Source organism: Phyllostomus discolor, chromosome 11 (assembly GCF_004126475.2).
Source record: "Phyllostomus discolor isolate MPI-MPIP mPhyDis1 chromosome 11, mPhyDis1.pri.v3, whole genome shotgun sequence".
In the NCBI taxonomy this organism is placed as follows: Eukaryota; Metazoa; Chordata; class Mammalia; order Chiroptera; family Phyllostomidae; genus Phyllostomus; species Phyllostomus discolor.
In genome coordinates, this window is record NC_040913.2 from 71,893,877 (window position 1) to 72,009,765 (window position 115,889).

General features: G+C 36.4%; 1 protein-coding gene and 1 pseudogene across 1 annotated transcript; one reads left to right on the forward strand and one right to left on the reverse strand.

Annotated features, from left to right (window-relative positions):
• Positions 1-5,759: 5,759 nt before the first annotated feature.
• LOC114508759 (disintegrin and metalloproteinase domain-containing protein 32) lies at positions 5,760-115,160 on the reverse strand. Its single transcript, XM_036011104.1, has 25 exons — positions 115,103-115,160; positions 105,936-106,015; positions 103,057-103,062; positions 91,045-91,100; positions 88,616-88,691; positions 84,090-84,166; positions 82,736-82,913; positions 79,706-79,774; positions 79,118-79,189; positions 78,559-78,725; positions 70,683-70,764; positions 60,624-60,760; positions 52,639-52,816; positions 48,024-48,116; positions 46,598-46,793; positions 43,456-43,561; positions 42,391-42,574; positions 40,837-40,920; positions 31,593-31,786; positions 30,366-30,530; positions 20,582-20,617; positions 15,430-15,468; positions 8,787-8,825; positions 6,682-6,720; positions 5,760-5,923 (listed from the first exon to the last, which is right to left on the reverse strand). Exons 1-24 carry the CDS (start codon positions 115,158-115,160, stop codon positions 6,711-6,713), a joined length of 2,382 nt encoding a protein of 793 aa, XP_035866997.1. The 3' UTR covers positions 5,760-5,923; positions 6,682-6,710.
• Positions 107,824-111,508, forward strand: LOC114508786 (annotated as a pseudogene).
• Positions 115,161-115,889: the final 729 nt, after the last annotated feature.

Sequence of the window (115,889 nt, forward strand, 5' to 3'; positions counted from 1 at the left end):
GCATTATTTGCAAAAACTGTTGCAAACACAGTTACTTTTCTAAATTTAATTGTTGAATACTCCATTACCAGACACCTATTTTATGCAGAAAAACCCATAAAATACCCGTTCAAATATAGATACTTTAAAAAAAAAAAAACACAAAACTTCTCTAACCCTGGCTGTGTGGCTCACTGGACTGAGTGCCGGCCTGAGAACCAAAGGGTTGCTGGTTCAATTCCCATTCAGGGTATATGCCTGGGTTGTGGGCCAATTCCTCAGTGGGGAACACGTGAGAGGTAACCACACATTGAAGTTTCTCTCCTATTTCTCCCTCCTTTCTCTAAAAATAAATAAATGAAGTCTTTAAAAAAGAGAAAACTTGTCTAATACAGCATTATTATTGCTACACCGTATAATAATGTGGGCCCTAGTTTTTACTTCTTTATGTAACAAAATGGCAATAAGCTCCTTGAGTTTTGTTTTTGCCTCATATATCCCAGGCTGGGTGCTACAGAAACCAATGACGGAAACACCAAGAGCAGAAAAAAGAAAAAAATAAACATAAAAACCCTCCTCTCCCTAGCCAAAGGACCAAAAAAGGGGCAATATAGCAAGACAAAAAAACTTTAACAACTTATCTACTTGCTAAATACCACAGGAAAGAACCACAGCTCCATTCCAACTCCATCAGCAAAGGCAGAGTAGGGAGCCTAGACTCTCACCCTGCTGGCTCTGATAAGATGCCACTCTCCCCTAAGCACCAGGGTGGTCTCAGAAATGACCAAGTGGGTAGATGGAACTTTCATACCTACCCACAATGCCACCTAAGTTGCTGCTGGAGATTTTAAGGAGTCTCATGAGATAATAACCAAAATGTCAAACCAAGAACAAGAATCTCAAACTGAATGAGAAAAGATAACAAATAGCCAAAAGATAACATAGAGAGGTGTTGGGATTATCTGTGTGACGATTTTAAGGAAGCCATCATAAAAAGCTTCAGTGCAAAATTAACAACTTGAAACCAATGAAAAAAATACAAAGTCACAGCAAAGAAATAGAAAATACAGAGTAGAACCAAATGGAAGTTTTAGAACTGAAAAATGCAATTCCCCCCAAAAAAACTCACTGGGTAACTTCCCCCAGTAGAATGGAGAGTTCAGAGATAAGAACTGATGAACTTCAGATAGAGAAGCAGAAATTACCCCCTCTGAACAGTACAGAGAAAACAGACTGTAACAAACAACAAAAACAGAGCTTTAAAGACTTTGGGACTATAATAAAAGTTCTACCATGTCACTGGAGCCCCAGAAGGGAAGAAAGAGGGTGGGACTGATAAAATATTTGCAGGCCAGAGGAGATTGGCAAGGAATATTCAAAGTGATGAAAAGCAAGGACCGACACCCAAGTTTATTCTACACAGCAAAGCTATCATTTAGTATTGAAGAACATGTAAAGAGCTTCCCAGACAAGAAGCTAAAGGAGTCCATCACCACCGAATAAGTATTGCATGAAAGGTTAAAGGGTCTCCTTTAAGGATAAGAAAAAAAAATGAACAATAAAACGACAATAAATACATGTCTATCAACAATTGAATCTTAAAACAAAACAAAACAGGCCCAACAGCAACAGACTCAGATACAGAGAACATTTTGACAATGGGAGCGGGGGTTGGGTAGATTGAGGAAAAGATGAAGGAATTAAATACATATTACAAGTAGTTGTTACAAGTAGTCATGGGGATATAAAGTATAACAGGGAATATAGTCAATAATATTCTAGTAAGTATGTATGGTGTCAGATGTGTACTAGATTTATTGGGATGATCACTTATAAATTTATAATGTCTATTCACTGGGGTGTACATCTCAAACTAATATAGTATAATACATCAACTGCAATTGAAAAATTTTTAAACAATTTCAATGTAAAAATAATATAGTCCTAGTTGTTTATTTTTCCTTTTGTCTCCCTTGCCTGAGGAGATATATCAGAAAAAAATAGTCTGCAAGCAGTGTCTGAGATTTTACCACCTATGTTTTCTTCTAGGATATTTATGCTTTTGAACCTAACATTTAAGCCTTTGATCTATTTTGAATTTATTCTTGTTTGTGGCATAAGAAGGTGATCTAGTTTCATTTTTCTGCACATTTCTGTCCAATTTTCCCAACATTATTTATTGAATAAACTATCTTTAGTCCATTGTATGTGCTTGCTTCCAAATATTGACTATAAAAGTGTGAGTTTATTTCTGGGCTCCCTATTCTGTTCCATTGATCTATGTGTCTGCTTTTATGCCATTACCATGCTGGTTTGATTACTATGGCCTTATAGTATAGTTTGATGTTAGGTAGCAGGATTCCTCCAATTTTGTTTTTCTTTCTCAAGATCACTCTTGCTATGTGGGACCTTTTGTAGTTCTATATAAATTTTTGAAATATTTGGTCTGGTTCTGTGAAACATATCTGCATAGGAATTGCATTGAATCTATAGATTGCTCTGAGTAGTATGGACATTTTAATAATATTAATTCTTTCTATCCAGTATGTGCTTCCACTTATTTGTATCTTTTTTGATTTTTTTCTTCAGTATCTTATAATTTTCTGAGTACAGGTCTTTTACATCCTTGGTTAGATTTATTCCTAGGCATTTTATTCTTTTTAAGCAATTGTGAATGAGATTGTTTTCTTAAGTTCCCTTTCTGACAATTCATTATTGGTGTATAAAAATGCAACTGATTTCTGGGTATTAAGTTTGTATCCTGCTACTTTATTGAATTCATTTATCAGTTCCAGTAGTTTCTTGGTGGCCTCTTCAGGGTTCTCTATGTACAGTATCATGTCGTCTGCAAAAAAAGATAGTTTTACTTCTTTCTTCACAATTTGCATGCCTTTTATTTCTTCTTATCTGATTGCTATGGTTAGGACTTCCAGTACTGTGTTGAATAAAAGAGGTGAAAGCAGGCATCCCTGTCTTGTTTCCAATCTTAAGGGAAACACTTATAGTTTTTGCCCATTGAGTATGATACTGGCAAGGGGTCTGTCATATATAGCCTTTACTGCATGAAACTAAAAAGGAAACCATCAACAAAATAAAAAGACAATCCACTAAATAGGAGAACATATTCACTGATATATCTGAAAAGGGGTTAATGTCCAAAATTTGTAAAGAACTTTTAAAACTCAACGCCAAAGATACAAACAATCCCATTTAAAAATGGGCAAAGGACTTAAACAGACACTTCACCAAGGAGGACATACAGAGGATCCAGAGACATATGAAAGGATGCTAAGCATCATTAGCCATCAGAGAAATGCAAATTAAAATCACAATGAGATACTACCTCACACCTGTCAGAATATCTATCATCAATAAATCAACAAACAAGTGCTGGCAAGGATGGAGAGAAAGGGGAATTTTGCATTGGTGGAAATGCAGATGTATAGCCACTATGGAAAGCAGTATGGAGATACTTCAAAAAATTAAAAATAGAACTGCCTTATGACCCTGTAATCCACTTTATACAAAGTGGGAATTTATACAAAGAAACCTGAAGCACTAATTCAAAAGAATATAAACACCCCTATCTTCATTGCAGCGTTATTTACAATTGACAGGATATGGAAACAGCTCAAGCCCCCATCATTAGATGAATAGACAAAACAACTATGGGACATTTATACAGTGGAATACTGCTTGGCCATAAAAAAGAAGAAATGTTACCCTTTGCAACAGCATGGATGGACCTGGAGAACATTATGCTGAGTGAAATAACTAGAAAAAGATAGACACCATATGATTTCATTCATATATGAAATCTAATGAACAAACAAGCAAAATAGAGACAAACTCACAGAGAGAAGGCTGACAGCCCCAAGGTGAGGAGGAGGGGTTAGAGGGTAGACGGATAGAGCCAAAAGTAAAAAGGACTCATGGACATAGACAACAGTGTGGTGATTGCAGGGAGAGAGGGAGTTATAAGGGGGATAAATAGTAATGGAAAAATACAATAAAAATTAAATAGTAACAATCATAAAAGGCAGAAATCAATGAAGCCAAAAACAGAGATGCAACAGAGAAAAACAGCAAAACCAGGAGGTGGCCTGAAGGTACTAGATTAATTATATGGAAAAACTCTTTTCAAGATTGGTCACAGAGAGAATAGTATCAGCATGATCAGAAATGAAAAGGGGACCATAGCTATAGGTCCTGCAGACATTAAAAAAGATGTTATGAACAACTTTATGCCAAAAGATTCATCATGAAGTGAAATAGATAAATTCCCTTTAATATTATAATATCTTAAATTATCACAAGATAAATGGAAAATCTGAATAGTCCTCTCTCTGTTAAAGAAATTGAATCCATAAGTTAAAATTTTCCCACACATAAAACCCTAGCTACATTGGTGAATTTTGCCAAATACTTAATTGAAAAACTAAATAACTTTATACAAACTCTTTCAGAACACAGAAAATGAGAGAACTGCCCTGGCCGGTGTGGCTCAGTTGGTTGGGCATCATCCCGCAAACTGAAAGTTCTTGGGTTTCATTTCTGGTCGGGGCACATGCCTGGGTTACAGGTTTGGTCCTCAGTCAGGGCACATGCAGGAGGCAACTGACTGAGGTTTCTCTCTCACATCCATGTTTGTCTCCCTCTCTTTCCCCTCTCTTTCCCTGTCTCTGAAATCAATAAAAGAAAAAAAGAAAAGAAAATGAGAGAAACTTTTCCTAACTCAATTTATCAATACTGAGACCAAGCTCTGATAAAAGGTTAATCCTTGCCCAAGACCCAAGACCCAAGGCCAAGCTGTCTGGGAACTGTAATGACATAGGAACTTCATTTCTCTAATGTGACTTTTTAATAACTCAAGCTAGCTTTGGCCCTTCTAATAGCACCATGACTCACTCACCTCCTTTCAACCAGACCTTTCCATATTCACACAAACTGCATGTCCACTCCCTTAACCATTAAGCCCTTAGAACATCAGGTTCCAGTCAACTCAAACTATCTTAAGAATAGAGCCTCAGGTCTGCTGCTCAAGGGAACAGAGTTTTGGACAAACTAAAGATAATGTCTTAACTTCAGTTTTATTTCAGCCCCAGGCCCATGAAAGCTGAATGAGCCTCCAAACTACACCCTCATGAAACCCAACAGAAGGATGCCATGGCTGACATCAGGACCTGATATAATGATCAACTACTCCTGCCCTGGTCCCAGCCAATCAGTACAGCTCACCGCCCCAACTCCCTTGGTCACCAAGACTAATGATTTTCCCCTATATAATCTATCCTCTAGGGGCCACTGGGGAGCCAGGTCTTACACCTGTCTCTGGGCTTAGCGTTGTTTTCTTAAACCTTTGTTGCTGCAAACCTGTGTTGATGCACACAGGCAAATGAACCCCATTAGTTCGATAGGAGATTTACCCTGTTGATCACCCAGGAGAGGGGCAAGAGAAAGGTGTTGGACAAAGCAAAAGGCTTGGAGGTTGAAGTACAACCTCCAAAGCAAACACAGCATCTCCCAGAAGCCTGGCTTGGAGTTGTAGGGAAGGTGAGGTGGGTTCAGTGAAATTTGCATGTGGCCAGTGACATCTGTGAGAAAGCCCAGAGGAGGAACAGGGCCCACCACCCAGAGCCCTTCCTGAATAAGGGCAGTTGGTGCCAATCCCCCCAGCATCTGGGACCTCACGTGGTGATTGGAGAGCTGTGGAGAAGAGCTCTGGGAGCCGGGTGGGGATGGAAATGGCCTGGTTGAGATGATTACCTTTAAGCTCAGGGCCCTGAAACGACAGAACTGCAGAGAAAAACAGACACGCATGCAAATTGGCCCACATTCAGTTTATTGTTTCCTTCAGCTATGACAAGGAGAGGGAAGGCAGGAAGTTCATTTCTCAGTGAGACACTCAGTATTATCCATCGCCTTCTGAAGAAATTACCAGTTACTGTGAAAGAGAACAAAGATACACATGCTTAAGGCGCCGATGGCAAACAAAGTCCCTTCCACGGCAAAACATGCAAATGGCTGGACTGCTGCCAGGCAAAAAAATTCATATAGCAGGAAGAAATTCTGGAAAGAATGTTTACCATTTTGCTTGTGATGTTATTTGGCTATAACTTATTCTATCATTTTCTGTGATTTTTGTGGAGTCATATTTAATTAAAAGTATTGCAAATGAGAAAAACTATCATTTTTCCACATACAATGAGTGGTTCGTGAATATAACAAGTTAATTTTAATTTTTTTAGAAATTTAAATGCATGTTAACTTTTCTTTGTTCATTATCTTCTGTCAATCATTTTTGGTTTTCGTGTTATAATCAGTGTTTGTGGCACCTGGAAGCTCATAGACCTTAAGCACTGTGACTCCAGTGTCTAACGGGTGAAATGGCCCTGATCATGAACTCATTCTGTAGACTAATTTACATACCTCATCTCGTATTAGATTCAACAGTTTAATCCCACTCTGTCCTCAGGAACAAGTTCCCAACAAACTTTAGGTAACTTTTTGAAACTAAAGAAAAAGACTAAGTGATTTACAAACCCGTTAATAACAAGACCAGAAAAGATTAATAAGTTATTTTTGGTATACTACTTTACCAACTCATCTACCCAATAAATAACTTAGGAATTAATTGTAGACTATGGATTTCATTTTAATTTCAAACAACTTATTTTAAGAGACAACTCTTAATGTACTTACCTAGTGTTTTACATTTGGGTAGTTTCCTGTCATTCGGATCTAAATAAATAAGGAAATAATGCCTTTAGTTTGATAAAATACAATCTGACAAACATAATTTTCATGACAGTTTCTTCCTCTTTCCTTTCAAAATTTTGGTAAAAAAGAAATAATTGCCAATTTTAAATTTTTATATTATTAAACATCAAAATAAAATTATTGGGCCTCTTTTCTATTTTTATATCCACAGATCTCTTATGTCAGAGCCCCAAACAAAAAGAATAAGAAAAAAAAAGAATACATTGAAGGCAAATTAAGTGAGGCTAATTGATAGAGAAGATAATATAGATAGATTAGCAAGAGACTTCAGGCATGATATAGTTTACCCTTTGCATCCTTTCCCTGTCTATTTTTTATAGCTTCAAAACTTACAGATTTTTCCTACTATTCTGACCTCCAAATACCCCTAATATATTTAATATAGTTAACTTTCCACCAAAGCAATAAAGGGATTTGTATATCCAGATTTGTGAGACTTTTGTGAAACTACTGACATTACAACCCATTGGGTTTCCAGCTCCTAAAAAAAAAATTGTTCTGGTAGTATTTACTCAAGGAGTTGGTTCTAACAACCCCTCCCATGATCTTTCCAATTTAAAAAGATACTGAAAAAAAATTGAAAATAGGGGAAAAAAAGAAACAGTAAAGTACAACTCTGTCTGCTTAGCTTATTAAATTTAAGTAAAAAAATAATACAAGAATGCTTTTCTTGGGTACACCAAACACAAACTAATGAGTTAACATTCATTCCAAGTTACATTCTTCACATGCAATATACAATGTTCTATAGATGATGCTCTCTCAACTGCCCCTGTCTACTTGAATGCCACTTCTAGAAAACGATATGTGAATGACACATTCTATAATGAGATAATGTGAGAGGAAAATTGGAGTAGTTATAATATTAATTATGTGTACACGTGAAGTTCAAGACTAATCACTTATTCATTAAACAAGTCTTTATTGCACATTTACTCTGTTTGGTGCTAACTATAAATTGGTTAGCAAAATATGTGCAGCCCTTACCCTCAAGCCATTTCATAATACATAAGGAAAGTAATGCTGCTAAGTGACCAAAGGTTGGAGGAATCAAAGTGTTTGGCACCATTACCACAAATTTCTTGCTGATGGTGACAGGGAACAGAGACAATAAAGAAAATCAGTGTTTTTTCCTTCATTCTTAGTTTGGAGAAAGTAGCTAAGGTCTATAAAGAGGTGATTACATTAGGAGACATCCAAAAACAACAGAGAGAATAAAGGATATGGAATTGCTATAGCTTCCCTAATGGAGGGACCGACTTCATCAGGAAGGACAGAAACCATATAATGGTGTGGGGTAGCCTGAAGACTTAACCTGAGGATATGCAGATGAGATATTCTGAAAAACCAGTGGATTGGTTGTAACTAGAAAAAGATACTTGAAAGAAAAATGCCAGACAGTACAAGAAAACTAAAACTATAGAAGGGAGAAAGAAAGTATTTATGTGAACTAATACTTGGTCCTTATAAATATCTGATGACTTCAGAAGGGTCACAAGGCCACGACTGTGGAGCATGGGAAACTAAACTTCAGAGGACCCTTGTTAACACAATTGTGGGCTGTTGAAGGCAGTGGGAAGCGTGGAATTCTAGTGTGTTTATGGTACTCTCTCTTAGATAACCTCCTCCTAGGTGAACTAATCATTCACTCAGTTGTTCATATTGAGTTTATGGGTATAAACGTGACCTGAACAAAAAAAGTAATATTTCCCTTTGTGTATCCCATCACAAATGATACAAAAAATGCCCTGCTTCAGAGTTAGGTTCATAGAGTAATTATAAATACATTGTCTGTTATTAGATTTAACTAGTTTTTTCCTATGTATCAAAAGAGGAAACAATCAATATAAATTTAGTCAACTGAAGAGAAAAGATTGGGGTAATACTTGTTCCAAGAAAGAGAAATATGCATATTTTAATGCAGTACTTTATCAACTGTGGCTGCTAAAAAAATACTAAGCAATTATTTGTTCATTCTTATTTTTGTCATATACTTATTTATAAGAAACACTTCCTAAATTGCTTACCTGCTGGTATACATTTGGGAACTCCTTTCTGAGCTGGAGCTAAATAAAAATAGAAGTAACACTAATGTCTAAAAGTTATATTTTAAAACATATCTATTTTAATAATGAAGATTAGGGCATTTTATGCTAAAATTAACTTGTATTAATACCTGCGGCATGCAAATAAATAGCATTCTTATTTACCCAACATCAAGTACAATATGCTGGGGGAAATTTACATCGTCCAATGAGGAAAAGTATCAAGATATTAAAGATTGGTTTTTTCTTTATCACTGCTAAGCACATAATACAAGTTTGACTCTGAATGCCTAAATGTGGCCTTCAGGCTCCAAGCTCTTTTTATTCATCGCTATGTAAATTGCCACATTTTACAAGTTAAAACTCCCATTTACTTCTGGGCAATCTAGCAGACTGAACTGACAGAGAAACTTCCCGCTTCTGTTCTATAAGGAAAACTTCCCCTCTGTCTTCCATAGAAAAGCTGATGAAGATAGCACAAAAAATGTTAATACTCAATTGAGATTAAGAGCCAGAAAAGACTTTTCCTTCTGTCAGTAAAATATGATAAACTAGAAGTTCAGAGGGAAAACAGGGACTAAAGCTGAATGACCACAAGGGAATCTGAATTAATTACGTAACACCCTAAAGGAAGTGCTTTTAATAACCTTAGCTTGGAAGGAGTTAAAGGCACAGATACTTAGATATTAGAAAGCTAGAAGGAAGCCCAAGCCTGGTAGTCTTGAATGCGGATAATACAAACTATGCCACTAGGAGTTCAACAGACAAATTGTCTCAGCCATGTAAATAGGAAAGGATCACCAAGAAATGCAGAATCCCAGGCCTGTACCATGTATAGCAGCAGGACCTCCATTTGCCTATTCCCATGTCCATACATTAAAACCAGCGAACACTGAAAATATTGAAACATCCAGGCCCCAAGACAGGCAAACCTGAAATGTCCTACTCTTCCTTACGCACGCTTCCACAACTTGGGGCACGCAGGACTCCCAGGAGAACAAGTCTAAACTGCAAACGACTGCCTGGTAAACTCCTACAACCACAGCACAGCAGAAAAATTCCCACAGGATCAATAGGTAATACGAAAACCTTTAACAGAAATGTTTAGGATCTCCAAGGAGATGAAGTCAGAAATAAAGCAAGAAAAGGATAGCTGTTAAAAATATGGGTGAGAATGGGGGACTTGGAAACTCATGTGGATATCAATGTCAGAGAGAGAGGTAGAAAAGCATAATATATGGACAGCCACATTAAGAAACGTGGAGGCTAAATTTGAGACAATCCTCCCATAAATAGGCATTTAGGTTGAGAGAAGAAAAAGAATGAGGAAGAATAAATAATTGAGAAGATAATGACTAAATTTTTTCCAGAATTAATGACCTTAATGCAGATATTTCAAGACTGTATTGAATCCAGAGTTGGATAAATAAAAACAAATTATATCAGGACATATCACAATAAAATAATGAAACATTCACTACGAACAGGAAGCCTTAGAAGCACTCAAAGAAAATACATATTGAGTGGAAAGGAATAACTAAATTAATCAGACTAACAAGTGAGGTCCCAATAATAACAGTAGATGTCACATTACAACAACAAAATACACTAAGACCGTGGAAAATGACCCTCAGCTAAAAGTCTGTAACCATCTAAGCTATCTTTCAAAGAGGGGTGTGAAAAAAAGACATGTTCAGACATTTAACACAAAATGCTTACAACCACTAGCTGAAGCTAAAAAGGGTGTACTTCGGGAAAGAGAAATTAAAATAAAAATGAAAAAATAAAAATTCAAGAGTGAATAGTGATCAAAGAAACTAGTAAATATGCTGCTAAATCCTGGTAAGTATTCATATGATGCAAAATGTGATGCCAGTGGCAGCAGTGACAACATGACTGATGTAGGGGAGGCCACGGAGGGAAAACGCCCAGAAGTTGAGTCAAATGACAACTGGTGAGAGATTAATGACTGAAGTTTGCTGTTAAATGATCTCAGATCCTCTTGTTGCTTAGGAAAATATTGGAAATATTCATTGAATTTAGGTATTTAACAGTTAATTATACTACTATGGTATTAATGGAACCCACACTAGAATTAACTCCACCTCTCCACATTCTTTGACTTCAACAGTCTTCCCCACTGACTTTCCACCAGTTACAGATTATTCCAAAAATAAATGTAACTCAGATGATTTTTTGGTTTCATTTCTTTAAAAAAAATGACATTGGGATTTTTATGGGGATTGCATTAAGTCTGCATATTGCTTTGGGTAATATGGTCATTTTAATTGTTGATCCTTCCAATCCATGAACATGGAATATCTTTCCATTTCTTTGTGTTTTTCAATCTGTTTTAATAATTCTTTGTAATGTTCAGCATAGATCCTTTACATACTTTGTTATACTTATTCCTGAGTATTTTATTGTTCATGTTGTAATTAAAAGGGATTTTTTTCATTTCTTTTTCTGAAATTTCATTGTTAGAACATAAGAGTGCAATGGATATTTGTAATTTATTTTGTATACAGCCTCTGTACTGTATTTTTTTTACTGTTTCTAATAGTTTTTGGTGGAATATTTAGGGTTTTCTATGTAAAGAATCATGTCAACTGCAAAAAGTACAATCCTGAGGAAAAAAAATGAAGCCAAAGTTAGCACACTCCCTGACTTCTGATTATACTACAAAGCAATGATAATCAAAACAGCATGGTATTGGCAGAAAAACAGACACAGAGACCAATGGAACAGAACTGAGAGCCCAGAAATAAACCCATGTGTATATGGGAAATAATTTTTGACAAAGGAGCCAAAAATATACAATGGAAAAAAGAAAGTCTCTTCAGTGAATCGTGCTAGGAAAATTGGAAAGCCACACACACACAAAAAAACTAGATCACAGTTTGTTCCCATGTATAAATATTAATTCAAAATGGACCAAAACCTAAGTATAAGACCTAAAATAATATATTACATAGAAGAAAACATACATACTAAACCTATGGACTTTGGTCTAAGAGATGATTTTTATGAATTGGGCCCCAAAGGCAAGGAAAGTAAAAGCAAAAATAAATGAAGGGGACTGTATCAAACTAAAAAACTTCTGCACACAGCAAAAGAAACTAACAAAACAAAAAGGCAATGAGCCGAATGACAGGAGATATTTGCAAACAACAGCTTCCACACAGGTTAATACCTAAAATATATGGAGAACTCATACAACCCAACACCAAACAAACAATCCAATTAAAAAATGGGCAGAGGATCTGAACAGACTCTACTCCCAAGGAGACATACAAATGGCCAATGGATATATAAAAAGATGCTCAACTTCACTAGCTTTAGGGAAATGCAAATCAAAACTACCACCTCACACCTATTAGAATGGCCGCTCTCAACCAGACAAATAATAACAAGTGTTGAAGAAGTTGTGAAGAAAAAGGAACCCTCATTCGCTGCTACTGAAAATGTAAACTGGTACAGTCACTATGGAAAACAGTATGGAGGCTCTTCGAAAACTTAAGAATAGAGCTTCCATAGGATGCAGCAACTCCACTTCTGGGCACCTACCCCAAAATTTTGAAAATATTTATTTGCAAAGACACATGCACCCCTATGGCCACAGCAACATTACTCATGGTGTCCAACACATAAAAACAACGGAAGTGTCCTTTGATAAATGATGGAATAAAGAAGACATGGTACATATATATGAAATGTTGCCATTTGTGACATGGATGGATCTTGAGAATATCATGCTAAGTAAAATGTCAGACAGAAAAGGTTATGAATCATATGATTTTCCCCATAGGTAGGATATAAAACTGAAAGCAAAAAATGAACAAGCAAGAAAAACAAAGAAGTCATAGACACAGACAACAGTATGGTGGTTACTGGAGGGAAGAGGGGTGCAGGGGAGTAAAAGATAAAGAGGGTCAAATATACAGTGACAGTAGGTTTGACTTTGGTGGGCACACAATTCAATATACGGATCATGTGTCATAGAATAATACATTTGAAATCTATATAATTTTATGGTTTTATTACATATTTTGGAGTGATACTAGTTAATGAAATTACACGGGTTTCATATATTATAATTCTATAATACATCATCTGTATATTGTATTGTGTGTTCACCACCTCATTTCCTTCTACAACCATATCCCCCTCTTTACCCTCTTCTCCCTCCTACCACTCCCCATTCCCTCTGGTAATCACCATACGGTTGTCTGTGTCTATGGGGGGGGGGTGGCCAAAAAACCCCTCCAACCACCTTCCTCTCTTAGAGCTCTCAATCTGTTCTATATCTATGAGTCTGTTTCTATTGTCTGTTGGTTTATTTTGTTCATTAGATTCCACATGAGTGAAATCATATAGTACTTGTCTTTCTCTGACTGGCTTATTTCACTTAGCATAATGTTCTCTAGGTCCATCCAAGCTGTCAATAAGGTTAAGATGTCCTTCTTTTTTACAGCCAAGTAGTATTCCATTGAATAAAGCTGTGCAGCTTTTTTATCCATTCATCTACTAACAAGCATTTGGGCTGCTTCCAAATCTTGACCATTGTAAACAATGCTGCAATGAACATAGAGGCACATATATTCTTTCAAATTAGTGTTTCAGGTGTTTTGGGATGTATTCCCAGGAGTGGAATTGCTTTGCCACAGGGCAGTTCCATTTTTAATTTTTTGAGGTAACTCCACACTGCTTTCCACAGTGGCGGCACCAGTCTGCATTCCCACCAACAGTGCATGAGGGTTCCCTTTTCTCCACATCCTTCCCAACATGTGCTTTTGTTGATTTATTGATGATAGCCTATATAATTTTATTAACCAGTGTCACCCCAATGAATTTAGTAAAATAAAATAAAAACCTAGATGCTACTTCTGATTCTTTAACAAGCTTGATGACATTAGTCAAGATAGACACTATTTGAAACTTGCTTTGATCATCTAGAAAAGAGAAGGTTTTATTATTAAAAGATAAAGAATTAAAATTTGACAGCAATAAATAATGTATGGACTATAAATGGGAAAGTAGTTGGGAGATGGCTTAGGAGTTTTCATGGAGAAATTTGCAAAAAAACGTTTAAGTTGAAAGGAATTCATGCCTTGTGGTTGGCAAGGGAAGAGTGACGGACAAAAAAATGAAAAATAGCTTAGTTTGCATATTAATTGGAATTTCTTCTTTCTCTTATATATTTGTTTATAGAGTGGGCTTTTATATATTTTGTGGACTTACAGGGTTATATTTCTAATGATAACCAGGATATTTATTTCACTGTTGTGGATTAAATTATGTCCCCTTCAAAAAAGAGGTTGAAGTCCTAACACTGGGTATTTGTGAATGTGACTTCATTTGAAAATAAGGTATTTACAGATGTAATCAGTTTAAGATAAAATTACAGTAGATTAGGGTGGGCCCTAAATCTAATGATTAGGGTCATTTTACAAGGAAACAGATTTAGAGACGCGGAGATACACAGACCCTTAGGAAAGACGGCCACGTGGAAAGTACCGCATTTGCTGGGGTACTGCAGCAGCAAGCCAGGAACACCAAGGCTTGCCAGCAGCCACAAGAGGCTAGGAGGAGGCGTGGAAGGAGTTCTTTCTCAGAGCCTCCAGAAGGAGCCAATCTTGCTGATAGCTTTGTTTTGGACTTTTGGCCTCCTACACTGTGAGAAAATGAATTTCTGCTGTGTTAAAAAAAACTTCCCCCCAAATAAACAATAAATAAATGACCTGAAAACTATACTAGATGTTATGTCAGTAAAGGCAACAACAGTGTCAAGTGACATTATTAGAATTTAAATATATAATTATCCCAAAAACTGTTGCCCTGGTGCACACCAAGCCAGAAGGCTAGGCTAATGAACTAGCATTCCAAAGTGCACTCCAATGGAAATAAACACTTTCCTATGGGTAATGCTATCAACTCTCACTCAGTGTAGGGGACTAAGGACCAGAGGAGAGATGAATTATGTTCATCTAGAAGATTTAAAATGCCAGCCCCTATACAGGTAAAGAGTTTTTAAGTGAGAGAGGGAGGAGCAAAAACTCCCAAATGTTTTATATCTGCAGAAGAAGCCCAAACCCAAAACTCTTAGATGTGAGAAAGTAAACATTTGTTGTATTATACAGAGATAGCCATCTTTCGGGTAAGGGAGGGGAATTTAATTAAAACTATTTTGTAATGCTGAGAGGCTATGGAGGATACAGAAATTGTTCCCTTCTGATGTTTTCCTTCCACAAATTTTTCTTAAGTGACCATGATAAGCAGTCATTCACTCTGCTATTCACAGGCATACGTATTGAGTTTCTAGTTGAATCTCCAAACAAAAAAGTAAACTTCCCCATTTATGAATTAGCTCCATAAACATAACTGATCATCCAAAAGTAAACTCACAGTAGACACTAACAAACTGGAGGGATGAAGACATGTATTTACCCAGGTAAGTACTAGTTACTAGATTGGTAAATACTAATAGGTTTTGTTTCATTTTGTTTTGGTGTAGTACTGTACCAGTTTTTGCTGCTCAATTAGTACTCACCAATTAATTGCTGATTATTAATTTTTTCATCTTTTTAACATACATATTTTAAGAAATGACTCCAAATTTACTTACCTGACAGTATCCGTTTGGCTACTGCTTTCTGATGTGTATCTAAATGAGAATAAAAATAATGCTTCCGAGTTAATTCTTTAAAAAATGTGCCTTTGTAAATAGTGAATCCTAGATAATTTTATAACCTGAATTAACTCTTTTATAGCACTAATCATCACTAAGGAATAACCTTAAATGATTATTAAATTAGGGTATGCGGCTAAACAGCATTCTCATTTACACATATCCCGTGTCCAAAAAGAATATAAATTTCAAATCCCCAACTAGGGAGAGGAACAAGTAACACATTTGTTTTCCTCCTTATCACTACCCAGCACAGAATATATGCTTGATCTTGAATGCCTGATTCTAGCCTTCAGGTTCCAACCTAATGCTTTATTCACTGATAAACAAATTTGACTACAGGTCCTGATTCGAACCCCTCACTGGCTTCTAGACAATCAGGCAGACTGGATTGACAGTGTTTTGTCCCCCTCCTATCCCACACATAGAGATATAACACACATACACACACACACAACCAACCAAAATTTAGAAGAAAGGCACGTTTCTACTATAGTTTTTTTTAAAGCAGAGAAAATCAAAAGCACAAAAGGTAAATAGGAGCCAAAGCTGAACGACTCCAGAGCTATGTGAATCAGTTGTATACATCAGCTCATAAGGAGTTGAGACCTTCTAGAAAGCAGGAACTAATCTTCTCTACACCTGGCGGCCATGAAGGGCCTTACCATCCGTGAAACAGGGACAGCAAACGCTCCTACCACTGATCTTTAGGATAGGGCAGGGACATTTCCTTAAAAGTGTAGATGAGTAAGCACCACCTGGAGACACAAGAACCCTAAGTGCTTAAAATGTGGTAAAGATGGATAACACAGATACCACACAGAGAAGCAGGAACCCTAAGTCTTTAACAAGTACAGGTTCAGGATACAAGCTCATGCTTCCTCAGAATCCTAGCTCTCCAGGTCTAACAAGTGCATGAAAATGGGTGACTTAGGAGGATAAAACATGAAATGCTCTCCACAGGAGGATTCTACAAAGCAGGATACGTAGAATTCTCATGAGACAAGCATTGCTGCTTAAAATAGCCTTACAATCAAAGACGAAGCCAGTAAGAGCTAAGGTCCACAGCCAGAGCAAACTAAAGAATTCATACATTGAGAAGTACAGGTAACAGAAAAACTTCAAAAAAAAAATGCTTAGGATTTCCATAGGGATCAATAAAGGAACAGAGAATTGACAAAACTAGATAAAAAACTGCTGATTTTTAAATTGTTTAGGGAAATCACCGAGAACACCAGGTAAACAGAAATACAGGGTGGGGCAAATGTGGGTTTACAGTCGTTCAAATGAAAAATAATACAATAACCAATAAGTAATAATACAACAATAAACTCTGAGTTTCACAAACTCACAACTGTAAGCCTAACACACAGATGGGTAAAAGTAGGCTTACAGTTGTGAGTATTTGAAACACAGTTTATTCTTGTATTATTATTTATTAATTATTTTATTTATTTGTATTATTATTATGTTTATGTTTATTATTTTGTATCCTTACTTATAACTTACCTTTCAGGCAATGATGGCTGGTAATTCAACCTACTTTGGCCCATCTCTGAATATAAAAAAAAGACCAGCTAAAAAACTTGGAAAAATTTAATACAAGATTTAGAATAGGGAGACTCAATATTTGAAGAGAAGAATCTAGAACGTTTCCAAAGGAAAGCTTCACATTGGAAGAAAATATTGAGTTCCAGTTCATGATTTTTAAAAAATTACCAGAATACATCATAATGAAACAAGATCTTTATGGACAGAAAAAGAAACACTTTCGAGGCAGTATCAGGCCGAATTCTAAAGATGGCCCCCTGAGATTCCCATTCTTTAGATATTTAAACAGTTTTTAAGTACTGCTCTGAAGAGAATTTGCAAATGTAATTAAAGCTCCAGATCAGCTGATTATAAAATTCAGAGTTTTTGGTGGGCACGACACCATCAGGTGAAGTCTTTAAAAAGAGAGTTTTCTCCTGCTAGTGGCAGAGGGGAGCTGAGAGAGAGCCAAAGCCTGAGGAAGACCTGACATGCCCTTGTTTCTTTGAAGATGAAGGGAGGTACACGCAAAGTCATGTGAGTGGGAGGATCAGGAGGGGCCTCTAGCAGGCAGACAGCAAGGAAATAAATACCTCAGACCTACAACTGCAGGAAATTAGGTTCTGCTTACAACCCGGAATGACCTAAGAGTTCAGCCTGGCCTTCCGGCCTTCGGGTCAGCCTTGTGACAACCCAGACAAATCCACCTGGATTTCTGACCTACAGAACTTCAAGATAATAAATAAATGTTGCTTGAAGTCACTATGTATGTAAAGCAATAAATGAACTAACATACTAACAAAAGATTTATCATCAGCAGCAGCAAATGCCAGGTGTCACTGATATATTATCAAATAGCTGATGCAAAATAACTCTCAACCAAGACTTCCATACTACATAAATTCACATTCAAGAATGAAAATAAAATAAAGACAGTTCTAGACAAATAAGATAAACAGCTCACTACACACAGACTCACTAATAGAGTTTCTAAGAGATGTACCATATTTTACCATGTATAGTGCACACCCATATCTTATTATTAATCCTCATGTATAATGCACATCCTTATTGTTCCCTCAAAAATTATGGCAAAGAAGTGTGTATTATGCATGACAAAAATATGGTACTTCATCAAAAGGGATACTGAATACTAAAAGATTTGAAGTAGGTTAAAATTCAGGAGTAAATAAACCCCAAATGACAAAAATATATAAGAGTAAGTGAAGGAAAATGTATAGGATCTGTCCAGAAAAAGTCCAGCCATTCTTAATATAACAAGAATGGTTTGCATGACATCAATGTATATGGCAGCCAAGGCGAGTGGACTGGAATGCACATGTGTGAATAATGATGACTTCACTGTACTAGTCAGTGTGGGCAGTAGGTGCTGTTGAGTGAGCATGTGTACTGTGTGGCTGTAGCATTCAAAATGGCTGAGCAAGTAGAGCAATGAATCTGCATTCAATTTTGCGGTAAGCTTGAACATTCCTCCACAGAAACTATTCGGATGATCCAGAAGGATGCAGCTATGGGCAGCTGATGGTTAGTGACAACATGCCTGCTCATGCATCATGTCTCATGCATAGTTTTTGGCGAAACATCAAATCACCCAGGTGATTCACCCTTCTACAGCCAAAATTTGGAACCCTGTGACTTCTGGCTTTTTCCAAAACTAGTATCACTTTTGAAAGGGAAGAGATTTCAGACTATTAATGAGATTCAGGAAAATGCAATGGGGCAGCTGATGGCGATTCCAATAAAAAATTTTGTAGAGCATATTGAACAGTGGAAGAGACACTGAGAGAACTATGTGAGGTCCCAAGGTGCCTACTTTGACAGGGACTGAGGCATCATTGTCCTATGTACAATGTTTATCTTTTATCTTTAAATGTGTCCTATGTACACACATTTATAGAAAAATAAATGTCTCAATTTTTCATATTACATTGATGGATACTTTCTAGACAGGCCTCATAGAGTTAAATGGGTTAAGATCTATATGTTATTAGAAGAATATAACTGTGTGTATGTGTGTGTATATATATTTGCAAAATCAACTACATTTAATAAATAATATAACTAAATAATACAACTAAAAGAATAAAATTAGAATATATAATGACCAAATTAATAGATGGAAAGAAAAAACAATAACAGCACAATTGATATAATGACATGTAAGGAAATAGAAGAAATATTGAAAAGTATAATCAATAGAAAAAAATAAAATCATAGACTGTAGTCTAAATATATTGGCAAATATGTTATAAGTACATGAACATATTAAATCCAACTACTGAAAAACTCTTGAGATTACTGATTTTTAATCCCTCTGGCATGGTGTTTTGCAGAGCCCAGCTTGTGAAAAAGTTATGTCAACAAATCTAAGAAACAGAATGGATCTGTGCAAAGTAAACTGAAAACCTTCTGGAAAGGACACACCATTCTAAATGCCATGAAGAACATTAGAGATTCGTGGAAAGAGGCCAAAACAGCAACACTAACAGGAGCGAGGAGCCAGCTGACTGAGGGCTCAGCACTTCGGGGAGGGAACAACTGCAGGCTCAGAGGGCACAGTGAGAGCACGGGAGTTAGGAGTGGAGCCTGGGGGCGAGACTGAACGGTGGCAATCCAGTAACAACACTTGAGCAGTTGAGAGCTTGCTTCTTATGGATGAGCGGAGAAAATGGTTTCTCGAGACAGAATCTACTCCTGATGGAGATACGAAGATTATTGACATGACAACAGAAGATTTAGGGTATAACATAGACTTAATTGATGAAGCAGTGGTAGGGTTTGAAGGAACTGATTCCAATTTAGGAAGTTCTGCTGTGGGTAAAATACTATCAAACAGCAACACATGCTACAGAGAAAAAAAGTGTCAGCTGATGCAGTAAACTTCATTGCCCTCTCGTTTGAAGAAACTGCCACCGCCACCCCAAGCTTCAGCAACCGCCAGCCTGACCAGTCAGCAGCCGACAATGCTGAAGCAGGACCCTCCACAGCAAAAAGACCACGACTCACCGAAGGCTCAGATGATGGCTAGCAATGTTAATAAGAAAGTATTTTTAAGTTAAAGTATGTATGTTGTTTTTTAAAAGCATAGTGCTGTAGCATGCTTAATAGACTATAATATCTAGTAGTTAATAGACTATAATATATGGTATAATATAATACATGCATAATTTTATATGCACTAGGAAACCAAAAAATTCACATAACTCACATTATTTCAACATTCACTTAATCACAGCAGTTGAAACCAAACCTGTAATATTTTTTGCAGGTTGGGCTACACATCCTTTTTCTTTACTAATTATACACATTCTATTTCTTACTAGAGTCAGCTATTTTTTTCCTTGTTTCTTCAAAGCAAACTTCCAAATGAGTAAAAAACTAATTTACTTGAAAGTAAATTTTTACATATTAGTGCCCTAGTTTCAGTGCATTACTTTACCAATTGTGGGAGCTCAAACAATATCTAGAAATTAATTGTGAATCATTAATTCATTTTTAATTTTCAACATGTGTCTTCAAAACATTCTAATTTACTTACTTGGTGGTGGTATATGTGTGAATGCTGCTTTCTGATCTGGATATTTAAGAAGTAGAAAATAATGTCTCAAGTTAGTCCTGGGAAAGTTCACCTACTGCATAAATAAAACAACAGTTTATAAGCAGTGTTATCTCTTTTACAAGACTGGTTATCAATAAAGAAGATAACGTCCAGGTCACCGGAAAAAAAGATACCTTTAAATAACTTACTTACCCATATACCTTATCCACAAAGAATACAAAGGCCATATATTTTGGTGAGGAGAGTATTAAAAAGACACAGATTTGCTTTGCTTTCCACTTGTCACTTCTAAACACAAAATATAGGTTTGACTCTGAATACCTGATTCTTACCTTTATACCTCAACGTTTAACTTTTTGTTCATTGATAAAGAAATGCTACATATTTTCTATCCTCACGCAAGGGCATTATTTTTCACTGCTTTTAGAGAGCGAGGAAGAGAAAAGCACCAGTGCAGGAGTGAAGTATCAACTGGTTGCCTCCCATAAGCACCTGAACCAGGCTCATACACGCCTAGACTGGGGATCAAACCTGCAACCTACGTACATGCCCTGACCAGGAATTGAACCTGCAGCCTTTTCGTTACTGTATGGCACTCCAACCAACTGAGCCACACTGGCAAGGATGAGAAATGCTACATTTTGTAAATTAAAATCCCTACTGACTTCTAGACAATCTTCTAGAGTAGACAGACAAGATATTTCCCCCTTCCAATCCTCACACAGAGGAGTGCTGAAACAACCTAATAAAAATTTAATACATAACTGAGATTAAAAACAAAAAAAGACTTCTGGTGCTAGAGGAAATAAAGCAGTGGAGTTCAAAGGATAAACAGGAGCTGAAACTGAATGGCTACAGTGGTATCTGAGACTGTGATACTCCTTTAGGACTGGAGATTGAGCAGCCCTTCCTTAAAAGGAAATCAGGTCTGAGGCCTTTGCACGTGTGAAACTGTAAGTGAGCTCCTTCACTAAACCTGGGAGCCAGGGAGAGCCACTCCACCCATAAAACAGGGATAATAAAGACTCTGACCACAGAATGGACACTTGAAACCTATACAATCTTATTAGCCAATGCCACTCTAATAAATTTATTTTTTAAAGTGCACATAGGAGAGGAAAAAGAGAAATTTTGTCTCAATATTAAAAAAAAAATCACCTCTGACCAGTAAGTAGCCTTTGGAATACAGCAGGAAAACGATGCTATGCAGATGGGGAAAGTATATCAATGAGAGAAGTAGGACTCCCAAGCTTTAAAAAGTATACTTCCGGGATCCCAGCTCACACACTACAAGTTCCTGAACACCATGCATTGCAATTGCTTTAAGTATTTTTGCTTTAAAAGAAGCAAAAATCAAACAACCCACATGTGTGTGTTTTCAACAAGGGCATGCAGAATTCTCACAGGAAAATCACAGACACTGAGGATAAAAGAGTGTATGATTACAAACCACGAAAAGCGTGAGCGTCAACAGTCACTGCAAACCAGCAAATTCACACACCAAGAAATACAACACGAATTGTTTTTATAACTTTAACATAAGAATTACATGCTTGCATAGAAATCTTTCCAAGAATAGATTCCATAGGACTATTACAGGACAAAGATGGAAGAAGAGTTGGTGGAAGTCTGAACCGAGGAAATAAAACAGAACATGGGGTACGCAGTTATAAACCATAGACATCCTTCCAGTTCTGGCCAAGATGAAGTACAGGTTAGGTTTACCCTCCTGCCTGAAACAACTGAAAATCCTGACAAAATGTATGAAACAGTGGTTCTGAGACATGGAATATGTCAATGCAGGACAGTGATCTCTGAGAGAAGGGAATAAAAAAGAAGAGACCTATATTTGACCCTCCTTATTGTCTGATGAGAACTTCCAGGCTATAGCACAGGAAGGAGCACAGGCAAAGCCAGAAGGTTCCCTGAGTTGGGGAAATGGAATAGGGAGTCTAGGAAGGGCAAGGCAGCTAGAATTCACAGGGAAAAATAGCAGAAAGGGAAAGGGCTTCACACAGAGACCTCCTGAGATCTGTGGAGGGTCCCCATTGAATCTTAAGCAGAAGTGCAAGTGAGGAGACCACTTGAGTCAGAGGGGAAAAAAATTCTCTGAAATGAAGAAAGGGAGCAATCTGCTGTGCACACAAAGGGACAGGGATAGTTTGTGTACCCATCACCTCAAGTGAAAAACCTTGTAATTCATGGTGAGCTGGGCAGAGTTACTCACAAGGGTATTGCCTTAGCAGTGCTGACTCTTCTAATCCTGCTTAATGAAGCTTAAACAGCAATGGCATTAGAACAATTGGATATTCTTATGGAAAAGGAGAGCTGATTCTAACCATACCTCCTGAACTGTATAAAACTTAATTCAAACTGAACATGAGCCTAAGTGCAAAACCTAAAACTATAAAATTTTTAGAATAAAACATAGGAGAAAATCTACATGAACTCTGCTTAGGCAAATATTTCCTAGATACAATACCAAGATCATGATTTATAAAAGAAGAAATTGATACAGTGGATTTCATCAAAATTTGAAACTTCTGCTATTTGAAAGAATGAAAAGACAAGTCTCAGAGTAAGAGAACATATTTGCAAATCATACATATGATAAAGTACTTGTCTCCAGAATATATGAAGAACACTCAAATGTAATAGTAGGAAGACAAACAGCCCATTTTAAAAATAATTAAAAGATGTGAATGACTCACTGAAACAAAGACAACCCAATTAAAAAATGAGGCCTTTCAACTATAGCTACCATCTTCCACTAACTTGTCAAAATAAACATGGCTTTACTTATAACAGTTAAATACCAAAAACAACCCCGAAATCCAACAACAGATAAACAGATAAACAAATCACAGCATATTCATACAACCAAAAAGGAATCAGCAATAAAAAGGAAACACTTTTAATACACAAAAGAACATGAATGGATTGCAAAATATTAATGATAAATTAAATAAACCAGATAAAAATAAAAAGTACACACTGTAAAATTCCATTTATATGAACTTGTAGAAAATGCAAACTACACTATAGTGACAGAACGCTGATCAGCAGGAGTCTGGGAACGAGGGAGGTGGGAGAGGCAAAGGGTGAGGACTACACAAAGGCACAAGGAAACTCTTGGGCACAACAGACACCCTTATAATCTTGACTGTGGGAATGGTTTCATGTAAAGTATATCCAATCTATTGTATGTCAATTATACCGCATTAAAACTATATATTTAAACAGAACAAGCTATCGATACACATAACAACATGTGTGAATCTCAAATGCATTATGCTAAGGGAATGCAGGCAGGCTCAAAAGACTGCATACTGTATGATTCCATTTATACAAAGTTCTGGAATAGGTGAAGGTATAGGCAAAAAAAACAGACTTGGCAGGGCCAGAAGCCAGAAATGCAATGAGAGGGAATTTTTACAGTGATGGAATAGTTCTGCATTTTTTTTCTGTGGTCATAGTATGTGTATATATTAGTTAAATTCACAGAATTACACATACTGAAATGATTAATATTATTATACAGTGTTTAAAAGCTTTATTCTAGGGTTGAATGAAAAGGAGAAGCAAAAAGAGCAACCATCACCATTACCACCAATGTAGAGGCTAAAACGAAAGGCCTTTGTATATAGGAATTTCAGAAGCATGAAGAGATAGAATAGGAAAGTGTCAATCATTGATGAGATGATGACTTAGAATTTTCCATAATTGAAGAAAGACATAATTGCAGCTTTATTTACAATAGCCAATAAATGTAAACTACCCAGGTGCCCGTTAATAAACTAGTAAATTAAAAAGTTGTGGTAGGTATATGCAATGGAACATTATTTGGCCATAAAAAAAAGAATGAAATATCACCATTTGTGACAGTATGGATGAGAAGGTGTTATGCTAAGTGAAATAAGTCAGTCAGAGAAAGACAAATAACATGATTTCATGTATTTGTGCAATACAAAGAACAAAATAAATGAAATAACAAAATTGAAACAGAGTCATAGATACAAAGAACAGACTGATTTGCCAGAGGGGAGGGGGTTAGGGGACTGGGAGAAAAAGATGAAGGAATTAAGTGCAAAGTGGTAGTTACAAAATAGTCCCAGAGATGTAAAGTACAGCATAGGGAATATAGTCAACAAAGCATATTTGTGTTAGAAAATAAAATGAAATGAAACTTTAAAAAATTTTAAAGCAATTCTTTCTAATATATTTTATGAGACCAGCATAACCTTGATATGAAAACCTGGTGAGGATAACAAAAAGAAAAAGATAACTACAGATCAATATCTCTGATGAATACAGGTGTAAAAATACTAAACAAAATACTAGCAAATTGAATATGATAATATATTAAAAAATAAGAAATCACGATCAAATGGGGCTCATTCCAGGGGCACAAGGATGGTTCAACATATGCAAATCAATCAATGTGATACACCTTTAAAATAAAGGCTGAAATTATATAATCTTATCAATAGATGCAGAAAAACCACTTGATAAAATGCCACATCAATTTATGATTAGAACACTCAATAAAACAGGTACACAAGAAAAGTACCTCAACATAATAAAGGCCATATATGATAAACCCTCAGTTAATATCATACTCAATAGTAAAAAGCTGAAAGCTTTTCCTCCAAAATCAGGAACAAGACAACTATGTCCACTCTAACCATTCTTGGCACTGAACAAGCACTGGAAATCCTAGCCAGAGCAATAAGACAAGAGAAAGAAATAAAAGACATCCAAACTGGGAATGAAGAAGTGCCACTTTTTGCAGATGACATGATTCTTTATATAGAAAACCCTAAAGACTCCACAAAAAAAAAGCTATTAGAAAAAATAAACAAATACAGTAAAGTTACAAGGATAAAATCAATGTACAAAACCCCACTGCACACCTATGAAAAAATTGAAAATGAAAAATAAAACAATTTCTTTTATAATCACAACAAAAAGAATGAAATACTTAGAAATAAACTTAACAAAGGATGTGAAAGACCTATGTGCTGGAAAATTACAAAGCATTATTAAAAGAGATTGAAAAATATACCATAACATGGAAAGATATTCCATCTTCATGGATGGGAAGAATTAACATAGTTAAAATATTTGTATTACCCAAAGCAATATACAGATTTAATGCAATCCCATCAAAACCCCAATGACATTTAAAAAACAAAAATCATCATATTTGTATGGAACCACAAAAGATCTCAAATAACCAAAGCAATTTTGAGAAAAGTGACAAAGCCTGACACTACCTGACTTCAAATTATATTACAGAGTGAGGACAATCAAAACAGCATGGTATTGGCAGAAAAACAGACATACAGACCAATGAAACAGAACTGACAGTCCAGAAATAAACCCACATGTATATGAGAAAATAATTTCTGACAAAGGAGCCAAAAACATACAATGAAGAAAAGAAACCTTCTTCAATCAATGCTTCTGGGAAAATGGAAAGCCACGTGCAAAAGAATGATTAGAAGGAATGATTAGAAAGCTAGATTAGTTTGTTGCCATGCACAAAAATTAATTCAAAATGAGTCAAAGACCTGATTCAAAGACCTAAGCATAAGACCTGAAACAATACTTTATATGGAAATAAACATAGGTACTAAACTTGTGGACTTTGTTTTTAAAAAAGACTTTATTAATTTTACCCCAAAGGCAAAGGAAGTAAAGGCAAAAATAAAAAAATGGGACTATATCAAATTGAAAAGCTTCTGCATAGCAAAAGAAACCAATAAAATAATGGCAAACAACTGAATGGGAGAAGATATTTGCAAACAGTTTCGACATTGGTTAATATCCAAAATATATAAAGAACACATACAACTCAATGCCAGACAAACAGACAATCTAATTTTAAAAATGGGCAGAGGACCTGAAGACACACTTCTCCCAAGAAGACATACAAATGGCCAGTGGATATATGAAAAGGCATTTGACTTGACTAGCTACTAGGGAAAGGCAAATCAAAACTACAGTGAGATACCACACCTGTTAGAATGACTTTTATCAACAAAACAAGTAATAACAAGTGTTGGAGAGGTTGTGGAGAAAAAGACACCCTCATTTACTGCTGGTGGGAACGTAAACTGCTACAGCCACTATGGAAAACAGTTTGGAGGTTTGTCAAAAAAATTAACAATAGAGTTACTATATGACCCAGTAACCCCTCTTCTGGGTATCTACCTGAAAATTTTCAAAAAAAAATTATTCACAAAGATGTATGTACCCCTATGTTCACTGCAACATTATTCACAGTGGCCAAGACATAGAAACAACAACAGTGTCCCTCAGTAGATGACTGGATAAAGAAGATGTGGTCCACACATACAATGGACCACAAGTCAGCCATAAGAAAAGATGTAATACTGCCATTTGAGACAGTTTGGATGGACTTTGAGAATATCATGTTAAGTGAAAGAAGTCAGACAGAAAAGCTGACAACCATATGATTTCACTCATATGTGGGACATAAAACTAAAAGCAACAAATGAACAAATAAGCAAAACAAACAAAAACTCATAGACACAGACAACAGTATGGCGCTTACCAGAGTGAAGGGGGTGAAGGTGGCAAAGGGTTAAAGGGGTCAAATATATGATGACAAAGGAGATGACTTTGGATGGTGGGCACACAATGTAATACACAGATCAAGTATCATAAAATGTACACTAAGCCTATATATTTTGTTAACCAATGTCACCCCAATAAATTTAATTAAAAAATATTTTTAAAGATTATACTGAGTTCAGAACTTGGTAAATAAAAGCAAACTCATATCAGACCAAGTAATAATTCAGTAACATCATAGCTCAGACAAAAGAAAACTTAAGAAGCTAACTTAGAGAAAAAATATAATTTAAGTATAAAAGTAGAAGTGAGTGAATTAAACTGACAGCAGACATATCAGAAACCAGTAAATGCCAGAATTCCATGGCATAACATAAAAGGGATGCCAGAAACGATCATTCACCTAAAATTCCATACCCATATACAGTCATTTAAGAGTGAAAATGGAACAAAGTCATTTTCAGACTCATAAATCAAACAAACTATTATACATAGATTCTATAATAACTCCTGAAATGTGTACTTCCCAGGAAGAAAACTAAACCTAGAATGAAAAAGTAGGGTTCCAAAAAGAGTGGCAACGATGGCCATGTTGGTACACAAAACCATGGGATGAAATTTCATGAAACTATACACACATGCACTCAAATATGAGTGCATTGAAACACCGATGAATATGAGTAAGAGCTACAGTTTAACAATAATGTGTCATACCGAGTCCCTGGCTGTGCAATGCACTACATTAATGTAAGATGTTACCATTGGGAAAACCTAAGTGAAGAGTACAAGTGTGTGTTAATTTTTGCAACTTTTTACATTTCTTAAATGATTTCCAAACAAAACATTTAAAATAAAAATAGTAAGCAAAGATGTTGGGAAATATAGCAGGAAGTTCTAGTAAGTATCGACTAAATATAATTATGATAAGAGCAACCTAACAATAACCTACACGAGGGAAACTGAAATCTGAATGACAGGCTGAAGAAGAGAGCTCAGTGCTGAAGGGCTAAGACACCTCTGCCGTGAGGGAGAAGGCTGCGTATAATGTTAAATCTAGACATTATACAGCATTAACCGTAACTACCAAGGTTTAAAGAAAGGCATTAAAATAAAAAATGCAAAGATGTGCAACATAGTAGAAGAAAAATGAACAGCAAAAATCAATAAAATGGATTATAGGAAAAGAAAAATTAGGAAGGATGGTAAATAGAAAAAAATAACATGGCAAACCTCTGTCTAAATACACACCACCATATATTAAGCATAACAAACTCCACTATTACATTCCATATAAAGGCTGTTTACAAGACAACCAGCTAAAAACGTAGGAAGGTTAAGAATATGGGATGAAAAAAAGATGTACTAGGTTAATCTCACTTGCAAACAGCAAGTTAACGTAACAATTTAAAACAGTAAGGATAGAAATTAAGACAAAATTATTAATAATAAAACTACAGCTAAAAATATAACTACACCAAATGTTATGCATTTTGTCACTGCCTCTGAATATACAAAACGGAAGTCTCCACAGTCAGAAGGAAATCCATGGCATATGGAAAGACTTCAGTTTGCTTCTCACAGAAAACAGATCACAAAGTAGACGGGGAAAAAAACTCAGTCAGTATAAAGACGGGAAACAGCACAACAAAAAGTGTATCCTGAAAACAAAGAAACCAACAGACCATGTCACAGTCATTGAAGACTACATTTCAAGGACACATTTTCTTTTTTACAAAAATTGACTTCCTTTCTGGTTCCAACACTTAAGAATCTAAATAATAGAGACAAGTCTCTCTCAATTAGTAATAAAATTAAAAATTATTTTTAGGGCAACAAAAATAAATGACATAACTAGAAACTGGAAAACACAATTTAGTCATGACTTAAAAAAGAAATTGTACTGGAGATTTTGAATTTTTTGAATGAAATGTCAACTATATCTTAAAAACTGGAAAGTGCAGGTAAAATGATATACAAAGGAGAAAGTTTCAACTTTTGAAGCATACATTAGAAAATAAGAATAATTGAAAATTAATAATCAAAGCATTAGATTCAAGGGAGCTAGAATTAAACAGAGCAAAGGTAACTAAAGCAGAGAAGGGGAAAAGAGCATAACTTAAGGGTGATAAACACAAAGAAAATATAGAGATCTCAACAAAACCAAAACCACTCATGAAAAAAGGGGAAAAAACTATATAAACAAAGTTAGAATTAAAAGACAAAATGTATCTATAAGAAATATAAAAATCCAACACAGTATGTAATTCTAGCCATGGCACACGGGTGCGGCCACATGCAGTGCAATGACGTGGCTCACGCCCACTTCCAGGGCACAGTGCGTGCTCTGCAGGCAGGAAGGCAACACTGGAGAGGCTGCCATTGAAGAGATGCGATAGTAATTTCATAAGAGAAATAAGAAAAACCTTACTATTTACTCATTTCTAATGGTGTGCAAATGGGCATCACCTTTTTCTGTGTCTTTGTGTTTGAATTATTATTTTTTTTTAAACAGCCCTGGCTGGTGTAGCTCAGTGGATTGAGCATGGGCCTGTGAACCAAAGGGTCACTGGTTCAATTCCCAGTCGGGGCACATCCCTGGGTTGCGGGCCAGGTCCCCAGCAGGGGACACCTGAGAGGCAACCACATATTGATGTCTCTCTCCCCTGTCTTTTTCCCTCCCTTCACTTCTCTCTAAAAATAAATAAATACAATCTTTAAAAAAGAGAAAAAGAAAAAGAAAAATATCTTGTAGAATGAATTATAAATTTACCTTCTGACAACTTTATCCCAAAGATCTTTTTAAAAGTACTTCTTACATGAGGCAGTAATGCAAACTGCAATATTTCATGTGTGCTAAGACCCAGAAATCTGCATGTTAACACTTCGTTTCTCCTGTAAAGTGACATGCATGGATCACTGAGAACCACTAGGGTTATTTCCTCTCTATTACCAAAGCAATGACTTTGGATAGTTACTTAAATTTATACTCCTGAATCTTTGTATCTCTAAAATGAGACTATTCAAAATTGTCATACATAACTAAATGACATACTAATGTAATACTCAAAATTCTTATAAAGTATATTGTTGTTGCTCATGATAATGCCTTACAAGGGACTAGATTCAAACGGTACTAAAGTTTAACTTCAGAACACAAATTTACTCGGTACTTAGGGATTCCTCTTCCTTGGTGAACCACTTTTTCAGTTGATTCCGTGAAACAGCTATTACGGTTGCTATGATGAGAACAGGTAAAGCGACGTAGAAACCTAGAAGCCACCGGTTCTTTTCAGATTTCCAAAAAGCTCTTTTCATGATTAAACCTAAAAACAAAAACCATTACAGATCAGAGTAAAAAATTAAGCTGTATACTTTTACTTTGAAACTGCAACAAACTAATGACAGTGTCCGTAATTTTTGTGGTCATTCAAGTAACACAAAAACATAACAGAATCATAATACCTTGGACTATCTCCTACTACCTCTTATTCTAAAAGGATGAAAACCAAGTTCCAGAAAGTTGCAACATATTCTGTTACATGACAGCTACAGCAAAAACTCTCTTTATAACACTATAAGTGGGTGCAAGTGTAATTTATCAACACTCATAAATTTCAGTGATATATGAGTATAATGTGGCATGGTGTGATTGCAAAATTATCCAATGAATTTGCATTGTTACAGGTCGCATCATTACAGAATCTCACTATATTTGTGCATATTCTATTTTTCTTTAGTAGACTGTTGACTTTTTTACATTAGGGGTCTATTTTTATATATTGAGCCATTACAGCACTACTAAAAGGCACTGGCATAAAAATCAGGAGACTTAATTCCTAACCCTTATTCTGTGACTAGTTAGCACAGGGTATGGTGCCCTGAACATATTCTTTAACTCCACGAGAAGAGGGCCCTTATTTAGCTTACTGTGTATCTCTTGTGCCACATGACCAGCACCTAGCATATTTAGGAGTTCCATATATATTTGCCAAATCAGTGAATGAATGACATGGTGAACAGATACAATACTATACTCTCATCCCTCCAGGATCTCTTTAACAGCAACTGGTGGGTTTTTCTCATTTAATTTGTAAACTTCTTCAGAGTAAAATTTATCTTCAATTTCCTTCATTTCCTCTATTAACAAACACATGGTCACACAGAGTAATTGTGTATAGCTGAGATCACAGGATCAATTATGAAGGAGGGAATATTGAAAGATAGTCTTAAAAGAGGAAAATCAATGATATCAGTAAGTGCAAATTTTAAAAGATACTCTCAGCTTCAATCATGATATTTGAAAGTTAGGGAAAAAAAAGAGCAAGATTAAGAAGGTATATTTTGTCTCCATTTCTTGAAAGAAGCCTATTTGCCTTTCAATTACAAATACTAGTTTCTTCCTAAGTGGAGAGAATGTAACTTTGTTTTTGTCAAGATGAGCAATCTGAGAACTTCACTGACAGGACGCGCGAAGACAGAGAGACGCTTGCCTGCAGTGAGGGTGTCGGCCTCTCTGGTCTGCTGGCTGCAGGTGGAGCTGGTCCAGCCCTGATCACACAGGCAGTGCTTCTCGGAAGTGCACACCTAGGACCATTTTAAAATGTTTAAATGATCATTCAAAAACATCCTTCCTATAGAAAGTGAAATTATCAGCTGGATTATCAATCTTTTTTATTTTTTTATCTGGTATAATTTTATTTGATTTATTTAGAGAGATCAGCCTATATATCAAATGCTTGATTTCTTAGCCTAAAGTGTGTACACACAGACAAACACATACACGCAAGACAGCTAAATAGGAAGTAAGGCTCACAAGATTTGCATCAAGAAAATTTAATATCTTCAAATGTTCTCCTGAATTTTCAGTGTGCAATTTCAAAAACACATACTTAACTCGAATGAAAACGCGACGTTTCCAGTGTGTGCTGGAGGCCAGCTTCCACCGGTTCCCAGAACTGACCGTGCGCATCTCTTCCGAGCTCCGAGTTCAGTGTCACCACAGAGTAACTTGAAGTATTTGCACTTACAGATGAGGGTCTACCCTCCCTCAGGAGTAGTGGTTAAACATTTATGAGCATAACACTGCCCTTGATCATTATTAAGTTTTTTTCTGTTTGCTTTTGTTTGTTCGATTTTTAAGCAAAGAGTTTTTGTATTACCAGAGGGCATCAGATACATAGATAAAGCATAACATTAGGAACAGATGGTTTCTATTATTAATAAATTCATTATTAAATAATAACAACCACCTTGCGGTGCTTACTATGTAAGTCTCCATTCTGAGCACTTTATACAGGTTTACTCATTAAATCTTCACAGCAGCCCTTTGAGGTCAAGACAATTATTATTCCTGCTATACAGATGAAGAAACAAAGGTACAGATATTTAACCTGCCGAAAGACACATGGTTTGTAAGTGACAGAGCCAGGATTTAAACCCAAGCAACTGGGTTTCAGAAACTCTGCTCCTTGAGCACCGTGCTAGGCCACTTCTCGAAATAATGTAAAACATTGCTCAGTTTCTAAGATCTCAATTTAAGAACAAGAATCTCATTTCTCTGTTCCATGGCTTAAATGGATGGGGGAAATACTCTGTTCAGGGTATTCAATGCTCAAGCTTCTGTCATACCACCCTCATAATGCTGTGTATGTACATGTATACTTTTACTCTGAAATATTTCACAGAAGTGACGTGGTCCTTCTTAGGAGGTACTTGGCAGTTTGTCCTAATCATAGTCCATCCCTTTCAGTCCATGGAGTGCTGTCCTAAGACTGAGGCAACCAGATCATGGAGAGGATGCCCACCTCCTGGGAAATACTGAGCACTTTCCACTACAGACAAGAAACTGTCACACACAGATATCAGAAGCCCAACGAGAGCCAGTGAGAGAAAATAAAAACTTGCGCTTCTGCGCCACCTACAGGAAAATAAAAGAAAGACCTCTACCTATCAAAGTTCTTTTTATTTTTTTAATTTAATCTTTACTATATTTTTCTCCATTACCATTTACCATTTCCAAAGTTCATTTTTTAAAGGAGCTTTCAGATAAGTGTAATTTAAAAGATGCTTCTCGCATTAAAAAGGCAGCTTTCATCTCCACAAATGTCAAGGCAGAGAAATAATCCATCATGTACAAGGAATAACCAAGATATCAAGGGAATTCAGAAAGTAAAAAATTTTCAGAAAATAAACATAAATACATGTAAATATGTGGCTTAAATGACAGAATTCAAGATTGTTGTTCTGACAAACAACAATATCCAAGAAAACTCAAAAAGGCAACTCAACAAACTCAGAAATAAAATCGAACAAAAGGAATACTTCACCAAAGAGATTAAAATTGTATGTATAAAGAAACCAAACAGGCCCTGGCTGGTGTGGCTCAGGTATTGGAACATCGTCCCATAAACCAAAAAGTCACGGGTTTGATTCCCAGTCAGGGCATATGTCTAGGTTACAGGTTCAATCCCTGGTTGGGGTACATACTAGAGGCAACCCATCAATGTTTCTCTCTCACACTGATGTTTCTCTCCCTTTCTCCCTCCCTTCTCCTCTCTCTAAAATCAATAAGCAGTCCTCAAGTGAAGATTAATAAAGAGAAAAGAAAAGAAAAATTACAGAGCTGAAGAGCTCAATAAAAGAGACAATGAATTAGCAAGCTTAGGAAACAGGAAAGACAAGATGGAGGGAAGAATTAGTGACAGAGAAAATATAAGTCTAGAAATGACTGTTGTGGAAGAAGAGAATCAAGAGTAAAAAAGAAATAGAGCTCTCTATGAGAACTATCTGACTCCATTAGAAACAGCAATATTAGAATAGTGGGTATATATACTAAGAGTTGAAAAGCAGGGGAAGGGAACAGAGAGCCTACACAAACAAATAATTGACAAAAAAACTTCCCAAACCTTTGGAAAATACTGGATTCTCATATATAAGAACCTAACAGAATACCTAATTATCTCAATCCAAAAGGGACTTCTCCAAGACACATTATTATTAAAACTATAAAAAATTAACAACAACAAAAAGAATTCTCAAGGCATCCAGGGAAAAGGAGACAATAATCAATAAATGATATCTCATTATATTATCGTCAGATTTTTTAGCAGAAACCCTATGAGCAAGCAAAGAGAGAGATTAAATTTTCAAAGTATTGAAAGAGAGAAATCACCAGCCAACAACAATATATCCAGCAGAGCTGGACTTTTTCAGACACAAAAGCTGAGGGAATTTTCCACCACAACAACTGCATTACAGGCGATACTGATGGGTAGTCTTTTATCTGAAACAAACAGACAAAAAGATGCAAAGCTATGAGCAAGATTAGTAACAAGACAGGCAGAACCTGAAATTGAAACCCTCGCTCAGAATAGGCTATCAAAACCTTAAATAAATATAAAAGTTAAAGAGGGTAAAACCATTTTTTAAAAAGAAAATAGCTATTGAAACCTAGAAATAAACTCACAGCATTAAAAAAAGTGATTTGTGACAACAAAAAACATAGAAAGGAAGGGGATAAAAAACTGAATTGCACAGCTGAATGGTGATAAGATGCAACTGTTAAGAAAAAGGACTACTTCGTATATTCAAGTTGCTTTTGCATAAACCTAATGGTAAACACAACAACATCTGGAACTGAACAAAGACAGCCAAAAAAAGGAAATGAAGGTGGGTGGGGGGGGGATGCAGAAAATAACCAGATGAAAATAACAGACAGAAACACACTTGAAAAGAAACAATAGAAACACAGAGCCACCAGAAAACAAAAAATAAATTTACTATAGGAAGTCTTCTTCTATCAATAATCACCCTAAATACAAATGGAATGAACTCACTTATTAAAAGGTATGAATCAAAAAACAAAATTCTCTATACAATGCATTCAGGAAACACATCTCAGTTGCAAAGACAAAGACAGATTCAAAGCAAAAGGGTGGAAAATGACTCTCCAAGCAGATGGCATCCGCAAAAGGACAAGTGTAGCCATACTTACGTCTGACAAAACAGATGTCAGGTTTAAAAAAGTTAGCAAGAGCCGAAGATGGACATTTTATACTGACAAACAGGACACTACATCAAGAAGACATAACACTTCTCAGGATGTGTGCACCCAATAGGGGAGCACTGAAATACATAAGGCAACTACTAACAGAAATAAAGGGAGGAACTGACAAAAACACAATCAAAGTAGGGGACCTAAACATGCTATTGACAGCGATAGATAGATATCCAAACAGAAAATCAATAAAAAAATATCAGCCTTAAATGGCACATTAGCCCAAATGGACATAATTGATATTTACAGAGCCTTTCATCCCAGAACACCAGATTATACTCTTCTCTACAGCACATAAAACATTCTCAAGGGTAGGTCATATGCTGGGAGACAAAACTGGCCTCAACAAATTCAAGGAGATTAAAGTCATACCAAGCATATTCTCCAAGAACAATGCTTTAAATTATAAATCAATTGCAAAAAGGGAGCAAAAAAAGATACATATATGTGGAGATTAAGTAACATGCTATTAAAAATTATGGGGACAAAGAAGAAATAAAAGGTGAGGACAAAAGACATATAGAGATGAATGAGAATGACAGTATGACATATCAAAACTTTTGGGATGCAGCGAAAGCAGTAATAAGAGGGAAGTTTATAAGCCTAGTTCAAGAAACAAGAAAAATCCAAAGTAAACAAGCTAATATTACATCTAAAAGAAACAGAAAAAGAACGAGAGCAGCAGAAGAAAGGAAATAGTGAAATTAGAGCATAATTAAATGAAATAGAGAACAGCTCCACCCCTCTTGACTGCATTCAGGGAAAACCCAGAGAATTCTGATTTGGGCAACAGAAAACCAAGTATACAAAAGCCTTGCAGAAGTCCAACCTTTTGAAGAATAGGTTCCTGCATTCTTTTGGAGTAAGGTAACTGTTTGGAATACACGGAAGAGGGTAAAGTGACTTTGCCAGGATGACCTCTCCCCAAGCATGAGGCTGAACTAGCCAGTGGAGACCTCTCCTGTGGGGGAAGGGAAAGAAATGAACGAGTCCTCGGCTAACCAGCTGTGCATCACACAGCTGGACAAACCTGTTTTTCTCCGGCAGCACCCAAAGTATTATGGCAAGACCTCTGTGACTGGGGGAGTATGATCAGAAAAGAGTCAGATAAGAAATATGAAAGGGCATTAAAGAGACACAATTTCTGCTGAATGTTTTTATTACTCCAGCAGGAAGCCTGTTCATGAGCTGCTGCAAAAACTTAAATCATGGATGCCCTCCAACCTGACCTGTGAGTACCCCCAGTGCCCCAAGTGCTAAACCCATAAGTATCCCCACTTTGTGGCCTGCTCCTTGTACACCTGAGCTAATCAGGAAAAGCAAGCTCCAGCAGACAGATATACCCCTCAGAGAGTCAAATCAGGGTAGTTAGGCAAGGAAGAAGACACAAATTTGAGTTCTAGCCACCTTCTGGAAAACAAAAGAGAGGTTTCCAGCAGCCATCTTCTAAGAACCAAAGACATACTAGTTTAAGTATTCTGCTACTAGAGGGAGCTGGAAGTGTGAACGACCCAAACATAAACAAGACCAATAAAACATATCTCTCACGGAAAGACAACCAGTAAAGTTTTAAGGTGACTACTACTTCAAATGTGAAAACAGCAATGCAAAATTCCAAGAAACATGATGAATTAAGGAAACAAGTCATCATCAAAAGATAACGATACTTCAGCAACAAAACTCAAAGATGCAGAATTTAGTAATTTAGCTAATAAAAAAAGTTCAAAGTGGCTCTTTTTAAGAACTTGGTGAGCTACAAAAAAACAGAAATACAATTCAACCCAGTAGGTAAATCTTGTGGACAAAATTAAATGTTATCAAAGAGATAGAAATCGTAAATAAGAACCATAAAGAAACCTAGAGGTGAAAATTTTAATTAGTGACTTTTTTAAATGTCATAAAGAACATCTATAGCAGAATAAACCAAATGGAAGACAAAACTGGTGATCTAGATGATAGGAACAGGGTAGAACAAGAAAAAAGAACAAGAGCAATGAAAGCATCCATGACCCACGAGAAACCATCGAATACAGAGATATTGGAATAACTGGAGCTCCAGAAGGCAAACAGAGAAGAAAGGGCCAGGATGTCTATTTAAAGAAACCATAGCTAAGAACCTCCCAAGCCTGGGATGAGACTTAGACATCCAAACTCACAAAATTAATAGATCACCCCATTTCTCCATGCAAAATGACCTCCTCAAAGATATTATGACACTCACAGAAAATAAAGATAAAGAGAAAATCCAAAAATAGCGAGAGAAAAGTCCATTTTAATCTACAAAGCAATCCCTATAAAGGCCAGGAAAGAGTGGAATAACATATTCAAACTATTGAATGAAAAAAGTCAAAAGGGGAAGGGTTTACAAGAACAAGTATAAAGGACACATAAGTTAAAAAAAACTAGGGGCAGGTGGAAATGGGAGGGAGGAGGGGAGGGCTGGGTGGGTGGGCTGGGATGGGAGTAAAAGATAGAAAATTGTACTTCTACAACAATTAAAATAAAATTAAAAAGAAAAAAAGAAAAAAGTCAGTCAAGAATACTTTATCCAACAAACTTATCCTTCAGAAGTGAAGGAGAAAAAACAACTTTCCCAGACAAACTAAAAGAGGGAGAACATCCCCACTAGACCTGCCTTACAAGGAATTCTTCTGCTGAAAGGAGTTCTTCTGTCTGAAATGAAAAGACAATAATCAGTAGCATGAAAACCTACAAAAATATGTGACACACTGGTAAAACTGTATACACAGGTTTTTAAAACTCTAAATCTGTGATGCAATTGTGAATCAACCACTTAGCATTAGCAGACAAGCTAAGGGAAAAGATTATTAAAAACTAATTATAGCTACTATAATTTGCTAAGGAATGTACAAAAAGAGATAAATTGTGGCATAAAAGGGATAGTAAATGGTTAGAGCTTTTGTGTGAAATGAAGTTCAGTTGCAATTAGCTTAGCATGGACTATTTTATCTATAAAATGTTTTATGTAAACTCATGATAACTTCAAAACAAAAAGCTATAGTAGATTCACAAAAGCTAAACAAAGAGGAATCAAAGTCTACCACCACAGAGAATTACCAATTCACAAAGGCAGGGAGAAAAAAAGAGGGCAAAGAACAAGGGAACTAAAAAACAGCCAGAAAGCAATTAAAGATATGGCATTAATAAGTTCTTACATATCAACAACTACTGTAAATGCTAATGATATTAATGAACCAATCAAAACACAGAAGGGATGGATAAAAAAAGCAGAACCCAACTTAGTTCTTCCTGCAAGAGACTGGCTTCAGTTTTAAAAACACACAGAGGCTCAAAATTGAGATTATAAAATATTCCATGAAAGTAGAAACCAAAAGAAAGACAGGGTAGCTATCCTGATATGAGATAAAATAGCCTTTAAACCAAAAATAATAATAAGACAAAAAGAAGATTATTATATAATGATAAAGGGGTCAACTCCTCAAGAAGATACAACAATCATAATATACACACCCAATTCTGGAGCACCTGATGTATTAAGCAAATACCAACAGAACTGAAGAAATTGACAGCAACACAATCAAAGTGGGACACATCAGTTCACCACTTTCAATAATGGGTGGACAATCCAGACAGAAAATGACGAGGAAATGCTGGATATGAACCACACTTTAAGTCAATTGGACATAGTAGATCTATATAGAACATGTCATCAAACATCGGTGGAAAATACATCTCAAGTTCATATGGGACATTATCAATGATAGGTCATATCATAGGCCACAAAAGTAATGTTAGCAAACTTAAGGAGATTAAAAACATATTGAGTATCTATTTGGCCCAAATGATATGAAATGACAAATCAACTAGAGGAAAGCTAAAAATTCACAAACATGTAGATATCAAACAACACACTCTGAACTACCAATGAGTCAAAGAAGAAATTATATGGAAAATTAAAAACATCTAAAACACGTGACAAAGAAAACAGCACAGGCAAAAATACTGGGATGCTGCAGAAGCAGCTCTTAGAGGTGATTTACACCGATAAATGCACTTGTAAAGAAAACAGATAATTTCAAATAAGCCATCTAACTCTACACCTAATGGAACTAGAAAGAAAAATAAGCCCAAAGTTAGGTAAAGAAAGGCAATCACAAAGATCATAGTGAAATAAATAAGGACCAAAAAAAAACAAAAACAAAGATCAATGACTAAGAGAAAGTTTTTTGTCAAGATAAATAAATTGATAAATCTTCAGGTAGACTAAGAAAAAAATAGAAAGTAATATCACCAAGATGACAACGTAGATTGTTCCCAAAGTCACTCCCTCTGAGAAGAAAAACTAACAACTACTCACGGACAAGACGCTGCTGAGAGAATCCCAGAACATGGGGGTGAGATTAACACTGACCCCCGCACCACGAGGACGGAGACAGACCGCGTTGCCCCTCCCCCAGCCCTACCCGCACACCACCGGAGAAGTCTTCCCTGAGCCTACCATTCCTCCCACAGGAAAAGATTGTTCCGCGTGAACATCCAGACCTTCCAGCATTGCGAGTCGCTTCTTGGGAGTGTCTACTCTGACTCTGCTCACAGAGATCATGCGAGAATTGGTGAGGCTTGCCCACTGGGGCTCTGATTTGAGGGAGGGGGCAGGAGGGGGTTGCAACCACCAAGATCTTGTCCACGTTCCTACCTACAGCGCCCGGGGTAGTAGTCCCAACCAGCGGCTTTGTTCATCTGCAGAGCCAAGACCGTGGTGCAGTAGAACCAGGCCACCTGACAGGGTACAGGTCTGCCTGGTCTGGGACCTCAGACAGCGAGGCTTGCCTCCTCTGGAGCCTGGTGTTCCCTCACACGAACAGGGGAGCTGAGTAATAGCCCCGTCCACTGCTGAGTGTAGTTCCCAGCCCTACACAACAGAAATCCTGGCCGATTTAGTTCTATAAAATGGTCTACCTACCTCCGGCTACAAACTTAGTAGCCCAATAAAGCTCCTTATCGAAACCAGATGCAGCAGGGCCTAGCTGTTGGGAAAAGTCATCAAAAAGACATGACGGTTGGTCTGACCCACGGCTGTATGTACCTGGGTAATTTGAGACTCTAACTCTCCATGGAGCTAGCAACAGGTGCTCCGCTTGCTTTCCCTGGACTAGAAGCTACTCCAGGGTACAATCTTGAGACAGAGATGTGGTGAAGAGACTACCTGAACCAGGTATGTGACTAAACCCAGATCAGACCCCTGTATATGTGACTGAACCCACTTAGGGCCTCTCTATTAACTCCTAGAAATCTCGTGGACTGGTGCAGGAAACTTCTTGTCCCGCAGCTGCCCAGGACAAGCCGGTAAGCTGTTGGGTAGACCTGCTGCCTACCCGCCTGCCGTGGTCTGCTCTCTTCTTCGCATGGCCCTGCCTTCCACACCTGGAAACCAGTTCCAGGTTATACTCAGAAAGCTCCGGAAGAGGCTGCACCCCACCACTAGCATGCAGTAGAAACCAAATAAATGCTGAATAAATTAATGAGGGATCCTAAAAGCTGAAAAATGTCCCAGATAAATGTGATTTAGGGAAACACCAATCACGTGCTTACTTACTCCATGTCCACTGCACTTTGCTGAACAATTATGGAATGCACTCTTAAGTATCCTCGATTCCACACATTCACGATTGACACAAACCTAATGGGAAAAAATTCCTAGTCAGAGAAATTCAGCTACTTTAACATTACAATCTGTAGTTTTGTAACATAAAACCATAACCATTCAATGCAATAAATGTCCATTTAAGTACTGCTCTTTCTGTAGCCCACAAATTTTTAAGTTGTATTTTCTTGTAATGAAAAATATTTTTCAGTTTGTGGGGTACATGTGTTATTCAGGATGTGTTCTTGAGATTTTTCAGGTATGTCTGCTGTAAACTACAAGCCGTGGGTGCTAATGGTATATCACTGTATGCCCGTCAACTGTAACAACACTACCGAGAGTGTTTTATCACACAGGACTTACAATATTAGTAAAGATTACCTGGTAAAATTTGTTTCCATACATTATCACTGAGAAGAGCTATCCACACTATAGAAAAGACTCTATTCTAGCCCTGGCTGGCGTAGCTCAGTGGATTGAGCGCGGGCTGGGAACCAAAGTGTCCCAGGTTTGATTCCCAGCCAGGGTACATGCCTGGGTTGCAGGCCATAACCCCCAGCAACTGCACATTGATGTTTCTCTCTCTCTCTCTCTCTCCCTCCCTTCCCTCTCTAAAAATAAGTAAATAAAATCTTTAAAAAAAAAGACTCTATTCTTACTAAATTACCAATTGAATAATATCAAATCATCTGTTGACTTGTTTTACTTTTTAATTGTTTGGGCTCCATGGCCTAAATCTATCTCCGGAGCTCCCAGGCACACCCCTCCCTCACAGAGGCGTTCGTCACTCCGAGGCAGGAAGAGGAAGCCAGGCAAAGACCTGGTCAGGGATGAAATGAGACTCTGAAGTAAATTTATTTTCTCCAGATTTATGTGAGCCTCAGAAACCATGAATTGTAATAACAATGAATAATAATAGCCAACCTGTACTTAACTTTTACTACATGCTAGACATTGGGCTAACCACTGTATACTGTTATATCATTTAATCTTCTCAACAACCCCCAGAGTAAATGCTATTATTGCCCCCACTTTACCTATAGGCATGGGCTCTCAGACTGGTTAGGTAACTAGCAAACTGTAAAAACACAGCAGGTGAAAATTTGATTTTATGCAGCCTGACCTGACTTGTGTTCCTATCAACTGGGCCACAAAGAGACACGTATTAACCAGTGGGATTTCTTCTCCAGCCCCCCAAGAAGAAAAGTAAATTTTCACACTGTACACTATCTGCAGTCTGTTACTGAGCTCTCTCCCCTCCTTGCTCCAGTCCCAGAACACTTGGTAGTGCTTCCTTGCTCACAACATTGAAATTTTGAAAAGGGTCAAACAGTCGCGTCTCCCTCCAAATATCTGGAGTCTAGTTTTAGCTTATTTGTGCCCTCTTTATCGAAATATGTATGGTTATAGAGCACTGCAAATGAATTTAAATTTGACACTGAAATAAAAATTTATACTAAAGAAATGAATAAAATTAGATCTAGAAATGAATGTTCATTTACTTACCCTCTCTTTATCACACTCAGAGCCATCCTTGATCACCATTGGGTCTGCAAGCAAGCCATGCAGACTGTAGTCCAAGGTTATGCATATGACGTTGCGTACATAAGCGTAGAGCACAGCGACATTGTCTTGATAGAAAGGAGTCCGAGTAGGGTAGGTACAAATTAACCTTCCACATATGAGATTCCTGCCAACATAATAAAGCTATGATTGTCATACATTAGGCATTTATTAGAAATGCTTCAGATTTGTTTTCTTTGACAAAAAAATAAAAAATGGGTTCATCATTTATGGCAATGTATCTAGGGAAATGTAACACTGCAACATTTAAAGTAAAAAGTAAAAAAGTACAAAACCATTGATACAAGATTATCTTTCAATGCTACTAATTGTCTTTTATTCACTGTGAAGATTTATGTACTTGTTATCAAATAATCCATTCCCTCAAGCATGTTATATGATATAAAAATAAGCAAACTGTGATCTCTACCTTGAAGACCCTTATAGTTTCACACTGAATGTGATGTGTTGTTGAGTTGTACACATGAAAGCTGTATGGTTTTGTGAGCCAATGCCACCCAATAAATTCAACTTCAAAAGTGTAATTGTTTTAAAAAGTGCTACAAATGAAATAAACAAATTCTTACAGAGTTTTAAGATGAGGACACTTTCTAATTTAGCAGGCAGGGAAAACTTGAAACAGAACACGCCATCTGAGTCAAAACTTACAAATAGTAGGATTTCAACAGTCAGAATAAGTCATTTCTAAACAAAAGTAACAGCATGAGCAAATCAAGGAAGCACCAAACACATGTCATGTTTACCTGTCTACAAATTCCACAAGTACAAGGGCGCTAGATGAGTTGCTAACTAGTATCGAGCCCAGTGTCCAGCACATACTAAGTTCTTAATAAAGGTTAAAATGAATTCGTGACCAATATATCAAAGAGGTGGCCCTTCAGATGCCAGGAAAAAACAACTTCATTTTATACACTAGGTGGTCTTCAGCTTGGGCAAGCAACCAAATGGGTGCACAAGAAAAGTACCCTTAATATTTGCATAGCCTACCTCCATTGGCAGAAAACATACTGGCCTCTCTGCTTACCACAGTTCCCAAACCTATCATTTTGAGATTGTATTTCTTCATAGCAGGCAAATGGAGCATTTGTTGAACCTGTCAAAGTTTAAAATATATTTGGATTAAAACTCCCTTTCTGTTTCATCTCCTACATTTCCTTTTCCTTTTTCTCTATTATTATCTAATTCAAAAAATTTTCCTAATGAGGTTGTAGAAGAAGAGAAAGAATTAAAGTGAAAGGCAGTGATTGTGGTTATGCCTCCTTTTGCTTCATTTTCTGTTATTTCCATGACAAAAGCTATGAGGTGAGAGAAGTCACAGAAGCCTAGACCATGAGAGAGGGTTCTGTGAGAGTAGGCCATAGAAAGATAACACAAGAAAATTATACTTGTTCTCCTAGGTTCTGAGTGGGACCTCATAAAAAAGTCCAGGTCTATAACGTAATTTCATTGAAGAAACATTGTTTCATCAAGAGGCCTAAAATAAAAGGACCAAAATTGCCAACCTATATATTTAACTGTTTTCCTTCATTACTTTATTACTTTTATTACCACTTTGCAAAAAATGCTAAAATCTTGGCAACTTACAATGCCCCTGTGTAATGTCACAGTTCCTGGAAGTCATGAAAAACAAGTCAATATACAAAACTTAATTGTATTTCCACACACAAACAACAGTTGGAAAACTATGTTTCAAAAAACAATAGTTTTTGTAATAGCACCAAACCCAAAACCTTGTTGAAGATAATGCAAAAAAAAAAAAAAAAGATGTGAAAACCATGCTCACTATGAACTGCAAAACACTGCTGGAAGAGGGTGTGTTCCAGTGAGGGCAAGTGCTGCTCTCCCCCTGCGGGGAAACCCAGCTGGCACTGCGCCTGGCCCGTCTGTCAGGGCACTGTGCTCCAACACCGTGCTACGTGCATTCGGTCAGACCAGACGTGTCAAGAACCATATGATTTCACCCCTATGTGGGATGTAAAATGGAAAGGAACAAAAATTCACAAACACAGACAACAGTATGGAGGTTATCAGAGGGGAGATCGGGGGGCACAGTAAAGGGTAAAGAGGGTCAAATATGATGACAGAAAAATATTTGACTTTGGGTGGTGGGCTCACAATGCAATATACAGATGATGTACTACAGAATTGTATGCTTGAAACCTACATAATTTTATTAACCAATGTCACCCTAATAAATTTGATTTAAAAAGACAAAAGTATTTATGGTCACATAACTCTGTAAAGGGGCAATTTTTATGATATATGAATTATATCTAAAAATATTAATAAAAAAATTAGCCCTGGCCCGGTGGCTCAGTTGGTTGGAGCACTGTCCCATAAACCAAAAGACTGTAGGTGTTACCCCTGTCAGGGCACATAGCTGAGTTGTGGGTTCAAACCCTGGTTGGGGTGTATACAGGGGGCAACTTATCAATGTTTCTCTCTCACATCGATGTTTCTCTCTCTCCTCTCCTCACCTCTCAAAAGAAAAAAAAAATCAATAAACATATCCTTGGGTGAGGGATAAAGGGAATGAATGAGCCAAATTCATAGAAATGGAGAGTGATAGTTCCCGTGGGATGGGAGGTGGGAGAAAAAGGGAGATGTCAGTCAAAGAGCACACACTTCCAGTTATAAGATAAATAAGTTCTGCAAGTCTAATGTACAGCATGACACCTCCTATGTACTTGAAATTATATACCTGAAAGCATATTACATACTTAAAGGTTACTAGGAGAGTAAATTTTGAATGTTTTCACCACCCAAAAAAAGAAGTGGTAATTATGTGACATGATTCAAGTATTAGCTCATGTTATGGTGCTAATCACTTTGCAACATATTAGTATCAAATCAACGTGCTGTACACCTTAAACTTGTACATTGTATAAGCTGGGGATAGGGAAGACTTAAATGTGAGACCAGAAACTATAAAAGTCCGAGGATAAAACATAAGAAAAAAGCTTTTGGACATTGCCCCAGGCAATAATTTGTTTGCACATGACACAAACACCCAGGCAGCAAAAGCCAAAATAGACAGGTGGGGGCTGCATTCAACTAAGAAACTGCTCAGGAAAGGAAACAATCAACACAGTGAAAAGGAAACAGAACAAGAGAAAATATTTGCCAATTAATATCTGATAGGGGTTAATCTCCGAAGTATATGTTACAATTCAATAACAAATGCAAATAATGGGATTTTACAATAGCAAAGACTTAGAGACATTTCTCAAAGGAAGACATTAAAGTGATCATCAGACATATGAAAAGATGTGCTCAACATCACTAATCAGGGAAATGCAAATCAAAGCCACAGCTCCTATCTTTTAGGATAACTATTATTGAAAAGACAAAAGGTAAGTGTTAGCAGGAATGTGGAGAAAAGGGAACTTCTGTACACTGTTGACGGGAGTAAAACTGGTACAGCTGTTATGGATAACAGCAAATCGACTGCTCACAAATTAAAAATAAACTACCTTATAACCCCGCAATCATGTATATATTCATTCTATGAGGCCAGGATTACATTATAAGACCAGTATTACATTCTATGAGACCAGTATTTTATATATAATGGATATATATATGGATATATATAAAATGGATAGATATACATATATATAGTATACACTGGCATATATATGCCAATATTTTTATATATAAATATATAATGTATATTTATAAATTATAAGTAGAAAATATATTTATATAAAATGCATAATATAAATATATAAAATATGTGTTTGTATAATATATTACATCTTTGTATAACATATGTAATATTTTATATATTATATATAATATATTTATATGTGCAAGTGTTTATATATATAAGGGATATATATATAATAGATCTGTTAAGTAGTCTCATTGTGGCAACTATTTCACAATGTATATGACATCAAAACATCAAGTCATATGCCATAAATATATGCATTTTAGTTGTCAATTATACCTCAATCAAGTTTAAAAAATAAAAATATATAAGGTAAACAGAATAAAAAATTTAAATTTATATATTTATATACAACATAAATATGTGGAATACAAATCATATATAATTGATCATTGTCTTGATAATGTTAATAAAATATTGAAGACCAACAACTCAGATGCTGCAAAGCAGTAGTACCTCTTCCAAAGATGGACTGACAGCGTGCATCAAGGTCATGGCAATCTCCCGCATAACAAATGTATTTTGTCTTACATGAACGCCCATTGAGTATAGTCACATCAGGAACACACTCTCCCGAGCTTCCATTGCAAGATTCAGGAAGATCACAGTCGGGATGCACAGCCGGCCTACACACCGAACCTGCTTTAACAATCTAGTAGAAATTAAAATATAAAAAATAAAGCACTATATATAAGACTGCTGTGTTTATCAATATTTATTTCAAAATTGTGTTAATTTTATTCAGAAGTTGATAATATATCCATTAATGTCTCTTAATATCTTCTATATCAAATACAATGTTAGTCATATTGGAAAACATGAGTGTCCTTAACTGAAAGAGGAGACAAAACACCCACACGAGGAAAAGTGTAACACAAATATGGTGTGACAAGAGCCAAGGTTTTGCCTGTGTTCTGGTGCAAGGGAGGAAAATCACTTTTAGCTTGTGATAGTTACTTCTTTCGGGTGAGAATGGTGTAATTTACACAATTCCCAAATAAAATATAATTATTCAAACCACAGCCTGTAAATATGGAATATCTGTAATTACAATCTTTCTCCTGAATTACCCCATAGTTAGTTAACACTTCCACATATAGAATTCTAAAAACTTATATAAAGAATCTTAAACAAGCATCTATCTCATATTCCTTAATCGATGGTTTCCAGATGACACTAACGAGATCAGCAGTAAGGATGTAACCACATGGTAAGATTCTAGAGAAAAATAACATAAAACTGTGTTAGTGAAGGACAGTCAAGGACAGAGAACCCGTGGTAGGTAGTTCAACAGAGAGATTCTCATACAATGAATTTGTTACAAACATATTTTAAAAACTGAAAAGGAAAACAGAGGACAGGAGTCAACAGCTTTTTCATATAAGCTAAAATGTGACCTTTAAGACAAATTATCTTTGAATACTAAGTTTATAGTTTAAATTGTGTGCTATATAACATTTGGAACTGTTAGTTCTGGTTAGTTTCATCATTTATACATTTATGGGAAACTGCTCTGTCTTCCAATAAACCTGCAAACACCTATCACCACCAGTAACATTTTTATTTGTAAACTGTAAATGTTGGAAAAAGTGAATGAAAATAATCCCTTTTAATGGAGATTTTCTACATTGGAGAATTCTGTAATAGCTCTCAATCAAGGCTTGAAAACAACAGCATTGAGTCAGGGAGAATAATGGCATTAGAAGAAGGTCTCAACATCCGACTGAAGTTCACAAAATTAGAAACCTGATTCGGAATCTAGTGTCTTTTTTTTATTTGAAAGGTCACTTGTTTGACTTGCAGCTATAGGTCTAAGTGCTATGGAGAATCTCAGACATGGTCCGGTATGTACGTGGGTGGTGGTAATAAACTCAAGTCTTACTTTACAGTTGCGGCAGCAGGACCCTCTATCGCATTCTGATCCTGGTTTCAGCACACAGCTCTGGGGATCGCAACAGCTGGCGGGTCCGCATTGCTACGCATGAGTGGAATGCAAATAAAGATACGTTAGAACATAATAAAAACTTTGGTAAGAGCTATATTTACTGTGCTTTTGGGTTTGGGGAAAGAATATGAATGCTTTCAACATTTATAGATTTTTGCTTCTCTAAACAATCAAAATACTAAGGTACTTCGGGTCAAAACAGAGTAACTGGAACCCCACTAACTCTAATCAACTAGAATACTGGGCAAAACACATGCGACAACTTTTTCCAGAAACTGGATAACTGTAACAGAGAGACTGTTGGTTACCAGTGCCTGAAGGATGGGAGAAAAGGGAAGAAATTGATTTAAAAAATACAAACTTTCACTTATAAAATGAATGATTTCTGAGAAACTAATGTACAGCATGATGCCTCCAGTTAACTATAATGGATTACATACTTGAAATTTCCTAAGAGGACAGAAGAAGTATTCTCACTATACACAAAAAGAAATAACTGTGAAGTGATGAACATGTTAGATTGTAGCAATCATTTCACAATGCATGCATATAGCAAAACACCACCCTGTACATCTTAAACATATATACCATTGCTGTTTGTCCAGTATACCGCAATAAATCTGGGAGGAGGGGGTGTGTAAAGTTTAAGCCCACTGCAAAGTTAAAGAGAACAGTCCCTAAGGTTTCCCTCACTTTTACACCCATGATCAGTTCAGTGGAGTTTGATAATTTACCAGAAGAACTCACAGCTCCCACTAAAAGCTGGTATACGCAACAGTTGTGGTCTATTGCATGAAAAGGATACAAATTAAAATCAGCCAAGAGGAAAAGCACTTAGGACAAAACCCAGAGAAGAACCAAAGTTAAAGCTCCTACTACCTTCATCCCATAGAATCACAGACACACTACACTCCAAGCACTGAAGTGTAGTTTGAGGTCAGTATTATCCTAATATCAAACCTAGTCAAGACATTACAAAAGAAAAGAACATAACAATATTTCTCATAAACATGGATGCAAAAATATTCAATAAAAATTTAGAAAATCAAATCAAACAATGTATAAAAAATATTCACCGCAACCAAGTGGGATTTATCACAAGTATGCAAGACTGGTTCATCAATCAAAGATGAATTAGTATAATCCATCATATTGACAGGCTGAAGAAAAAAATCATATGATCATAACAACTGCTATATTAATAGAATAAGAATCTAACAAAATCCAAGTCTCACTAATGCAAAATGCTGGCAACATGGGAATAAAGGGAATCTTTCTCAATCTGATAACAACCAACTAAAACAAAGTCTACAGCTGACATCACACTTACAGGGAGATACACTTTCCCCTTGCGATCGGGAACAAGGCAAAGATGCCCCCTCTCACCACTGCTGTCAAAATCTTAATGCAATTATATGAGAAAATAAAACTTAAAAAAATACATGTTAGATAGAAGTAAAACTGTTTTGTCCATAGATTACATGGTTGTCTATGTAAATAAACTTACAAATAATTAGTCAAACAATTACAGCAACAAAAAAAATTTCCTGTGGCTAGTAAGTAATTATATCAAGGTTTCTAGATACCAAGTTAGTATGCAAAATTCAACTATTTTTCTATATAGCAACAATAGAAAAAGTGGGAATTCAACATAAAAAACACAATTCCACTTGCATTACTACCAAAAACAATGAAATTTTGGGGAATAATTCTAACAAAATTTTGCAAGTTCTATATGAGAAAAACTACATCACTCTCATGAAAGAAATAAAAGAAGGTATAAATAAATAGAGAGCTATTCCATGTTCCTGGATAGGAAAACTCAGTATCATTAGGTCGTCAGTTCTTCCCAACCTGATCCAGAGAATTGATGTAATTCCAATAAAAACTCCAGCCAGTTGACAAACTGACTGTCAAGTTCATCTAAAAAGGCAAAAGACCTGCAATAGTCAATATAACACACATGAAGAAAAAGGAGAAAAAGGAAGAGGAAGAGGAAAACTGAGGGAGTGACAATACCCAATTTCAAAACTTCCTATAAACTGAAATAATGAATGGATGGTATTCCAAAAGGACAGACAAAGAGATCATTATGGATGGAGGGTGACCAGACTCAGACACAGAGGACAGACTGACAGCTCTCAGAGGGACAGGGAGATGGGTGAAAAAGGCAAAAGGATTAAGAAAAACAAACAAACAAACAAAAAACACAGGCACAGAAAACAGTATGGTGATTACCAGAGGGAAAGGGGAGTGGGGGAAGGTGGCGGAGGGCAAAGGGTGGGTAAATGGGGATGGAAGGTGACTAGACTCTGGGTGCTGAAAACAATACAATATACAGATGACATATTTTAGAACTGTACATTTGAAACATATAATTTTGTTGATCCATGTACTCCAGTAATAAGTTTAAAAAGAGAAGAAGACCTAAATTTAGTACCATGTGTACAGACTGGCGGACTCAATATTGGTATGGACACAATACAATTTCAATCAAAGTCGCTACATTCACATGCAGATTCTCTAATTTATATGGAAATCCAAGGGTCCTAGAAGAGTAAAACCATCTTGGAAAAGACAAAAAAATAACTCGTTTCAAGGCTTACTATAAAAGTATATTAATTAATAAAGCACAGAATTGGCATAAGAATAGACATAAATCAAAAGAAAAATATCCAGGGATAGACACACAAGTGTGGTAATTTATTTTCATAAGGATGTTAAGGTAAAATAATGGTGAAAAGATAGTCATTTTAATAAATACTGCTAGAAAAAAAATCATATTCTTAGGGAGGATAATGAATGTCAAGCCAAATCTCTCAACAAACACAAAACAAACTCAAATGGAAGACAGACTAAATTTAAAAGTGTTAATTGTATAACTTCTGGCAGAAAACATAGAAGAAAATATTCATTACCTTGGGTAAGTAAAAATTTATCAGGACAGAAAAACTGTGACAATACCAGAAAAATGATAAATTGGACCTTAGGAAAACAAAGAATGCCTGCTATACAGAGACTTTAAGAAACTAAAAGGGTAACCCGAAGACTGGAAAGAAATATGTGTACCATACATGTCTGACAAAGAAATGGCATCTAGCCTATAAGTCGATAGTAAAAATAAACAACTTAATTTTTAAAACTGGCAAGATATTTGAGCAGATTATTCAAACAAGGAATGGCTAATAATGACATGAGAACTTGACCCTCAACACCATTAGGGTCATCAAGGAAACACAAATCAAAGCCCCTGGAACGGCTAAAACGGAAAGGCTGCAGTACAGTTTCCGGTGAGCATGTGGAGGCAATCAGAGTTCCATACATTGTTGACAGGCATGTAAAACGATGCAACCACTTTGGAAGATAGTTTGAAAGACAGTTTCTCATAAACATACACTTATCATATGACTCAGCCACTCTTTTAGGAATTCAGAATAATAGCCCAATACTGTTAACAACTCAAATGTACATTACCAGGTGGACGGAAAAACAGATTGCATTGCATCAAAACAATAAAATATTACTCAAAAAAGAAGAAACTATTACAACATAAAACAATGTGGGTGAATCTCAAAACACTGTATTGAAAGGAAGAAGCCAGACACAAAGAATGTGTGTTATATCATTTCTTTCACGTGACCTTCTTGATGAGGCAACACCGACATACTCAGGAGTTACCTGGAGATGAGGAGTAAATGACTGCAAGGAGGGCATCAGTAAGCTTTTGGGTACAAAGAAAACAACCTGTATTTTAGTTGTACCAATGCTCATAAACATTAGTCAAAACTCATCAATCTGTGTATTTAAAAAGAGTCCATGTTATTGTATTTGGATTATGCCCCAGTAACAGTGATTTTAAAATACAGAAGAGTAAAGAGGGAAGACTTATTCTACCAAATGGTAAAACATAATACAAAGAAAAGCATAGTAATTAAAATGACATAATGTAGGCACAAGTACATTCAAACCCATATATGTATCAAACCTTAATATCATTTCCATCTATTCATTTTGTAATCACAGAAATTTATGGTATCTGTTGGATTACTGCAAATACTTCATTGTCTAGAATCATTATATCCTGGACATTTAGCATTCACATTTTCAGAACTTCCCTATAAACATAACCTAATGTTCAGATTGTAATAATAACACAGTCCTCCACCACCATATTACAAGTTCCATCATGAACTAAGATCCTAAAGGGTATCTGATAGTCCACTGTCACATTAAGCTTCAATAAGATATTTATAAAATGCCTAATGGTTAATCACAGGTTCGAAAAGATCTTATGTAGTTTGTCTGGAACCCAAAACCTCATTCTAGGCCCCCATTTTTCCCATCAGCAATAATTTTTTGGAGAGCATTTGTTCAAAACTCCTCAACCTATAAAATTTACACAGTATATTCTTGTCTATACTTCCACCTTGATTTCACTTATTGCCATATTCTATATGCTGCTCAGTCACATTTGAGATACATAACATTGATGACAAGGAGGTTAACTAAAACAATCACTTTATTAGCCAGTGTTCCCAGTTACCAGACTTACCTCCTCAGTCCCGCAGTCGCAGACCTCAGGGGGCTCCACTCTGCCGTTGCCACAGATTGATGTTGGACGCACTTGCATTTGTGGTTTATTCTGAAGACACTTGGTACCCATATTTGAAATGAAATGTTTAAAGTCACTCACACTGCAACTGCTAAAGGTCTTCACACCACTGGATTGCCTAAAGGTGAGTCCGTATAATGTTGTTGGCACTACATTCTTGAAAGCACAACTCTATATTATATTAATTAATTTCAAAATGTTAAGTCTAATAAAAAATAATAAATGTTCACAATGAAAGCTTAGAAGCTAAAATCATTCTTGGGGAGGTCATGTGATTTATTCACTGGAATACATGTCCTTATTGAAACAAAATTAAGCACAACTCAATAGCAAAAACAAACAACCAATTAGAAAGCACATAAAGGTCTTGAATACACATTTTTCAGAGACAACATATAAATGGCTAACCAGTGTATGAAAATGCACACAAAATCACTAAACATCAGGGAAACGGAATCAAAACTACAATGAGATATAACCTCACACCTGTGAGAATGGCTAATTTTTTTTTAAAGAAAGCTAAGTTCTGGCAAGGATGTGAAGAAATCGAAAGCCTGGTATACTGTTGATGGGAATGTGAGTTGGTACAGCTGCTATGGAAGACAATAGAGAGGTTTTCCAAAAAATTGAAAATATAACAACACATATAATCTAGAAATCTCACTTCTGAGTACATAGACTGGGTATATACATTAAAATCCCCTACTATGATTGTATTACTGTCAACCTCGCACTTTACATCCATCAATTTTGTTTATAAACTTAGGTGCTCCTATGTTGGATGCATGTATGTTTACAAAGGTTATATATCCTCTTGTTGGACTGATCCCCTTATCATTATGTCCTTCTTTATCTCTTGTTATAGCCTTTTCAAAATCCATTTTGTGTCTGATACTGATATTGCCACAGGGTTTCTAACAGGTCTGAGGCAATATCTCATTGCGGTTTTTATTTGAAATCAGGATCTCAAAGAGATATCTGCAGTCCCATATTCACTGCAGCCTTATCCACGATAGGCAAATATATGGAAGCAACCTAAATACCAACTGACAGATGAATGGATAAAGAAACTGTGGCGCATACAGTTACAGCATATAACATCCCATGCAACGGGATATATTCAGTCTGAAAAAAAAGGAAATCTGACATATGCAACAACATGGATGAAGCCTGAGGACATTATGCTAAATAAAATAAACCAGAACAGAAGCATAACTACTGCGCAATCTCACTGATATGAAGTATCTAAAACAGTTAAACTCATAGATGCCGAGAGTAGAGTGGTGATCGCCCAGGGCTAGGAGAAGGAAAGCATAAGGACTTGTTCGACGGGAGTAAAGTTTGTTACACAAGATGAATAAACTCAAGAGGTCTTCTGTACAATATAATGCCCATAGTTAACAATACTGTTTCGTTTATTTTAAAAATTTGTTAAGAGGACTCCTACAAAGAAAAAACTTAGAATAGATTAATTTTGTTTTTATGAGCATTGCAAACTAAATCTACCTTTAAGTTTTTCTGAGTTTTGGGGTGGGATTTATGCCAATTCTTCCACAGAGAGAAAGTGGGCATATATGTGCATGATACCTCTGCCGAGGTGAAATAAAACTGAAATAATGGAGTGGGGAAAATTCTATATCCTTTTATGTAAATTCCCATATGAGTATCAGCAACTCTCCAAATTTTCTTCTACTCCCTTCATCTTTGCCCTGATCACCACAAAATTAAGAATCAAGCTCTTTGAAAGTCTGAATGTGTTCAGTATTCCAATGTTTTCCAATGTTTATTCATAGGTTTGTACTACATATATAATGATAGCTATGGTAATTCATTAAACTTAACTGCAGATGACAAAGGTAATAATTTTGTCATCTGTATTGTTAACATCACACTATCTACACAGTTCTTGGCAAACACAGAATTGTCTATTAACAAACATTTGTTAAGCAAACTATACTATCCTTAGTCCAGAATATTTTATAGAAATTAAACCAGTATACAGAGAAGCTAAAATCCTCAGCAAACTCAGACAATTTATAAATTAATAGGGTCAAACACACACAGTTAAAGACTTTAAATTCAGGTACTTTTTACCCAAAAATTCATCTTTGAATATTACATAATTCAATAAAATATTTGTTATTAAATATTAATAGATATTTTACTCTAAAGCATATATTTTTATGATCTGACCACTAACATCAAAAGGTGAAGAAAATTTATAATTAAAAATCTATATGGCCCTGGCTAATGTGGCTCAGTGGACTGAGCACTGGCCAGGTAACCAAAGGGTCATAGGTTCAATTCCCAGTCAGGGCACATGCCTGGGTTGTGGGCCACATCCCCAGTAGGGGGCACAAGAGAGGCAACCACACATTGATGTTTCTCTCCCTCTCCTTCTCCCTCCTTCCCCTTCTGTCTAGAAATAAATATATAAAATCTTTTTAGAAAAATTAATAAATAAAAATCAATATGATATTTTCACTCTGGGAACTATTTATAGTCAACTATATATAATTTATAAGAATATATACATATATATATAATCCATAATTATTCACCATTTTGCTGCCCACAATAGCAGTTCTTAAGAACATATATTCCCAAAGCTTATCTGTAATCAGTTATCTGGAGGCTTTCTTTTTTCATTTATTTGGTTGAAATTTTGCATTCTGAATTCTAATACCATGTTAGATTTTTCCCAAATTACTTTATAACTATTCATTGAAACTGTCATATAACTAGCCTAAATTCTGAGGTCAAAAAACACAGAAATTAATTGGCAAAAGAAAATAATAGAAAAGAGTAGTTCTATCATTTTCTGAGGTTGGACTTAGCACTTAACAGTATTTTGCAATAAAGAAAAGTTTATCTTTTATACTCTTTGATTTTCCTTTCAGAGTCTTTCTTCTACACATCATCTACCCCCCAAATTCCATGTTCTCACTGTTCTGCTGTATTCCTATACAACCACTTGAATACTTTCTTAGGTCTTCCCTATTCCTCAAATAATAAGAGATATGAGCACAACAGTAAATAACTTACATATCTTGATTACTTGCATCTTTACAACTGTGCAATATAGCTATCATGGTGCTTATTTTTCAGATGAATAAACTGAGGTTTAGAAAAGACTAACAAACAAGTGAAAAACTCCAAAGCCCATGTTCTCCTCAATGTATTCCATATACCAAAATGGTATCCCCTCAAACCAGAAGAAAAAGAGAGCAAGAATTGAGAACATATTTGAAGAAATAATGACTGAAAACTTCTCTAACCTTGTAGGGAAAAAAGATACACAAGTCCAGGAAGCAAAGAGAGTCCCAAACAAGATGAAACCAGAGGCCCACTCCAAGATACACCATAAATAAAACAGCAAAAATTAAAGACAAATAGAGAATCCTAAAATCAGTAAAAGAAAGACAGTTAGCTACCTACACAGGAGCTCCCATAATATTGTTGGCTTATTTCTCATCAGAAACATTCAGGCCAGAGAAATGGTGTGAAATAGTCCAAGGAGTAAAAAGGAAGCACCTACAACCAAGACTACTCTACTCAGCAAGGCTATCATTTAAAATTGGAGAAGAAGCTTTCCAGACAAGAAAAAGCTGAAGAAGTTTATTACCACCAAACCGGTATTACAAGAAATGTTAAAAGAACTTCTTTAAGAAAAAAAAAGGAGGAGTTAAAGAATAAAATGGCACATGGACAATAACAAGGGGGGTGGAGATGGGAGAGAGGAGGGGAGGGCTAAGGGGGTGAGCTGGGATGGGGATAAAGGGCAGAAAACTGTACTTGAACAACAATTAAAATAAAAATTAAAAATTCACCAAAAAAGAATAAAATGGCAATAAATAGATACCTATCAATAATCATTTTAAATGTAAATGAACTAAGTGAAATAAGCCAGTTATAGAAAGACAGGTACCATATGATTTCATTCATATGTAGAATCTAATGAACAAACTGAACCAACAGGCAAAACAGAGACAGACTCATAGATAGAGAGCAGGCTGACAGCTCCAGGGGGTGGGATTGAGGAGTGCAGGGATCAAGCAAAAAGGAAAAGGACCCATGGGCATGGACAACAGTGTGGTGATTGCAGGGGGAAGGGGGCAGGTGGAGGGAGAAGAGGGTATGGGGGTAAATGATAACAGAAAAATACAATAAAATGAACTATTAATAATAATAATAAATGAAAGTGAATTAAATGCTCCAATCAAAAAAAAATAGGATAAATGGTAATGGAAGGAAACTGGACTTGGGGTGGTAAACACACAATACACTATACAGATGACATGTTATAGAATTGTATACCTGAAACCTGTATAATTTTATTAACCAATGTCACCCCAATAAAATATTTCAATAAAAAATGCAGAAGACATAGGATGGCTTAATAGATAAGAAAACAAGACCTATATACATGCTGTCTACAAGAGACCCACCTCAGAACAAAAGGTACACACAGACTGAAAGGATGAAAAGAGAGATTTCATGCAATGGACATGAAAAAACTGGGATATATATATAATAAGTCTTTAAAACAAAGGCTATAGTAAGAGACTAAGAAGGACATAATGATAAGAGGATATAACCCTTATAAACATTTATACACCAAACATAGGAGCACCTAAATATATAAAGAAAACTGATGGACATAAAGTGAGAGGTTGACAATAATACAGTCATAGTAGAGGATATATACTATATATACTCAGACTATATACTCAGAAAAGGGATTTATGGATCATATGGGTTGTTATAACAAAACCAGATAAAGACACTACAAAAAAGAAAATTAAAGGCCAATATTGCTGATGAACATAAGTGCAAAAATCTACAACCAAATACTAGCAAACTGACTTCAGCAATACTATAAAAAGATCACACACCATGACCAAGTGGGACTTATTTTGGGGATGCAACATTGGTACAATATCCACAAATCAATTAATGTGACGCACTATTAGATAAAAAAATAAAGGATAAAAATCATATGATAATATGAATAGATGTGGGGAAAGCATTTGACAATATCTAGCACCCATTTATGATTAAAAAATGACTCTTGGCAAAGGGGAAATAAAAAGAACATATCTCAACATGATAAAAGCCATATATCTCAATATATCAAACCCACAGCCAACATCATACTCAACAGGAAAAAACTAAAATTGTTTCCCTAAGATCAGGAACAAGACAGGGATATGCATTTTCACCACTCTTATTCAACATAATACTGGAAGTTCCAGCTACAGAGATCAGACAAGAAAAAATAAAAGGCATCTAAATTGGAAAGAATGAAGTAAAACTACAGATGGCATGATACTACATTTGGAGAACCCTAGATATGCCACCAAAATATTATTCTACTAGAACTGATAAATAAATTCATTAAAGTAGCAGAATACAAAATAAATATTCAGAATTTGGTTGCATTTTTCTATACCAATAATGAACTATCAGAAAGGGAAGCTTAAAAAATCCCATTTATAATTGCATTAAAAATAAAATACTTAGGAATAAATTTAAGCAAGGAAGTAAAAGACTTGTACTCAGAAAATTATGAAATACTGACAAAAAAGGTGAAGAAAATATAAATAAATGGTATAAGCATATACCATGTTCATGGATAGAATTTATTAGCATCATTAAAATATCCATACTACCAAAAGCAATGTATAAATTCAATACTATTCCAATAAAAATACCAGTGGTATTTTTCACAAAACTAAAACAAATAATCCAAAAATTAATATAAAACTTAAAAAGACATGGAATATACTGAGCAATCTTGAGAAAGAATTATGAAGTTGGATATATTATGCTACCTGATAACTACACTATAAGGCTACAGTAATCAAAACAGCATGGTACTAACATAAAAATAAACATATAGATCAATGGAACAGAATAGAGAGTCCAGAAATAAACTGGCACCTATAAGGTCAATTAATATTTGACAAAAGGGTACAATCAGTATCTTCAATAAATGGTGTTGTGAAAATTAGACAGATACCTGAGAAAAACAAAATTAGGTCACCTTCTTACACTATATACAAGAATAAACTCAAATGGACTAAAGACTTAAATGTAAGGCTCAAAACCATAAAACTTCTAGAGAAAAACATAGGCAGTAACATCCCTAACATTTCTCTTAGCAATGTTTATTTTCTGATATTTACCTTGAGCAAGGAAAATAAAAGAAAAACATATGGGACTAATCAAACTAAAAATTTTTTGAACAAAGGAAAACATCAACATAATGAAAATACAACCTACTGAATGGAAGAACATATTCACCAATGATATATCTGATAAAAAGTAATATCTAAAATTTTTAAAGAACTCATACTACTCAACACCAAAACAAAAAAATAATATTTCAATTAAAATTAGACAGAGGACCTGAAGAGACACTTCTTCAAACAGGACATACAGATGGTCAATAGACATATGAAAAGATGCTCAACATCACTAATAGTCAGGGAAATGCACATTATAACCACAATGAGATATCATCTCACACCTGTCAGAATGGCTACCATCAATAAATCAACAAACAACAAGTGCTGGCAAGGTTGTGGCGAAAAAGGAACCCTCGTGCACTACATGCAGAAATGCAGATTGGTGTAGCCACTATGAAAAACATTATGGGTGGTCCTCAAAAAATTAAAAGTGGAATTGCCATGACCCAGTGATTCCACTTATGGGTATATTTCTAAAGTAATCTAAAACACTAATTTGAAAGAACATATGCATCCCTATGTTCACTGCAGCATTATTTACAATAGCCAAGATATGAAAGTACCCATCAATAGAAAAGTGGATAAAAAGTAGATATATATATATATATATATATATATATATATATATATGGAATGGAATATTACTTGGTTATAAAAAAGAATTAAATCTTACCATTTGCAAGAGCATAGATAGACCTACAGGGTATTATGCTAATGAAGTAAGTCAGTCAGAGAAAGAAAAATTTCATATGATTGCAATTATAGAATATGTATAAAGTTTTTTACATATTAATCCAATTAGAATTTATTTGTGATATAAAATGTGTGTATATATAAATAAATATGTTTGAGTCTGAGCTATTTTTAGAATACAAGAATTAACCTTCAAGTGATGCCTAGAAGGAATTATGAAAAGAACATGTTTTCAAAAACTAATGCCTTATTTTCACATCTGACTTTTGATTGTTCTTCAGTTATGAGTTCGTCCTACTTAGCATAGGACGAACTCATAACTGAGTTTGCAATTCACAAATTAAAAATAAAAAACTGTGCAATGCTAGTGACACCCACTCCAGTCTTTGATAAACTATTTGGGGAACACTGGCAAATTTAGAATCACTCTAATGAATCCATCCTTACTTATAGGATTTTATAATTTAGAAAACACTTTCACATTTATTTTTCTTGTTTTATTCTTGCATCATTCTGTGAAATAAGAGAATAGGCATAATCATTTCCATTTTAAAGGTGAGGAAAATAACTCTAAACAAGGTAAAGTAATTTGTCCAAAGTAACACAAATATCATATATTTCATATGAACTTCCAACTAGGACTTAGAATAAGTTTTTCCACAACATTAAACTACTCTAAAAGCAAAGCCAAAAATTTTGTCTAAAAATAAAATCCACTTGTTTGGCCTGCTGACATATTTTTAAGATCCTTATTAAGTGTTTTCATGAAGCACACAGCCTGCAGAGAATTCCTTTGCTAATTATCTTACAGATTGGGTTTGTTATCCTGGACTCTTCTTACACTGCAAATTTCATGCTTATATTTTATAGTACTTGGTCCATTTTTAGCTAATTTGTCCTATAAGTAAATACTGTATTTGGCCTTCAAATATTTAAACCAAAATAAATGTAATAAATAAATCTTATTATTTAAAAACTTACATAGCTTCTGGATTCATTACACAGATGGCTCCTGAACATGGACATTTCTTTGGGTTATCATACGATATCCCCAGACTGAGTCCCAGCATCTGGGTGACAATCACAGAAAATGCCTCCAAAGTTATCTCCCCGGAATACTACATTAACAACAAAGAAAATTCAAATGAAACAATTAACTGAAGGGTGTTAAAATAATATTTTTGTAATTCTGAACATTCTTATTGTTCTATCAAATACTTAAGAATAGGTAAATACAGCTCCTTGGACAGGTGACAAGCTAAAGTTCTATGAAATTTTATTGAGACATAAGCATATTGATTCTATGCCAAGCTTTGCCGCGATTTAATGTTTGAATAACTAACATAGTATGAAGCTACCATAAATATATAAAAGGGCTGCTTTTACATTAGGTTTTACATTAACATTTTGGCTATATGAACCATGATCTTCAATCTACCTAAGCTCTTACAACAGCTCTCATATACACTGAGAGTAGTCTCCACGATATTCTGCCTTCCACCTCACAAAGTGACCCCACAACAAAACACTGAGTTTAAGTGTGCTATCTGCTTCCTGCTAGTATTTCTCAATGGCATAGTAAGTGGTATCAAGAGAAACCACATTCCTGGATTAGGCTTCTCAAATATACAGCAAGTGTACAGATAACTACCTTGCCAAGGAGAATGGAACACTTAGAGCTGTCTTTTTTATATTATTACTTCTGGTGGGTATAAGGTGATATGCATTTCATATATTTTTTGACAATTTAGCTACTCTTTTTAATGAAGTATTTATTCAAGTATCTTGTCCATTTCCTATTGCATCAGCCTTTTTATTGACTTGTAGAAGCATTTTATATATTCTGTATATGAATCCTTGTTAGTCATGCATTGCAAATACTTTCCCTGCTCTGTGTCTTGTCTTTTCACTCTCTCAATGTCATTTCATGAACTAAATTTCTCTAATTTGATGTGGCCCAATTCATCCGTTTCCTTTATAATTAGTGTTTTTTGTGTCCACCTTATATCTCCCTATACCCATAATCATGAAGCTATGGTATTTTTACCTCCCAGGGCTTTGTTGTTTAATTTTACACACAGATCTACAATCTACAGATTGTATCTTATGAACAACAGTGAAGTTACATTTATCAAAAAAACCATCCACTATAATCAGATTTTTGGTGTTGATCACTTTGCAGTATATACTGATGTCAAACTATGTTGTACATTTAAAAACTTACATAATGTTTTATACCAATTTTAGCTCAGTAAAAAGATCGTCCACTAGCAAATACACTACAATCATCTTTGTAAAAACTTAAGTACATGCCTACCATTTTAGTATTTTGAAACTCTATATTCTGTTCCACTGGTCCCTTTGTCACCTTGTCTTAATCACTGACACTTTATGATAAATATATCTTACTATCAACTACAGTATGACCCTCTGCTATGTTACTCATCAAGATGACCTTATTCTTAACTCTTTGCATTACCATAAAAATTGTAGATTTTGCCTGTCAATTTTACACATGCACAGAGATGCTAGGATTTTTACTGGGGACTACATTTACCTTGTAAATCAACTAGGGGTATCAGTATTGTTGTAGCGTTGTCTGCCAGTCCAGGACCTTAGGCACTGTCTCTAATAATGCTTTATTTTTCCTGTAGAGGTCATATACATCTTTTGGTAGTTTTTTATTCCTAAATTTCTTGATTTTTATGCTACTTTTAAAGTTTCGATTTCTGTTTGTTGCCAGTATAGAGAAATACATTTCTTTTTTGTTTTTTATTTTTTCATCACATTTATCCCCCCTATTCCCTCTCCCATGTCCACTCACCCTACCCACAGCAATCACCACACTGTTGGCCATGTCCATGAGTTCTTCTTCGTTTTCTTTTCCTTTTTGCTCAATCCCTCCACCCACCTGCCCCCCATCAGAGCTGTCAGCCAGCTCTCTACCTGACTCAATTTCTATTTCCCTTGTTAGTTAGATTTGTTCATTAGATGCCACATATGAGTGAAATCCAATGGTGTCTGTCTTTCTCTGACTGGCTTATTTCACTTGGCATAACGCTCTCCAAGTCCACCCATTTACCTTTGCTGACACAAAGAGTAAAATTTTCTTCGTTTTTACAGCCAGGTAGTATTCCATTGTATAAATGTACCATAGCTGTTTTACTCACTCTTCTACTGATGAACATGGGCTGCTTCCAAATCTTGGTGATTTTAAATAACACTGCAATGAACATAGGGGTGCATATATTCTTTCAAATTAGCATTTTAAGGCTCTTTAAATAAATTTCCAAAAGTAGAATCGCTGGGTCATGAGGCTGTTGCATTTTTAATTTTTTGAGATAACTCCACACTGCTTTCCACAGTGACTACACCAATGTGCATTCCCAACAGTACAGAAGGATTCCCCTTTTCTCCACATCCTCACCAGCACTTGTTGTTTGTTGGTTATTGATAAGAACCATTCTGACAGGTGTGAAATGATATTTCATTGTGGTTTGTGGTTTCAATTTGCATTTCTCTGATAAGTAGTTACATTCAGTATCTATTCACATGCCTATTGGCCACCTGTATGTCCTCTTTGAAGAAGTATCTATTTACTTCCTTTGCCCATTTTTTAATTGGACTGTTTGGGTTTTTTGTTGTTAGGTGCTATAGGTTTTTTATAAATTTTGGATATTAACTCCTTATTCAATGTATCAGCAAATGTGTGCCCCATTCAGTGGGTTGTCTTTCCCATTTTTTTATGATTTTATGTTGGATGTGGCTACAAACAAGATTCTAAATTCTTAGTGCTTTAATGTATTCACATAAAGCCCAGTGAAGATGTTCCTGGTTGTGGGTAGCCTTACATATGTTCATGTTGACATAATTACATATTGTACTCCTGTCTTTATTTATGTCTTTTCCTTTAAGCTCACCAGTGGAAAGGCTCACACAAGTTGTAGCTACTCGAACCAAGAAATGCCAAACATTACTCCTATGCATATTCCATTGAGATATAAGGAGGTCTGAGAAATGTGGCTTGTGAATTGGTACATGCTTTCCAGGCACAGATGTGCAGTATGTTAGCAGAAAACCACCTACGACACATTATTGTCATTTGTTTTTATTTGCTTTTGTATCTATTTTAATCTTACCACACACACTATTATTGATTCATGTAGGCCATGTTCAAACATTACTCGTCATTCCCTCTAACTCTCAGAGCTCCCATTTGGGATCACTTTCCTTTTTCATAAAGTATATTATTTACAATTTCCTTTAGTCATATTGGACTGTTGGCAAAGCAGTGGAGGCAAAGAAACAAACAGAAAAATGTAAAATAAGGTGATAGCATCAATTCTAGAAATATCAGTAAGTGTAAGAATGTTCATGATTGAAAGTGAAATAATTAAAATACATATACTTTTATATTGGACAGAGAAAATTGATCTGGTTCCATACTGTTTACAAGAAATAGTCCTGAATTGCTAGGATTTGATGTAGAAAGAAAATTCAAAATATTAATGACAGAGTAGAAAGAAGTTTTTCACACACATAAAAGCAACTTCTTGGTTTTGGGGAATCTGGGCTCCGTCCACCTTCCTACTCCATCCCGACTAGGTAATGACCTTGTCTTCATATGGCATTTAAACAGCAAATTGGAGAAAGGCCACCATAAAATGGGTAACATGCCTTTAAAGAAGCTTCCTAGAAGTTCCAAATGTCATTTTTGCTTTCATCACAATAAAAAAAACTTAGAAAAACTAGCTATAAAAACAGTGAAAAAAATGAAGGCTTCTATATGAACAGGAGTATTGCCTATCTGAAAACTGAGGTTCTTGTTTTGGGGGCTTTTAAAAACAAATATCAAATGGGGATTGGAAGAGGTATATATAGAGATGTCTATTAAATACTGTTCATAATGGCAAAAACAGAATCAACCAAATGCTCATGAAAAGCATAAAGGATACAGTGAGGTATATTTCTATAAAGAGATATCACACATGAATCAAAAATTAGACACAAAGTATTCTGAGTACAGTGAGACTACTCTGAGTGATGCTGTAATTATAGTGTATGTCAGTATACATTTGCCAAAACTCATAGAATGTACAACACCAAGAATGAACATAATGTAATCTATAGACTTTGGGTGATTGCAATGTGTCAATGGGTTCATCAGTTATGACAAATATACCACTATTGTGTGGAATGTGAATTGTGAGGTAGGGTATAGAAAAATCTCTGTACTTTCCTCTCAATTTTGCTGTGAAGCTAAAATTTCTATTAAAAAATAAAGGCTTACACAATACTGAGGATATGAGGTATTGGGCTTCCCTATTATTTATATGTCTTAAATGCTTATCTCCAGTCTGAAATTTTCCTTTCCTTCTTTCCTTGGATTCCTACAGACTTTTATCTGTAACAATATAATCTGTATACTTTCCACCTTCTATTACAAAAATGTGCATGCCACTTATCCATGCCATTGAACCCCTGCTAGGTGTAAGGGGTCCTTAACTAATGACAGAGATAATGATAAGAATGATAAGGATGACAATGTTGATAACAAGAGCTAACATTTATTATGCTCTTACCATGTGCTTTACTAGGCTTCATTGATTTACATTTATTCAATCACATTGCACATTCATCCTTGTATGTTCATTAGGCCTAATAGCACTTGGAATAAAATTATCTGTGGAATCAAAATAAATAAAGTCTTTTAAAATTAACTAGATTCCACATGTTAAATAAATAAATAAATCTCAAAATTATAAGTGGAAACCAAAAATTCAAATGGCACATTATGATATCATTTACATTGTGTTTAAAACATAAAAACAATTCTTGTTTAGAGAAATATTCAATTGTGGTAAAAGCATAAGAGCTTTTAAATGAGAAAAGTTTTGTAAAAAATATAAGTATATATAGCTCTTCAAGAGTAAAATAATTCCATGAATCCATCTCTCCCAATTATTCTACCCTGCTTCAGCCACTCATTCCAATGGTTCACATCCTAAGTCTTGTCAACAGATCTTTATCAATACCTATGACCAATCCATCATCTCTATAAAGTTCATACTACATCCTAACCACCTAATTCCTTTCTGAATCAATCCTCTAGCACTTTAACTCCACAATCGTGTGCCCTCCAGCACATGCAAACCAGGGTTCATTCCTAAATCTTCACTGCTCCAAACACTGTACTGACTTCTCTCCTTCCTTATAAGCACCCCCAAGTCACCTTGTTATCCTTTCACTTCAAAATGACTTGACAAAAACACAATACATTGATTTTCAAAATGCTAAGATAAAAAGATGTGAGAACTAGGATTTTATACCTAGCCAAGTTATCAATCAAATGTGGTAGGAATGCAAAAGTATCTTCATTAATAAAATAACTAAATGTTTGCCATTTATACACACTATTTTTGGACATACAGAGTGTCCAGAGACACATGAAAAAAAATGCTCCGTATCGCTGGCTAGCAGAGAGATGCAAATTAAAACCACAATGAGATACCACTTCACACTGGCCAGCATGGCCATCATAAACAAAGCAACAAACAAGTGTTGGAGAGGTTGTGGAGAAAAGGGAATCCTGGTGCACTGTTGGTGGTATTGCAAACTGGTGCAACCACTATGGAAAACAGTGTGGAACTTTTTTCTCAGAAAACTAAAAATGGATCTGCCTTTTGACCCAGCAATTCCACTGCTAGGATTATATACTAAGAACCTTGAAACACCAATCCAAAAGAATCTATGCACCCCAGTGTCCATGGCAGTACAATTTACAATAGCCAAGTGCTCAGAGCAACCTAGGTGCCCATCAGTAAATGAATGGATCAAGAAACTATGGTACATTTACACAATGGAATACTATGCAGCAAAAAGAAAGAAGGAGCTCCTATCCTTTGCAACAGCATGGATGGAGCTGGAGAATATTATGCTAAAGGAAATAATCCAGGAAGTGAAAGACAAACACTATATGATGTCACCTTTAAGTGGAACTTAATCAACAAAACAAAGAAGCAAGCAAAATATATCCAAAGACGCTGAAATTGAGAACAGGCTGACAGTGACCAGAGGGGAGGGAATTTCAGGGGAAAAGGGGAAGGGTTTGCAGGAACAAGTATAAAGGACACATGGGCAAAAACAAGGGGTGGTGGGGGGTGAAATGGGAAGGGAGGTTGGGAGGGCTGGGGGTGGGCTGGAATGGGGGTAAAAGGGAGAAAACTACTTGAACAATTATTAAAATAAAATAAATAAAAATAAAAGCAACTCAAAAGTTATTCCATAAAAATAGCAAAGAATTCCAAAAAGAGGAAGAGGAAGTTTCATTTCCTTTGGCAGTTGGTTTCACCCACAGAAGTTAGAAAGAATTAAGAAGCTCTGTTAGATCCTGATGCCTAAAAGATTCTCCTCTCAAAGCTTTACTAGCACAGCAATATATTTCTTTATTCAATAGTTAATATTATTTATATGTTCAAAATGCTGTGAAATTCTGACTACTAGTTTAATTATTAAATCAACTTACAAAGTACAAAAGTTCTATAGAATAAATTGTAAATTTTATAAACCAAGAAAATGCATATGAGAATTATACAGCTATTTTACACCTTTTGTTTTTCATAGCACATAATGAATGGATAGTGCCTAAGGTAAATAGTTACTATTTAAATAGTTATTACAAATAATAAAAGTATAAATATTAAAATGTAGCATATGTATAATGTGCATACAATACAAGATGTAATACAATATTATAATATTTCAATAGTATAAATATTATAAATATTAAAATAATAAGAATACATATAATGGAGGGTTAAATATGTTTAGTGATTGCTTCCTGAATGTGAAGATGCTAGATTATATGAACTTCCTTATATGTTCCCTTATGCACATTAAAAAATGGACATGAATAAAAGTTATTTTCTAATTTAAAAATATATAGTACTTACAAGCAAACAAACAATCAAAAAGAACCAGAGACATGGAAATAAAGAAAAAATTGACAGGGACCAGAGGGGAGGTGGGAGGGAGATATGGGGGAAAGAACCCATGAGCAAAGGACTCATGGACACGGCCAATGGGAAGTAGTTGTATTTGGGAGCAGGGAATGGATGAGGCAGGGGAGAGCAATTGGGGGGGGTGGAATGGGGACAACTCTAATTAATTAATAATTAAATGGGGGCAATAATAATTAATTAATCAATTAATTAAAAATATATAGCATATAAGCTGGCTTTTTAAAAGAATGAATTGGGTGGGTAAGTGGCTCAAATTACTTTACCTTTCAATGCTGTACCTAACTGCACCAATAATTTATTTATATATAAAATATTTAAGTACAATGCTTATTTTTAAGTTTATTTTTTTAAGATTTTCTTTATTTTTAGAGAGAGGGGAAGGAAGGGAGAAAGAGATAGAGAGAAGCATCAGTGTGTGGTGGACTCTTGTATGGCCCCTACTGGGGACCTGGCCTACAACCCAGGCATGTGCCCTGACAAGGAATCAAACTGGCAACCCTCTGGTTCACAGGCCAGTGCTCAATCCATTGAGCCACACGAGCCAGGGCTAAATACTATAAACATTTAAAAGACACATAAAAGTTTCTTCTTAATACTGTTTGAAGTATTTTTTAAAACTTTTTAAATATATTTGATTGATTATGCTATTACAGTTGTCCCATTTACCCCCCTTCATTTCCCTCCACCCTGCACACCCTCTCCCACCCACATTCCCCCACTTTTGTTCATGTCCACGTGTCATAAGTTCTTTAGCTTCTACATTTCCCATACTATTCTTGCCCTTCCCCTGTCTATTTTCTACCTACCATCTATGCTACTTATTCTCTGTACCTTTTCCCCCTCTCTCCTCCTCCCACTCCCCTGTTGTTAACCCTCCATGTGATCTCCATTTCTGTGGTTCTGTTCCTGTTCTGGTTGTTTGCTTAGTTTGTTTTCGTGTTAGGTATGGTTGTTAATAATTGTGAGTTTGCTGTCATTTTACTATACATGTTTTCTTTATCTTCTTTTTCCTACATAAGTCCCTTTAACATTTCATAAAATAAGGGCTTGGTGATGATGAATTCCTTTAACTTGACCTTATCTGAGAAGCAGTTTATCTGCCCTTCCATACTAAATGAAAGCTTTGCTGGATAGAGCAATCTGGGATATAGGTCCTTGCCTTTCATGACTTGGAACACTTCTTTCCAGCCCCTTCTTGCCTGTAAGGTCTCTTTTGAGAAGTCAGCTGACAGTCTGATGGGAACTCCTTTGTAGGTTACTGTCTCCTTATCTCTTGCTGTTTCTAGAATTCTCTCCTTCATTTTTACCTTGGCTAATGTAATTATGATGTGCCTTGGTGTGTTCCTTCTTGGGTCCAACTTCTTTGGGACTCTCTCAGCTTCCTGGACTTCCTGGAAGCCTATTTCCTTTGCCAGAATGGGGAAATTATCCTTTATTATTTGTTCAAATAACTTTTCCACTTGTTGCTCTTCCTCTTCTCCTTCTGGTACCCCTATAATTCGGATGTTGGATCATTTAAAGATGTCCTGGAGGTTCCTAAGCCTCTCCTCATTTTTTTGAATTCTTATTTCTTCATTCTTTTCTGGTTGTATATTTTTTTTCTTCCTTCTGGTCCACTCCATTGATTTGAGACCCAGCTTTCATTCCATCACTATTGGTTCCCTATGCATTTTTCTTCATTTCACTTATTGTAGCCTTCATTTTTTTCATCTAATTTGTGACCAAAATCAACCAATCCTGTGAGCATCCTATTCACCAGTGCTTTGAAGTGTGCATCTGATAGGTTGGCTATCTCTTGGTCCCTTAAAAGTACTGATTGCGGTGATTTCAATTCTCTTTCAGCCATCTTTCTTCCCCCCTGTGGTCCGGTTGCGCCTATGAGGGACGGAGCCTTAGGTGTTCACCAGGGTGGGGCACCCCAGTTGCTGGATTGTGATGTTGTATGTGGGGGCGGGGTCCAAGAGGGAACAATAGTGCTTACTTCGCTCTCCATGAGACCTCAGTCCTTTCCACTGCTTCCCCCAAGCAAACTGAGCCCCTCTGGTGCCAATTCCCGTGTGGGTGGGCTTGTGCACCCTGTGGGACTTTCCAACAACCTCTCCTGTGAGGCTAGGAGTCTCTCCCTGCACCTCAACCCCACAGGTATTTTGAATCAGTGCCCCAAGACTCTATTCCCCAGCGCTGGGATCCTGGGTTGAACACAGTGCCTTGCTTCACAACTGCCACCTTGCTGGGTCTGCCAGTCGCCACCCCTAGGCTGGGGTCTGCCAGCTGCTGCTTGCATGCTCAGGGTCCACCTGCTGCGGTCTTTCGAGCCCCTGGATGCCTTACACGCCTGGTCCCAATGCTCTCTGCTCTCAGTGCCTCGACCCATGCCCGGCTGCCAGATTCCGCCCCTCCTACCACTCTGGATGAACATGTCTATTTTAACTTCTTGGTTATCTGACTTTCATTCAGATCAATTTTCTGTCAGTTCTGGTTGTTATTCTGTTTCTAAATTGTTTTTGTCTCTATCTTGGTTGTGGGAGGAAACACAGTGTGTCAACATATGCCTCCATCTTGGCCAGAAGTCCTATTTTTAAAAACTTTTATTATACTTTTGATCATTTGTTTTGATTTTGAAACTATCTTATCTGTAGGACTATTTCTCTAATTTTATGTCTACAAACAAATCTATTTAGGTTTCACAAATTTCTTTGCAGATAATTTTTCATGATTATGCTCTAGTTATGCTATAATTTAAAGAGTGTATGTGTATATACTTTTATTTCACTTTAACTTCCAAGTAATGGCAACAAGACACTTGTTCTACAAGACTCTTCCTTCCATACACTTCAGTTTTTAACAGGAATTGAAAATAAATGCATATGTAAACTATAAAATGTTGATTAATTTTTCAAATATAATTTTTATTGTTGTTCAAGTAGAGTTGTCTCCACTTTGCCCCTACTACTTTCCCCTGCCCCACCCACCCCTACCTCCCACCCTCAATCCTATCAATACATAAATAATTACATACCAAAGCAATCCCTGCAGAATAATTAGAAACACACATCTTTCCAGGAAATGTTGCTCCCACATAATCTGGATAATCTCTATACCTAAAAAAAAAATAAGTATACATTTATAATTCATTTTGATGAATAATTCAAATGTGAGAATTCCTGCTAATAATTTGTTTGTAATTCATAAAATCCAACTCTGAACCAAACCACGGTGTAAAATTCCCATATTTTCTTAATTGTTTAAAATTAGGAAAGTATTCTTAATTAAGTAAAATTAAGCACCCTGCGATTGAAAATTGTGCTGCTATGAACATTAGAGTGTATAGGTTCTTTTGAATTGGTGTTTCAGGATTCTTAGGATATGATCCCAGCGGTGGAATTTTGATCCAGAATTGCCAGATCAAAAGACAGTTCCATTTTTAGTTTTTTGAGGAAATTCCATACTGTTTTCCACAGTGGTTGCACCAGTCTGCATTCCCACCAACAGTGCACTAGGGTTCCCTTTTCTCCACAACCCTGCCAGCACTTGTTTGTTAATTTGTTGAGAGAGGGGTGGGAGGGAGGGAGAGAGAGGGAGAGAGGGAGGGAGGGAGGGAGGGAGGACGGAAGGAAGGAAGGAGGGAAGGAAGGAAGGAGGGAAAGAGTGAGGGAAGGAGGGGAGGAGGAAGGAAAGAGAATAAAAAGAAAGAAATTAAGCAGTCTGGATTTGTAAAAGATAATCAATAAATTCAAGATTTTGTTCATTTCCTTTACTGTTCTCATCACAATGGCTAAGGCTACCAAAGCCTTTGATCAAACATTTTGATCATAAGCATTTTGCTGAGTGACAATAAAAAATAGTTTTACTGTATGGATTGAAAATATTCACACTTGTATAGAAAAGCTCACCAGTTGCTCATAGAAATTACTTTGTTCTACAACTTAGTATTATTTCTCCTTTGAGTAAGAGCCCGTATAAATTGTATAATAATAGCACTATTTTCAGAGATCTACATAAATATTCCATTTAATACTCAAATAAGCCAGTAAAATACTTATTATTATACCCCCAATGGAAAAAAATCAAACATCAGATGGTAGGTATGATGACATTCTCAAGATAACACAAGTGATAGGTGCTTCTAAACAATTTAAACTTCAACAATCTGAATCCAGAGCTATACTCTCAAACACAAAGGTATATATACACTCCAAACATAAAGTATGTCATCTTTAGAGCCCCCAGCAAAACAAACATTCCAGGATGCATGTAAAAAAGCTTGTTACCTAATTCTCAACTAGAAGTGCCCCTTTGGTGTCGACTGCACTTTAATTCACAATTGCATGAGTTCCCACGGCTGCCTTATTCTGTCTTTCTGATATTGTTTTTACCTAACCCCTCCTGCACTTGTTTTCTTTTTCTTCATTTAAGCATGTGTCTTTAATAGGATAAGAGGTACAACGATTTGTCCTTATAAACTCTATAGAGATGGAGACTGTATAGCACAGTGGACAAAACAGCACACTCCCAGCTCGTGATGTCATTGGTGTTTCCATTCCCTGGAAGTCAAATGTTGATTTCACAAGTTTTTGTTTGTTTGTTTGTTTGTTTGTTTGTTTTCAAGTATTCACTCCTAACACTAATTTTGGCTTTACATTCCGATGTCTGAGTATTGTTTACACTCTCTTCATATAAGATAGTTCTCCCAATAGATGAGACTTCCCCCAAAATTCTGTTCATACCCTTACTGAACTGGACTCAAGAATAGTTCATTTTTACTTACTACTGCCCACCACCCAGTCTCATCATCAAGTCACTTCTCAAGATCTACTATTTTAATTTTTCAGTGTTTCTTATATCCTTACCCTCCTTCAAATGTTCAGCTACAGTTTCAACTGTGAGTATATTTATAGGTCCATACTTTTGAAAATAACTAAAAATTGTTTAGTCTCATTGATTCCATGACCTGGAAAGCTTTCAACCTCCTTTATCTAAATTTAAGTGTTCCTAACTCTGCATTTCACTTCTAATTTAATTACCAGTTTCTTAATTTGACCTTTTTTATATATTTCTTTGAATCAGTCCCACCTCAAGTCTTTTTTTCTCCTATAAACTACAAGCAAGTAGAGATAATATACTAGCATAAATCTCATGGAATGACATAAAATGGCAGAATAGGAGTTTTCAGCCCCCATCTCCCCACAGAAACAATGATTATGACAATCATCCACAGATGAGACTACTTTGTGAGAGTGCAAGAATCTAGAGAAAGAGTCATAGTGCCCCACTAGAGAAAAAAAAAATCCAAGAATAGATGCGCTGAAGAAAGTAAGCATATCTTCAATTTACCCATGTCATAATTCTCTAAAAGCAGCAGAGCTCAATGCTAAGAGAGATGCCCTCAGCCATGACTTCTCCCCCAGGGGAAAGTGAGAGTATAGTGAATACCCCCAGCCATGCACACGCTGCCCAAGAGCCTACTTCTTAGTGTTCATTGACAGATGACTGGATAATCAAAATGTGATGTAAGGTGGGTCCAAGGTGGTGGTATAGGAGATCACTGAGCTCACCCTCTCCCAAAATACATCAAATGTACCTGTATTTAGAGCAATTCCTCCTGAGAGACATCTGGAGGCCAACTGGAAAAGCTTGTACACAACAAAAAAGAGGAGACCACATAAAGAAGGCTGGGGAACTGAAAGAGCACTCTGGGAGCTGAGTATGCTCTCCAGGACTGAAGAAACCAGTGAGTTCCATTGTTCATCTTTCCCCTGCACTTGAACAGTGGGCAAGAGCCCTATCCAGGTGCTCTGGCCAACCTGCAGAGCCACTATAGCACACACCCAGCCTCCACCCACAGACCTACCTCCCAAATAAACAAGCAGGAGTCATAACACGCACACACAGGACCCCTCCACCCAGAAATTGATCCAGCTGGAATATTAGGGTGCTGCTATGCACACCCACTGGACTATAAGTGCAATTGCACATAGGGCTCTCATGCTCAGTGAAAGTATGAAGCTTGCAAGGTGTGGCAGTGCTTGTACACAGGCCTTCCCTACCCAGAGAAAGTGCAGAACTAGTAGGACACTGTGGCCTATACACACAGAGCAGTTTCACCCAAACACTGCTTGGACAATAGACAATAATAGCAGCAGAGTGTGCCATGTGCATACAGTGACACTCCATCTGAATTAGAAGGGCAAGGAAGCATGCACACATCAGGCTGTCCCACCCAATTCCATGGAGAGCCAGAACAATAGGAGATACTGCACACATGTGTACACCAGGCTGCCCCACCCAGAACCCACACTTTCTGGCCAGGCAGCATACCAGGCACCAAACCCAGCTGCTCCAATTCCAGCCAGTCTGCCAAAACCAGCCAGCACTTGGTCTGCATAAGCCACTTTCACACAAGGCCACTTTTTTGAGATTGGAGAGATATCTATTTCATCTAACTCAAAAGTGCAAACACACAAAAGTCAAACAAACTGGAGAGACAGGAGAATACACCCTGCTGAAGAAATAAAAAAAAAATGCAAGAGTAAAACAGAGAAGTAGCTGGCCAGATTTTTAAAACATCAAAGAAATAGTCAAAAGGACGCTCAACAAACTTTAGAAGAGAAAAGGTCAGAAAAAAAACATCAACAATGAGTTAAAAATATAATAACCAATCAAAGATGAAGAATATAACATCAGAAATGAAAAGTACTTTAGAAGGAATCAACATCAAAGTGGTTAATACAAAAGAACAGAATAGCAACCTGAAAGACAGAACAGTGGAAATCACCCAATCAGAAAAGCAAAATTAAAAAAAAATTAAATTAAGATACTATAATGGACTTCTGGGACAACATCAAGCACTCTGATATTCCCATTATGGGGATTCCAGAAGGAGAAGAGACAGGGAAAGTACCAGAAATTATATATATTTGAAGAAATGATGGGTGAAAACTTTGATAACCTGGGAAAGGAGACAAGCATCCAGGTCCAAGAAGTACCAAGACTTCCAAACGATGCACCCAAAAAGGTCCACACCAAGACACACTGTAATTAAAATGTTAAAAGTTAAGGATAAAAAGAATGTTGAAGGTAGCAAGAAGGAAACAAAAAGCCACACACAACAGCAATCCCATAAAGCTATCAGCTAATTTCTTAGCAGCTACTCTACAGTACAGAAGGAAGTGGCAGGAAATGTTTAAAGAGCTGAAATATTATACCCAGCAAGGTTATAATTCAGAATTGAAATAGAGATAGTTTCTCAGACAAACAAAAAAAACATTTACTACCATTAAACTGGGTTTGCAAGAAATATTAAAGGGTCTTCTTTGTGCAGAGAAGATCATAGCCAGACATAAAAAAATACAGAAAAAAAAATCTTATGAGTAAAAGCAAATATATAATAAACACAGTGAATTAACCACTTAAAGAGCAAATATGAAGGTTAAAAGACAAAGTATCAAAATTAACTATACCTACAACAAATAATCAAGGAATATACAAAACAAAAAGATATAAAATATGTCAAAAACATAAAGCATGGTGTAGTAAAAATGCAGTGCTTTTAAGAAATGTTTGAACCCAAATGCCTATCAGCCTAAAATAGACTGCTATAAATATAGATGGAAATATATGAATCTCATGGTAACCAGAACCCAAAAATGTACAAAAAATAAAGAGAAAGGAACCCAAACAAAATACTAAAGAAACCCAATAAACCAAAGAAACAGGTTAAAAAAACAAAGGAACAGAAAAATACTACAAAAACAACCAAAAACAATGAACAAAATGGCAATAAGCACATACCTACCAATAATTACTTTAAATATCAAATGGAGTAAATATTCCAATCAAAAGATATAGGGCAATTGAACTGATAAAATAAAAAAGACCCATCTATAGGCTGCCTAGAAAAAGAATTACTTTAAATAGAAAGGTACATGCAGACTGAAAGTGAACAAATGTAAAAAAGTATTCCATGCAAATAGGAATGAAAAGAAAGCTGGGCTACTAATATTCATATCAGACAAAATAGACTTTAAAACAAACAATGTAAAACAAGACACATTTTGTACGTAAGGATAGTACATAATGATAATGGGTCAATCAAAAACAGAATATAATAATTGTAAATATCTATGCACCCAACAGAGGACCCCCAAAGTATATAAAGTACATATTAATGTATATAAAAGGAGAAATTAATAGTAATACAATAATAGTAGAGGACTTTAATACCACACCTCAATGGATAGATCATCCAGACAAAAAATTAATAAGGAAATAATGGCCTTAAATATTACAGTAGACCAGGTTGATTTAATAGACATTTGTATACCATTTCACCCAAAACTGCAGAATACACATTTTTCTCAAGTGCATATGGAACATTCTCCTGGATAGACCATATATTAGGCCACAAAACAAGCCTCAATAAACTCAAGATTAAACTTATATAAAGCATTTTTACCACAATGACATAAAATTAGAAATACACTACAGAAAGAAAATTAGAAAAAAACACAAAAACAGGGAGAATAAATAAAATCCTACTAAACAACCAATGGAACAAAGAAGAAATCAAACAGAAAATTTAAAAAAACTATCTTGAGACAAATGGAAATCAGAACACAACTTTCCAAAACACAAGAAATGCAGCAAAAGCACTTGTAAGAGGGATGTTCATAGGTATATAGGCTTACCTCAAAAAAAAATCCAAATAATCTAACTTTACAACTAATGAAAGTAGAAAAAGAAGAACAAACAAAAACCAAAGTGAGTAGAATGAAAGAAATAATAAAGATCAGAGTGGAAATAAATGAAATAGAGACTAAAACTAGGGAGGGGAATCAATGAAACTAAGAGCTGGTTCCCTAAAAGGATAAATAAAATTTACAAACCTCTAACTAAGATCATCAAAAAGATAGTGAGCTCAATAAATAAAATCAGAAATAAAAAAGGAGATATTTCAACTCACACCACAAAAATATAAAGGATCATTAAAGAACACTATGAACAATTACATGCCAACAAACTGGACAACCTAGAAAAAAATTGATAAATTTCTAGAAATGTATAACCTTCAAAAACTCAACTAAGAAGAAACAGATTTTCTGAACAGACCAATTGCTAGCAATTAAATTGAAGCAGAAAAAAGAAATCCCTCCTCAAAGCACAAAGCCCAGGATCATAAGGCATCACAAGTGCCTTCTACTAAACATTTAAAGAATTAATAACAACCATTCTCAAACTATTTGAAAAAAAGAAATGGAGGGAACACTTCCAAACTTACTTTATGAGGCCTGAGTTACCCTGATACCAAAACTAGACAAAGATGCTATGAAAAAAATATTATAGGACAGTATCCCTGATTATCATAACTGCAAAATCCTCAACAAAATATTAGCTGGCTGAATTAAAGAGTACATCAAAAGGATCGTACACCAGGATCAAGTGGGATTATTCCAGGGATGCAAGGATGGCTCAATATATGAAAACAAGAAAGTGATAATCCATATCAACAAAATTAAGGATAAATATCATATAATTATCTTAATGTATGCAGTAAAAGCATTAGAGAAAATTCAACACTTATTAAGATAACTCTCAAGTGGGTAGAGAAGAAATATACTTCAACATAGTATAAGCCTTATATGACAGGCCAACAGCTGATATCATACTTAAAAGTGAAAAAGTAAAAGTCTTTCCTTTGAAATCAGGAACAAGACTAGGATGCCCACTCTTGCCAACATTATTCAACATAGTATTAAAGACTAGGATGCCACTTTTTCTAATATTAATTAACATAGTATTAGAAGTCCTAGCCAGAGCAATTAATCAAGAAAAAGAAATAAAAACATATTTATTTGAATTAACCCCTTTATTATGATATAACAACCTTCTTTGTCTCATATTACAGTTTATCTTAAAGTAAATTTTGTCTGATACAAGTATAGTTACCCTAGATTTCTTTTGGTTTCTATTTGCATGGAAGGAATATCTTATTCCATACCTTCACACTCAGTCAGTGTGCATCCTTATTTCTGAAGTTAGTCTCTTGTGGGTAGCATATAGGTGGGTCTTGATTTTTATCCATTTAGCTACTCGGTCTCTTGATTAGAGGTTTTATTCCATTTATATTTAAAGTAATTATTGACAGCTATATACTTATTGCCATTTTATTCATTGCTTTCTGCTGTTTTATAATTCTTCTACTTATTTCTTCTTCTCTTATGCTCTTCCTTTGAGATTTGATGATTTTTTGTAATGGTATGCTTAGATTCCTTTTATCTTATCCTTTGTGTATATACTATAGGTTTTAGCTTTGTGGTTACCATGAAGCTTACATAAAATAACTTATATTTGTAATAGTCTATTTTAAGATGAAAACAAATTAAGTTTGATCATATTATAAGACTGCATTTTTATTCCATCTGCATGTTTTATGTTTTTGGTGTTACAGTTAATATCTTCTTATCTTGTGTATCCCTTAACAGATTATTGTAGCTATAATTATCTTTACTACTTTGGTTTTTTAACCTTCATAAGTAGCTCTGTAAGTGATTAAACCTCCACACTCCATCTTTACAATATTAGATTAGTCTGGAGATATATATGTATATCCAATGATATATATACTTTAGAAATCAGTGAGATTTCTCCTTTCATATGTTTTCCTATTGTTAATTAGCACCCTTTCATTTCAACTAAAGATTTCCCTTGAACATTCTTATAAGGCCAGTCAACTGGTGATAATCTCCCCTAACTTTTGCTTTCTCAAAAACCTTTTTTTCCTAACCTCCTACTGCCTTCCCTTTGGAATAGTGAGAAATGAATAAAAATTCCCTAAATAAAGCTACATAATTATCTCAGATTTTTGTTTTCTAAGAATACTGAAACATAATTCTTACATGAATAGATATGCAATATCATGAGGTCTTAGGGTAAGATACGATTTTTTCCATTCTAAAAATCTACGCAATAATTCATCTTCCTCACCAACTGTAGAAATCTTATTTTTATCTGACCACAACTCCAGTGATGACAGCACAATAGTAACTTTAAGTTGGGCAAATACCTAAAAACAAAAGAGATAATACATGAAAAAACAACCTTTGTGTTATCTTACATAGCCAAGAAATGAATTCAATGTTTTGACAAGTGCATGCTTAGTTTGTGTGTATGACTTAATTATTCAGAAATGCCTGAATAGACAACTCATGAGTAGGGACAATGGGGGAGGGACTGACTGTGGAAGTGAGAGGGGGCAGGGCAAAGGAGAGCAACAGGGAAAAGGCAGGACAACCGTGACTGAACAACAATAAAAAAGAACTTTATTAGTAGATATAAGCATAAATAATACATGTTGTATTTCTCCAAAAAAAAAAAGAAATGCCACAAAGATGAGAGAAATTATAATTTCAAAACTTGTATTAACTTTTCTAACTAGTATGAAAGGAAAATACTTACTGAATTTATAAGGCCAATAATTCCAATGACTTTATTTGTCACTACCATGCTATCAGAGCCCAAGAAATCATACTGAAAAAGAGAATTTTAAATTTAAATACAAATATGTAATGTAATATGTCTGAGATTTACTATCCATCTATTCTCAGAGATTTGAGGCTGCTTTGGGATTAGAACAGTTAAAAAGATTTTTTTTAAAGATTTCAAATAAGCCCTGGCTGGTGTAGCTCAGTGGATTGAGTGCTGGCTGCGAACCAAAGTATCGCAGGTTCGATTCCCAGCCAGGATACATGCCTGGGTTGCAGGCCATAACCCCCAGCAACCGCACATTGATGTTTCTCTCTCTCTCTCTATCTCCCTCCCTTCCCTCTCTAAAAAATAAATAAATAAAATCTTAAAAAAAAGATTTCAAATAAAACACTTCTGATACAACTAGTATAATTTTGAATATGTTTTGTCAGTCTGCAAATGTTTCCACTGTTGAGTCTATGACATACAAATAAGAAGATTAGAATCTTTAAGTTCCTATCTAGCTAGGGTTAATCATATATTAATACCATATATGTAAAAGTAAAGAAAAATGCATACCAAAACTTTGTCCACCACAATATGCATTTCTAGATAAAGAGGAATTAAGTCTGAAACAGATGTTTCTACCTAAAAAGAAGAAAAATAGTATTTAAAAACATAAAATCTTTCATGTTATTTATTCTGAACTTTTAAAATCTTTTTTCCATTTTTAGGGAGTATGGTTGACAAATATACCTTATACATACATATATTTATTTAAGTATACCTTAAATATGTATATTTATGTATATGTATATAAATATGTATATGTGTATTTAAGGTATATTTAAATAATATACATATTTAAGGTATAAGACTTGATTTGTATAAGTTGTGAAATAATTGGCAAAATAAAGCTTATTACCATATCTACCTCATATAGTTACCATTGTCTTTCTTTGTGTGTGCAGTGAGAACATGTAAGATCAACCCTTTTAGCAAGTATCAAGTTTACAATATAGTATTGTTAGCTATAGTCAGATTACTGTACATTAAATCTCCAGAAATTAGTTTTTCTGCATAACAGAAACTTTATACCCTTTGACCAACATTTCCTCACTTTTCTTTGTCCCCCCACCTCCTGGCGAATAACATTCTACTCTCCGCATTTATGAGTTTGACCATTTCAGATTCCACGTATGAGATCACGAAGTATTTATCTTTCCATTCCTGGCTTATTTTACTTAGCATAACATTTCTAACATTCATTCACGTTGTCATAAAAGACAGGACTTCCTTCATTTTTAACACTGAGTAATATTCAAGTGTGTGTGTGTGTGTGTGTGTGTGTGTGTGTGCCACATGTTCTTTATCCTTCATCCATCAATGGATATTTAAGTTATTTCCATATCATGGCTTTTTTGAATAAAGTTGGCAATGAACATGGGAAGGCAGATATCTCTTCAAGGTACCCACTTGCTTCCTAGGATATATACCCAGAAGTAGAATTGGTGAACCATATAATAGAGCTATTTTTAATTTTCCAAGGAATCCCCATCCTGTTTTCCATAGTACCTGTACCAACTTACATTCCCAGCAACAGAAGGGTTCCTTTTCTCCACGTTCACAACAACACTTGTTATTTCTTGTCTTACTTTATAATAGCCATTCTAACAGCTGAGAAGTGATATCTCATTGTGGTTTTGATTTACATCTCTCTGGTAAGTGATTCTGAGCTGTATGTGGTGATGGGTGGTAACTAGACTTATTGCAGTGATCATTTCGTAATATATGCATATGTCAAATCACTATGTTGTATGGTTTAACTAACACACTTGTGTGTCAACTGCATGTCATACAACTGAAGCAAAACAGTTTTAAGTGTAAATACATTTTAAGAGTCCCAGATTCTAGACATTGAAAACAAAAGCACAAAGACAGAGTATCCCACCCTCCCTCCCTATATCCACAAAAGTACCATAAAGAATTTAAATTTAAATTCTTTTTAAGTGCTCCGAGGGAACCTGGGCAGAGCACTAACACTGTCCACTGTGGTTTGGGTAATCTAAGTCATTGTAAATTACCCTCCTAAATTCTCAGACAGGAAAGAGAAATTTTAGTATTTAGTTAACAAAATTTCATTTTTAATTATATACACATATGTGACAGCATTGAATTCTTTGGTGCTGCACCCTCATTTCACCATACATTTGACTCCTGTATTATTTTGGACATAGGATCAGATGCTATAACAGAGACACGGGTTAAAATAATATTGGGTTAAATAATATTGGAATATTTCATTTCTCAAAAAAGTCTGATGAGTAGTATTCTATTGTATAAATGTACTACAGTTCTTTGATCCACTCATTTATTGATGGGCAGGTGGGGGTGAGTGGGGCAGGGGAGAGTGGGGGGGGAATGGAGACAATTATACTTGAATAACAATTTTAAAAAGTCTGAAAATGGTGGTTTAGTCTTGTAAATTATTCAGGAGCAAGGCTCATTCTACCTTGTTGCTCTGCCACATACAGTATCATTATTATCCTTGTGGACTATGATGTATCAACATGTCCACAATGCAGTCAGAAGGAAAGGGAAAACCAGAAATAGACTACAAACCCCCTTCCTTTATAATTCAATCCTGACATAACATGTATTACATCTGCTTGCATGGCCTTAGCCCCAACTTTATCACATGGCCCTACTTAAATGCAAGGGAAGTTAAGAAATGTAGTCTTTTTTTACATGTCCAGAGAAACTCAGAAGTTTGTTATTTAAAATGAGAAGAATGTATACTGTAAACAACTAACAATGCCATATATCTCTTTAATAAACTATGCATATTTATGCAACTTTTACTTGGCACAAAATTACTATCACACTCAATTACTTTCATGAGGACCAAAACATGCAGTTACACAGTGTATACACTGAACAATTTACCTGGCCACATGTGACAATCCTGCTTATGACATTTTAATAACATCTATAATTTAATTAATGCTAACTTCTTGGTTATGGGTACAAATTTCATAAATATTGGCTTTAATGAACACATTTTGAGAATATAGAGACAAAAACAGGGACTGAATTTTTAAAGTTTGTATTGAATATACACTAGTTAATTTTTAGGAAGTTATAAATAACAAGCAAAATAAGAATTAAAAGTAAAAGATTGTTGCAAACAGAAAAAGAATGTATGGCCAAAGGACATCATAAGGTTAAAAAAAGGTGAGGATGTTCTTAAGGATATTGAGTAAAAGAAAAAGAGAGAGAAAAGGACTCATGGACACGGACAACAACATGGTGATTATCAAGTAGGGGGTGGTGGGGAGAGGTGGAGGGGGGTATGGGGAGATAAATCGTGATGGACAGAGACTTGACTTGCGGTGATGAACATACAAGACAGTGTACAGAAGGTGTGCTGTAGAAATGTGCGCCTGAAACCTGTATAATCTTGTTAACCACGGTCATCCAAACAAACGAAACAAAAAGGGGAAAAAAGAAAATATGAGCCACAGCTATACGATAGTTAATAAATTTCTTTTTTAAATAAATAAAAGAAGAAACTGTCTTGAAAGCAGTAAAAAAGCATATGTAACTAACTTTTTCACTTATGAAAATGTTATAGTCCATTGGGTTTTGTCCTATGTCACGGTTATTTTCAGTATGAACTGCAAATTTAGTGTTTTCATTCTTTAATTTATAAAGAATGTGCTGAAATTCAACTTCAGTTTCCAGAGGCTCAATTCCATAAGAAACATTTTCAAATTGTAGTATTCCTCTGTAAAGTTAAGGATAAAAAATTAAGTGCTTTTAATCCATTTTTTTAAATTCTTACAGAATCTAAAAAGAAAAAAGGAGAAAACACAGAACATGCTTGAGCTCAATATTTTGACCCAAATTCCTTATAGTTTGAAGATGATTCTGAAGAGATCAAAGATCTCCACCGATCCACAAAATTAACTTCCCATTTCATTTCTGTAGTTATAAAAGCGGCAGAAATGATGTGATCAGTGCTAGCATTCACACTGATCGAGTCATTCTGTCTGGTCCTCCAAATCAGTGACTTAATGAAAGAGTATAGAGATTGGATTTGCATTGCTTTAGGAAAAGATAATAAAAGGTTACATAGTGAGCAAATTTATTTATAAAAATAATATTTAGCAATTATTATGAAAATACATTAATTGTTTATGCACATAGTCTGAATAGGAAATTTAAAACATGACCTTAAAGAGTAAAATAACTTTTTTAACTATTCTTCCCTGAATCAGGTAATAACAGTTCAAGTAACTACTCCCTAAAAACCAAATTTCAGATTTCCATGTAAAAGCACTGAGGAACATTTTTTGTGTGTGTGAAACAAGGATCAATACTACAAAATGAGAGTAAAAAATTTCCTGACATAATAGAAAACTCTTTCAGTACTAAGGAGGAAACCCTATAGTAGAGATTTTCAGATACTGGAATTATTAGAAAAATGAGTACCATATTAGTAATTATTTGTTTATGTAGAATTGATTTCCTCTCTCTAAAGATGATTTTCCTTGAGAAAAAGCTTGCCTGGTTTATCTTTATCTTATATCTACACATACTAGGCTAGAAGCTGGAACATGGTTGGTATCAAAAACATTCTATGTGCTGGAAAAATAAGCTAGCTTAAATTTACCTCCTCAAACTTGCTGTAGTCAAAATGTTCAATTGTCATTTCTGTAGTTAAGAAAAAACAAGATAGAGAGCAAGGACACCAGAAAATCTAAACCTTTATGGAAAGAAATTCTCTGGTCAGTGAGGAAAGTGAGGAGAAGTAAAAGAAATGGCAGAGAGTATAACTGAATAATCTCCACATGGGAATTTTCTTCCAATTTCACACTTAATATCAATATAAGAAGCTCAGTGAATGCAGCCAAATATCATAACCATGATGTTCACATATCAACAGTAAAAACTATATAACCTCAGTCCCAAGCACGTGCTTAGTGTGACAATAGAGTTTGGATATCCTTCAACAGATCCTTGGTAGTAGCAGCGAGTCTAGAAAAGAAAAAATGTAATCTGGTTACTTAGAAATTGCCAAAACTTTCTAATAATTTCCTATTTGATAAAGTTTTCTAACTTTTGTTCTGGATTACACAGTTCATATCAGCATGAATAAAGCAACATTAAGAAAACAGTCTCGCCACATTTGCCACTTTCACTATATTAAATACTCTTATCAGATTAATATTTGGGATTATTATTTTACACCCTGCTTCCAAAGTCAATCCCATATTTTTAAATATATTTTATTAATTATGCTATTACAGTTGTCCCATTTCCTGCCCTTTATTGCCCCTCCACCCTGCGCACCCCCTCCCACCCACACTCCATCCCCTCCCTGTTAGTTCATGTCCATGGGTCATATACATAAATTCTTTGGCTTCTACATTTTCTATACTATTCTTAACCTACCCCTGTCTATCTTCTACCTACCATTTATGCTACTTATTCTCTGTACCTTTTCCCCTTCTCTCCACCCACTCCCCTGCTGATAACCCTCCATGTGATCTCCATTTCTGTGATTCTGTTCCTGTTCTAGTTGTTCGCTTTGTTTGTTTTTGTTTTTGTTTTAGGTTTGATTGTTAATGATTGCGAGTTTGTTGTCATTTTACTGTTCATATTTTTTATCTTCTTTTTCTTAGATAAATCCCTTTGACATTTCATATAATAAGGGCTTGGTGATGATGAACTCCTTTAATTTCACCTTATCTGGAAAGCACTTTATCTGCCCTTCCATTCTAAATGAAAGCTTTGCTTAATAGAGCAGTCTTGGATGTAGGTCCTTGCCTTTCATGACTTGGAATACTTCTTTCCAGCCCCTTCTTGCCTGCAAGTTTTCTTTTGAGAAATCAGCTGACAGTCTGATGGGCACTCCTTTGTAGGTAACTGTCTCCTTTTCTCTTGCTGCTTTTAAGATTCTCTCCTTATCTTTAATCTTGGCTAATGTAATTATGTGCCTTGGCATGTTCCTCCTTGGATCTATCTTCTTTGGGACTCTCTGAGCTTCCAGGACTTCCTGGAAGTCTATTTCCTTTGCAAGATTGGAGAAGTTCTCCTTTATTATTTGTTCAAATAACTTTTCCACTTGTTGCTTCTCCTCTTCTTCTCATACCCCTATAATTCAGATGTTAGAACATCTAAAGAAGTCCTGGAGGTTCTTAAGCCTCTCCTCATTTTTTGAATTCTTGTTTTTTCATTCTGTTCTGGGTAAATGTTTATTTCTTCCTTCTGGTCCACACCATTAATTTGAGTCCCAGTTTCCTTCCTGTCACTGTTAGTTCCCTGTACATTTTCCTTTATTTCACTTAGCATAGCCTTCATTTTTCATCTAATTTGCTACCATACTCAACCAATTCTGTGAGCATCCTGATTACCAGGATATGTAATCATTTGAACTGTGCATCTGATAGGTTGGCTATCTCTTCATTGCTTAGTTGTATTTTTTCTGGAGCTTTGATCTGTTCTTTCATTGGGGCCATATTTTTTTTGTCTGGGTGCACCTGTTATGTAGTGAGGGGCAGAGTCTTAGGTCACCAGGGCAGGGCAACCCATGTTGCTGTGTTGTGGCACTCTATGTAGGGAAGAGGGGTCTGAGAGGAAACAATGGCTCTTGCTCTGCTCTCTGCCAGATTTCAGTCACTTCCCCCGCTTCCCATAACAATAGGTCCCTTCTGGTGCTGATTCCCCAAGTGGGTGGGTTTGTGTATGTTCTGGGACCCTGTGCATCTCTCCAAGGAACTCTCCTGTGAGGCTGGGAGCTTCTCCTGCTGCCGCCATAACACCAACAGATGTTTTCAATCAGAGGTTTTGAGGCTTTGTTTCCCTGAACTGGAACCCTAGGTTGTGCAGTCTGTCCCACTCCCCAGTTGTTCTTCCTGGTTTATCTATGTGCAAATGTGGGGCCACCTGGTCTGCCAGCTGCCACCTTGCTGCATGTCCTCTCCACACAGCCACCTGTCTCCACCCCTCCTACTGGTCTGGGTGAATGTTTCTTCTTTAACTCCTTGGTTGTCAGGCTTCCATACAGCTCAATTTGTCAGTTCTGGTTGTTTTTTGTTTTTAAATTTATTGTTGTCCTTCTTTTGGTTGTGTGAGGAGGCACAGTGTATCTACCTACAGCTCCATCTTGGCCGGAAGTTAATCCCATATTTTTTATAAAATTATTTTCCCTTGTATAAATGTAGGTCATCAATTAAAAGACAAAGACTGTTTCACTTAGCATGATATTCTCCAGTTCTATCCATGCTGTCATAAAAGGGAGGAGTTCCTTCTTTATTTCTGCTGGGCAGTATTCTATTCCATTGTGTAAATGTACCACAGTTTTTTGATCCATAATGAACAAAATAAACTAACAAACAAAATAAAACCACAGACATGGAAACATGGAACAGACTGAAAGTGACCAGGGGGGAGTGGGAGGGGTAACGATGGAAACAAGAGGAAGGGACCAGATAAAGAACATGTATGAATGACCCACAGACATGGACAACAGTGTGGGGATTGACTGTGGGAGTGGGGGTTAGGAGGGGCAGAGGAGAGCAAAGGGGGAAAAACTGGGACAGCTGTAATAGAATAACAGTAAAAAAGGATTTTAAAAATAAATAAACATACACTTCTGTCAGAAACTGACAAATCAAGCATTCAGAATTTATACAAGATTTGAACAGTATGTTAATAACCTAATATACATAGAACTCTATACTTTAAAACTATAGAATGTGCTTTCTTTTTAAAGAACATGGAACATTTACAAAAATAAAACCATATTCTGGCCATGAAGCACAAGAATAAATTTTAAATTATTGAAATCATACAAAGCTTGGTCTCTGACCACAGTACAATTATGCTAGATATATAATCTCCAAGATTCAGTAGTGCTATAACTTTTGATAGAAATCAGTATAAGATTTGTTAACACACTGCTCTATATTGGAATTAGGGGAGGAAAAAAGAAGTGAGAAAAAGAAACCGATGGTCCCAACCAATATAAATGAAGTAACATGATGCCCAATATAATATTTCAATAAATTTGTATTATATGCTAATTATGAGCCAGGCATTTTTCTATGTATTGGGGATACATCAGCGAATAGAATGGACCAAAAACCCTGCCTAATGAGGACCATATTGCACTGGAGAAATCAAAAAATAGAGTAAGTGGATAAAATAAATGGCAGAAATTATATTTATAACCATTATGGGGGAAAAAAACGGTAAGAGAGTACTAAGCGTAAGAATGGAACTTAAAATAGGGATTAGTCAAGGACTAATGGGGTGATTTTGAGCAAAGACCTGAAGAAAATGAAGGAGAAAAACATGTGGTATTTCGGAAAAGAACAAACATCTGGATCAGAAGCAATAGAAAGTACAAAATCCTTGAAAGGAAAACATGTCTGGTATGTCTGAAGAACAGCAAGGAGAGAGATGTGACTGGAACAGGTGAGTAAGGTGGAAAATAACAGGACATGATGTCAGACAGGTAAAGCAGACCAAACTGTGTACAGGCTGCAGGATATTGAAATAATTTTGGTCTTCACTGTGTGAGCAACAGGTGGTCATCCATGAAGGGTTCTGAACAGAGAAGTGGCATGGTCTGACTAGGTTTTAGTAGGATCGATCTGGTTGCTGTGTTGAGAATTGACTGAGAAGATGGGCTGGGTGTGGAAGCAGAAAGATTATTCAAGAAGCTCTGGCAATAATCCAATTAAATACGATGTTTACTTGGAAAAGAAAGGTATCAGTGGATGGAGACAGAGGAGAGGGTGGCTTGTGTATATACAATACCGTAATTTAAAGGGTCGATTCAATACAATTTCTTCATGGATGGGATAGGGAAGCAATTCTCAACCTTTTTCACCTTATGGCACACAAACTAATTACTAAAATTCTGCAGCACACCAAAAATATATATATATTTTTGCTAATCTGACAAAAAATAGGTATAATTTGATTCACACCTGATTGCTACCATTGCGTTGGCCATTGTCATTTTTTTATTTGACAATCTAAGGAAAAAGGTCAGTGCCCACACCTCAACAACCAGGTACTGCATGTTGTAAAAATTCTTGCAGCACACCAATTGAAAATCACTGGTATGGGGAGGTGGGGATAGGAAAGTTTTCAGTCTATGATTTTATGTCCAGTAATATTTGTGTTTGTTTTTATTGTGCTTTAATTTATGCTCATTAATTCAATAAAAAATAAACTAATTAATTAACAAAATGGTACCTATATTCTAAGCAGAATAAGAGGTGCTAAGTCAATCCAATTTGTCTTTAGTTTACCAAGACTTCAGGAAAGCCTAATAATGGGAGAAATTAGGTTTAAAAAAATGGATCCCTTAAATATATCCCCTGTGAAGACTGTCTTCTGTAAAGAAAGCATTTATTCAATGTAAAAAAAAAAGTTTTAGAAATGTTCTAAAATATAGAACTTAAATCTTACCTGAATATTTGAAGAATGAGAATTCACAGATCCTTGATTATACAAATAAACCATAAAGTTATCAGCTAAAAAAAGTCTGAATGTAAAAAAAAGAGAGAGAATTTTAAAAGTTATTTTTTTTTGAAACATATAAATCAGCGGCCAACAAGCTAACAGCCTCAGGCCAAATCTGACCTACTCTGTGTTTTTGTAAATAAAGTTTTATGGGATCATAGCCACAACCATTGACATGTACGGTCAATGGCTGCTTTCCTGCTACAACAGCAGAATTGAATCACTTTGACAGAGACTTATGGCCCCCAAAGCCAAAAATATTTGTTATCTGGACTTGTAGAAAAAAAGTTTGTCAACCTCTGATAAAGGTATTTTCTTTTGATATATATGTAATTTTTATTCAAAGAAATACACATTTATTCAAAATAATTTCCCTATCTTAATGAACTCCTTTAAAGAAAATAAAGAAAAGAGACTACAAGATATAGGATTATGAGAGCTCTCTATTCTTTCACTTCTAAATTTTATTACCATGCATACATATTTCCTTTGTAATGAAGTAAAAAAGTATTGTGTAAAAGTCATATTAATCTGAATATAGGTACTAAAACTAGTCTAAGTTCAACTTTCTCTGGTACCCTCCTATTTTAGTTAGGCTTCCTCACCCCATGCCCACTCCTCAATCCAATGTAACAAAGCTAGACCACCAGACTAATTTCTGTTGGGAATCCTCCCACTGAAACTGATCTCATGTGGGTTAGTTACCTAATGGCCCTGTAGCTGTCAAACCCAAAAGGCAGTTTGAAGTGGAGTAAAACTGCTCTAATGCACTTCATATTGTTGATCACATTCTCCTTCTTTAAGTCATCTGATCTTCAACTTCAGTCGTACCATTTCCTCCTGGTTTTCCTCTTATCTTTCTACTTCTGTAAATCCCTTCATTGGATCCTTGCTTCTTCCCTTAAATGTTTCCATGGCATTCATTTGTGGGTTGTTTTTCCTTTTTCACTTTTAATATTTACCCTCACCTCTGTAGATTTATTGTGTCCATTTTTGGTGCTTCATTTATACCTACATAAAAAGATGGCTTTAAAACCCACACCTCTCTTCCATGTTCTCAACTAAATCTACTTGCCAACTACACATCACTCCTGGGGTATGCCACTAGCACTTCGTATGCAACCTCTCCAAAAATGAGCCCACATTCTCCTTGACTCAGATCTGTCCCCCTTCTCCTTCACTGCCCCACTAAATCTCTGCTGCCACTCACTGTATCCAATCTGCTAGCTAATCTTTCTCCTGCCACGTCCGTATTTCTCAAAAACAAAAAATCACTACCTCTACACAATCATAGTTCTGCTTCTCCTTATTTCTCACACGTTATTTGCAATAACATAATTGATATTACGCTGTCATAGTCATTATGCAGATAACTTCCCAAATTTATAGCATTTCATCTACATGCTCTATCCACACCCCATGCTTCAGTCCCTCTCACTTTCCCTCTTAAACACTTGAAAAGTTACTTGTGTTTTTGTTCACCACATTCTTCTTCCCTTCTGTCCACAGGAATAGGTTAATTCTTCTTTAACTCGACTCTTCTTTTACTCAATGCTTTCTTTGAAAGCATTCTGTTGACCTTTCTTCTTTCTCTGCCCAATGTTTTTTTGGTAAATTATTTACACTTACTATTTTTGGTTTCTCACAATTAGCCTCTCCTTAATTCCATGTAGTCTAGCTTTACACCCAAAATTTAACTGACACTGTCTTCTTGAAAGTCACAAATTACTTCCAGCCAGCTTTTCACAACTGGGTTTCCATTAGAGAGTTAAGTCTTACAAAAGGTAATTTTAATTATTTTCTTAATTCTCTGAAAGATGATACATAGCTAGTTTTCCATAAATTATTCTGATACTGTTTTCCATAAATTATCACTAGCTCCCACTCAGTGTATGATCTAATTTCTGTGTGAAAGCCCTTATTAAATATCCCTGGTTGTGGGCCTGCCTCCCCAATTGAATTTTAACCAATACGATCAGTTACAGACTTAGTTCTTATTTTGATGTCCTCACTTGATTATACAGAGTGAGGCAAAAGTAGGTTCACAGTTGTTCATAGATTTCCATGCTATACTGTAAGCCCACCTTTGCCCTCACCCTGTATAGGTCCTGCTGGTCCCCCCACGTTAACATCACAGAGATTAATGTTCAGGTGGTGAGTCCCTGTTTTTTTCTATTCCTAACCCCTCTATTCACAAAAGACCACTTGAGGCATTAGAACCAAAAATTTAATTAATTCACAGTAGTGCATCTGTTTATCCATGACAACTAAAAGTTTATTAACAACTACATTTATTATTTTAGTAGTCCATTTTAATTATAAGTAAACAAATTCATATAAATTAAATGAAATCCAAAACTAAAAAAAAAAATTACCTTTGCTTCAGGTGCACAATGTATGGTTTCTCATCAATTGTTATAATATAGGATATCTGTTTTTAGAAAATCCAGAAAAACTGGGAGTGAACACAAATGTAATTGAATGAGCTAAACAACAATTTTATATTACTCCCTCCAAGCAGTGCTTAAAATGTCTTGATTAAAACATCCCATTCTGTGTGATTTAAAATTTGCAACATATCACAAATTTGAAAGACCAAAGGCAGCTGAATGTTTCTTTTAAATGAGTACAAGTCTAGCATCCTGAGGTTTCGGTTACATAGATGTATTTGTCTACCGGTAGGTTTGTGAGACTGGTTCTTTGTACGGGGGAAAGCCCTTGGTCACATACCTAGATCTTCTCAGAAGTGTTGGAAATTGGCAGTTTCAGGTACTCTAAGCCTAGATTGATATTTGTCACACCCCAGATAAAATGCAGAATATTTTATAGTTGTACTTTATAAGTGGTAGTCAAATGGAACCATTCAAGTCATTTTTGTAGTTCTGATGTACAACGTAACTTAAATAAGAGCTTCCATCAAATAATCCTTCAGTAAAATGTGAATTGTTTACTGCCCATGATGAGCAAAAAATGAGTATTTATCATTGGACTTACTTGAATAATTAGAACAAGATTCAATGCCCACATCTTAACAGTTGAACAGGTCATTACCTCCAGTGCCATTTTCACCCTTTTAGAGCGAGTCACACACAGGGAGTGTGAACATCAGGGGAGGTTTATTATCCTGGTTGCCTTACCCTTAAACTGCTCCCAGATGACTATTTACTAATGATTTTTTTAAGAGACATGGGATAGGAAAATGAAGTGTTTGCTCTTTATTTACTAAATGATTGTAAACTCAAGTTTTTCATCAAAATAAAATTCCATTGTTTTAATGTTAAGAAAATCTTAGCGTGTATCTGTTACTTAACACATTCTATTTCCACAAAAGTAAGCCCAGTAAGGGATTTATACAGTATTAGAAGTCTACACGCAACTGAATTTCCAGCTCTTCAGAAAGAAGAGCCCATGTGCTGTGTGGTGACGTCCACTCAGGTGGCCTCACTGGGATGAATGGACGTATCTACGTCAGTGGAGCACAGGAGGCACAAAAATTGTTTTAACCATTTCCTAAAAGGTATTGCCTATATTCTTCAACAGAAAATTCTTGAACAAAACTTGGTATTCTTTTTGACTCTATCACCACTATTCTCAAGTTAAAACATGGATGGCAATAAGTTCTAATGTCAGTAGGTCAGTGAACCTGAGCGATGAGATTTTTCTCCAACAAAAGGTAACATGTGAAAAACAAGAGTTAAAGTATCATAGAAAAAAAAAACTTAGCTGAAGAATATAAAAACCAAGAGACACAAATACCAGAACACAGAAAAAGATAAGCCTTCCAGGAATGGTGACAATAAAACGCAACCAAAAGCCTATACAAATAAAAAAATATGATACAATAAGGCAGATTGTTAAAGGGTCTAATAAATGGCCAAAAATGAAGCAGGAAGGTTAACACCACCAGTGGTGAGTCAAGTTGATGTCAGGCATCCCCTGCTATGCCTGCTGGAATGAGAAGGGCACTTTGTCTCTGTTGTAATCTTCTCTAGAACTCATAGCCCCAGCCTGATCATGAGAAGTAGCAGAGAAATCCAAACTGAGGAACGTTCTACAAAATAACTTTCAAGATCATGAAAAATAAGAAAAACCGAGAGAAAGGACAAAGGAGACCAGGGGTACATAATGACTAACTGAACTGTAATGCCCTGAGTGGAATCCTGGAACAGAAAAAGTACATTAGTGGAAAACCTGGTGAAATAAAAATAAAGCTAATAGTACTGCATTAACGTTAATTTATTAGTTTTGACAAATGTATCGACACAGCTATAAAAGATGGTAACTTTAGGAGAAAGTGAGTGAACCTATATGGGGACTCTCTGTAGCGTCTTTGAAATTTTTCTGTAAATCTATAATTATTCCAAAAATTCTTGTTATTTTTTTAAATCAAAACCAGAAATGAATTGAAGAAAGAAGTAAACTGTGTCTATGGCAGATAGAGGGCAGGCCTGATCAGGTGACTAGATCTTCATCTCTCGGCATGCTAGGCCGCCAGTTACCAGGCCATACTTGCTATACATTCTTATTTACAGTTACAACTCACCTGGGGGTTGTAAGAAAAGCCCCAGCGGATCACCTGAATGCCAAACACTTGCCTCCGAGCCTTCCCTAACTCAGTAGCACCCCAAGTCCTCATGATGTCACCATAATCATCCTGCCAATATGGCAATTTCATTCCTTTTCTTTTTCTTGCTGTTCTGAGACACAGAGCCAAAATAACCACAAGGCAGCTGTAGCTTTAAGCTTAGAGGGAGGTTTACTATGTTCCCTGGTAGAAGCATCTAAGATCCAGAACCCTTATACCCTCGGCACATGCGGTTGGAAGAAATGGCTCAAATACAGTCTAGTTGTGCGCTGAAAGTGACAGTGAACAGGAGCACTTCTACCACTTCATGGTCCTTGGATAACATTCGTTTTTCTAATGTATAAACTATACTCTAGCATGTCATTCCTTGCAACTGCTACTTCCAAGCTGGAGTTTAACTGCATTTAAGAGGCCAATCCACTACTTTATCAGGCTGTGATGCGGATCCCGGTTCGTGGGGTCCACATCATTATGGATGAAAATGAGACATTCACATGGATTACCAAATCCAATGGAGGAAAAGAGACAGCATGGCTTTTCTCTCAAGGGGAGCAAAAGCCTCAGTCCTTGCTCCAATGAGCTTTTATTGTCTCACTGGGCACATTACAAGAAGGTCCTCATTAACTATGCGCAGGCTCTCTTTAGGTGGTTACCTCATACAGAAAACAAAGGAGCCAATGCTGCTAATCACATCACAGAAGAGGGATATTTGCAAATGAAAAGGCAAAAGTGGTTGACCCAGTCTCACTCATCCTTGGAAGGTTTAGCATGGTTTTTAGGAAGTTGCTTTGCAGTAAATGTCCTCAATTCAGGGTGAGTTTTAACAAAAAGCAAGACTCATAGCTGCTTAGGTACATTGCAAGACTGATTCCCCACAGGAGAACCTATCCATGGGCGTGGGTCCTGTGCATCTCCAAGTGGGAGCTGGACCCACGCCGTGTAGAACAGTCTACTATAAGGCTGGCCCCTCCTGGATGATGACTTATGTAACAGGAGTCAGTGGGTCCCATGGTCATGTACTCACTACCACACTTTATTTGCCATGAAGCAGAGCCCTTCATCTTATCCCAGGTCAACAGATCAGACATACAGTGAAATGGTGAGTAACAGTACTGGCCAGTACACTTCAGAGAGTGATGCTGGCCAAGTCACCGTGGACAGGAAATGTAGCCCATGCCCACAAATACATATCAGGAACAGCAAGCACAAAGCCTGGCTCCTTCCAGAATGGAGAGAGTCTAATGTAATGAACATGCTAACAAACAGACGGTGCCATTATCAGGGGCTGAGCATCAATCTCTATTGCTAATAGATCAGACATTCAGAAGTGGCAGTAATTGCTGCTCTGGTGAAGGAGAACCCAAGCTGTTAAGCCCATCTGTGCATTTGTCCATCTGTGCAAGCACTGGGGCAACCGAGGACAGAGGCTGACTTTCCTCTAATGGATGTACCATGCATCCACTTGCTTGTTTCATGACTCTTCCATAGTAGGTGCTCTCTGGTATGTATTCACACAAAACACAAGATCTCTACAATTTCTACCAACTGTCATAAGTCCAGTCACATGCTTCTCCCCCAGATTCCTCAATCTAATCTTCCAATCTTGTTCTCTCTAGGATCTTACAAAACAGGCAAACCACGGCCTATGAGTCCCTGCATGTTTTTTGTCTTGGCCTACTTCCTTCTAACTACAAAGTGGATTATCAGGTGTACCACCTGAGGCTCTCCCACTGAGAGGATTTCCCCTTTCACTGCCTGTAAGGGCCAACACTGACTATAGGGGTAGAGACACAAGAATCCAGTTTTTGTTCATACCAATATACCAGCTGCTTCATCAATGAACAAAGTTCACTTTATATTTTCTTCTTTCATTACATACTTACAGGGACCCCTCATAAGTCCTCAGGTATGAGTTAAGAGAGGTATTTATGCCACAACAGTGGATGACATGAAGATCTACCTAGTCATGCAACTTACTGGTGCCCTCCAGGCCTACTCAATCCCAGCCTCAGATGTACTGCCCTTGGGCCCAGTCAGTTTCATGACCTAGTGACTCTAATAACATGTGTCTAGGATGGGTAGTTCAGGTTGCACAGTCATTACTATCTCATGGTCATATTCCACAGTATTTTTCAAAAAGAAGCAGAATACTAGGAGCTGCTTTTTGATTGATAAATATTTCTCTGATGAAGACAATATAGCCTTGCCCCATAAGCCCAAAATTCTGTACCAGTACTCTCCTATTGGGGCTTGTCTGAGACTCTGCATAGCATCTATTTATACCATAAATACTTCTAGGGCCATGGGGTCTGCTGGTTCATACAGCTCAGGCCACAGGGATGCTAATACTGCTACCCGGATCTGATGTAGAGCTTTCTTACTTTGGACTGCCCTTGAAACTGGAAGTCTTTTACACCATTCAGTGAATGAGTCAGGGTAGCATTTCCAAGTAAAAATTTGCTGTCACTAAAACCAAAAAAAAGGCCTATCAGGTGTCATGGCTCTTTCTTAGTGACAGAAGGCACAAGATACAACTATCTAATCTTTATTTTGGAGGGACTGCCACAGCATGCCACCACCCTCTAGACCTCTCTATATATCACTGATGCATCGAGAGCCTGAATCTTCATAGGGTGCACCTCTCTCCCTCTGGGGGCATGTATTTTACCAGGATAGCAGGAGTACTTGTCATTTTTTGTGAGGTCTAATTAACTGTATGTAACTGGTCTAGTGAACCAACATGATGATCTTTGGACTGCCCAGATGACCCAGATTCCTTTTACTATGTTATGACAGAGAACAGAAGACATGGTGAAATCATGAATTTAAAGAGTTGTCCAACTCAGGTAAATGTGAATGTCTCCTGATATTCTTCCTGAGATGTTGAAAACTCCTCAGCCAGGCCAACAGCACTTAACCTTTGAGTCCTGAAATTCTTACGACTACATCCTGGGCATCCAGCATAAGTCCTCTAGCTACAAAAGACAAGGCTCAGGTCCTCTGACATTCAAACTTCACTTTAATGATTAAATGGCATGAGCCTGTAATTTTTCTCTTTTCATTGAATTATTGATACTGATCAATTCCACCATGCTCGTAATTACCATTTCCCCTATAACTGTCAAACACATGAACTACTGCACTAGCCAGTATATCTATTCCAGTTACTTACCATCACCAGTCACTACATTGAAAAGTCTTGCTAATTTCACTGCTACACATTTTAGAAATTACCAATATTCCATCTGCCATTAGTCACAGGGTCCTCATTACCAGCTAAATTGTGTGTAAAGTATCTCCAGATCCTGTTTTTAGAGTTGGTTTCCTAGAACCACCCCATTTGTGGTGCCAACTATCTTAGCTGAATTCACAATGAGCTAAGTCTGAAATTATAATCACTTTTGCAAGTGGTTTAGGGAAGAAGTGCTATCAGGAGAAACCTGCGGGAGCATGAGGGAAGCAAAATTGGCAAGGAGTAAAAATTAAACATGGATAGAGAGAGTTTCAAGTGAAGTCTAAGTTCAGCCTCATCCTACGGGGAGGTCTGGAGAGGAATTGTTCTATAGAGTCTATCTTGTCTTGAAACATGAAAACTGGAGTTTCTGAGTCCTCTCACTTTCCAGTCACAGGACCCTGGAACTCTGAATGAAGTAGCTCCAACACCCCAAGGCAATCTTCTGGGGAAATCTACAGTGGGCCATTAGCAGCTGCACTCACAATAGCTAGATAATGGAGGGAATGAAGCAAACCAGTAAAGGGGTATTTTAGGAACAGGGTAAAGCACCATCACTGTCTGTTGTAGAAAAATAATTTAAGAGATACATAAATCCCCTTTATAATTGAAAGACTTATAGGCAAGACAAGATCATGATGATAGGGTAAATTTTAAATCACCAAATCCCTTCTAAAAGGAGATAGAGCAACTAGAATATTCTTCAAAAATCATACCGAGACACTTCATCAAGGTATTCTCATAAACCAAAGATTATGATACAGGAGGAGGGAGTAGAGGGATGCAAATTGAGGCGACGGGAGAACCTACAGAAGACTTAGAATATATCATTAGCTATTGGTAGAGAGAAAATAAAGGGGAGTTCTAAAATTTCTAAGAACACTAAGACACAAAAATCATCAATACACTCAAAAAGAGTGAAGTCCACACTTGATGAAAAGCTTCAGTAGGCATGGCTACCTGTAAAACTCTGACATGGCTAAACATGCCCCAATTTTCAGGCAAATGCAAAAAGAGACAATAAACAGGGACCCCATAAGTCTCTATAGGAGGATTAGGTGCAGGTATCCTGAGTCTTCGAGAGTCCTGCAAATATCCAACACAATCTTTCTTTCAGGAGGACAGAGGCCTTGCTTATAGTAGAACACAAGAAACACTGTAGGCAAAAGAAAGTGTTGAGATACTGGGGGAAAGAGTTCTAGAAATTCAGCTCTATAGAGGTGGTGACACAGGGAGCCTGTGTTAATCATACGTTAATCTAAAACACAAGAATGGAACTCTTAAGCTATAAAGCTAGAAAAGATATTCTGGCCTACCCCCAGCACTGAAACTGAAATCTCGTCATAATGTGTGAAAAATCCATATCATTTAAAAAGAAAAAAAAAAGACAATTGTACCCCATACAAAGATACTGTAAAAAAAAATAATGAAAATAGTCAACAAACATCTAAAAAAAGGCACACCACAAAAATATAACAACCAATCAGATAAAACCATCATCTAATATGACAAAGTAATCTAAAATAAAACAACTATAGAAGATACAAAAGAAAAGCAAAAAAAATAAATAGATAGATATGGTTAAACACAGGGGAATGTGAGAAAAGAGAAATAACAGAATTCAGAATAAAAATTGAAATTAAAAATATTTCAAAAATTAAAAATAGATATAGTATCCCATATATCACAGAAAGTATTATAAGAAAAATAGAGGATAGGAAGAATAATTATTTTAAAAAATAAAATAGGAAAAAAGAAATAAAAAATTAGAAAATAAGTATAAAAATAAGCAATGATGATTTAATATTTTGTACTGATGTTATGAACAAATATTTAATATTATTAATCATTGGAGAAGTGTATATTCAAGTTCTTTGACCATATTTTAATTGGGTTGTTTGTGTTTTTGGTGTTGAGTTTTGTAAGTTCTTTGGTTTGCAGGCTGGTGCTCAATCCACTGAGCTACACCAGCCAGGGCTGAGTTTTGTAAGTTCTTAATAAATTTTAGATATTAACCTCTTATCAGATGTATGGGCAAATATGTTTTCCCATTCTGTGGGTTGTCTTTTTATTTTATTGATGTTTTCCTTTGCTGTGCAAAATCTTTATAGTTTTATGTGGTCCCATTTGTTTAGTTTTTCTTTTGTTTCTCTTGCCTGGGGAGGGAATACATCTGATAAAATATTGACATGAGCAATGTCTAAGATTTTGCTGTCTATGTTCTCTCTAAAATTTTTATGGTTTGGGGTCTAATATTTAAGTCCTTAATCCATTTTGAATTTATTCTTGTGTGTGGTATAAGAAGGTGGTCTAATTTCATTTTTCTGCATGTATCTGTCCAATTTTCCCAACACCATTTCTTGAATAAATTATCTTTAGCCCATTTTATGTGCTTGCTTCCTCTATCAAATAGTAACTGACTATAAAGGTGTGGGCTTATTTCTGGGCTCTCTATTCTGTTCCATTTATCTATGTGTCTGTTTTTATGCCAGAACCATGCTGTTTTGGTTACTATGGCCTTATAGCATAGTTTAATATTAGGTAGTGTGATTTCCATATCAATAGATGCAAAAAAAAAGCATTTAGCAAAATCCAGTACCCATTTATGATAAAAACTCTCAGCAAATTGGGACTAGAAGGAACATAGCTAAACACAATAAAGGCCATATATGACAAACCCACTCCCAGCATCATACTCAATGGGCAGAAACTACAAGTGTTTCCCCTTAAGATCAGGAACACATCAGGATGTCCACTTTCACTTCTCTTATCCAACATAGTACTGGAAGTCCTAGCCATAGAATACAAAGAAGAAGAAGAAATAAAGGACATCCAAATTGGGAAGGAAGAAGTAAAACTGTCTTTATTTGCAGATGACATGATACAGTACACAGAGAACCACAAAGATTCTAGCAAGAAATTACTAGAACTGATAATGACTTCAGTAAAGTGGCAGGATACAAAATTAATATCCAGAAATCAGTTGCACTTTATATGCCAATGAATTATCAGAAAGGGGAATTAAGAAAAGAAATTCCATTTATAATTATTTCAAAAAGATAAGATACCTAGGAATAAATCTAACCAAGGATGTAAAAGAATTGTACTTAGAAAATTATAAGACACTGAAGAAAGAAATTGAAGAAGATACAAATAAGTTTAAGCACCCACCGTGTTCATGGATAGGAAGAATTAACACTATTAAAAGGTCCATGCTACCCAAAGCAATCTATAGATTCAACACAATTCCTGTCCAGATATCAGTGACACATTTCACAGAACTAGAAAAAATATTTCAAAAATTTATATGGAACCACAAAAGGTCCCATATAGCAACAGAGGTTCTGAGAAAGAAGAACAAAGTTGGAGGAATCAAGAAGACATAAAGATGGTTGACAGACATATGAAAAGATGCTTAACATCACTAATAATCAAAGAAATGAAAATTAAAACCACAATGAGATATCATCTCATACCTGTCAGAATGGCTATCATCAATCAAACAGCAAGCGCTGGAGAGGTTGTGGAGAAAGGAGAACTACTTTGCACTGTGGTGAGAAGATTGGTGAGACTACTGTCGAAAGTAGTATGGAGATACCTCAAAAAATTAAAACTGGAACTGCCTTTTGACCCAGCAACTCCACTTCTGAGAATATATCCGAAGGAACCCAACACACTAATTGGAAAGAGCATCAGCACCCCTATGTTCATTGCAGCATTATTCACAATCACCAAGATATGGAAGCCACCCAAGTGTCCATCAGTATATCAGTGGATAAAACCATTTACACAATGGAATACCACTTGGCCATAAAAAAGAAGAAAATTTTACCATTTGTGTCAGTATGAATGGACCTGGACAACATTATGCTAAGTGAAATAAGTCAGTCAGAGAAAGACCAATACCATATGATTTCACTCATATGTGGAATCTAATGAACAAACTGAGCTAACCAGCAAAATAGAGACAGACTCATAGATGGAGAGCAGGATAGCAGCTAAGCTGGGAGGGGAGGTTAGAGGGTGGAGGGACTGAGCAAAAAAGGAAAAGGACTCCTGGACATGGACAACATTGTGGTGATTGCAGGGGTTAAGGGAGTATGAAGGGACTAAAGGGTAATGGAAAAGAATACAATAAAAAATAAATTCTAAAAAAATGAAAATAAAATTATTAATCAAGAAAACACTCCTGAAATAACAGAAGACTTGAAGTGACACTGACATATATGTGAACTGAAATGTATATGAATATAAAATATATAACATAAATGTTATACATATTACACAAAATTATTTGTATATAAATAAGCAAAATATGTATTTTACATGTAAAGAAAAATATAATGTATAAATACATGAAATGCATATTATACATTAGTAAATTTATACATAATGCTTAAATAAAATATACTATATATTGCTTAATTTATATCTAGACATATTTTATGTGCACTGATGCACACCAAGAGCAGAATGTTAGAGTGAGAAAACACACACACACTACTAGCCTTGACCAGAGTGTGGAACGAGTAGAGCTCCCCATGCTGCCCATGGGATACTGGCATATACATCACAGAAAACTCTTTGACACTACAGATGTGTAATGGGAGTCCCAGAAAGGGAAAAAAGAGAGGTATTCAGAAAACAATATTTGAAAAAAATGTCCAAAACACTCCAAATTGGATGAAAAACATTAATTGGCACATCCAAATCCTTGGCAGAAAAAATCTATCCCTAGTAGAAAAAAAATACAGGAAGATACACATCAGGCTACATCACGTTCAATCTGTTCAAAGCCAAACATGAAGAGAAAAACAACTCATTACATACAAGGAAGCCTCAATATAACTAATGGCAGACTGCTCATCTGAAATAATGAGGCCAGAAGGCAGTAAAAAAGTTACTTTTTTTAATGTTGAAAGAAAAAATCCTGGCAACCAAGAATTCTATATCCAGCAAATCCATCCTTCAAAAAGGAAGGTGAAACAAGACCTGCCCTACAGGAAATACTAAAGGAATTCCTTTAGGCTGAAAGGAAATAACAAAGATGGTAACTTAAGAACCACTGGTTAAATATATGAGTTAATATAAAACATTGTATTAATTTGTTAAATTATGAATATATTTTCTTATTTTTCCTTTTGATTTTTTAATTAATGGAAAAAGTAGTAATTACAATAATGTATAGGTGGGTTTATACAAATATAGATGTACTGTATGACAAGAACAACACAAAGGACAGAGAATTCCACTATATAGGAGCAAAGCTTCTATATTTTATTGAAATTGTTCATATTAATATAAATTGTGATAACTTAAAATGCATGTTGTGACACCACAGAAACTACAAAGAAAATACTTTTTTTAAATAACAAAATGAATGTAAATCCAATCATACAAATTATTGACCTTAATGTGAGCAATCTAAACACCTCAATAAAAAGACCAAGATGGATTGGAACAGCACGTACAGTAATATCCAACTACATGCTGTTTATAAGAGACACATCTTAGATTCAAATATACAAACAGATTCAAAATAAATGAATGGAAAAAGATATATACCATGCCAATAGTAAACATAAGAAAGGGTCATATCAATATCAGATAGCATAAGCCTAAAGACAATAAAATTACTAGAAAGGAAACATTTTGTAAAGATAAATTTGTTGATACATTTAAAGATATAAAAGCTTTTAATGTACACACAACTCTTAACAGATCCTCAAAGTACACTAAGGAAAAACTAACAGAATTGAAAATAGAAATAGACAATTTAATAATCATAGTCAGAAATGTCAATATTCTCGTCACAATAGCAGATAGAACAACTTGACGGAAAAACAACAAGCGTGAAGGGTATTCCAACAAAACCACCAACCAGCGCACCCTAAACAACACAGAGAATGCTCCACCCAGCAACTGTGAGACCCACACTCTTTTCAGGTGCATAGGAAATGTTCTCCATGACAGACCGTATTTGGGGCCAAGAAATTGAAAAGAATTAAAGTCATAAAAGTGTGTTTGCTACTGCAACTGAATTAAATTAGAATTAGCAACAGAAAACATCTAGGAAATTATCAAATATATGAAAATTAAACAACAAACTTCTAAATAACTCATGGATCAAAGAAAAATCACAAAGAAAATTTAAAAATATTTTGAGCTGAATGAAAAACACATGATACCATAATTTATGGAATTGGTGCTCTACCCTCGGCGCACACTGGGGCAGCAGTATTATCCCCAAAGCCCTACAATAGCAGTGGCCCTGTCCCCTCCCCACCCCTATGGCTCTGGATAGCAGCCTTGCCCGAGACAGAGGATGGAGGCACCCTGGCTCTGTGAAACTGAGAAGGTCGTCAACTTTCCGAAATCCATGAGGAAAAAGGTTTGTTTCCTAGGCTTGTGAATGAGAGTTAATCCTGAATAGCCTTCACATCATTCTTCCCTTTTTTTGAAGGAAAATGAATGTTCAAGTTCTACCTTCCACAAAACACTGGAACACTATTCAGTCAAGTTCTTTGCCACTTTATCAAAACAATCACCTTTTCTCCAGTTTCCAATAACCTGTTCCTCATTCCCATCGGAGATCTCACCAGAAACACTTGTAATGCACATATTTCAAACAACATTCTCTTCATGATAGATAATATATATATATATTTTCTAAAATGATAGAAGCTTCTTTGACAGCTCTTCTCTCTTCTTTATCAGTTCTCACCAGAACTGCCTCTTGCATTCATGTTTGTACCAACAGTCATTTCAAGGCTAGCCAGGCTCTTTCTAGCATGTGCTCATAATTATCCCAGCCTCTACTTACCACCCAGTTTCAAAGCCACTTCTCCAGTTGTAGGCATCTCTTACAGCAGCACCCTTCCTCACAGATCTGCATTTATTCACTTGGACTGCCTTAACAAAATACCACAGATGGAAAGACTTAAACAAAATAAAGTTGTTTTCTCACAGTTCTGGAAGCTGCAAGTCTAAGATTAAGGTGCCATCAGGGTGGGTTTCTGGTGAGACCTCTGTACATAGCTTTCAGATAGCTACCTTCTCTCTGTCTCCTCTCGTGGTCTTTTTCCTGTGCTCAGGTGGAGAGAAAGGAGCAGGGAAGGGCGGTTGGTATCTACAGGGAACCGACCTGCATGGCGGTGGTGAATGTAGCCCAGCCACTGATTCAGAAAATCGGCAGGAGCAAGTCAGCACACAGGAACCAGGCCCACGGATCGGTTTTCCCCTGGGGAATCAGTCCTGCATTGTACCTAGACTGCTCTGAGGCTTGCTTTTTGCTAAAACTCCCCCACTCTGAACTGAGGCAGCAAATGTTTACTGCATATCTTTAAAGTAACTTCCTAAGGTCTGTGCCAAACCTCCCAAGGATGGAGTGTAACCAGTTCAACCACTTTCCCCTTGTGTTTTCAAACATCCTTTCCTTTGTACTAATTAGCAACATCCTCTCCTTTGTTATCTGTAAAAGGTAATCACCTAAAGCGAACCTGTGCATAGTAAATGAGGACCATCCTCAATGTAGTGTATCCAGCAAAGCAATAAAAGCCCGTCCAGGCAAGGGTCAAGGCTCACTCAGAGAGTGGCCATGCCGTCCCTTTTTCTCCACAGGACTTCTGCAGTCTGTGTGAATTTGTTCGTTGCAGTGACAACACACAGACCCCACTGGTCAAAGTCCACATCAAGTATCCCTTCCTCTTCTTATAAGGCACAAGTCCAATCAGATTAGGGAACCAGTCTAACGAACTCATTTAACCTTACCTCCTTAAAGGCCTTATCTCAAATTACAGTCACATTGAGGATTAGGGCTTCAAATATGAATTCAGGGGGCAGGGGACACACTCCAATCCAAAACAGAGCTCTCAGATACAATCAGCAAAAACAAGAGTCATAAAAAGAAAATTTGATCAACTGTACATCAAAAAATTAAAAATGTTTGTGCTTCAAACAATACCAATGATAAAACAAAGCAAGACACAAATTGGCAAGACAGTAAATAACTGAAAATAATATATCAGATAAAGAATTTGTATCTAGAATATACAAGCAATTCTTAGAATTCAGAAATAAAGAGGAAAACAACTCAATTTAAAAGGGGGCAAAAAAATTGAATGAACATTTTACCCAAGAAGATATATAAAAGGCTAAGAGGCTCATGAAAGATGCACAACACCATTTTTCATTAGGGTGATTCCGACTGGAGCCACAAGGAAACACACGACGTACCAACTAGAATAACTTTAACCAGAAATGACAGAGACCTCGTCAAGTGCTGACAAGTAAAAACAAAACAAAGCACAACCGGAACCCTCACATGAGGTTGATGGGAAATATAAATCGCTCAGCCGCTATGAAAAACAGTTTGGCAGTTTCTTGAAATGTCAAGTATAAACTTAACATTTGATACAGCACTTTCACTCCCAAGAATCTACCCAAGGAAAAGAAAAATATACATCCACACACAAATGTTCATAACAGAATTATTCATAATAGCCAAACTCTGAAAACAATCCAATGTCTATGAATGTCTGCTAAGAAATAAAAATTAATGAACTATTGATAAGTGCCACAAAGTGGAAAAACCTAAGTGAAGGAAGCCCAATATATACATATGTCTCCGTTCATGTGAAATGTCCAGAAAAGCCAAATCGTACAAACAGAAAACCAACCAGCAGTGCCGAGGGCTGAGAACGGAAGCAGAGCAACACTGCGGGGAGGCATGAAGGAACTTCTTAAGACAACAGAAATGTTCTAAAATGGGATTGTGGTGATATTTACCTAATTCTTTGTGTACAAAGAATCATTGAATTGTACACATTCACAATGATGAATTCTGTGGTGAGCAAACTATACCAAAAGTGTTAAAAATAAAGTGTTATCAAAATACTGACCACTTATAAGTAAGGCTTGATTTATTTTTTTATCTCCTAAGACACTATGTACATTTTTTATATCCTAAGACACTTAGCATATAGCTGTGCACACAAGTCCAGAGAAATATTTGTTAAATAAATTGATGAATAAGATAATGTATCTCCCTTTCTAACAAAAATAATAGAATAAAGGGCTTCTCTCTGAGAACTGGTAGATGCTCAGATAAAGAGCAAGGAAAGAGGCTTTATTTAAAAAAAGATTCTCCTTAACATTTTTTGAGAAAATCATTCTCTTTGTATGAACCATCTAGATATCACTCAGATAAGACCCTAATTCTTCTAATTATTTTCTGTATTTGAACTTTTAATAGTTTCACCATGAGGAAATGACAAACATTAAACAAAATAGAACATTCTAAGGTACATATTTGCTTTTGCCATCAAAACTTTAAATTCCTTATTAGAATAGTGGGAATTTATGTTCATACTATAATAGGATTGATATATTTCATTGCTATATGATAAGAAATTTCATATAATAATATTGATTGTAAAAATATACCTTACATTTTCTAGTTCTGAATTATCACTTGTATTTGTTTGGATTTTCTCTGGAAATATAATCTGGACAGATGAATTTTGAGAACCTGAGGAAATAAAATACAGTTAATAATTGTGTCTTAAACCTGACAAAATATTTGTTCAGGGTCTTTCATAAGATTCACTTATGCAAATATGAGTTATCACTGTATACTGCTATAAAAATCTTTGAAACAATTTAAAAACAGACACAATAGTTATAATACACCATAAAAAACACAGGGGGAAGTATCAACTTACACAAAATTTGTTGTTCCTTAACAAGACAGAATAGACCAAAAATAATCAGAGATAAACCTCAAGAAAATTTTCCTGAATTAAAAAAATTTGAAATAATAGGCTGGGGAGTACACTGTATTATAGTAAAATCCAATAACAATTAATTAAAACTGAGATTATTCTACTTAAATTATTGGCTATCTAAAACAAAGAAATACTCCTATGGGCATGTTAGCAAAAAGGAAAAAGAAAATCATACTGGGGACAGGGAGAAAAGCAGGCTGGCCTGTGAATTCTTTAAAACATTATTCAATCTTAAAAAGCGGAATAATAATGCCTTTTTAAAATCTTCATGAGAAAAGTATGGAACCAGGAATATTTTCCCCAAAAAAACTGTTATTGGAACATGGAGACAAAAGACAAGGGTCTACAAGCAAAAACTTAAGGAATACAGCTCACACGTGCTGTCGTGAAAGCCAGATGAACTTCTCCCAATAAAGACAAAAACAGAGCTGAGGAAAAAGGCCTACCAGTAGTGAGCATTACATAAGCTTAAATATAGAATAAAGGTTAAAGCAACTATGGAAATTGTAGCTATTCAATTAAATGCAAATGTTATAAATTATGATTACATAGGCAGAATAATATATAAAATAATGTCGCAAAGTATAGCAGAAGGAGATACCATATGTGCATACTGATTTCCTCAAATTTATTGCACTGTGGGCAAAAAAATCTGACTTAAAGCTGAAAATGGAGTGGGAGAAGTAGAAACCTATTGTTTAATGATATAAAGGCACAGAAGAATTAAAACCACAGTCCTGTAATAAAGGGGAGAGCAGGAGGTAGGAGAAAGTAGTAAAATACTAAATTTCCTAATCACAGTGAGGAAATCACTAGTTACTACTACCTAAATAAAGGATTAAATCTATTATATAAAATAGATTATAAATATTCCAAATTAAGGGACAAGAGCATACACAAGGCACCCAAAAAATAAGTTGTCACAGATTTTTATGGCAAAAGATGTTTTACCAAAACAGGAGCATGGGATCAATAAAGTATGACATAAATAATAAGCACAGAGATTAAAAATCTGTCATATCAATAAATGTAAGTAGGATGAACTGATCAATCAGAAGAAAAGTCCTCAGATTGGATCCACAAAATGAAAACCCAATTACTAAGCCTTCTGTGGAATAACGAATACTGGATCTAAGCTAATAGTAATTTTTGAGGACCTAAAAAATGCATTCTTACCAGAAAGAGTCAGATGATTAAAGCTCAAATCTACGAGTGTTCTCACAGGCCTAGAAGTTAACCCTAACACAATTTGCCCAGTTATGGAGCCATCTGTGGAACTAGAAATAATCAGTGACTTGTTCAACCCTCATCTAGCCTACCTAACCCACAGGGTGAGAATTATTATGGTAAGAAGGGCCAGAGAGAAAACTCTGAATATCATTTTCACCCTCACCAAAAAATTAAACCAAAAGTCTTTCTGAATCCAGAAAAGTACTCCCACTATGGAATCTAATGAATAAAAGAACTAAAATCCCTATTATATTCCCATTTTATTTGTTTGCTCTGGGCAAATGAGATAATAGAGAATAGTTGTTTTAAGTTTAATCAGGTGATGATTGAAATAACTGATATTGTTCAAAATATGGTCTCCTTAGGGAAGCAAATCGACTGTGGCATTGGCACCTGTATGCAACCACGGGTAGGAAAAGGTGGTTTACTCTATCCCAATAAGCGGAGAATTGCCGCAGCAAGTTTGCATTATCACTTGGTTGGCAGTGACGGCATTACACCTTTGCTATCCATATTGCCTCAGGTGTTTACCATCTCTAGTTCTGTTTCTACTGAGACTCTACACATATCACACTCTGCGGTGGACAGAATAACCCTCCCAAAGATGTCCTTGTCCTAATCCCAAGAACCCATGAATATGTTACAGTACTTGGCAAATTGTAATTGAGAATTAATGTTGCTTATCAGCTGAACTTAAAATACAGAGACTATCCTGGATTAGTTGTGGTTATAATTTAATCACAAGGAACCTTAAAAGTGGAAGAGGGTTTACAGGAACAAGTATAAAGGGCACATGGATAAAAAAACTAGGGGCAGGTAGAAATGGGAGGGAGGAGGGGAGGGATAGGTGGGTGGGCTGGGATGGGAGTAAAAGACAGAAAATTGTACTTCAACATTAATTAAAATAAAATTTTTTTAAAAAGTGGAAGAGGAGAAACAGAAGAGAGAACCAGAGAGATGCAGTGTGAAAAGAACTCAGCCCAATGCTCTTGGCTTTAAAGATGGAGGAAGGGAACACAAGCCAAGGAATGCAAACAGCCGTTAGAATTTGGAAAGAGCAAAGAAACAGATTGTCTACCACAGCCTCCGGAAGGAAGAGAGCAAGGCCAACCCCTTGATTTTAGCCCAATGAGACCCATTTTTATAGAACTGTAAGATAATAAATTTGTTATAGCAACAACAGGAAATTAATATAACATCTAAGAGGAAGTCATTCTGGAGTCTACATTCATAATATCATGCCTGCAAGACCTGAACTAACAAGTGCATGAGATGCCTTGGCAAAAAGCAGGAGTGCCAAAGTCTTGATGAAATACTCCATGCACAAGAAAAATCCACCTGTAATAGCCTAGTAGACTAGAGGCACTAGAAAATAACCTCTGTAGTAAATGGCAAGAGGCATTTGGATTTTGGAGGCAACATACATAACATATGGCTGTGTTGCTTTGACCATTTTACTGAAAAATCATAGGCTGCCAGCTTTGTGAGATGCCCAAGTAAAAGAAAACTCCTCAGCTGACCGAGGCTTCTGTGCAAGCCGCTCTCATGTTTCTCATTTAAGACCAGGAGAAACCATAGTGCGCTAAGGATCTGTGGCAGATGTAAGTTAAGCCCCACTAGGAGGATGTCAGTAAAGGCCTCTGAGGTTCTGAAGCAAAGACATGTCCTCGTTGGCATATACAGTGGTTTGAATCATGATTCCCCGCACCCCAGCAAAAGATATGTCCGCTCAGAACCCGTGGACGCAACCTTGTTTGGAAAAAAGAATCTTTGAGCCCTGGCTGGCGTAGCTCAGTGGATTGAGTGCGGGCTGCGAACCAAAGTGTCGCAGGTTCAATTCCCAGTCAGGGTACATGCCTGGGTTGCAGACCATGACCCCCAGGAACCCCATATTGATGTTTCTCTCTCTCTCTCTTTCTCCCTCCCTTTCCTCTTTAAAAAGTAAATAAAATAAAATCTTTTTTAAAAAAAGAATCTTTGAAAGGTGTTACTGGCTGAGGATTTGAGGTGAGACCATTCCAGATTAGGGTGGACCCTAAATCCAATGACATGTGTCCTCTAAGTAAGAGAAGGGAAGAAGAACAGAGGAGACGGCCATATGCAGACAGACACAGATACTAGACTAGTACGTCTTCAAGAAAAACTAAGAATTTCTGGCAGTCCTCAGAATCTAGGAAAGAGGAATAAAAAAGATTATTTGTTATAGTTTTCAAAAGAAATCAGTATCTTGCTTCTGTATTGCTGGCCTCCAGAATTGCAAAGGAATAATGTCTATAGTTAGTGGTATACTTTTTCATGGCAGCCACAAAATATTAATATAATTTTATAGCTATATTTATTTTATGCAAGTTTCTAGCTCACAGCTGGGCTGTGATTGAGGCAAAATTCAGACTGTGTGATGCTATGGGATCTTGCAAACTGAGCTCAAAGATTGACATAATCAGGCACTACTTGCTTCTAAGGTCACTGTGCATCAGAAAAGACGGAAGAGGGACACGTACACTTAATTGCCTTGATCCAAAATTGACGCATCTCTTCTCAACCCCATAAGCAAGTGCTAATTGACCCAACTTAATGGAAAAAGGCCAAGTAATGTAGGCAAAAACATAGAGACTAAGTGAGCACTAAGGGCTTTGTCACATAAAATGGGGAAGTATGTTTACAACAAATATTAATCAAAGAGGAGTTGATGTAGTGATGTTAACATTAGCACAGATAGAATTTAACAGCTGAAAGTATTAGTAGGAATAAATAATGGCAGGCCACAGTTAATAAAAAGAAATCAAAGTGAATTTTAAAAAGTTGAAACTCTACCTCACACCATACACAAAAATTAACTCAAAATAGATCAGTGAATACTGTTCCAAGTTGATACTGCTGAGCTGCGCCTGGCCTCCTGCAGCTATCCCAGCTGTCCACCTGCTGGGCTCTGGAATGCCCATGGACCTCAGTGGTCCAGGCCCTTGAGGCTGCAGGAAGTGAACAAGAGACCATAGCACCTGCTGCAGGTCAAATATGCTGGGGCAGAGGTTGACGAGCCAGGTGCTGATACCTATCCAGATTAAAAACCAGCCCACTAGTATTGCATGGGATGGCCTTGATCCAGGTAAACCCTTACACCTTGGTCTTGACAGACCCAGATGCTCCCAGCAGGACCCCAAATATAGAATATGGCACCATTTTCTGGTGGTCTGATTACATGGGCTCTGGGCCTCCCAAGGGCACATGCCTTCACCCCTATGTCTGGATGGTTTATGAGTAGGACAGGCTGCTGAAGTGTGAAGAACTCATTCTCAGCAACAAATCTGGAGACCACCATGAAAAATTCAAAGTGTTATCATTCCGCAAAAAGTAGGAGCTTGGGTCGCTGGTGGCTGGCACATGTTACACGGCAGAATTGGGTGACTGTGCCCAAGCTCTGTGAGCAGCTGTCTGGGAGGTAGAGGAAAGCCAGGAGACAGAAATCACCCTGGGAGCCCCAAACAGACTTCTCAAGCTCAGTGACACGCATAGATTTCTCCTCTTCCCTGTTCCCATTCTCACAGGCGTGGCCTGAACAGATAGGGATTTAGGGTGACTTCCTCCTATCTATCCTTTATATTGTACAGGGTCACACACCCTGTTTTGTGTTTGGATAAAATTTTTAACTCCACTTTGGGGAATATTTTGGTACTATGATGGGGTCATCAGTTGTTAATATACTAATAGAAACCCATAATTTAAAGAGGAAAAAATTGGGTTAGGAAGAACAGGTCTATAGTAATAGAGCAAAGCATCAAAAGAAAATGTTTAAGGAAGGCTAAAAGGAAAAAAAAAAACACAATTCACTGCATCTGCCTTTGTGAGCGCAAGTCCAGAATTGTGCGTGGCGGCGCCTTCTGACATCTGTTTTCACAGCCCTGTCTTCACCAGACAACAGGGAGCTGGCATGTCCACTAACCCCCAATATGGTACATCTCTCTAGGTGTCAGTATCCCACTCTGGCTCCTTTTATTTTTAACCCTCACCCAAAGAAACGCTCATTGATTTTTTTTTAGAGAGAGAGGGGAAGAGAAGGAGAAAAAGAGAAAGAGAAACCTGATAGGAGAGAGAAGTATCAATCAGTTGCCTCTTGTAATTGCCCCAGCTGGGATAGAACCCGAAACCTAGGCATATGCCCTGATCAGAAATCAAACCTGTGAACTTTCTCGTTGATTTAACATAATGAGAACAGTTTGCACAACACTGATATAACCTGGCAGCCAAGGAGAGTGGGCTGAAATGAGCATGCATGACCAATAACGATTTCACTGTACTAGTCAGTGGGAGCGGTGGAGGCCATTGAGTGAGCTTATGTACTGTGTGGCCGTCACATTCAAAATAACAGAAAAAAATAACTGAGTAAGTAGACCAATGAATCTGCATCAAATTTTGAATTAAGCCTGAACATTCCTCTATGGAAACTATTTGGATGATTCAGAAGGCCACAGCTATGGGAAAATGGTGATTGGCAGCTTCATCACAACAAGCCCACTCATGCATCACATCTCATGCAGAGTTTTTAGTGAAACATCAAATTACCCAAGTGACTGAGCCACCCTACAGCCCAGATTTGGTAGCCTGCAACTTCTGGCTTTTCCCAAAACTAAAATCACGCCTTTGAAAGGGAAGAGATTTCAGACCATTGCTGAGATTCAGGGAAAATGCAATGGAACAGCTGATAACAACTGGGAGAACTGTGTGAGGTCCCAGGGTGCCTACTTTGAAGGGGACTGTGGTATCATTGTCCTGTGTATAATGTTTCCTGTATCTTGTATCTTTTTCAATAAGTGTTTCTATTTTTCATATTACATGGCTAGATACCTTCTGGGCAGACCTCGTATATTGTCTTAGTGCCAGGGATTAATTGAGGCTTTAAAGGAAAGCAGCCAGCTAGTCCAGCAGTGTTTTCAGAGCACACTCCCAGGAGATGAAGACCTGCTCCACAACTGACATCCTGGAGAGTTTGTCCATTGGAAAAGACATCTCCATAAGGATGCTCTACAACCCAGGGGGAGGGGCCTTACCAGCTGAATTTAGCGGCATTGATTCCTGGACTCATGTTTCTCATTTGAAGAAAGCTCCAACACCTACATGGCAATCTGCCCCTGTTGGAGACCTAAAGCTCAACATTTCCAAGGAGCAGAAGCAGCAGACACCATCTGAATAGACAGCTTTCCTAAGCCTATGAACCAGGCCGATACAACCTCATGCTTTTTCCTCTGCACGATTTGTCAGAAGAACTCTTTTATCCACTTGTCTATGTGCTGAAAGTGCCTGACAATATGTAACTCATAGTGGTAAGACCTTGTAATTCAGAAAAACTATTCTTATATTCTTACATGCTCTTCTTATAACCTCCAGCTCATCAACTTTTATTTCACTTAGAACTCATGTGTTAGCTAGTATACCAGCCACCTTTCTTGAGTTCTTACAATGGCTACCGTTAATAGTTTTAGCTCTTGATTTGGCCTCTTTTTTGTAACCTACATGCTAAGAATTACACTTTATTACACCCTTTCGTTCCTACCCTACAGAAGCTTTCTGAATCTGAAAATCTCACAGGCATTTGGATCTGTGCTACAGCAAAGCATGCTCTTGAGGTTCCTGAGTTGGTGACCTGACCTCTATCCCTAAAGTGATAAAAAACTTGACTGGTAAGGTTCTGTTTTTGCTTCTATGAAACACATATTGCCATCCCTCTGGAAGACATGCCCCAGAAATAACTACCTTCCATTGGGACCTCCTTGCCCATAAAGGTATATAACCCTCACTCAGATTTAGACATTGACTAGTTACCTTTCCTTATGTTTTGAAAATATGAATGGTCCTGGTAAAACATGAAGTTAACTTTCATTGGATGCCTATAACTATATGCTCTTATATGACTCAAAAGTGAGTTCATGCACAGAATGAAGAAACAAGAATGCAAAGAAAATGAGGAGAGGGTTAGAAACCTCTGGGACAAGTTTAAATGTACCAACATTTGAATCATAGGGGTGCCAGAAGGAAAAGAGTAAGAGTAAGATATTGAAAACTTATTTGAAAAAATAATGAAGGAAAACTTCCCCCAATCTGGTGAAGGAAATAGACTTTCAGGAAGTCCAGGAAGCCCAGAAAGTCCCAAAGAAATTGGACCCAAGGAGGAACACACCAAGGCACATCATCATTAAGTTACCCAAGATTCAAAATAAGGAGACAATCTTAAAAGCAGCAAGAGGAAAGGAGAGAGTTACCTACAAAGGAGTTCCCATAAGGTTATTAGCTGAATTCTCAAAAGAAACCTTACAGGCAGGAAGGGGCTGGAAAGAAGTATTCAAAGTCATGACAGGCAAGGGCGTACATCCAAGATTACTCTATTCCAGCAAAACTATCATTTAGAATGGAAGGGCAGATAAAGTACTTCCCAGACAAGGTCAAGTTAAAGGAGTTCATCATCACCAGGCCATGATTATATGAAATGTTAAAGGGACTTATCTAAGAAATAGAAGATCAAAAATTATAAATAGTAAAATGACAACAAACTCACAACTATCAACCACTGAAAGTAAAAAACTAAAGCTAAGCCAACAGCTACAACAGGAACACAATCACAGAAATGGAGATCACATGGACCGTTAACAACAGGGATGGTGAGGGGGAGGAGAATGGGAATGAGGTACAGAAAATAAGAAGCATAATTGATAGGTACAAAATAGACAGGAGGAGGTCAAGAATAGTATAGGAAATGGAGAAGCCAAAGAGCTTAAATGTACAACCCACGGACATGAACTAAGGTGGGGCTGGGGAGAAATACTGGAGAGAGGGGGTGCAGGGAGGAGGAGAGAAAGGGGAGAAAACAATTGGGACAACTGTAATAGCATAATCAATAAAATATACTTTTTAAAAAAGAGAGTTCATGCAGTGTTCGAGGCTGCATGACTACAATGTAACCTCTCATAACAGGTCCCTATGGAAGGGCAACGAGATCTATAATGGAACTGGACATTGGGAAGAAGACGTGCCTCCCCTGAATGAAACAACGTTGGGAATGGTGGAAACTAAATCCTACCTGCCTTTTTCCTGGAAGCTCCCCACTTCTGAACCAAAATCTGACTCACAATAATCAAACTCATTTGTTGCTTCAAATATTATGTTGTATTGCAGGACAAATGAACACTGTATGCAAGACAAGTGTTGAAACAAATGAGGAAAGAGCTCAGGAAAGTCAGTTTTTTGGAGTCTGAGTGGAGTTCGAGAAGTTTCTTGGGTGCTTTGAAGTGCAAGAAACTTTGAAGCAGTTTGATGACGTGCATGACAGGCCTGCAAGAAAGGCCAAACCCAAACTCAAAGAGGAAGGGATTTGTCCTTGAGCTTGCTGCTATCTTCTCTCCCGCGTCACTTCTAAGGCCAGACGTCCAAACACAACCTAGCTTCCAGGGTGACGGGGCAAACAAAACCAAAAAGCATATAAGGGCCACCCCCCCCCCCCCGCCTTTTAATGGGGTTAGGCCCCCAGTCTGACTTGGACGGAAGCTGGTGTGTGTTGAAAGAAAACCCTTCCTCCGCCCCAGACCAGAATAACAGGGTCTCCGCTGGCTTACCGGGTCTGGACGCGAGCGATCCACAGAGACCAGCAAAGAGCATCATCAGGCGGAACATGCTGGTGTCCTCGGCTCCTGGCGAATACTGAGCGTGCAGCCGTTAGTTGGCTCGGAAAGCGCCGCACCCGACCTCGGGGTGGGGGCGGGGGGGGGGGCGCGGGGATGCCCAAGGCCTCCTCCCAATCCCTCCGGAGTGACATGACGTTCTCGCCGCGCCGTGGCGGTTGGAGGTTTGCACCCCGCAGGTGTGCCGTCCTATAATCAGCCCGCGCCCGAGGTCAATCTCGCTCCCTCCCCCGAGGGCCGCTCTACCGGGTGGCCTGTCACTCCTCTAAAGTTACCCATCCCAGCCACCCCCTCCCAACTGTCCTCCTGCAAATCTGTCTCTTGCTGTCGATTCATGGACCTGGAAGAGCTAACACGTTCATTTTGCGTTTTGTATCAGACACAACCAGGTGCTTGAAAAGACGAACGTTAATACTTTCTGAAATCAAAACTATACACTAGATGATTGGATAAAGATATGGTACATATACAATGACTACTCAGCCATAAGAAAAATCGAGTATTGCCATTTGTGACAACATGGATGGATCTGGAGAATATCATAGTAAGCGAAATATCAGAAAAAGTTAACCATACGACTTCACTATGTGAGATACAAAACAGAAAGCAACGAATGCACAAACAAGAAAAACAAAAACTCCTAGACACAGACAACAGTATGATGGTTATCAGAGGGAAGAGAACGGAAGGATAGTAAGGGATAAGTGGGTCAATGTATGAT

Bases quoted from the DNA above. Each gene is read 5' to 3' on its own strand.
- LOC114508759 (XM_036011104.1), bottom strand. From the start codon at position 115,160: ATGTTCCGCCTGATGATGCTCTTTGCTGGTCTCTGTGGATCGCTCGCG. The intron at 79,190-79,705 runs GTATGCATTTTT...TCTCTTTTTCAG, and splicing joins TTGTGGTGGACAAAGTTTTG to TATGATTTCTTGGGCTCTGA. The intron at 15,469-20,581 runs GTAAGTAAATTA...ATTCTCATTTAG, and splicing joins CACACATATACCACCACCAA to ATACACATCAGAAAGCAGTA.